General features: G+C 34.4%; 5 protein-coding genes and 1 pseudogene across 8 annotated transcripts; 4 read left to right on the forward strand and 2 right to left on the reverse strand.

The window, feature by feature from the left end:
- Window positions 1-11,392: 11,392 nt before the first annotated feature.
- LOC120163103 (probable serine/threonine-protein kinase SIS8) lies at window positions 11,393-39,881 on the forward strand. 2 transcript variants are annotated; one of them, XM_039173112.1, is made up of 14 exons: window positions 11,393-12,377; window positions 13,483-13,920; window positions 14,941-15,044; window positions 15,405-16,660; window positions 16,753-16,793; window positions 28,179-28,247; window positions 35,457-35,557; window positions 36,099-36,177; window positions 36,782-36,880; window positions 36,968-37,036; window positions 37,554-37,603; window positions 37,698-37,874; window positions 39,320-39,494; window positions 39,644-39,881. In XM_039173112.1, exons 1-13 carry the CDS (start codon window positions 11,880-11,882, stop codon window positions 39,450-39,452), a joined length of 3,114 nt encoding a protein of 1,037 aa, XP_039029043.1. In that variant the 5' UTR covers window positions 11,393-11,879; the 3' UTR covers window positions 39,453-39,494; window positions 39,644-39,881. The 2 variants fall into 2 exon arrangements, with proteins under 2 accessions (XP_039029043.1, XP_039029044.1); XM_039173113.1 differs by lacking the exon at window positions 39,644-39,881 and having other exon boundaries at window positions 12,244-12,377; window positions 13,464-13,920; window positions 39,320-39,631.
- Window positions 39,882-40,566: 685 nt separating this feature from the next.
- LOC120163107 lies at window positions 40,567-66,947 on the forward strand. 3 transcript variants are annotated; one of them, XM_039173117.1, is made up of 12 exons: window positions 40,567-40,680; window positions 40,778-40,847; window positions 41,186-41,253; window positions 44,626-44,687; window positions 51,568-51,649; window positions 51,746-51,979; window positions 52,464-52,592; window positions 52,683-52,744; window positions 52,830-52,946; window positions 53,467-53,470; window positions 54,120-54,122; window positions 54,335-54,382. In XM_039173117.1, exons 1-12 carry the CDS (start codon window positions 40,630-40,632, stop codon window positions 54,365-54,367), a joined length of 915 nt encoding a protein of 304 aa, XP_039029048.1. In that variant the 5' UTR covers window positions 40,567-40,629; the 3' UTR covers window positions 54,368-54,382. The 3 variants fall into 3 exon arrangements, with proteins under 3 accessions (XP_039029048.1, XP_039029050.1, XP_039029049.1); XM_039173119.1 differs by lacking the exons at window positions 53,467-53,470; window positions 54,120-54,122; window positions 54,335-54,382 and adding exons at window positions 62,747-62,750; window positions 66,932-66,947; XM_039173118.1 differs by lacking the exons at window positions 53,467-53,470; window positions 54,120-54,122 and adding an exon at window positions 53,972-53,975 and having other exon boundaries at window positions 54,329-54,416.
- On the forward strand, window positions 58,289-59,556 carry LOC120163104 (annotated as a pseudogene).
- Window positions 60,430-91,499, reverse strand: LOC120163106 (prostaglandin E synthase 2-like). The gene is made up of 6 exons (XM_039173116.1): window positions 91,028-91,499; window positions 64,160-64,294; window positions 63,926-64,013; window positions 62,708-62,802; window positions 61,008-61,175; window positions 60,430-60,730 (listed from the first exon to the last, which is right to left on the reverse strand). Exons 1-6 carry the CDS (start codon window positions 91,368-91,370, stop codon window positions 60,570-60,572), a joined length of 990 nt encoding a protein of 329 aa, XP_039029047.1. The 5' UTR covers window positions 91,371-91,499; the 3' UTR covers window positions 60,430-60,569.
- A 2,378-nt stretch (window positions 91,500-93,877) lies between these two features.
- On the reverse strand, window positions 93,878-95,684 carry LOC120163105 (galactose mutarotase-like). The gene is made up of 5 exons (XM_039173114.1): window positions 95,546-95,684; window positions 95,408-95,457; window positions 94,904-95,030; window positions 94,679-94,783; window positions 93,878-94,604 (listed from the first exon to the last, which is right to left on the reverse strand). Exons 1-5 carry the CDS (start codon window positions 95,649-95,651, stop codon window positions 93,982-93,984), a joined length of 1,011 nt encoding a protein of 336 aa, XP_039029045.1. The 5' UTR covers window positions 95,652-95,684; the 3' UTR covers window positions 93,878-93,981.
- A 27,692-nt stretch (window positions 95,685-123,376) lies between these two features.
- Window positions 123,377-124,558, forward strand: LOC120163185. The gene is made up of 2 exons (XM_039173184.1): window positions 123,377-123,691; window positions 124,466-124,558. Exons 1-2 carry the CDS (start codon window positions 123,377-123,379, stop codon window positions 124,556-124,558), a joined length of 408 nt encoding a protein of 135 aa, XP_039029115.1.
- The last annotated feature ends 19,621 nt before the right edge of the window (window positions 124,559-144,179 follow it).

The raw sequence follows: 144,179 nt of genomic DNA on the forward strand, positions 1-144,179 counted from the left end.
GCTTTCTCTGCCCTAGGTTGGGTGATTGTAACACTAGTCGCGCAGTTTTTGTGGTTAGTACTCACGTGGTTCACCTTATTTTTTTCTTTTTAAAATAGGGCTTCTTCGATCATTCTTCTCCTTCAATCTTGCCATTCCTAATGACATTCTCGATTAGATCACCAGAAATGACTAGGTCGACAAAGTTCTTGGTAGCATTTCCTAACAGATGCCCTATATACGGAGCTTTTAGGGTATTCATAAAAATAAATGTAGCTTCTTTTCCAGTAGTAGGGGCTGCACTTGTGATGCCACATCACGCAACCTTTGGGCGTTTTGCCTAAAGGTTTCGATGTGTCATTTCTCCATATTTTTTAGCGTCCACCTATCATGTACTAGGTCAGTGACGTGATGATACTGTTCCAAAAATCTTCGGGCCTAATCCCTTCATGATTTGATATGAGATTTAGTTAATTGATTATACCATTTGGCCGCCAATCCAGTCAAACTATCATGGAAGCCATGTATCAAAAGCTTCTCATTCTCAGTATAGCTCACTATTCTCCTACAAAACATGGTGAGGTGAGCATATGAGAAACTGGTCCTGTCTTATTTTTTGAAGTCTGGTGCTTTGAACTTTGGGGACAGTATGAGATCAGGAACCAAGCTTAGCTCCCTTGCGTTCATTCCGTAAAAAGGCTCCGCTTCAACTGACCTCACTCTTTCCTCCAGACTTCTCAACTACTGGGTTATCTCACTATTAGCATTTTCCTTTTCTACTATCTCATTAAAGTCAGGTATCAGCTCTTCTATGCCTGATTCGACAGGCCTTACCCTAGAAGCAGGTCTCCTACCTCTAACTCAGCTATCCTCAAGGAACTAAGCTATCCTCATTTTCTTGGCTTTTAAGGATTCGTTTTCCTACCTGGCCATCTCTCGTGCGGATGAGTAGATCAATTCTCCTTCCTCCAACTCAGCTATCCTTTTCTTCAATGCCTCATTCTCTCTTTGAAGAAGGAACCTATTGCTATTCTAAGGGTTCTGAAAAGTCTCCTCTAAGCTAATCACCTGTGACTCGAGCTACTCAATTTGTGCTCGCCTCTATGCCAACTCTTAATTAGCCTCATCCTTTTGTTCTCTCAGTCTCTAAGCATGTTGCATGTCTCATTTCTTTTCCTTCTAGCTTTTTTTTTGCACTTTTCTCTACCCCATTGAGTTTTATCTTTAAGGCCTTAGCGGTATGATGCAGGCCTTGGACTCTCATGTTCTTCTATAGGTCTCTAAAAACCCAGTCCATAGCATTGAAACTCTCTTGGACTTTTTCTTTTTCTTTGGCCAACTGCTTTATTACCCTGTCTTTCTTTATCAGCTCGAGCTCTCACATTGTCTTTTCATCTGAGAAGTTTCTTTGTTCTTTTTCTCTCTCTAGATTCATCAACCGTATTTCCTCTCTCAAAAGCTCAGTCTCAGTCGGGAACCTACTCAATCGCTCCTCCATGATTAGTCCGTCCTCCAAATTCAGCTTCGGGTGTTATCATTAATTCTCCCCGACCTCCAAACCTCACAGGTTGACATAAATATAGGCTCTATCATCTTGAAACTCATTAAGTAGGTTTTTTGCCATGCCATGTAGATCTTTGAGATCCGCTCTCGGTAACTCGATGTAGAGAAATAAAATGTTGCCTCATTCAAACCATGGGTAGCTGGTATGAACTACCAGGTACTGAATTGTCAAAGCACTATTAATGGAGTATAACCGACAGCTCCCCATAGCTCGTGTAACATCACAAAGCTATCATTGTCACACCTATACAATATGTCTTCCTTGGGAAACCAGTAAACTTTCCATACTATCTCGGTGTCTTTTATGTTTCGGAGGGACTCGACCCATTCTTTCTTTTTGCGATGCTCTCGAATTTGGCACTTGTCGAGGAAGTCCACTAAAGGAGATTAATCTGACTGATGTCTTCGAGCACAACCCTTCTCGACTATCCAGGAGTGACTCCACTATTATACCAGTAACAACGATGCACAACCAATAAACTAACCTCCCCCCGATCGTCTACACTGGTTTAGTGACAAGAAAGTTTCAGCTATGATGGCCGATGTGGGATTTATCTTTCTGGTAATGACTTCGACAAAATCGATTAAGATGATGTCGAAATGATCCTCCTTCATTAGGAAAACTATCAAGCCATTTACTGTGAGCATAAAGTGATCTCTCTTCCTCTTTGATAGCGTCTACTCGTAAATCAAACTCTTCAGATGAGCCCAAGAGATCCCCTCATATTGAATGTACTCCTCAACCCATTCCTTGATCTTTCCCGTCAATGTAATCATCTTGGTTGTGAACCCTATGGGTCAGATTACCTTGCGGTAAAGGGAATGCCTCCTAACATTTGGGATGTTTAGTAGAGACGTATATTCTTCTAGGGTAGGGGTCATGTCTACTCTTCTAAAAGTAAAGTAACGGTAAGTCAGATTCTGAACATTTATCACGTTCTTAGTCCTATCGGAAGACATTGCTGCCTTAAGCTCTGTCATAACAGCTTTTTGGCGGGACAATCGTTTAATTGTTTTAAAAAATAGTTACGACTTTAATTTTGGAAAATTGAGTGATTTTGGATTAATTTGAATTAAATTAAAAAAAGTCGCTATCGACCTTTGGGTTAGGTTGGTCGAACATCTAAAAATGTCTTTTAAAAATAATTTTAAAAAAAGCATTTTTAAGACCAAAGCTGGTCTGCATTTACCAAAGATTCGATTAAAACGGACTCGGGAGTCGGTTACGCGTGGGGAAGGATTAGCACCCCCACAGTGCCCAAAATTGGTACTGTGTCGCTTACACGTTGTCATAATGGTAGAAATTACAAATCGAATAAAAAGTTAAACTATGATCCATTTACTGAAATTTAATTAATTTGTCTCAAATTAGTAATTTAAAGAAAATCCTTTAACTCGATAAAAATCTTGAAATTTGCTATCTTTCATTGGGAAAGTTATTTCAATTATTTCTCATTGGTAAAGAATATTCCTCCTCAATGATTTTGTATTGATTTCAATGAAAAAAATGGGAAGACCCTAATTAAAATTTATTATGTTTTTCGAATCGTAACCTTACACCTTTTTTCACTCAAATTTTCCAGTATAAAACCCCCCTTTGGTCGCATATTTCCCAAATGCTTCCCCCAATTACATAGATAAAAATCTCCCTGTTTACACTGATTTTCCCCTTATTTCGTTCCTGACCTCCCTTTTTATGGTTGATGTGTAGTGGATTTTCCACTGATGTCGAGCAGTGGTAAGGCATGATAGAATGTATTTTATTTGTTTTAATGGATCACTGATTTATTTGGTATGCTTTTTTTATGTTCTTGGGTGGTATTTGGTGTAAAAAGTGACGATGGTTGCCTTAGATGGCTCGGTGGTCAGCTTTCACTGTTGCAGCTGCTCGGTGTTCACTGTTACGGCGATTGGTTGACTGGCGGCGTGCATTATTGTATTTGTTGGAGGCGGCAATTGGATGATAGTTTAGGGTAGGGTTTTGAAACCCTAATTTTTTGTTTCTAATTTGGGCCAAATTTGGGTCTTGATCCAGTTTGTTGGGTTGCAACTTGTAATCATGGCTGAATTGTAACTGGAACTGGGCCTTGTTGTATTTTGGCATGCATGTAAATTAATAATAATAATAATTATTAATAATAATTATTAATAATAATTAATAATAATAATAATAATAATTATTATTATTATAATATTTTTTTAAGCCCGGTCAAAAACAGGTGTCTACAAGCTCTTTTTACAGTAACTAGGTAATCTGGGAATCAATACATTCTATACAATGATATGACATGAAAATGACATATGCAATCAGGAAACAAAGAGACAAGTTAGTAAAATTAGATTAATTCATAAAAATCAAAGAATAATTAGCAAAAATTTAAAGAATTGGATGTAAAACACACCAAAGAAAATTAAAATCCTAACCGCATGCACGCTAGTTCTCCTAGGCTATCCACATGGCTCTAGCGGGGTAGGTTCACTAAATTCTCTACATGTGGTAGGGTTTTGGCAAAGGTTCCCGAATAATTTTTATAACCTGCTAAAGTTAACCCCGATTCTGGCCCTTTACAGACTTGCAAATCGGGTTCAGCTCAGGAGATCACACCACTAAAAGTGTACCTCATATCTGATATCCGGATAGGCAACTTAGGGTGCTTTCCAGAGATACTTTATTAGACCTACATAAGGAAGTCCAATGCTCCTCATGAGGTGTGAAGTTTCTCCCTACTTAGGTAAACCGGGATTAAGCTTGGGTTTAGAGCTATGATATGCAACAATCTTAAGTAATTTCACGGACGTGTAAGCATTAACCAGAAAGAAAATCTATTTTTTTCTTTTGAAATAACATAATGAACTGTAAATTAAAGAATATCGAACTCGTAATTTCCAAAATCATAAATATAAGGTAACCAACTCGTGGCTCGACTCTCAATTTGTTTTAAAAACAAAAGTCCCCAGCGGAGTTGCCAAGCTGTCGACACTGTTTTTCGTCCAGGTGGGGAAAAGACCGATACTGACTCGGGGTTTTCTCTTTAAAAAGAATTTTCAAAATATGAGGAGTCGCCACCAATCATTTAAGGTGCAATTGGAACACCATAAAAGCCAGGTGATTTTAATAAAATATTTTTTTATAAAAATACCAAGTTTCATGGTCTACGAAAATCCAGAAATCGGGTTCGGGAGTCAGTTACACGTGCAGGAGGATTAGTACCCCCACAAGCGCCCAAATATTAGTACCTAGTTGGTTACCCTATATTTAAAATTAAAAATTTTGAGTTTGATCTTTATTTAATTCGAAAATCATTACGGATGCAAAGAGTTGAAAAAGGGTATTCATTTATCAAAGTCGATAGCGTTCGCCCCTAGCATAAACGCGGGAGATCAGCTATTATGCTCGATAACTGAATATTGCCTCGTTTTTAGAAAATCATGATGCGGTTTGGAGAAGGATACCGACTTATTTCGGGAATCACCAGTAGTCACCCCCTGAGCATGATTGCGATAGATATAATATTAATTCCCTAATAAGTGAACATTGCCTTAGGGTTAAAAATAAAATACGATCAAACAAATTTTATTTATCCTAATTAAACTAAAAGTAAATTAAGGTTTTTTCTGGCTTAAAGTGTCAAATTATGATAGTTAAAGGACCTAAAGGCGCAAACCTAGATGTGTAGGTTCTGATATTAACCTTATTTGATTTTTAAACAGATTATTGAATTAAATAACCGAGGTGGTCCCTTGAGCATTTACGCGCGAGGGTTGACTCGGATTATTTCCTAAATTAGGGGGACTACATTAAAATCTATCTAAAGGTGGAGATTCTATTTAACCTATTTAATTATGTAAAAATTGAAAATACTAATCGAAGTTTTGGGACTAAAAAGGTCAAGATCTAAAAAAATCGATTTCTATACGATTAAAGAGCACGAGGACCTAAATTGATAATTTCTAAAGTTGGGGGGCTAATTAACAATCTAAATTCTAGATATTATCTAAATTATTAAACCTAAAGTTTCTTTAGAGAATATTAATTATTAATAAATTTTAAGGGTCGAGCAATCGATTCGAGTAATCAGGCATCTTATGCGAAAACTCGACTCGAATTGCTCCCTAATTACACTAGAGTGTCATCCTAAATTTTAAGTCCAGTTCGAGTGTTAATCTATTTTAAAATTAAATCTAAGAATTTAAACTATGAAATATTGGAACATTTAATAAACTTAATTAAAAAATTAAAACAATAAATAAATAAATAAACAGAAAAAACAACATAAAATGAAAATAAACCTAAATATAAGGACCTAATTGCATAAATATTAAATTATTAAACTAAAAGGGAATAAACTAAACATAAAAGGGGCTAAATTAAAACAAATTAAAATTTAAAGTCTAATTCGAAACAAAATAAAACTAAACAGATTAGTGAATAAAACACAAAACACACATAATATACAAGGACCTAAGAGCAATCTTTTTCATTTTTATTTAACCCTAAAAAGTAATATGTTAAATAAAAAGGGAAAATTACATAAGCGATCCACACATATTTAAAAAAATTAAATAGTCACTACACTGGCTAAAATGCAAAAACACATATAACTTACTGGGACTAAACAAAAATTTCACCAAATCAAATAAAAATGGACAAATAAAAGGGAAATTACATATTTAAACCCTACAGTACCATAATGTTAAAACATGCTAAAACATGAGGGACTAAAACATGAATAACCTAAAAAAAATAACAAGCATGCAAAAAAAAGGTAAAATGACAGTTTTGGTCCCTGTAGGGACCAAATTGAAAAAACATGCTAAACCTACAGGGGGCTAAACGCAATAAACCTCTAAAATTTCCCTATAAATACCAACAATTTTTGTTTTTCATTTCACTTCAGTTGAACCCAGAAAAAAAAAACCATTAGGTGCTCTCCCCTTCCCCCAGCCAACAGTAGGCCGACCGCCTCTAACCAGCATAGGTCGTCGTCTAATCGTCGCACAGGGCGGTCGGAAACACCAAAACGCTCCCAAAAATTCACCAAACCTAGATCTAGCCCCCTAAAGCCTATTTTAAGACCTAAAACACCAAAATCCCCTAAAATTATCCAAAAACCGACCAAAACCGTTTGGTAACCCTGGACTCCGATGACCCTTTTTCAACTCAGGTATACTCCGATCTATTTCCTTTTATTTTTTTATTTTTGTTATTTACTGCCAAAATGGGTTCGTTGGTTGATATTAGATTAGGTCATATTCGGAAAAAAGAGCTCTATTTTTTTTTATTCGAAGCATGCAAAATGTTTGTTTTTTTAGAAAATCTTAGTATATATTTTTTATGAAAAAAATAGAAGCGATAGGGGTTTAACTCGAACTAATTTTTTTTTGATTACTGGGTTTTTGAAATTAGCAACAAATAAAGAACACATATATAAAAAAATTTCGAAATTAAGGAAAAGAAAGAAAAAATAACCTTCAATACTTTATTGCTTTGAACCAGAGTACAACATCTCTTTTTGGAGGGATTTTTGAACCCTTTTTTACAGATTAATTATTGGGTTAAATAGGCATTTATATCTGAAAAAATATCATTGCTATTTTGTTTTTTATTTTGCAGGGGCTTGAATTGTTTGCTGCTGGTGTGCTTGATGGCTTTGCCGAGAATGGTGCAGAGCGGGGTGGCTGCTCGTTGGGCAGAGAAGGGTGCACTTTGATTGGCGGTGTTCGGGCGACTATATAGCTAGGTTAGGGTAGACCCGGGTCGGGTCGAATCTGATTGAGCCCGGATCGGGTTCTATTTGAGGTTGGATTAATTTGGTTTTGGGGTTTGGGCTTGGGCTTGGTTGGGTTTGGGTCATATTTTGTAAGGATTTGGGCTTTAATTGTAAAAGGGGGTTTCTTAGTTGGGTTTGGGGTGTAAATTAAAATGGTGCTCACATACCTTATATTTTTCTCGTATTACATTAATTTAAAATTAAAATATTTTTCATCTAATATAAAAGTTTTCAACACTAAGAATTGATTGATAAGTCAACATTTTGGGAAACCAAATGACTTAATTTGATTTCAAGGTTAAGGGAGAAAAAATGTTGTCCGAAGTTAAATTTAAATCTTAATTTTAATTAAGATTGAAGTGATGTTGTCTTTCATTAGACCGTCAATTTGATTAATTAGATTTTAATATTGAATATATACATGCTAATTTTAAATGTAAAATAATATCTAATCCTTAAATTTAACAAAAATTGTTAAATTGATCTCAATTTTTTTTAACATATTAATCTGAAAACTTGTCAACTTCTCCTGCAAAAGAAAAAAAATAATATCTAAATGTATCAATTGATAATTAGTCCATATTATATTTATTGGTTAATTCTTAAATACCTACATTTTATTTTTCTTAAATGCGCACAATTTTTCACTCAAAAATAAAAAATTAAACAATTTTAACTCCAGAAATAGGATATTTGATTATACATATTTAAGAAAATGGATGTTTGTGTGAGCACTAAAACGACCACAAAAATATACGAAAAACGTACCAAAAGCAAGGATCGTGACACAAGAGCAGATAAAATTGGTACTACAAGAACAGAGAAAAATGTGTCACAAAGACAGATTTTTATTTAAAATTAAAAAAAAATTCAAGGAAAAAACAAAAACAAAGAACTAATAAACATCAATGATCGACAACTAATATTAAGATTAATATTGTCGTCGGCTAAAAAAATAAAAAAAAAGAAAGAGAGATGCGCTACAAAAAGATTGTCAAGAAAATCTAGGTTAAAAAAATATAGAAGGCGGCTTTACGGTGAAAGAAATAAAATGTTTAGTCTTTTATTTTAAAATTTATATTTTATTTGGATAAATTATTTTTAAGTTATTTTTATTTAAAAATATTAAGCATTTCATATTTTATTTTATCATTAGTTGTTGGATTGACTGTAAAAAAAATAAATATAGATTATTGAAAATTATATCATTCAGTTAATTATAATTTTTAAGACTAAATATAAAATTGATAAAAGAATTTATTATTTTTTATAATTATCAGAACAATAATTAATAATAAAATTGAATAGAAATTAGAAGATGAACTGATATTTTAAAATAAAAATAATATAAAATTTCAACTTTATAAAAAATATAAAATTTAAATAATACAAAAACCATACATTATTTTTTATAATTTGGGTTAAGTACAAAGTCATATTTGTTTAAAGATAACCCTCAACTATTTCACATTAAATGCTCACACCCTTAGCATTCCTGGTACTCGAACTTAGAACCTCAAAATATAACAACAATCTTTTTATCACCAAAATCGTTTGATTCATGCCAAAAATCATACATTTAAATCAAACACTAACAAATATGCATAATTTCATAATACTTTAAAAGTTTAGGTCCAGTTCTGCTTTCGGTCCATGTGATCTACATTAAAATTTTAAATTCTATTAAAAAATAGTTTTTTATACTTTTAGGCTTCATATTAAAAAATTATTTAAATTATACGTCATTTCTCTAGGTGCTTAAATTATTTTTTGATTAATGTAAGTGTCTAACATTATCAATGTTATCATTATAGGTGTCTGATCTATTACGACTGTTAAAAATTCCGTTATTTGACACATATAGCGTTTATATTTTTTTTTGGAAAATTGTATTTAATTTTTTAAAAATGTTATTTAAAAGAAAGTCCCAATTCTAATAAACCATTCATCACCTTTCACCTACTCACCGGCTATCACTAATTTCACTATTGTCGTTACCTCAAATTCTTAAATTTCTAAATCTCTGAACTTAAATCCTTAAAATCCTAAGTATTTCATCTCTAAACCCTAATTAATAATGATCGCGTTTATATTTTCCCCACATTCTCCCACTTGCATGCTTGCTTTTCTATTTTGGTTTGTTGTAAGTGGCAGAGATTTTGGCCAGTCGGGGACGCTGATGGTAGTCAATCAACGACATTGATGATGCCTGACAATAATAAGGGATTGAGATTATGAATTTGATTTTTTGAGATTTTAGATTTATTTTAAGTAATAATATTTTTAAGACGGTTATAATATTTTCTAACGATTATAATGGATTAAACATTTAAATTTGTAACGTCAGAAACGTTATACCTACATTAAGTGAAAAAATTTAAGCACCTAGATAGAGAAATAGATATAATTTGATATTTTTATATTAAACCAGCTTTCTAATCTCAATATTTTAATCTTTCTACTCTTTTAATTTAATAATTAAAGTTGAATTGATAATTTGATAAAAGAAACTTTTGTTAGATTGAATCATGTAAAATTATTCATATAACGAATATTACATTCGTAGAAAGCCAAAAATAAAATAAATAAATAAAAACTGAATCTGGACTGTAAAGTTCTTGGACACTATTTTTAAGACATACGGGAATTTGATACTCTTTTCCTTGCATGGCTTTAACGTAGCTTTATATAATTTTTTTAACATTACATTATCCAATTTACGAAAGTATTTTTAAGAATATTATTAATCGGGTTTGAATGGTTCATTTTTAAATAGTCTTAGACGATTATGAGATAATTTATGTTTATTTTGTTTTAATTTATTGATAATTTACACACCCTTATAAAATCATCTATTTGAACTCAAATTATAGAAAAAGAATAATATTTTATTTCACCATTAAAGTCATTTAATGAGTTTCGGATTTCAATTACTAAATCAAATTAGGTTAAAGTATACAAATGGTCCTCCGACTATAGGACGATATTTTATTGAGTCCATAGACTATTAAAAGCTACAAATGATCCATCGATTATAAATTGTTGCTTTGTTGAGTCACACGATTATTAAAAGTTACAAATTGTTCAATCAACTATTCATATGTTCCAAACTTATCATTTTTTGTTAAAAATTGAAATCGATGTGAGCTAGACGTTAACCCGTTGACTAGGATATGATAGTCGTTTGAGATTTTACGATTATATTTTATCATATCACAGTCATCAGGTTAACGTTCAGCTCAAATTGCCATCAATTTTAACATAAAGGACGAGTTTGGAACATATGAATTGTCGGGTTACTTTTAATTGTCGAGGGACTCAACAAAACAATACCCTATAGTCAGGGATTATTTCATAACTTTTAATAGCATGGGGAGTCAACAAAATAATATCTTATAGTCGGAGGACCGTTTGTGTACTTTATCTGTCAAAGTAATATAGGGATTGAATTTTTAAAATTAAAAGAATTAAATTTCAAAAGTACAAAGAGTATAGAGACTAAAAAAACCATTATACCAAAATTATAGCTCTATTTTCCTTTCCCGTTGCGGTTAATTTCATACCGGTTCAACTTTTGGTCTTTAAACAGAAGCCGACAAAAGCAAATTCACATGAAAAATAACCAGAAACCCAAAACGAAAAAGAAAATAAAAAAGCTAAAAAAAAGTAGAAGTGTAGTATTTTTCATTCCCTATTGCGTCTTTCAAGTTGTTGGTTCAAATATTATTCTATTTACCACAAAATTCCAACTCATATACCATCTTCCAAGTTGTTGTAGAGTTTGGGGACTCCAAGAATATAGAGAGAAAAACTGAAAGGGAAGGTTAACACGCATTGGGGGGGGGGGAGTATTTGGACTATTCAGAGGGAAAAGAAGGAAAGTATTTGCCACCAAAAAAACTTAGAACTTTCTTTTGGGACCTTGAAAAATCCTTGTTGGCTGTTGCCTCTATAAATCAAGTGGGTCATATTTTGTTTTTTTTTGGGGAGGTCCTACAATCCCACTTGTTGATCTTTGCTGCTTCTCTCTATGCCCTTAGTTTAGTGTTTACCTTCATTTGTTGTTAAATATTTTTTCCCAAACTACTCCCTTTTATATGCTTTCTTATCTAATTCTATATCCCAACAGAAAGACCCATTCTTTTTCTTAATCTGGGTGTGGAAATTTTTTGTTGCTTTTTTGGGTTGTTGGAGGTGAATGAAACTGTTGGTTCTTTGTATGCTGTTGAACTCTTTTATTTTTGCTGGATTTCGTTGTAAAGGAGGGTTTTTTCTTTGAACTGAAACATCTGGGTCCTTCTGATATTTGACCAACTTTGCTGGGCATCGCTTTGAAATTATGGTGGTTTTGGGGCTTGGATTTGACGAGTTGATCTTTTGGATAGCTTGAGAGTTGGAAGGTAATTTGGAAAAAAAGAAGGGTTTTTTTTTCCATTTTATTTTATAGTTTGTTTTTGGATTTGTTTGAACCTAGATTTCAATTCATGCTTGGTCCAAGACAATGGAGATGTTTATGGCCAGATTTTTACTTCTTTAGCATTGGATGCTATGTCTTGGTGAAATAATATGAAGAATCTTCTCAAGAAACTGCATATGATGTCTAATCAATCGGATGATGTAGAAGGGTCAACTGCATCAAAAGGCAACAAGTCCAGTGATGTATCGTCATCTTCAACTGATAAGGCCCTGCAGTCAAAGCCTCATCATAGTCCTGATAACAATAAACCATTGTCTGTACTTTCCAATTGGTTAAATTCAGTTGCTAATAGAAAAGGTCCTAGGTCGCCATCTTCTTCAAACGTGAAAAGGGAGGAAAGTATGGAACCGACTGATTTAGTTAGTACTAGTGGCTTAGAGGCTGCCTTGGACGCAGTAAGGCGCGATTCAGGATCTAGTAACTCAAGGAATCCTGATATAGAAGAGGAGTATCAGATACAATTGGCCCTGGAGTTGAGTGCCAGGGAGGATCCCGAGGCGGTTCAAATTGAGGCTGTTAAGCAAATTAGTTTAGGCTCTTGTGATCCGGAGAATACTCCAGCTGAAGTTGTTGCTTTTAGATATTGGGTATGTTTCCATCTTCATTCCCCTGTTTAATCCATTTAGCTTTCTTTTTGTTCTCCTTCTTAGTACTTGCTAAAGTCTTAATTGGAATCTTTGAGTTTAATGCTTGATTTTTTACTTCCTTTCCATTGTGCTGTGTGTGATTTGTGAATCCTTCTCATTTTCATTCCGCTTTTAACGATTCTTGTCTGTCAGTTAATCTTATTCGACTTGGATTTGTCCCCTTTTTATCTAGCCTCATGTTTATTTAAATCTTTGTCTGACATTATGTTCTTTTAAGTTTTAAGTCCATAAGTTCATCCATTTATTTCTTATAATCAGCTAACTTCGTCAGCAACTGAAATTATCTTTTAAATAGAGCTCTTTTGTACTTCCACCCCAGTCTTCATATTTCTAGAATAGAAGTTTATCCTTGCTGTTTCTTAGTTGAATGGCCATTATAGAAATACTAAATTGTATTAGTAAGCTCATGGGTTCTTTCAATTCATTGACAAACACATGTTTTGAGCCTTTTACTGTAATGATCTGGTTTATGATTTACACTAAGCTCATGAACTTGCTTATTCTGTGGATTTTCCTAACATGCATTCATTTGAGAAATTAATTATCACAATGGAAGTATTTCATTGTCTTAAAAGTTTCTAGGTTCGAGTAGAAGTGACATTTGGGTGGGTTGGGCAATTAGGGGCTTGAATGATATTTGGGTCATTTTGGTTTCTATTTGCTTAAGATTTTAGTAATTTTGGGTTTGGAATTTCGGATTTGATATTTATATAAAAGTGTTATTATTACTCAATCTAAGGGTGGGATTGGTCATTTTGATTACTGGTCATTATGTCCCATGGGGTTTTTAGGTTTATGTTAGCTTTGCAGGTTCTGATTCAAGCATATATTACATGGTGAAATGCTCTAGGTTATCAGATTATGTTTAAGAAAAGAATAATAAAAAGTTATGGCTAATATCGGTAATGTGTCATTTTGGACTTTCTGAATATCTACACATTTGCTAGATTCCTCCCCACTGCCGTGTTAGCTTTCTAGGGTTTATTTGCTATAGTTTATTCCCTGCTAACCCAGCTCATATCGTAGATTTGTCCGTGCTTCACAGAATTATAATTCTCTTGATTATGATGACAAGATCCTGGATGGCTTTTATGACCTGTATGGAGTTCTAACTGAACCCACTTCAGAAAGAATGCCTTCACTTCTTGATCTGCAAGGGGCATCGGTGTCAGACAATGTCTCTTGGGAAGCAGTTTTGGTCAATAGGGCTTTTGATGCAAATTTGATGAAACTTGAACTAAAAACACTAGATATGACAGTGAAGTTAAGATCAGAATCTTTGGCTTCTGTAAGCAGCAACCTGATGCAAAAACTTGCGGTTCTAGTTTCTGACTATATGGGTGGACCAGTTGCTGATCCTGAAAACATGTCCCGAGCCTGGCGAAGTCTTAGTTACAGTTTAAAAGCTACCCTTGGCAGCATGGTTTTGCCACTTGGATCTTTAACGATTGGGTTGGCTCGTCATCGTGCATTGCTATTCAAGGTATTTGCGCTCTTTGTTTTTCTTTTGATTTAGGTGTTTACAGCCTGACAACTGTATTTCTAAAGATTTACTGGAACAATGAAAAGAAGAAGATTCCATACAGCAAATGCCATGTTGGAATTAACTACCAGAACGAATATAATAAATGAACATAAACGAACACAATAAACGAACATAAACAAACAACACAAACACAAAAAACAAACTTATTCGAACACAACAAATTAATGTAAAAAGAGTAAACAACAAGAATAACAACTTAAAATTCATTAATATAACCTATAACTTTAGAGTTAATTTGTTCGAATACGAAAAAAACGTACATAAATCATAAATAAGCTATATGAGCATAATAAAGTCTTAAAGTTAATTTGTTCAACAAAACAATCTTCTTGAAATCCAAACTTCAATAATCTTCGTAACATATTAAATTTGCCCTCTGTTCGAACATAAATGAACATAAATGAACGAACATAAACGAACATATAATCGAACGTTCATGAACGTAAATGAACAAACGAGCCCTTTGTTCATGTTCGTTCATTTAATTAAATGAACGCAAAATCTTGTTCATGTTCGTTCATTTAATAAATAATCGAACATAAACGAACTTCCAGCCGCATGATTCATGAACGATTCACTGAACGTTCAGTTCATTTTTCAGTGTAATTGATAGTTTATTCAAAATTTCCAGTACAACATGGTTTTGAGAAGTGACGGCAAATAATGATTTCAAAATGACCCTCTAGGAATATCATTCTTTCCTATGCGTGTTAAATATTTTTTGTTTGCTTGATGCTCTTCATTGTTTCCTTTTTCCTACCCATAAAACTTCTGTCTCATTTATATTGCTTATTTAGTTTAGGTCATGTACAATGGGTACCCAACTCTTGCACATACTTCTTGATTCTTGCCTTAGGAAGTACATTTTTCATAGTAATTTGATTTCATGGTTTGATTGTAATGATCTTTGAGGAATTCTCCACTATCAATAATGGTTATTTCTTTGTGTTTGCATAGGTTTTGGCTGATACTGCTGGTATTCCTTGCCGATTGGTTAAGGGGCAGCAATACACAGGTTCTGACGATGTAGCAATAAATTTTGTAAAGATTGGTGATGGAAGGTGATTTCTGTTATGGTGTATATTTTTTTTCTCTTAAAAATAACTTATCTGAATTACTTAGTTTTTTTTTTTGCTTGCAATGGAATATATTGTATTATTTATTAAGTATGCGATGCCGCGACTGTTAATTGTTTCATTTGATCAAATATTTTTCTTTTGTTTAATTATGTTCTTTACTAACTTCTATACAAACCTGTACGTATTTTATATATATTTCTCTATTTTAGAATTTGCATTGTGGTTCTTCAAAAGATGCGTGACAAGATTCTTTTTAGGCTAGTAGTGCATCTAGGTTTGAAAATTGTCGATATAGATTGCAAAAGCTTAGCTATTTATCTAAGTGATCCGTATATTTTTCAGCGAATACATTGTTGACCTAATGGCCGATCCTGGAACACTTATTCCTTCTGATGTAGCTGGATCGCATGTGGAATATGCTGATTCTTTCTTTTCCACCAGTCCTTTGTCCAGAGACATTGATTCATCTCATATGGCCTCTTCTAGTAGTGGGATTGGGAGTTCATTTGAAGACAATTCAGAGTTTGGGACAGCTGAGAGGAGATCCAGGTTAAAAAAATTTGCTACTGGAGGAAACCAATCTGATGAAAGAGGTGATTTTAATGCTTTTGCAGATTTATCTGGGGCAACTAGCAGTCTGGAGCAAACTAAGGAACCCATAGAAGACCTTAAAACCCCTTACATGGAGAAGCAACCTGTGCGAGAACTTCCTAACAGACCTACTCATGCACATGCAAGATCTCCTTCCTGGACAGAAGGTATTAGCTCTCCTGCTGTGCGTAGGATGAAGGTGAAAGATGTCTCGCAGTACATGCTTGATGCTGCCAAGGAGAATCCACAGTTAGCTCAAAAACTTCATGATGTTTTACTTGAGAGTGGTGTCGTTGCTCCCCCTAACTTATTCACCGAGGCTTATTCCGAGCAGTTAGACAGATCAATTGTTGAAGTCAGGTTGGCAGCTGAGACTAAAGATGGAAACATACAGAGCACTGGACCTCTCGAAGGTAAGAATCAAGATGATTTTGGGCCCTCTCATCGCTTGCCTCCTCTACCCCATCGCAAAGTATATGTCAAAGCAAGCTCTCCTCATAACCAACCTGAGCATCTTAAACCCAGGGAAGGCCTAAGGGTCTCTTATCCATTGGATGCCAGGGAATCCATTGGAACACCTGTGTCATTACAAGTTGATGCAGCTCCTATTCAATATTCTAGAAATATCCCAGTTGCTGCTGCAGCAGCAGCTGCTGCTGCTGTTGTTGCGTCTTCAATGGTAGTTGCTGCAGCAAAGTCTTGCACTGATTCAAATGTTGAACTTCCATTAGCTGCTGCTGCTACTGCTACTGCTACGGCTGCTGCTGTGGTGGCAACTAGTGCAGCTGTGAATAAGCATAATGATGTAGTTGCTGATTTAGCTGGCAGTGAGCCACAAGGTAGTGGTGAAAGGGAACATGATGTTTTGGGGGTCAACTCAGAAGGTGAGAGAATATCAGATAGATCAGCTGGTAATGATAGTTCAAAGTCAGATGTTGCACTTGAAGATATTGCAGATTGTGAGATTCCATGGGAGGAAATCATGTTGGGAGAGCGCATTGGACTTGGTATTGACCTCTCCATTAGCTATTTTGATTCTAGATTGTTTTCAATTAATGTGATATATCATCATTATTTTGGTGCATCCTTTATGTTGCAGGCTCATATGGTGAGGTTCATCGTGGAGAATGGCATGGAACTGTGAGTTTTCTCCTGCTTAGCTTTTGTCTAATGTCATCTCTGGGTCTGAACAATTTAATTTATGTTTTCCCTTTCATTGAGAAGCATTAAGGGTGTTCTACTATAATATAGAAAGTATGATTTTGTATCATGCTTATTGGCTGGTAAGTCAACTTGGATGATGTGCAATAACCTTTTTGGGTGTAAGCTACAAAATATAAGCTGCTAATGTGGCTTAAAGAATACATGGCACTTTACTGGAAAGTTTGGCTTGAAGACAATTATGACCATTGAAATGAAAATTTTAATTAAATTTACATAAAAGAGTGTTGCAAGACACTATTTGTAGAGCTTTGTGATGGTAAAAAGAGTTACGTATAGCTTAAGATGGATGAATCTTACAATTTCAAGCCCTTTTTAACCTTTTTTTTTATAAGAAAGGAATGCCTCGTTAAAAACCCCCTTCATAACCGTCAAAAACACTAAAGTTCTTGGGAAACCCCCTTCATATCAGTGGCTGGGGAGATTTGGATTAAGTTTTTCAGAATTTGGGATGTTTGTACAGCTTTGCCTCGTGATATTCCTTCCCTCATTAGTTATTGGCCTGATTTGGTGGCGAAATCAACAATTTGGAAATTTATTCCAGGTGTGGTCCATTGGTCTATATGGAAACATAGGAATTCAATTGTTTTTGAGAATAAGGTATTGGACAAGTCGTCCCTCTTCTTCATTGTCAGATTTAGATTAGCCAAGTGGTTTTTAGCCAAGTTTTATCAAGTGTCGATTTCGGTGGGCTCATTAATGGCTGATCCATCTTTAGCAGATGGTATCAAGTGTTCAAAGTTGTCGAATAGAGTTGTACATAAATGGCTCACTCCTCCTGCTGATTTTTATAAGTTTAATGTTGATGGTGTTGTTAGAAGAGATGGAATGGCTGGTGGCATGGGGGTATTCTTAAAAATTCAAATGGCTTTGTTCTAGCATCGTTTACAGAGAGTGTTGGACTTGGTCCTCCCCCACTAGCAGAGTTGAAGGCTATTAGAAAAGCCACTGAATTTTTTTATTCCTCAGTTTGGTCTACTAAAGGTAGGTTGATTCTGGAATGTGACTGCAAAATAACCGTGGAATGGATCCAGTCGCCTTGTCTTGCCCCTGTGTTCTTTAGTAATTTAATTAAGGAGATTGAGTCTTATGTATTGTCTAGGGCGTTGTTAGTGAAGTTAATTCCTAGGGTTTGTAATTGGGAGGCTGATAAGTTAGCTAAAGAAAGGATCGGGTGATTATCAGCTGTTATATAGGCTGTTCCTGCATCTTTTGAGGACAACCTTTTCTGATGTTATGTGAAGGTTTTATGTTGTAATTATGAAATATCAATAAAATGAGGTACTCTTTTCCTCCTTTCGCTAGTTGTCCCTTTCCTTTTGGTAAGAGTCAACTATGAAGGGGTTTTTTAATGAGACCTCATACTTTTATAAAAAAAACACTAAAGTTTTTCGACGGACATTGGAAGGAGGAAAAGAGTGCCTCAAAATTTTATTACCAACCAATAACACAGTACAAGATAACCATTACAACAACAACACCTAACATCGGAAGAAACCTCCTAGAAAAACCAAAAAAACACAAGTTCATCCAATTCCTATCTTAGCTAATTCATCTACTTTTCAATTCACAACTCTACTAAAATGTTTTACAATAACATTCCTATCTACTACCAAAGACCCAATTTCCTTCACTAGCGAACTAAATAACATAGGATAAGAACTCGAAAATTTGATCCAGTCTACCGCTTTACTGCAATCGCTCTCCAAAATAAGTTTTCCCCTTGAGCTCCAATTCGAATTCATGAAGAATAATATACCGGCTTTGATAGCCAACAGTTCGACCAAAATTGGAGGGCTCGAACCAACACTCAGAAAATGTCCCCAACACCGAACCATCTTCATCCCTTAGTAAACCATCTATTCCCCCTTTATTCCAAAACTTATCCACAGCTCCATCCACATTTATCTTGAAGAAACCCTTAGGAGGGGGACACCAAGATAGCGAGGTAGTGTCGGTTTTAATGCCACACACCCATGAATCAGCTAGACCTGGATTACCCACAAGACAATTGAAAAGAATAAGGACAACAAGAAATTTCGCCAAGAACCAAGAAACCAGTCTGTACCTTGTTAGGAAGAACATCATTGTGTTGTCTAGCTTTTTACCTTCAAAAATTATCTCATTCCTATACTTCCAGATCGACCATAATATTGCTCCTAGAATAAACTCCCAAATTTTCGAATGAGGCACCAGCTTCCTCCAAACTGAAAATAGAGCATCAGGACTTTCTGGAACAGCAAAAGGGATATCCCACATCATCAAAAAAAAATATACCATAATTTCTAAACTACCGAGAACGCCACAAACAAGTAAGAAACCGTTTCCAGAGTTGAACAGGATAGGGGCACAGGTTGTACACAATCCCATTAACTCCACGTTTCAGTAGCTCAACTTTAACTCCTACCTTCATCTGCAACATCTTCCAGAAAAAAACTTTCACCCGAGGAGGGGCCACCCTAAGCCATACAAGATTTGACCAATCTAACTCCACATTCTCTTTCTCATTTAGTAATTTTAAACAAGATCTAACTGAATATACGCCCTGACCATTTCCTGTCCACATAGAGGTGTCTTCCAACGAAGCATCAACATAAAACTTGCAGAGAGTAGAATTAAATTCAAGCCAAAGCTCCAACCACCAATCCACAAGGTTTCTCCTCACCTGGATGTCTCAAAACCAACCTGCCTGACTTTGTTTTCTGAAATAAAAAATTCTTCCCCATTTGTTAACCAAAAGAGCATACAACCTTGGATATCGGTCTTTTAAAGGCACGCTCCCCACCCAAACATCATGCCAAAAGAGTATAGCATCCCCTTTCCCAACTTTTAAACGCAAATGCTTTCTAATACAATCCCCAAAATCATCCTTAGCCAAGCAATTTTTGACTACCTCTGTCCAAATCCAAGAAGCTTTAGGAAAACCCCTTCTCTCGATTGAAATGTTCCTTCGATCCACACCGTTCTTGCAGTAAATCACCCTTTTCCACCACGACCTAGATTCAGTTACAAATCTCCACGACCATTTACCCAGGGGCGATTTATTCAATAAATTAAGATCAATAATCCCTAAACCGCCTAGCTCCTTAGGTTTACAAACAGACGACCAATTGACCCAATGGATCTTTCTCTTATCATTCGAATCTCCCCGCAAAAAATTCTCCATAATCGAATTCAACCTAGAAAGGACACAAGACGACAACTTGAAAATAGACAAAATAAATAGGCAATGAACATAAAACCGATTTAATCAATACCACCCTCCCTGCAAGAGAAAGGGAAGTTGTTTTCCAACTTGAAAGCTACTTATAAAACCCCTGAATAACCGGTTCCCATAAAGCCACCAAACTCTTCCTCGCTCCAAGGGGAAGCCCTAAATATTATGACAAAAGAGAACCCACTGAACAACCAATCGAATCAGCCCACTCTTTCAAAGTAGTATCTTCCGCATTAATACCAAAATTTTTGCTTTTAGACAAGTTTAACTGCAACCCAGACATCAACTCAAACAAGAAGAGAACCCTAAACACATTCTTTAATTCCCCACCCTATGCATTATAGAAAATGTTAAGATCGTTAGCAAATTGTAGATGTAACAACATAAAGGAATTATTCGAGTTGCCAATCTTGAAATCCCTAAAAAGTCCAACGTTTACCGCCTTAGTCAACATTAAACTCAATGCCTCTCCAACCAAATTGAATAATAACGGGGACAATGAACAACCTTGACGAAGACCTCGAGCAATCAAAAACTCCTCCGAGGGGGACTCATTCACTAAAATAGAGATAAATGCCGAAGATATACAATATTCTATCCAAGAACACCACCTTTACCCGAAACCCATATATTCCATTGTTTTCAATAAGAACTTCAAATTTACCAAATCATAAGCTCTTTAGAAATCAACCTTAAAAACAATACCTTTTCGACCTTTCTTTCTCTTGTAGTCGATTCCTTCATTTGCAATTAGTGAACAATCCAATATTTGCCTTTCTGGAATAAAAGAAAATTGAGAAGGACCAATTAACAAATCGATGCACTCCTTTAACCTTCTCGACAGCACCTTGGTTAAAATTTTGTAAAGCCCTCCGACCAAACTGATAGGCCTGTAGTCTTCCACCCTAGCTGAAATTGTCTTCTTGGGGATGAGGGTTATAAAGGAATGGTTAACCCCTTTTTCCCAGAAAAAATCTTTAAAAAAACTTACAATGCCATCTTTTAGTTGTGGCCAAAACTTCTTAAAAAAACCCATATTCAATCCAGGAGCTTTATTGTTGTCGGTAGATGCAATAGCTTCCCAAATTTCTTCCTTTGAAAATTGTTTCTCCAAACAAGAGCTTTGCGCCTCGGACAATTTAGAGAAATTTAAGTCCATATCTTCCACCTCAGTCGTATTATCCAGATTATACGCCTTTTTAAAAAAATCCACCACACAATCTTTTATTTTCCCAGGGTTTGAAATCCACTCATCACCAACCTTCAAAGATTTTATAAAATTCAATCTCCCTCTATTCGCCGCACTGATGAAAAAATCTAGAATTTGTCACCCTCCAAAAACCACTTGACTTTAGACTTTTGAAACCAAATCTGCTCTTCTTGCCTATATAACTTCCAAAGCTCCTTCCTAGCATTAGCAACGTCTTCGATTGTAAATGTGAAGGGCCCCTATATAACGTCAATTCCATATCGTGGAATTAAGCTAGGCAACTCAAGATGCCTACTTCTCGACCACCTTTTTATAGCTTCTTTAGACCCTTTCAACACACTGAAAATTCTTTTCTTCCTACCTCTTTTTTGAAGCTTCTTCAGTTCTTGTTCTATCATTTCTTTAAAACCGGCTTCATCCATCAGATAGTTGAATAGTCTAAAAGGCTTGGGTCCTTAATTCACCCTGCTGTTCTCCAGGAAAATGGTGTTATGATCTGAAATGGATCTCGGTAGTAAAGACTGACTAACTTTCGGAAAGGCTGAAAGAAACCAAGGATCGACCAGAAACCTATCCAACCTTATAAAGGTCGATAGCTTCCTATTATTGCTCCAAGTAAAACTACCTCCAGCTATCGGAAAATCGTTTAGACTTGCTTGATGAATAAACTCACTGAACACTCTCACTGAAAACCCATTATGGGGGCCACCTAATTTCTCTTCCTTTGATAGATATGCGTTAAAATCACTCCCCAAATAGATCAGACAATCTAGTTGCACAACAAAAGAGAGATCACTGAAAAAACGCCTCATTTTCTGCTTCTACTGACGTTCCGTTCACATTTATAAAACAAAACTGACCCGAATATCCCTGCAGTTCGCCAATAATAGCCATATACTTACTGTGCAAAGATTTAGAATGCAGATTAAAAACCTCCTTGTCCCATAATGTGATTAATCCTCACGCCGCCCCTTCTGCAGGAGCCCATGCGCAACCCCACATGTTACCCCCAAGCCTTCTAACATGATCTGGCTTCACCGAATCCAATTTCAATTCTTAAATAAATAAAACAAGATGGCTTCTTCTCCAGCATCAAATTCCTCACCGCTATTTATTTCTCTTTCCTTCTAAGACCCCTTATGTTCCACAATATAATAGCTAACTTCGACATTATAACTTAAATAAAATAATACCTTCACACCCGGGGCATTAATTCTCTTCCCCAATACCCCTCGTAATAGCTTTTTTAACCAAGGCTTTTTTCCTTCCCCGAAAGGTGATACCCAATAAATTACTAACATTCCAAATAGCATTCGCCTCGTCCTTCTCCTCCGACCTTCTTGTGGAAGCGCAAAAGGAAGACTGATCTTCGTCTTCTTTAATAATTTTCCCCACCGAATCCTCCCTCTCTGTTGCCACTCTGTTTTTCTTCCTATTTGACCTATTGTACACCCTATCGAGGAAGACAAATTCCAGCCAATCTACAGTTCCGTTCTTTCCATGTATGCGAAGTGACTTCAATGATGAATACCCTCCTCTAATGATATCCCTTGAACGGTGGTTGTGCAATTCATCTTCTGGTTCCAAATCCTTACCAGGAAGGACACTATTATGCTTAGTACCATTCTCTCCACTGCTTTTAGAATTGTTAACTCCTAATTCCACGGCTGCACTTCCAGCCTTATCTTCAGCCCTTTGAGTATAGTCCCTCCTATTGTTATCCATTCCATATTCACAAAGGCCTATGTTTAAAACTCTTCCAGTAGGATGAATCCTATAAATGGGAGTGATGGGTTGTTCTGAATAAACTGATTGGGCCTGCTCACTTATGTCCTCCCTCAAACCTAAACCCGCATAATCACCATAAATCTCTCCCTGTACCGAGGATCTCTGTCTCCCCTACATTAATACAATCCTTATCATTCTCCAGCAGTATTGAATGTTATCCCACAATAGCCTCTTCGATGCCAGCAATTCTCCCCTCCTCAAGTCACGTGTCCACCCTGTTTGGACGCTCCTGAACTGACTGTTCATTCTCCTCTTCACACATCGCCGTCCTAGCACCGTCCAGGTCTTCCGTCGATGATTCCTCAGACCATCCGCCTTCTGAGGCACCTTCTGATGTGTTCTCCAGGGCCTCAATTGGCTTCTTAAAGACCAAACCCACTTTTATTCGCAACCTAAATGATCTCCCATATGCACCTAAGGATATCATTCTCGGTACATCAAAAGGACTCGCCACTCTCACCAGCAGTCTCGTCGCCGACATATCTTCCCATATGCCCTTTTTAACCTTTGGCTTGGAGATGAAGTAGGATAACCCGCCCCACCCCGAAAATATTTTATTAATACAAGACTCCGCCCCGCCCCGATAATTTTTAGGTTTTCTCCCGCCCTGAACCCGCCCCGATTTTTAGACTATAACCCCAACCCCGACTCGATCCAACCCGAATATATCAATATTTTAAATAATTAAAATTATATATTTTATAATTGTATATTTATAATCATTTATTATATTTTAAATTATTAAAATAATATATTTTATAATAATTTACTATATTTTTAATAATTAAATAATATATTTTAACATTATAAAAAAATAAAAATATTTAAAATCTTAAATATATTATATATTTTATATCGGGTTAGGTCAGAACGGTGATTTTTCATCTTAAACTCGGCCTCGCCCCACCCCGAACCTACTTAGTATATAACCCGTTCCTCCCCGAACCCCGAAAATTCAAAAAAAAAAGAAACCCCACCCTTATAGGGTCGGGTCGGGTCGGGACCTGTCGGATTCGGGTATTTTGGCCATCCCTAAGATGAAGTAATGCAACCAAATTTTCTTTAGGATTATTATAGGGGATATGATAACCAGCTTTTAATATCATTTGAAAGATTCAGTTGAAACAGAACATCTTGATGGTTCCATGCATTTGGAGAACACTTTTTTGGGCTCGTTTGTGGTCCTCATTTTGTGGGAAATTGAGCATAGTTAAGTTGATAGATGCCTGATTGGAATATATCAATATTTCATGGGAACAATTTTATGTAGAGTCAGTTTGTCTTGATCTATCCCCTACCTTATTTGGAGAATGGTAACATATCTCAGACAAAAAACTAATATTGGGGATTTTCCAATTAAGCGTTGCATGTTTAGGCTATTTAACACTTGTTAAGTCCTAAGTGTGATATCTCACATATTTAAGTTTAGAATTTGTTATGGGCTTGTATTCAGGTTGGCCTTTCGGCATAATTGTAGTTTGTTTTCAGTTGATAGCTTAATTGGGCTTAACTCGGTGTTAATGCTAGGATTGTTTGTTCTTATTTGTTAACAACATTGTAAGGACTTTCCTTTTAGTTGTAGTGTTGGCTTCAACATAGAGTGTTAATTGTTGTTATTCCTCATCTTTTAACACTTTCCTCTGATCTTATTTGCTTGTTTAGCTTCTTTGTTGATTACCAATTTTGGTTTTAGATTGGATATTTTAAAGCACCATAAAAACCAGTTCCAAACAAGCTTTGGCTCCTGGTTCTGTTTCATTTTTATGGTTATCTAATTAAAATCAGGTATGCAACTGCAACTAGGAAATCTCATGTGAGCATTCATGAAGAACAAAATTTCTCTTATTATTCAAATGAAGAAAGGAAAAACACAGCCTTATAAAGGGACGTGTGTTACATAAACTAGAGTTCTTTATCTACTAGGTTTCTTATCTTCAAAGACTCTTATCAGCGAAGAAACTTATCTACTGAGACTATTATCTACTAAAAAACTAATCTAGTAAGATAATACTTGATCAATATTCTTTTAAAAAAATAAGACTTCTAATTTTCAGCTCCTTTCTACACTCCCCCTCAAGTTGGGATGTATATGTTATACAAACCCAGCTTAGGGTTGAATTCATCGAAGTTGGTTCTTTGGAGAGCTTTGGCAAGGATGTCAACAAGCTGTAGTTGACTGGGAATGTAATTCAGCTGAACTATCCCATTGTTAACCTTCTCTGAAATGAAATGTCTGTCAATCTCCATGTTTCTGGTTGTGTCATGGTTTATTGAACTTTTAGCAATACTTATGGCAAATTGACTGTCAGTGTGCATTTTGATCTAGTCCTTAGAGTCAACTTTTTTTTTTGATAGGAATAGGAAGCCTCATTAAAAACCTCCCTCTTAGTTGGCTCTTGTGAAAGAGGCAACTAGCGTAAGGAGGAAAAGAGTACCTCATTTTATTAATAACCCATAATTACATAAGATACAACTTACATAATAAACTTCCCTAGATAAAATACATAACACTACAACAACAGAACACAACACCTCAACCAATCCCCTCTTTTGCTAACTTGTCTGCTTCCCAATTACAACTCCTTGGAATCCAATTAATAATAAAACCCCTAGCAGATACATAAGCCCCAATTTGGGGCAGAAATAAGTATCAAGATCCAATCCACTGCTTTCCTGCAATCACTCTCGAGGATAAGTCTTCCCTTCGTTGCCCACTCCGATGAAAGAAATACATCAATTCCCTGCTTAATAGCTTTTAACTCAGCTAACATAGGAGGGCCTAGTCCCACAGCCATAGAGAAAGAGGCTAAAATAGAGCAATTGGAATCTTTCAAAACTCCTCCAATTCCTCCCTGCAGCCCATCCCCTCTCACCGCCCCATCAACATTGAATTTAAAGAAATCATGAGGGGGCGGAGACCAACAAATAACCTTCTTCTTCTTAGATATCTTAGTATGGATTCTATCCGCAAGCGATGGATCCCCTGTTAATAAGTCAGCCTGAATGTTAACAAGAGGAAATTTAGCTAAGAACCATTTAGCCAGCCTAAATCTGGTTATAAAGAACAGAGATGAGCTATCAAAATTCCAGTTTTCAAATACCACCGAATTCCTCGCTTTCCATAGTGACCATAAAACTACTCCAGGAATAAACTTCCAGATGGTAGAGTACTCCCAAATATAGGACTAAGAACAAAGTAGTGAAACCGGATCTTGGGGCAAAACTGTAGAAATATCCCAAAAATTAATGAATCTATTCCACAACTGCATTGCAACCGAACAAGATACAAAAAGATGTTGAATTGACTCCTCAAAGTTATGACATAATGGACACTGGACATTTTCCAGATTAACTCCTCTCTTCTTAAGTTCCACTCTAACAGCCACTTTCTTATGAGAAATCTGCCATAGGAAAGTTTCCACTCTAGGATGTACCAAACCAGACCAAACCCACTTCTTCCATTGAAAAGTATCTCCATTTCTGCTTGAAAGAGCAATTCTGCATGACTTAACCGAGAACAAACCATCACCATTCCCCGACCACCCAAGGAAATCATCTACTGATTCAGTCAGACGAATATTATCAATCAAAAGCATTAATGACATCCACTGATCCAATTCCCAATCACATAAGTTTCTCCTTAACTGAATATTCCAAATCCAACCATTATTTTCAAAGCACCCAAAATCTGCCACTTTTCCTTTTTTATTGTTCGATAGAGCGAATATCCTAGGGAACTGACTCTTTAAGGAAGAGCCATTGACCCAATCATCATTCCAAAATTCAATTGATCTACTATTCCCCACGTGAATCTTCGAATTGGACCTCAAGCACTCCCCTATCCGATCCTCTTTCTCATAATTATTCAAAATACCTCTCCAAATCCAAGAGTCTACAGGAGAAACGGCATTGCATATTGGCAAGGATAAATTACTGACATTAAGCTTACAACACAGTAATTTTTTCCACTGAGCCTCCTTCTCGTTTGCATACTTCAACCCCCTTAATAATTTCTGAATCCACATTCCTTGACAGATTCCTAAAGCAATTGTTTGAATTTTGCATTATTTGACTGAAGGGAAAAAACAGTCTTTTAAAGTGATGTGTGTTACATAAACTAGAATTGAATTATCTATTAGGTTTCTTGTCTTCTAAGACTCTTATCAGCTAAGAAACTTATCTACAAAGACTCTTATCTAATCAGATAACACTTTATCAATAAAACTAAAAGAAATAAGACTGTTGGCTATCTGGTAGGCATATCTCAAGGGTCATCAACATTGAGGCGGATTTGCTCACAAAAAATGGGATTAGATGATCTTTTAATTAAATGGTTGGCTAGAATTGTTATATTTAGGTTCTGTCGCCTCTTTTGCTGAAGTGGAGGTAGTGATGAACTTGCTGGAGGGGAAGGAGAGGTGAAGAATATCTTTCAGTCGAGTCTTAGTGGATTTATAGCTTGGTAGTCGCATGGTGTTTTTCTTGGCTGCTTTGAGTTGTTTTGTTGCTCGACATACAGGTCACTTGTTTGCCTGATTTTGTCGGGGCTTTCAATGGATAGTGGCGGTGTTGCATTAAGTTCATGCACTGTTAACTATTTTTCTTGTCGATTCTGGTTGGTTTGTATGTTTGTTTTGTTTATAACGAACTTAATGTTTGGATGTTCTATTTAATTAGTTTGGGCACTTTTTTCCTCATTCCGCTAGCTGGTGGTTGCTTTGGTGTCTATCGGGTATGAAGGGGGTTTTAACGAGACCCCTTTTCTCAAAAAGGAAAAAAGGAGAGACCCCTTTTCCTTAAAAAAAAACCGGCTTCTTTCTACACGTGTTTCTTTTCAATCTTATTAACCGGCATTGCTGGATAATGCATTCCATATTAACTATGCATTTATTTCATTCACGAAAATTAGCTTGTATATACACATGTACATTTGGTTGTCAATCAATGTTATAACGAGAGCTGTTGCTTTCCTGCCGATTGAATAGAAATCATTTATTACCTAAATCTTCAGTAGAGTAAAATTTTCTATCTTATGTTGCTGTTCTTTGAAGGAGAATATTAATCATTTTCTCACACTTTGGTTTCACAGGAAGTTGCGGTGAAAAAGTTCCTGGATCAAGATATCTCCGGGGAACTACTTGAAGAATTCAAAAGCGAGGTACTGGCCTTTCCTATCTCTCTTGTTTCTAACTTGTACATGTACTTACTTGATGCCAAAGCTTAATTTTGCATGTTATCGTCATTAGATATGCTTTAACCCGCAGTTACTGAATTCCATGGAACTTTTGACCATCTATCACTCCTAAAACTTAGTCAATATTGCCCTACTTTATGTCTGTCTATACTCCTCTGGTGATCGTTATGGCTAGAGTTGTCCAAGGGTCTAGAAGGTTTGCCAGTTCATTATCTCTCACTTTTTTTTTTGGATATCTTGGTGTAACTCTTTTTTTTTATAGGAGGAGGCCTCATTAAAAACCTCCCTCATAGTTGCCTCATGAACAGAGGCAACTAGCGGAAGGAGGAAAAGAGTGCCTCAATTTATTAATAATTCAAACTAATACATCAAGGTAGAATATTACACCTTAAATACCAGCATAAGAACAAAACCCTACTAAAAACATCTTAAAAAACAGAAAAAATTTAGCCAATCCCCTGTTTGGCCAAAGTATTTGCCTCCCAATTACAACTCCTAGGAATGTGTCTAACAATAATCTCCCTAGCCGAAACTAGGGATACAATTTCCCAACCAAAGCACTAAAAAAAGGAGCAGAAGTCGGCAACATAATCCAGTCCACTGCTACTTTACAGTCACTCTCTATAATCAATCTTCCCTCCACAGCCCAAGCAGATGCAAGAAAACAATCAATGCATTTCTCAATGGCTTTCAATTCAGCCAAAGGAGGACATGGGCCAACACCATTCGAGAAAGACCCTAAAGTATTATTATTCGCGTCTTTTAAAATGCCTCCAATTCCACCCACTAGCCCTTCACCTCTGACTGTCCCGTCAACATTAAATTTGAAATAATGTGCTGGAGGAGGAAGCCAACTCTGAACATTCTTTCTTTTAAAGGTAGGACTAGGAAGCTTGTCTGCAAGAATGGGGTCCCCAACTAGTGAGTCAACCAGAATAGTGACATTCGGATACTTAGCAAGATACCATTTAGCCAATCTGAATCTGGAAATGAAGAATAGAGATGATCTGTCTAGTTTCATATTCTCAAAAACCACCGAATTCCTAGCCTTCTATATTGTCCAGAAAACAACTCCTGGTATAAATTTCCAAATTGTATAATTTACCCTTATATCAAACCAAGAACTTAGCAGTGAAGGTGGATCTTTAGGCAGAATTGTAGAGATATCCCATAACCTGAAAAATCTATTCCATAATTCCCCTGCAACCGAGCACGAAATGAATAAATGATGGACAATTTCTTCCTGATTTAAACAAAACGGACATAGGACATCCTCCAATGAAACACCCCTTCTCTTCAACCCCGTTCTAAATGCCAATTTTTGGTGGGAAACCTGTCAAAGAAAGGTTTCGACTCTAGGAGGAGCCAACCCTAACCAAACCCACTTGTTCCAATTGAAAGAACCACCAGATTTGAAAGATAGAGTCGACCTGCATGATTTAACCGAGAACAGTCCATCTGCCTTCCCCGACCATAAAGGGAAATCATCCACTGAATCAGACAATACAATATTCTCAAGCAAAGACATTAATTGAATCCAATGATCCAATTCCCAATCACATAAATTCCTCCTAGCTTGAATGTTCCAAATCCAACCATTATTCACAAAACAACCAAACTCTAACACTTTACCCCACTTATTATTTGATAGTGCAAAAATCCTTGGAAATTGATTTTTTAATGTATCATCGTTTACCCAAACATCGTTCCAGAATGATATAGACTTACCATTGCCCACTTGGATCTTAGAGTGAGATCTCAAGCCTTCTCCAATTTCATCTTTTTTTAAATAATTATTAATGATACCTTTCCAAATCCATGAGTCCATAGGAGACACTACCCTGTCAATTGATAGGGACAGATTGCTAACATTATGCTTGCTACAAATCATTCTTTTCCATTGGGTCTCTTTTTCATTTCCGAACTTCCAAATCCATTTACCAAGCAACATTCTGTTAAGAAAATTCAGATCCAATACTCCCAATCCTCCATCTTCCAAGGGTTGACATACCATTTTCCAATTCAACCAGTGAATACGATTGTTTGATGCTCCCTCCCCCCAAAGAAATTTGGCCATCAAAGTCTTAATCTTCTTATTTACCTTACTCGGTATTTTGAAAATAGAGAGGAAAAAAATCGGCAGTGAGGACAATACTGACTTCAACAACACCACTCTACTCGCCATTGATAGTGATGAAGCTTTCCAATCTGATAATTTCTTATTAAATTTCTGGATGACCGGATCCCAAAGAACCTCATTATTTTTCTTTGCACCTAAGGGAAGGCCTAGATACACCGTAGGAAAAGAACCCATTGCACAACTAGCCTTATTAGCCCATTCCTTTAAGATGCCGTCTTCCATATTAATGCCATATAAACTGCTCTTTAATAGATTTAGGTGAAGCTCTGTCATTAGGCTGAAAATCCTCAGCACTCTCCAAATATTTATTATTTGAGTAGGAGAATCTCGACAAAATAGAATAAGATCATCAATAAACTGTAGGTGGGTTAATTGAAAGGGATCAAATCTTCCAATAGTAAACCCTTCAAAGAGGCCCAAATCAGCAGCTTTAATCAACGTAAGATTAAGCTCTCCAACTATATTAAACAAAAGAGGGGACAAACTACATCCTTGTCTTAACCCTTTAGCCATAGAAATTTCCTCTGTTGGAGAGCCATTCACTAGTACCGAGATTGATGCCGAAGAAAGACAATATTCTATCCATGAAACCCATCGCTCGCCAAAACCCACGACTCTCAATAATCTCAGAAGAATCGGCCATTCTATCGAATCATATGCTCTCTGAAAATCAACTTTGAAAACGACCCCTCTCAACCCTTGCTTCCTCCAAAAATGAATGCCTTCATTTGCAAGAAAGGCACAATCTAACAGTTGTCTCCCAGGAATAATTGCAAACTGGGAAGGGCTCACAATGTCCTTAATAACTGAAATGAGTCTCTTCGATAAAACTTTGGAGATAATTTTATATAGACTGCCCACGAGACTTATAGGTCTGTAATCTTCAATGCATTCCGGATTAATTTTCTTTAGGATCAAAGATATAAAGGCATGATTAACCCCATGCTCCCATTTCCTTCCACAATAGAAATCATCCACAAACTTCATAATTTTCACCTTTAGAGTCGGCCAGAATTTCTTGAAAAATCCCATCATAAAACCATCAGGTCCAGGGGCTTTAGCACTATTCGAAGAGAAAATAGCCTCCCTAACTTCCTGCTCTGAAAACTTAACCTCAAGACTCTTCCTTTGCTTGACACTCAATTTTGCAAAAGTAAGTTGAAAGTCTTCTACCTCCATAGTATCTTTTGAATTATAAGTTTTCTTGAAAAAATAGGAGACATAGGACTTAATTCGATTTGAATCTGTTAATTCCTCTCCAGCCACATTCAAAGTAGAAATGTTATTGATTCTGTTTCTGTTAAGAGCACATAAGTGAAAAAACCTAGTATTTCTGTCACCATCTTTAATCCATTTCATCCTCGACTTTTGGAACCAAATACTTTCTTCAATCCTGTGCATTTTCCATAACTCCTTTCTGTATAGCAAAAGTTGTTCCCATTCATATGAAGAAATCCCACTGCCTTGCGCCTTCAGCTCCAAATCATTTATTTTGCTCTCAAATTCTGTAATAGCTTCTGAAATCCCCACTTGACTTCTGTTTGGCCACTTCCTGTAAAATGCTGAAAATACTCCTTCTCCCTCTATCCTTTTCCAAATCTGTAATTTCTTTTTGAACCACATCTACAAAACCATCTTCCTCTAACATGTAATTAAAAAACCTAAAAGGTATAGGCCCCCGTTTTTGCAATCTTCTTCCAACAGCACCGGATTGTGATCAGAGAGTGACTTAGGAACCTCCCTATTGCTACACCACGTGAAGCTGCCTCCTAATAGAGGAAGATCTATTAGATTTGATTGTTGCACAAAAGACCTGAGCAACTCCATTGAATGCCAGTTCTGTGAAACACCACTTTTCTCTGCTTGATCAAGATATGAATTGAAATCTCCCCCGATGCAGATTGGCAGGTTTAAGCTTTGAACAAAACTCAACAGCTCCCTAAAAAACTCCTCTTTTTCAGCCTCTACTGCCCATAAACATTTATTATAACACACTCAACATTTGACACCTTGAACTTTCCTGTTAACGCCAAAAATCTGTTCTGATTATATTCACTACTAACTTCAAATACATTCTCATTCCACAGACTCAACAGTCCTCCTGCAAACCCCTCTGCTGGTTGAAAGCTTCCCCCCTTCAACAGATTTCCCCCTAATTTCCTGCTTAGTCCATTTGGACGTTTATTTAGTTTTGTCTCCTGTAAAAGCAATATGGTCGGTTTATTTTTATTGACAAGTCTGGACACTTCTCTAATTTTTTCCTTCTCTCTAAACCCCTTATGTTCCATGAAATAATTTTAAGACTTGACATTTTAATGTAAAATCTTAAAAACCCTCAAAAAGAATAGTAAATTAGTCCCTTTCTTTCGCATACCCCTTCCTTTCCCTCTTCATTATCTCTTCTTCTAGTAACTGTTGGCCCCCTTTGAATGTAATCCCCAACAAATCACATACTTCCCTCGAACCGCTGCAGCTTCGTTCCTGGCTTTCACTGAAGATTGGGAAGACTTTGGGGACAATCTGATTTCTTCCAAATCTTCCCTGATCCTTCTTCTAGACACCCTTATATAAACTCTGACATGAAAACTGATTGACACTTCACCCTCAGAGCACACACTACCTGAACGAAGTGGAGCGATTCTTAACCTCCTCTGATTAATTAGACTTTTTGCCCGAGGAAATAACTGAACATGATTTTTAAAAGAGGGCTGCATATTTTCCTTTATTATGATCTGACCCTCCCTAATTGGCTCTGACCAAATTCTATCTTGATTCACAGAGTTTAACTCCCTTACACACGAACTTGAGCAGTTGTCATCATTAAGGCCAATCTGGTTATCATCCTTAACCATCTTCATCTTTTTTGGATAATCTCTTTGTTCAACCGAATCTTTACCCCCTCTAAATCTGTAGAAGACTGTGTAATAACTGCCAGTTTTCCATTTCGATTGCTGAAACCACCAAACTGCTCTCTATCCATATCTACATTCTGCTCTCTATTTGAAAATTATTTCTCCCCCCTGAATATTCTTTCAGCAACCTAACTTCACCCTCATCATCAACATCCATAGGATTAGCTGCAATATTATTGGGCTAGGGTATAAATCTACCCATACCATCCTTCTCTCCTAACCACTTTGGATTAAATGCCGGCCCAGTAAGAATAATTTTCTTTATTGGAGAAAAAGTACCCCCATTTTCATCTAATTTGGCATTTTCCTCCAGATCCGTTATTTCCCTCAAACCCAACCCCACGTGATTCCCATTCTGATTTATCCTATTTTCTAATAAAACTGGAAGCCCACAATTAAAAGCTTCTTCAGTTGATTTACTCAATGCATCTTGTCCCCCATTAACACCACATGATGTTGCCCATCCCCCTCCACTGACAAGCCATAATTACTGTTCCATCTTTTTGATATTTTCTCCCCCATCTTCCCCACCAGTTCTTCTGGATTTATCAAAACAGACCCCAGGGATATCTTCACTTTGAATGATCTTCCATAAGAACCTATTGTAATCTTCAGGGACATCAAAAGGACTCTCCACCCTGAGCAGTACTTTCGCCGACGAAAGATCCAATCTGCTCTTTGATATTTCATTAAAACATATGAATTCTCCCCATCTCCCAGTCAGTTTTTTCATGAATGCATTCCAGCACAATAGAGGCATTCCATACATCTCTACCTGGCAAAGGGCTAGTGGAACTCCTTCATCGTTCAGAACTGGAGCTAACAAATCGAAGCATAAGCACAACTCTGCTTTCTTATTCATCCATACATATGATAGCTCCTCGACCGTATTGAATGTAATGATGCAAGCATTCCATGCATAACCCCATCTCGATATTTCGACTCCCACTCCTTCGAGCTCCAAAGCTTCCTTTATCACATCCTGCTCCAAAGAAGGTTTCATAATCCCTGTTAATAATCTCTTGACCCATTCCGACTGGTCCACCGGAATATGCATCTCCCATACATTTCTAACACCATTTGCTTTCTGCTTTTTACCCTCCAAGATTACCCCTGAAACTGATTCTTTTATCATATTATGATCAGTAATTAGTACATCCTTATACGATCTTCGATCTTCCATCCCTCATGCTTCTCACCGACTCAGCAGCATTCTTCACGATTTTTGAAGTTTCTTGTTTTCCTGACTTGTTCTCCAACACCTTCTTCCCATCAGCAGCATCCCTCCTCTTAGTCTTTTGACATTTGGCAATCCCTATTGAGACTCTTCTTCCTTCAATCCGCTTTCCATTAACAAACTTGATTGCCTTGTTTCTACTTTCTTCACCCACAAATTGAACAAATGCAAACGTTGAAGACAAGTAATTTGGTTTCTCTAAAAAACGTGGGATGTAAATTCTCAGAATCTGACCATAAGGACTAAAATAATCCCTTAACACACCTCTTGAAACCCTCTTACTAAGATTATCAATGAAAACAGTCCATTCCTCCTCGGAGGTGTTGGACTTTTTCAAATTTTCTCTAACTCTCTCTCTACCCATGGTATCCCGCACTCTAAAGCTATTGCTCTTGCTGTTTCAGAATATTTTCTATATCAAATGTCAGAAACTGAAGACAAATAGAAGCAAAATAAAAAATAACGCATAAAAGTATAGATATGTGAAAATTATCACTGCAATAGCCATTAACAACCTTCTCAAACACGGTATAGCTGATCAGACGAGAGATTGGATAGAGAAATCCCAACAAATACCTGTTGGTGTACCTTACCTCTTTTAGATATATGATGCTTGGTATAAGAAAAAAATTAAGCCTGCTAAAGCATGGATGATAGTCCAGCAGCTTGGCCCCGATAAAGTAAAATTTTATCATGTATAATAGAAGAAATGTATTATACGTGTTCATGACTACGGTTTTGTTTTGGAAAAGTGTACAAAAAGTAGGCTTAATGGATGATCTTGATTTTCGAAGTTCAAGTTCCATACCAGACTGGTTGAACCCCTGGAGACCCCAAAGTTATTGTCTATTTTGTTGAAGAACTAAAGCATTTTAATTTTGTAGGTCCTAATCATGAAAAAAATCAGACATCCCAATGTTGTTCTTTTCATGGGAGCTGTAACTCGTCCTCCAAATCTTTCAATTGTAACAGAATTTCTTCATAGGTATGCTGTCACTCTTTCTTTTAACAATTTTATAGAAACTTTATTTGTAGTTTGAGGAAATAGTCTGATTTTGCTTTTTAGTCATATACACAACGACATGGTACTTTTGAACGACTCTGTGGTGACTTTCTAACATAGATTATGAGAACTAGTTATTCCCTGAGCAGCTTAATTGAAATGATGTGTCAAATCACAAGTAGAGTTATTCCATAAACCATCATCATTGTGTCATGTGCCAGTATTTTATTAGCAATTTAATTGTGAGTAAAAGAAGAAAGAGGGCTAAAAGCTGAGTTTACCATAAGCAAAGGGTGTGGGTTAAACAAAAACTCCGGAAGAGTTACTGAAATTGTTCCCTAATGAATAAACTGCTGCTTGAGGCATGGTTATGGATTCTGAACTTGCTCATTTTGGCATTGTTGGTTTCTTTTATTCTTACTCTTTTTTTTCTTGCTGTTTTCCTAGTTTCCTAGCACTTAGCAATTCTTTATTCACTTTGTTAGAAATATTCTATCTTAGCATTTTTGCATCTTTTTTGCAGAGGTAGTTTGTATAGGCTACTTCATCGGCCAAATAATCAATTAGATGAGCGGCGACGTTTGAGAATGGCTCTTGATGCGGTATGATTCTGTTTTTTGATATTATGAATATATGATTTCACATGGTTAAGATCCACTTACACAATGTTAAAAACTTTTAGTTTTACACTGATTTAGGATTGTTAGATGAGTGAAAATAGACGGCTGAGATTATCTCCTTGTTTTTTCCCTAGTGAATATCTTCTCATTTCCTACCGTTAATCTCAGCTGTCTATTTTCACTCATCCAACAATCCTAAATTAGTATAAATTTTTTTTGTTTTACATTGTGTAATTGGATCCGACCTCTCTCAAAATATTAAACAATAACTAAATATGAAACAAATACTTGCAATATTATTTTTTATCTATATTTAAATAATAATTATTTGTTGCACATTGAATTGCATGTGTACAATTAACTGAAACTAATAAAAAAGTAATTTTTTATTATTATGTGAAGTTTTCATATTTTCAAAATACATCAGATTAATATAAAGTTGTGTTTTTAATCTTAAGATTGATTAAAACTTTGTTTCTTAATCTACATATATTACACTTTGAAATGATTATGCTATTTGGTTTGCTTAAAGTTCATTTGATGGCTTTGCTTTGTATCCTTCCTTTTTGGATGCTTGAACTTTCAGGCTCGGGGAATGAATTACTTGCACAATTGCACTCCAATGATTGTACACCGTGATTTGAAGTCCCCAAATCTTTTAGTTGATAAAAATTGGGTTGTAAAGGTTTCCTTTTTCTCTTCTTTACTGTTTCTGATCCCATTAGAAACTTCTTTTACAAAGAACTAAAACGGGCATTAAATTTTGATTTAGGTTTGTGATTTTGGTTTATCACGGATGAAGCACAGCACATATCTATCATCGAGGTCAACTGCAGGGACGGTAATGCCAAACAGCTTCTTTACTATTTTCTTTTCATTTAATACTTTTATTCTCTTATATATAGCTGATCAATCTGAATCATGCCAATGGAAATCAATTTGAGAAGGAAATGTAGGGAATTCCTCTTAACAATCCACAATTTGAGATCCTCACATAGCTATTTTCAAATTCAATGTTTCAGTAAACACAATTAGGCGTAAACTGAAAGACTAACAGATTGAACTATATTGAAATTGCACAACTAGATGAATCAAATGCCTTTAGAAATAGTGGAATTGTTGATTTAAGCAATTTTTTCTAAGTAATATATGGGTAATCCTAAAAGACATCCTGGTGTAAGTTGTAACTATCTGGGATCTGTTTGTTCGGTATCTAGAACAAATAATAATTTTAGCGTCATCAAATATGCTTTGCACACTACCCATGTATTTTCATTGTTTGCCAATGTCGACTTTTAAGTGTACCATACAAGATGTATCTTTGAATTTATCCAAGTCTATGCTTCACTCTTCTCCAGGCTGAGTGGATGGCTCCAGAGGTACTAAGAAATGAACCTTCAAATGAGAAGTAGGCATTTTCTATTCCCATTGTCATTTTACATTATTGTCTGTCATCATTCTAGAATTATTCAATGGTCATATAAAATACGGTCAACATGCAGGTGTGATGTTTATAGCTTTGGAGTTATTTTATGGGAGCTCTCTACATTACGACAACCATGGGGAGGGATGAATCCCATGCAAGTTGTTGGTGCAGTAGGATTTCAGCATCGTAGACTTGACATCCCAGATGACATGGATCCTACCATTGCAGAAATTATTAGAAGGTGTTGGCAGACGTGAGTAGAATTTATTTATTTATTGTCTTTGATTAGATATTGTGATGTAATATTGCCAATTCCCATAAGCTCAAATTCATATAGTTTCACCATACCGTATGAGTTATCTTGAACCTAGAGTTGTCGTGCTTTTAATATTCTATAGTAGGTATACTTCAAATTGTTAATGTTCACATTGGAAGAAGATGCTAGTGTAGATGCTCAAGTTTTGATTCATGGTTCATGGTTTTGTTTCTTCAAACTATTTTCTGTTGCTTGTTCCCTGAACCTTTTATTTGAGCTGACAGATTCTGTCTTCGGATTTTTTCATGAATTTAGTTGATGTTTCTATAGTTTTATCATTTTAGTCATTTTCAGTCTTCTGTACCTGGATTCTGCTCTTTAAATCTTGAAAGTTTTCTTAAGACCTTGGTTGTATGCCTATGTATGTACCAGGTATGTGCACCTTTAGTTTCATTTTACACACAACTAAAGAGTGCACAAATATTTCGATGACTGTGTTGGTGGGATGATTGTTGGAGCCTGAATTGACCTCCAACGATGATGTAGGTGGATTCACCATGATGTTCTAGGTTTGATAACCTTGCCTGATACCATGCGAGAGATTGAGAGAAGAAAAAGAAATTTTTTAATCAAAATTCTCATTGAAAAAACAGAAAACACCACCTGTTTTATAGGCTATGAATTACAAGTTAGAGTCCTACGTGTATTTTCTTCCTAACTTTTATCTCCTAAGAAACATAATCCTAATCGTTCAATATAAATAAATTATAAATAAATTAAACTTCTCAGTAGAATAAAATTCCTAATTGTCAACAACTTTCTACAGTGACATCTAATCCTGTGTGTATATGAAAGAAGGCTAAACTATTAAAAAGACACTAGACAATCAAATATCTTTTACTGTGAATTTGTCTTGTGTGCTAGTCTATTAATTTGAAAATCAACTCCCTTTCAGAAGTTGATTAATTGCTACAATCTTGGTGCATGAGTAGTCGGTGATCTGGCTGGTATTACAAGCCAGTCTTTTGAACACTCGTGAATTTAGCTAATTCTAAACAATCTGCACAATATTGGGGAATTGTGGGCCTTATAAATTATATTTTCGATCTCTACTTTGTACAGATTTTGCCACTTCTTAATCTAGCCTGAGCTTTACTTGGTAGTCTGAATTTTCTTTGACTTGTATTTTTGTTATTGTGCATTTGCTTTTGAATTACACTATAAAAATACGCTAGCCGTGTAGAAGTGTTGTGTCTAAAATTCTATTCACCTTCATTCTATTAACAATGTTTACTATTGAACTTTGGTAAATGATGGAGGTTGAATGGAGATGCACTATATTCTGTCATCATCATTGCAATCTATAGGTTGTCGTTGTCTATGCATCTGAATGCATATTAAGGCTGATAGGCAGGACTGACCATTGTTGTTTAAAATTGTAGAGATCCAAAACTGAGGCCAACATTTGCAGAAATTATGGCTGCTTTGAAGCCCCTGCAAAAGCCAATAACAAGTGCACAAGTACCTAGATCAACTGCATCTTTATCAAGTGCCAGTGAGAGAATTCAGTCATAAAAGTGTTTTTAAAGTGCTGGTCCTGAACTGTTTGGGACGAAGTATGAATACACATGATTGAAGATTACACAGCATACGCATATACTCTGATTTGGGATGATGTGATTCTTTCTGCACATTTTCCTTTCTGTTTTGTTTTGACTCGCTGCCGTCTTTTTTTTTTCTTTTTTCTTTTCGGGGTGTCGGTGACAGCCATTTTCAACGTGCATTTATTTGTAAAAAGAAGAAAAGGAAGAAAGAAAGTGAAGTTGTAATCAGTGGATTGCCTCATTTTGTGTTCTAGAGGGGTTTTTTAAATTGTAAACAGTGATGGTAGTCAAGGGAGTCAAAACTGCAGATTGTTTTAATCTGCTGAACATTTGTTAGCTGAAACACGAAACAGTGGTTCACCGAGGAATAGGATTCCCTTTTGTGGAAGCTAAATTTGAAGAATGGTTTAACTTACATAACGATGCCATTTGCATCTTATTGGTGTTTCAAAATGCCTTCTAACCCACCATTCAGAACTCATTTGTATGAACCAAATGACCTCATAGGTTAAAAAATTATTGTTATCCCTTGAGACCCCGAGTTCGAGCATTGTGTATGCAATAATGAGTGTTAATTATTAAATGGTTAAGTCTTCGATCATATATTATTTTATATTTATCCCATAATTATATATATATAAACTCCGGTCATTTGCCTGCAGTATCTAGGTTTGGTCCTCATCTTAATCCACAAAATTTTCCCATGATTTTAAAAATAAATTATATTTGAAAACCATAAAGTCTCGAAGTTTATTTTATTTCAAAGATACTGATGTAGTTTTTTTTAAGGTTAAGCCTTAAAATTGTATTTTAAAATTTTAATAATACATTTTTAATTTATATAAAATATTTAAAAAGTTTATAAAAATTTCTAAAGATTTTAGATTTTGAGCCAATAATTACCATATAAATTTTGAGCTTTGAATTGAAGTTAAAAGGACGTTGTGGGACTGATGCAAACGGAAATTACAAGGAATTCCAACAAGTGATAGATTATTCAAAATCAAATACATTTCAATCCAATAGGCAATTAGAAATGCTGTTCAACTCACAGCCACGCACACCAAACGGCCACTGGCCACACCCTTTGGTTTAATCACAAACAAAAGAAATCCAGAAACCCCTCTGTAAGCCAACAGGATATCAAAATGGGAACCGTCATAGATTCCCATTTCTTAGCTCTAACTGCCATTGTTACTGTATGCTTTAATTTACCCCTCTCTCTCTCTCTCCTTTTTTTTTAAAAGAATTCTCTCTATAATTGATTCTTTGATTTATTTTTGGTGTTTGGTGCAGGTGGGATATCAGTTATTTTTCTTTGTAGTCACTGCTCTTCTCAAGTTTGATAAAGTCACCGACTTTGCAGGTACTTAATCCTCAAATTTAGCTTCTTTACTTGTTCTTTGAACTCCCTTTTGAACCCAGGTTTCGGAAAGTCCAATTCTTCCGTAAAAGGGAATATTGTTCTCTCTTAATATCGGATTCGAGTAGCTGTGTCTAGGTGTGTGCTTACTTGACAACTAAGAAAATTTGGAACAGATGGTACGCTGTAATTAATCACTCCACCACATACTATTAAAAAATTCTTCAAATGCCAGAAGTAGTTTTATTGATTCATTGGTTTCTAACAATAAATAGGAATTACTTATATACGATTCTCTTTTACAAATTAGGTGCTTATATCGTTTTTTTTTTCCCACTCAGGAAGCACAAATTTTGTTATAATTGCTGTGTTGACTCTGGTGATTAAAGGATCATGGCATTTTCGACAGGTAATTCGAAATCACTCTTTTGTTTTCAAATATGGAAAGCAAATAGACAAAGAAGTACTTTTATGACATCCTAAAATTGGATTCAATAGGTGGTCTTAGCGGTAAAAGAGAATTGTTATTCTATTTACGGACAGTTTGACGTTACTTTTGAAAAATGACTTTTAAGAATGAGGTAGAAAAGAACATTTAAAGTGCAGTTTAAAATTTAACTATTTGGAATTGTTGTTAAAAATTGGTTTTGTAAAGATAAAACAAATGTCTATTTTAGACATTATGTTGATATAACATTTAAATTATATTTACATTTATTAATACTATGATATATAAAATATATCAACTTAAACTATAAAAAATATAAAAAATGTTTTAAGTTAACTCATTAATAATATTTTTATATATGAAATATTTTATTAAGAAAAATATATTATCAATAATTTTTAACATTTGAATTTTAAAATAATATTTTAATTACTTCTATTTAACCACGATCACTCATTTAAAATTTAAAATAAAATAATTTAAATGATATATTTATCCTTTTAACCATTCAAAAGTAAAAAAAGATATATATTATTAATAAATTTAAAAGAAACTATTCTTATATATGAAATATATCAATTTAAACTATAATGAAAATATAAAAATACGAATAAAAATATATTTTATAATAACTCACTATTAATATTTTAATATATAAATCATAAATTTTATTTACTTTTACGTAATTAAAATAAATTATTAAGCAATAAATTATTCTTTAAGAATGTTAGTATTAAATTATTGAAATAAAATGTAAATACATAATTAATAAATGAATTTTGAATTTTAAAGTTCTTTTCCAAGGAAAAATGAGTGGAGTCTATGCATTAGTAAGTGTAAAAATATAAACTTGCTTCGAAACGCAAAATTAGAAATGAAAAGGTTAGAAATTCCATATTTTGCGATTGGTTTGAAACCACCGTTTTCGCAACATTTTTTTTTCAATTTTTACCCGTTTGGTATTAATTTTACGGTCAAAATGAACTTTTTAACTAAAAGTGCTTTTAGATAATATTACCAAACACACCCTTAGAAAATTCGAATTCGAGAAGTTATTGTGTTGTTAATGACTAAAAGTCTACTTAACAACAACTCCTAAGAGTTTCAGTACGTTTGGCAATTCTTATCATGTGAGATAAGCACTTTTCAATCGCACAAGCAATTCCAAACACTCTTAACTTTTGGCCTAAAAATTATGGTGGACAAATGCTTTTCCACCCAACCAAAAAGTAAAAAAATTTAACCTTTTAACGTAGAAAAGAACTTTTGAAGTGAAATTACATTTTTTTTATCCTCATTTATTTAACACTAATTGGCTGTTAAACTAATGTCCATACATATTATAGTATTTTTTTCTGTTTATTAATGCTCAGATTGGTTGTTCTACATAAGAATTTTAAAGATTTATAGATATATATAATTACTTAAAGATTTTTATTGAATTTAAAATAATGTACTTTCATATTATGTTGAATATATAATTATTTTAATTATAATTTATTTCAAATAAATTATGAATTTGTAATATTTAAGTTCATATATAATTTTAATTAGGGATGACCATGGGTCGGGTCGAGGTTTTGGCTCACCCAAACCGAACCTTAAACTCTCCACACACCCAATCTGACTCAAGTTTAGGAGGGTTCCTCCCAACCTGAAATATGTCAAAATATGCCAAATTCATATTTTATATATCAAAATATTACTAATGATTTGTAATAATTTTTTATATTTTTATTATAATTTAAGTTGATTTATTTTAATATAATAATATTAACGAATTTAAACATCATTTAGTTTATTTTTATTTTACAATATCGCGTCTAAAATTAACATTTTATCTTTTTAGAAATATTTTTTAACAGCAGTGTTAAACATAACTAACATTTCAAGAACACTTTCTAATAGCACTTTTCAAAAGCACTGTCAAAAGCATCCACAACAATCAGGGATGTACGAGTGGGTTGGCGGGACAATTGTCCCTTGAAAATTTCAAATTTTTATATAATATAGGTATTTTTTTATATTTTCGATTAATAATCTATTCTCATCCACCTAAATTATTATAAATTTATCCCTAACATAAAATCATACTTTCGTCACTACCAACAATAGTCCCCTCCCGTGAAAAGAGCCGGTCCTCAAGCTCGGAGTCAGGGTAAAGTTGGCAGAAAGTAGCTTTCTTAAGAGTGATTGGCATTTGTTCGATGCCCATACATCCATCAATCATCCTTCTCATAAAGTCAAAGGTCATTTTATTAGATAAAACGACCACTACCACACACCATTATTTCTTCACATTACAGTCTTGTTCCTCCACAAATTTATTCTCATTCATTTGCACCATTGAATAAATCTCTTCAAATTTCTTACCAACTTTAATAATTTTCAGAATATCAAAAGAAGTTTAAACTTTCCGGATATAGATAGATAGGGTTTTTTGGGGGTATATACCAATATAGTAAACTCGGGGGATATAGACCATATCTTTACTTGTCTGAGGTGTGTGAAACGTAAAGTAAATATATATACTCTATGTCCTCACCATCCGTGTTGTCAATTTCCAAATTTTTTTTTTGTGTGTGTTTATCATATTTCTATCAAAAAGAAATATGCATAGTTTGTCGGATTTTTAAACTAGTCTTCTATAATATGCTTTCTATGATGGTAGTTATGATGCTTTCGCTGAAGGTTTTGAGTCCTTTTAGAGGTCTCTTAAGGGTTATGTGGTTTTTGCAATTTAACACCTTTAACTTAATTTTCATATAGTCACACTTTGCACTTAATGTTAGCATATTAATCGGAGGAAGTAGCCATAAACATAATTCTTATCATACAAAATAGTTTTAAGTTTTTCATATTGAGTGCTAAAGAGATTTCTTAACATTTTTCTTCTCATATCCTCTTTTGTAGAAGTGAAATATAAAACATTTTTTTTTTGTGTTATCATAAGGTGTCCTCAAGCCACATTGGGCTTGAGACTAATACCTCTTGCTCCAAGAGCGTTAAAGGAAGTGTTGTTCTCCCTAGAGGATCAAGGTTCTAGCAATTGCGTTTGCAGGGTGTGTGTCTCTTGTCAATAGGCTAAGAAAAATTCTGAACAAATACTACTTTATAATCATCTCAGACTATTAAAAAAAATTCATGTCCTCATCCATCTGGCCGCTGCTAACTTCTCAACCAACATCTTGTTGGCAAAAGAAAACGTGACTTATATTTCCTATCTACTTATAGTTGAGGATCTTAACGATTTGACCCCCTCTGTATGTATTTCAGCATGGAATAATGTTAAATAGACATTTCACCGAGTGATTTTGTAATTCTTCTTTTCAGGTAATCTTGACTTTTCTTGTAGTAATATGGGGTCTACGCTTGGGACTATTTCTATTGATGAGGTATGATAGTATGGAAATTTATAGTTACTTTTCTTTATGTATATTTGATGATTTCATCCACAAAGATTACAATTCGATACTGTTACAGATTTACAGGCTAAATATTAAAGTTGATATATTTCTTATTTAATGTATGATATTACGTAGTTAATGTAGGTTGTTACTCTACATATTATAGGACATTTATACTTGTATATATACCTATAATGTTGATCAATAAAACACAAGAAAATATTCTCTTCCTAATATTTTACAGATATGAAATGCTTTCTGATTAGCGGTAGACCTGCCTCTATGCACTTAACCTCGGTTATTATCTATGAAGTTTGACTTATCCTTTTTCCAGATCATCTGAATAAAACATTTTTCCCAAGCCACTAGTGTTAACTCATGATTTTGTATACTCTTAAACTCTATTCAGGGTTTCTTGTGAAGATGAAAGCCATCATTTATATTAACTTCTCATTGCAAATCCAGTTATTGTTATATGATGTACTTGACTTAGTCATCTCATCTAACTTTTTCATCTTTAGGTTTGTAGCATCAACAGTTTATCTTTGGTTTGTTGCTTGTTGACTACTTACATGCATGTCAATGCCCCATAGCCTATCTAGAATATCTTCAATATTTTATAGTCAGCTTTTTACCCAAAAAAAAGTTGTTTGAAATTATGTTTTTATCTATGCTATCTGATTTTGGGCCAATCTTTTATAAACTCTCTTGGTATAATGCATAATGCCAAAAATGCCCCTAATATTTGATTAAATAGTCACTTTGGCCCTTTTTTTTTGGAAAATGCCCCTAACATTTGATTAAAATGCCAAAATATGCTCCAAAAAAAAAAAGAATAGAGACAAAGTGATTATTTAGTCAAACGTTAGGGGTCTTTCGCCTTAAAATGAAATGTTTGGGGCCATATTTCTCCAAAAAAAAATGTAGGGGCCAAAGTGACTATTTTGTCAAACATTAGGGGCATTTTTTTGACATAATTCCATCTCTCTTTACTCTAGATATGTTTGACTTTTGAGACATTGTAATTATATCATCTATCAATTTGTATAATGACTCTCATCACTTTTCCTATTTCATACTAAATCACAAAAGAAGTTATTAGGTTTCCTTGGTGTAGTTTATAAGCATAGAAATTGTTATACTGGTTTTATTCTCCAGTGTGCTCACACAACATTAGCTTAGCAGCTACTACCTTTGGCTGACAGAAATCCCTATATATAATGTCTAACTGTGTTAACAGTAGCGTGATGAACCTTAATGCGATCAAACAATAAAACTACAAGCATGCATAAACCTAGTAATTGTATATCACTCAAATATCATTAACCTTTGAGTACCTTGCTTAGCCTTGGACTCATGTATATTGAAAGGTTAGCCAGATAACTGGTGTTTTTATCTTTAGGGTGTACCATACTCAACCTTTGTGTTAATGGAAAATGTTAGATATTTGTATCTTTTTTGTATAGTTAGAGGCATCTATTTATGTAGTACATTTTATTGTTGAAATGTCAAAGCTTGGGCGACAGAAAATTGGTTCAAGTTAGGCTCCTAATATTGCAATGTCAAAATTAGGTGCAATAATGTTTGAAAATTAAATGGGTAAATTATAAACTTTAGTCACTAAACTTTAGGGTATTTATAAGATTAGTTCTTAAGTTTCAACTATAAATACCCTAGCTCATTTAGCTTCAAAACCATCCCAAAGCATTCTAGCTTTCTTCCAATACTAGAGAGAATTTAGAGAGTTTCTTGAGAGTTGTTTTCTCCTTTTTATCGAGAGAGAATTATTATTGTTTTCTCCTTGGTAGATCGAGAGAGGTTGTAATTCCTATTTTCTCATAGTGAAATTCTTCTACCGTTGCCCGTGGCTTTTACCCTATTTTATTTAGGGGTTTTCCACGTAAATTTTGTCTCTTTTATCTTCATTTTTATTTTCTCAAATTATCAGTTGCGATTTTGCTCTATCCGATAGCCGTCTTCCGCAACAATTGGTATCAGAGCTAGATTAGAGTGTGTAATATCTGTTTATTGTCTTTGTGGTTGCCACCAAAAGGTGGATCCTCCAACATAAGAAAATAAGAAGTTATTACACATTCTTTGAAGGTTCCAGAGAACTATTCACGATAGTGAAATAGTGGGAGCTATCCGTAGAAGAAGCTATGGCAACGAAATTTGATATTGAAAAATTCAATGGGAGAAATTTCTCATTGTGGAAATTGAAGATGAAGGTCATCCTAAGGAAAGACGGGTGTCTAGCGGCTATCAATGAAAGGCCGGTGGATTTCGCAGATAACATCAAATGGAACGAGATGGACGGGAATGCTATGGCAAACTTTCATCTAGCATTAGCAGATGAAGTATTGTCAAGCATCGAGGAGAAGAAGACAGCTACACATCGCTGCATAATAAAATTTTCCTTAAGAGGAAATTATACACTCTCCGTATGCCAGAATCTACTTCAGTGACAGAGCACTTAAATACACTGAACACCTTATTTTCTCAGCTTACATCCTTAAGCTGTAAAATAGGAGAACAAGAACGTGCTGAACTTCTACTTCAAAGTCTACCAGATTCGTACGATTAACTCATCATCAACTTGACAAACAGTAATGTCACCAGTCTAGTCTTCGATGACGTTGCAGCTGCTGTTCTACAAGAAGAAAATCGGCGCAAGAACAAGGAAGACAGACAAGTAAATCTGCAACAAGCAGAAGCGTTGACAACGATAAGAGAGAGATCAACAGAACGTGGCCAAAGCAGCAGTCATAAACATGGTAGATCGAAGTTGAGGAGCAAGAAGAATTTAAAGTGCTACCACTGTGGAAAGAAGGGTCACTTGAAGAAGGATTGTTGGAGTCTAAATAAAAACTCTAATCCACAAGGCAATACCGCAAACACTTCAGATGATGGAGATGCTCTATGCTGTGAAGCGTCAACCACCATGGAAGGCAGAAAAAGATTTACAAATATATGGCTCATTGATTCGGGAGCTACATATCACATGACCTCAAGAAGAGAATGGTTCCATCATTATGAACCTGTCTCAGGAGGATCTGTGTATAGTTGCAATGATCATGCCTTAGAGATCGTTGGTGTGAGAACCATCAAATTGAAGATGTATGATGGAACAATTAAAGTTGTTCGAGATGTGCGACATGTGAAAGGTCTGAAGAAAAATTTATTATCCTACGGATTGTTGGATAATAATGCTAGCAAGATTGAAACACGGAAAGGAATCATGAAAGTGTTCTGTGGAGCGCTTGTGGTGCTGAAAGGTGAAAAGATAGCTGCAAACTTGTACATGCTGAAGGGAGAGACATTGTTAGAAGCAGAAGCCTCTGTTGCCTCATGTAGTTCAGATTTTGCAATGCTATGGCATAAGAAACTTGGACACATGTCAGAACAAGGAATGAAAGTCCTTGTGGAGCAAAAGCTACTTCCAGGCTTAACAAAGGTATCACTTACTTTGTGTGAGCATTGCATAACAAGTAAGCAGTATCGGTTGAAATTCAACACGTCAAATTCTAGAGGCAAAAATGTTCTAGAATTAGTTCATTCTGACGTATGGCAAGCACCAGTTACATCCCTAGGTAGATCAAAATACTTTGTCACATTTATTGATAACTACTCTAGGAGATGTTGGGTGTATCCTATTAAGAAGTCAGATATGTTTTCAACTTTCAAAATCTTCAAAGCGCGGGTGGAACTTGATTCTGGAAATAAGATCAAGTGTTTCAGAACAGATAATGGAGGAGAATACACAAGCGAAGAATTTGATGACTTTTGCAAGAAAGAATGCATCAAAAGACAGTTCACAGTGGCGAACACTCCTCAACAAAATGGAGTGGCAGAGCGGATGAACATAACCTTGTTAGAAAGAACAAGAGCAATGTTGAGGGATGCAGGCCTAGAAAAATCATTCTGGGTAGAAGCAGTCAATACCGCCTGTTATTTGGTGAATCGAGCTCCATCAACTGCAATAGAGCTGAAGATACCAATGGAGATGTGGACTGGTAAACCATCTGATTATTCAAACCTCCATATATTTGGAAGTATTGTGTACGTGATGTACAACTCCCAAGAAATCTCAAAGCTGGATCCAAAATTCAGAAAATGCAAATTCTTGGGGTATGCTGATGGAGTCAAGGGGTATCGCTTGTGGGATCTCACTGCCCGCAAAGTGATCATCAGCAGGGATGTTATTTTTGTAGAGGATAAACTACAAAGAAAAGAAGACGATAACACTGAAAAGTCAGAGACTACACAGATAAATGTGGAAAAAGAGTTTGAAGAAGAAGATTCTTCTGAAGCAGAACCAGCACATGATGAACAAGAACCAGAGAGTTCTGAAGCTCCAACAACTCGTCAATCAGATCGTGTGAGAAGACGTCCCAATTGGCACTCAGATTTTGTTATAGAAGGTAATATTGCATACTGCCTTTTAACAGGGGACAGTGAGCCATCAACATACCAGGAGGCAATAAACAGCTCAGATACTTCACTGTGGATGATGGCGATGCAAGAAGAAATCGAAGCCCTTCATAAAAATAATACATGGGACCTTGTGCCACTACCACAAGGAAGGAAGCCAATTGGTAACAAATGGGTTTTCAAAATCAAGCGAAATGGTGACGATCAAGTGGAGAGGTATCGTGCAAGACTGGTGGTCAAAGGATATGCTCAGAAAGAAGGTATTGATTTCAATGAAATTTTTTCTCCTGTGGTTCGACTAACAACAGTTCGAGTAGTCTTGGTAATGTGTGCTACATTGAATTTACATTTGGAACAGCTAGATGTTAAAACAGCTTTTCTTCATGGAAATCTTGAAGAAGAGATTTATATGCTCCAACCTGAAGGTTTTGAAGAAGACGAAAAGAAGAACTTAGTTTGCAGGTTGAACAAATCTCTGTACGGTATAAAGCAGACGCCGAGGTGTTGGTATAAGAAATTTGATTCCTTCATTATGTGCCTTGGATACAACAGACTTAATGCAGACCCTTGTGCTTATTTCAAGAGGTCTGGTGATAACGATTTTGTTATATTGCTGTTGTATGTGAATGACATGTTGGTTGCAGGACCCAACAAAGATCATATTGAAGAATTGAAGGCACAACTGGCTAGGGAATTTGAAATGAAGGACTTGGGATCAGCAAACAAGATTCTAGGGATGCAAATTCACCGAGACAGAAGTAATAGGAAGATTTGGCTTTCACAAAAGAATTACTTGAAGAAAATCTTGTCACGATTTAGCATGCAAGATTGTAAGCCAATTTCTACCCCTCTTCCTATTAACTTCAAATTATCCTCCAGTATGAGTCCTAGTAGTGAAGAAGAGATGATGGAGATGTCTCGAGTACCGTATGCATCAGCAGTGGGAAGTTTGATGTTCGCTATGATATGCACAAGACCAGACATTACACAAGCAGTGGGAGTAGTTAGTCGGTACATGGCGAATCCAGGCAAAGAGCATTGGAATACAGTAAACAGGATCCTGAGATACATCAAAGGGACCTCAAATGTTGCATTATGTTACGGAGGATCAAACTTACTAATCAATGGGTATGTAGATTCTAACTATGCAGGGGATTTGGATAAAAGCAAATCTACTACAGGATATGTGTTCAAAGTTGTTGGTGGAGCTGTAAGTTGGGTTTCAAAATTGCAGTCAGTTGTGGCTACGTCAACAACAGAAGCAGAATATGTAGTAGCTACACAAGCTAGTAAAGAAGCAATTTGGTTGAAGATGCTATTGGAGGAGCTTGGGCACAATCAAGAGTATGTCTCTCTATTTTGTGACAGTCAAAGCGCCTTGCATCTAGCAAGGAATCCAACATTTCATTCAAGGACAAAACACATACGAGTTCAGTATCATTTCATTCGTGAAAAGGTGGAAGAAGGGACAGTAGATATGCAGAAGATCCATACCAAAGACAAAATAGCAGATTTCATGACGAAGGCGATCAACGTTGATAAATTTACCTGGTGTTGATCCTCTTGTGGCCTGTCAGAAACGTAAGCAACATGATAGTACAAGGTAGAAAGAATGGTGTGAAGATATGATTGTTCCAATCAAATCTTCAAGTGGGAGATTGTTGAAATGTCAAAGCTTGGGCGGCAGAAAATTGGTTCAAGTTAGACACCTAATATTGCAATGTCAAAATTAGGTGCAATAATGTTTGAAAATTAAATGGGTAAATTATAAACTTTAGTCACTAAACTTTAGGGTATTTATAAGATTAGTCCTTAAGTTTCAACTATAAATACCCTAGCTTATTTAGCTTTAAAACCATTCCAAAGCATTCTAGCTTTCTTCCAATACTAGAGAGAATTTAGAGAGTTTCTTGAGAGTTGTTTTCTCCTTTTTATCGAGAGAGAATTATCATTGTTTTCTCCTTGGTAGATCGAGAGGTTGTAATTCTTATTTTCTCATAGTGAAATTCTTCTACCATTGCCCGTGGTTTTTACCCTATTTTATTTAGGGGTTTTCCACGTAAATTTTGTCTCTTTTATCTTCATTTTTATTTTCTCAAATTATCAGTTGCGATTTTGCTCTATCCGATAGCCGTCTTCCGCAACATTTATCGCGTAACTTTTTATTTATAAAAAAAGGAAAAATAAAAGTTACTTGAGCCTGTGATAGTATAAACATAATACCTCAAGCATTGGAAGTGTCCCATTACCAGAAAAAATTGGCAGACACTAGGCACTTTGTTGGCATGCTACTTTGAACTAACAAATGTCATGTCGTCAATCTTATCCCAACTCTTGTGGAATGTGCTCATACTGTTGAAACAGTTCTTTCTGTAACAATTCTTCATATGTTAAGTTATTCACAGTTATGTTTTTTCTTTGTCATTATGGCTTAAAGGATTTTGCAATGGGGGGAGGATCGACGTTTTGATGAGATGCGCAGTAATTTGGGGAAATTAGCAATTTTCTGGATATTTCAGGTTTCCTTATCTATCTGAGTACATCTATTTCTTTTCAATTTGTCGATTGGACATTTAATAAACCTTAATGCACCCCAATATTTCCATGCATTGCAGGCTGTCTGGGTGTGGACTGTGAGTTTACCTGTAACCGTTGCCAATGCGAGCGATAGAGATCCATCCGTTCAGGCTGAAGACATCATAGGGTGGATTATGTGGTCAGTGGGTCTCTCTATTGAAGCTACAGCTGATCAGCAAAAGCTTTTTTTCAAGAATTCTCCAGAAAACAGAGGAAAGTGGTGCAATATTGGACTATGGAAATACTCTCGCCATCCAAACTATTTCGGTGAGGTGAGCATCACGACTTTCCAATATCACCAATTATGTATCTGATTGCTTTGTTCCCTAGATGATTCTATCTACAATTAACGCTTGGCTTATTTTATACCCCAAATGTTAGCTGGTGTGATTAAGTGCATAATTCACTTTTATCTTTTTAGCTTCCATACTCTATCACGCTACCTCATATTACCTCCTGCTTCATTGTTCAATAACGTGTTTTTGAGATATAAAAGGTAGTAGGTTCATCTATGTTTTTCTGGTTTACAAAACCTGGTGCACCTTCCGTAAAAAATGATGAAACTTTATTTGATTTGCAACATCATTCCATACTAACATAATCTCTTCCTTATTTTACCTTTATCATAGTTAAGACTGGACTCCACTTTCAATTTATTTATTAAATTCTCTAATGCACTTGTAATTGTGGGTAGTAATGGTTATATCACTCAAATGACATGTGATTTTCCTTTTGTTCTTAACAAATATTGGCCAGATTTTCCTTTGGTGGGGAATTTTCATCGCCTCCGTTCCCATACTCGAAGGTGCTGAATGGCTCGTAATTCTTGGGCCAATATTTCTGACATTGCTACTTCTTTTTGTTAGTGGCCTACCAATGCTCGAGGTTCATTCTTCCTATCCTTCAGTTTTTGTATTATAAGATCTTGCCACAATTCTGCAATATACTTTACTGATATTATATTACATCTTACAGGAGTCCGCGGACAAGAAGTTTGGTAATGCTCCTGCATATAGGAGTTACAAGAAAACAACTAGGTTAGCCAACTTTCTTCTATTTCATTTCTTGAACTATGAATTGGAGAATGAAGTTACTGAATCTAGCATTTCTCTCTGATTTCAGTCCTCTCATTCCACTGCCACAAATAGTATATGGGAACTTGCCGATATGGTTCAAGGCCACTTTTCTCTTTGAATTTCCTTTCTACAGTCGGAGTTTGCCGCAAGAAGGGCCAAACTGGTGAGATTAAATCTAATATTTTTGCAAATTGTTATTATTAGACAGTTACACAAAATTATCAAACATGTTTTGCTAGTTTGCTATTCTGTACTGCATTATTTGATTGGAGTTAAAATGGAAATTCGAAGCTCATGGGGTACATATGTGGAAGAACCTACTGCTATTGACCTGTCTATGCTGTTTGACTGACCGGAGTAGCTAATTCTTTGTTCTATGTGTATCACATTGGACCAAATGAGCCTTTAGTTCCCATTGAACGAGTTTGATCTGGTTCTTTAACAATGCATATAACCTATATTGCTCATAGGCATATATTCATTGCTGGCATGCTTAATTTTCTTCTTGGTCCTTGTACGCTCATATTTCTATACCTTTGTCGTACAAGGATGTTTTAAGAAAAATGGAGTCATGCCAACTTGCTAAAACATGACACAAAAGAATCTATTATTGTATGTAATTCAAGGAATTCCACGTCCTTGTAAAGGTGAGTTTTGTTCTCTCTAGAGGTCTCAGGTTCGAGTAGCGTGTCTGTCACGTGTGTGGGCATTGTCAATAGACTAAGAAAACATTTGATCAAATATTACCTTGTAATTACCCCCATACTATTCAAAAAAGAAGAAGAATAAATTTCACATCCTTTCACCAACTCAGTCTATCTTTGAACATTAATTCTTTTGACATGTTTGACTAGCAGAGTGTAATTAAACCAATTCTCACCCTCTCCTAAGAAGAGTCTAATTGGGGGTCTTCAATTATACTCAATTCAGTGAGACCTACAAATTACAATGGCTGATCATCAAACATGTCACATCTATGCAATTTCATCCAAATCTAAGGACTCGAACTCGAGACCTGCTTAAGCGTTATCAAGCTACTTACCACTTGAACAAATCCCGTTGGTAAATCTCTTTTTCTCACTAATTATAGTAGGAAAAAAACACTCAAAAATGAATAGTTAAAGAACTAACAAAAAATTTCACATAAACGTAACAAATGCCCTTAAAGTACATCAAATTCCCATTCAGAAGTCCTCTATTTATAGTCAGCTATGGTGATTAAATTTGCAGCAATTGATATATCATGGGATATCATCTTTTCTCTTCAAGTTAATCTTTGTCTCCAAGTATAATCTTTATCACAATCATAGTCATGGTCGAATAGGACTGCTCATAGCAAGTTGAAATTTTCACGTTTGGACAGGAAATTCTCTATCACTAGGTTGATGATTATATGATAAACTGCTACTTTGTTCGACACTACTACGGATAAGGGTCATAGTTCATATAAATCTGAAACAAATAGAAGCAAAATATTGATTTTCTGCAATGCTTTACATACAATATTTCTTCTATTTTCTTATTTTCTAATATCTTGTCCTTTTGTGCAAGGAAGAAATCAAGGATGGATTGAAGATGGGTTAGCAGTGGTAGTTTTCCTTGATTGACAGGTCAGTTTCAAAACGTTATTGGTACCTTAAGGGATGGATGCATGATTTTATGTTAGGGGAGCAAATTTATTATAGTTTAAGGGAAGGCGAAAACATATTATCAATAGAAAATACAAAAAAATATCTAAAATATATGTGAATTTGAAATTTTCAGGGCTACTGGATACGTCACTAGCACCTTTAACGTGAAAGAAAATAGAACCGTATGGTAATGCAATTGTACTTTTCTACCTCATCTAATTAGACTTTACCTTCTTGTAACATTCTTCTTGTCCTTATATCCTCTTATGAAGTTTCAAAATTTTGAGGTGGAATTAACTTTGGTACGATTAAGCATGATTAAATGACTTTGAAATTGAGTTTTTAAACTTAAATCTACTTGGTTTTTAAAGCAACATGATAAATTACTTGAATATGAAGAAATTAGTTAAGCATGTTTAATTAGTTACTTGTGTGTTAAGAAACCAACCATGGTTGTTATTGTGGTACGTTGTTTATATGGTCACCAAGATTTTAATTTACTCGTGTTTTGATTAAGTATATGATTCGTATGCGAGTCACTTTAGTGACTAATGTGGTATTCGTTATTCGAGTTAAAGCATCTCAATCAGATATTAAATTCACATTCGGTAGTATTAGAGTCGTGGTTATAACATTGCTCTTGCTAACTATGAACTGCCTCTATAGCGTTTATGAACTTTTGAGTGGGTGACGACGGATAAGTAATTATTCGACAACTGAAATGATGGTTGTCGACATGGTTGCTTAAAAGGAAAATGGAATGATTTTGGTTCAGCGAAATAGGAAGGGGAGCTTCATAACGCTGGCGGGAAAATAGAATAACAATCAACTGCTACTCTTGTACTGTAACTTATGCTGAGCTTGTTCCACTATTGCTAGATTGAGTATTGTTAGTAATTATAAATAGGCTTAAAAGTCACAATTTACCCCAAAATTATATTTATTTTAGGTTTAATTAAAAAAATAAGTGTTAAAATTATTTTTTTATTATGGGTATTTAATTTTTTTCTTTTTCAAAATAGGTGTTTGATGTTTTTTTGTTATCATTTGAGGTGACTAAAATTTTATGAAGTTACCATTTTAAATCATCTCATTAGCTGTCATTACAAAAAGCTATCGACCAATGATTGTTTGATACGTGAAATTAATTTTTTTAAATAAAAAAATTAAATTCCAAAATTTTTAAAAAAATACCCTAAATTTTCTAATTTCCTCAAACTCCTCCCCATATCTCTAAATCTCCTTAAAGATTTGTGTTCAGGCGGTGAGCGATGATTGGTGATTTGGGCAGCTTGATTTTAGTTCGGAAATCGGTGTAGACTCGCTGACAATGATGAACAGATGATAATTCGATAAAAAAGCAATTTTTCTAATGTGAAATTTAGGGACAACGTGCGATGATGTACTATTTCAAACAACAATGTGTGACGACAACGGGCGACTAACCAGTGGGAATCTGATGACACAAAGATTGACTTGTGATGACTGATTCGATGATGAGATATGGATTTAGGCATTTGGGTTTAGATAGTTTGGATAATTTAAGGATTTAAAGATTTTTTTATAGAAATATAATGATTTTAATTTTTTAAAATAAAATTAAAAGAAATTAAAAGAGCATGTTATGTGTCAAGCACTGGTTGAATAATAATAAAAATTAATAATCGTTAACAACCAGACACTTTAAATGATAACTTTAAAATGTTAGGCACCTAAAGTCAATATGATACTTATTTATCAATTAAGCCTTTATTTTATTAAATTATTCCTAAAGTTATCGTCAAGGTTAGGCTTTTGTTAAGGTTAGTAAGTTCTGTTTCTATGTGGTTAAGGTCAAGGATTCTGTCGATGGATTCCTCTGATTTATCGACAATTCATGAACGACCGAGTTCTCAGGATACTTTTTTTTTTGTTCTCTCGATTTTTAAGATTTCGTCTTGATTAATTAGGGATGATCATGGGTCGGGTTGGGTTGGGTTGAGTCGGGTTTTTGGTCCACCCGACCCGAGAACAAAGAAATCTCCACCTGATACCCGACCCGACCAAAATAAAGTTTCACCCGACCCGACTCAACCCGAATATATGAATTAGAAACCCGACCCGACCCGACCAGAAATAATAAAAAATATTTTTATTTAATAAAAACAGTGACTTATTGAAAAAATTATATATATAGGGTATTATTGTAATTATTCCTAAATATATAAGGTAAAATTATATATATTTTTTCGGGTCGGGTATTTTTCACCCTAAACCCGACCCGAATATCAAACTTAAAAAATCCGACCCACCCGAACCCGAAATTTTTTAAAAAATCTGACCCGATTCCCGAATTTTTTTGAAAAAAACCCGACCTGAATATCACACTTACAAAAACCCGACCCAAATATTAAATTTTAAAAAACCCGACCCGAACCCAAATTTTTTTAAAAAAAATCCGACCAATCCCAAATTTTTTTTAGAAAAATCCGACCCGAATACCAAAAGATTGATGAGGGTAGTATGGTCAAATTTTACATTCCCTTCTCCAAAGGATTTCAATTTCATCATGTTATGGATGAAATTTATTTTCCCTCCCTTGATAGAATTAGATTCAAATTCCCCTTTGAAAACTTGAACCAAACATAGGAAAGTGGTGGAATTGGATTCTAATTCCCTCTAATTTTAAGGGATTTCAATTCCCCCTAATACTAAGAGATTCCAACGAATTAAACGCCACCTAAGACTTCAAATAATTCAAAGAAAATAAAAATTAAAGTGATTATTTGATCACAATTTTTCATGATGTCTATTATAAATTGGTTAAGTATTTTCAATATACATGGATGATTGATATACATGTGGTAAAATTAGGGATGGGTGTGAGTTAGATTTTTGGTCAATTCGATTCGATCCGACCCAAAAATTATATATCATCTATTCGATTCAATCCAATCTAAAAAAAACATACACCCTCCACTTGATCCGAACTCTATCAGACTTTTTGACATAAAATCCCAACCTGACCTGAAATAATATATTTGTTAACAAAATATTATTTATATTCAATAAAAATAAAGATTTAATTAAAATAATATATAGGGATATTATTATAATTATTTTTAAATATATAAGGTAAAATCATTTTTTTTGGGTTGAGTCGGATTGGATAATTATCACCTTGAACCCAAACCCAACTTGACCCGAACATAATCTTTAAAAAATATCGACCTGGTATGTTTCAAACTCGATTTTTTTTAAATCTAACTTGATTAAATCGAATCAGGTCAAAACCGGATTCAGATCCCGTGCTATCCCTACGTAAAATTAAAGAAAGAAAAGGGCATGAGATATTTAAAACTTGCACAGTTAAGGCAAGCGAAGGTGAGGGAATAAAGGAAAATCAAAAGGACAAGCTGAATCCACGTACCAAAGAAGCAAGCAGGCAGCCCATTCTCCCGCATCCAAACTTGAGGTTCTAAACCAACCACCGTTCTCCCTTACCCTTTAAGCCACTCCACTAATGATTTGCATTTAATAGTACCCTCTCTCCTGCTCTTTTTTATAATATAAAAGTTTTTTATTATATAAAAGATGTAATTGTTTATTTAGAGTTTAATTGTTTGAACATAATATTTTAAGATAGTATTTACTCATAATCTTTCTTATAACAACACGTAACTACATATATAATTTAAAATTTTAAAAGAGAATAACACTCTTTTTTAATCACTAAAAATACTAGATGAGTTCATCTCCTCCTAGATTTTCTTTATACATCAATTAATGGTGGAATATATCTATATATTTTCGTGACCACATAACTATATGGTATAGGCATTACTGTAATATAACACAAGATGGAGTATAGAAAGTGAGGAAGCTTAATGATGTGTATTTAGCCACACTAGCCAACTTTATTGAGCTTTGGTAGTGTCGGTGGGAGCCATGCATTTATCTCAATCTCAAGGTCCAAAACCCTCCAACGCCACCATCTCCTTTTCACTTGAATGGGCAATGAACAACTCCTCTGCATTCCCAACCCAAGGAAGAAAAGAATTCGAAAATGAAAGCTTAGGGAAAGATAGGGATCATCAACCCGAAGCACCTCGTTTCGAGTGGGATTTTTCTCTCTCCACCGTCGTCTCCTCCGGTGCCAATGCCGCAGTCTCCGACGCTCTCGGCGTCATCGAATTCGACCCTTCTAATACCTTTGTAGCGAACGGAGGGATCGCGAGAAAGATTAGGATTTACGATTTGAAGTCTTTGTTGCCACATGATGACATCCAAGTATGCCACAGTGAGTGAAATGATATAGCCTTACTAGACCATGTTAATGCATGTCGCTATTACATATGTACCCCGGCTAAGCTCAGTAGCATTAGATGGAAACCCGGGTCCGGAGGGAGGCTTCTCGGATCGGGAGACTACGACGGGGTGGTCACTGAATATGATCTTGAGAGGAAGCTGCCGGTCTTCGAACGCGACGAGCACGGTGGGAAACGGGTTTGGAGTGTGGACTATTCGCATTGGTACACATTCGTCGGGGCATCCGGCTCGGATGATGGCACCATGCAAACGTGGGACGAACGATGTGGCAGCGGTGTATGTGTGGCTAAGGTTCAGCCATCAGCGGCACGTAGCTCCGTCTGTTGCGTCGAGTTCAACCCCTCCGGTGACTCACTGATAGCCATCGGATGCGCCGACAGGAAGGCGTACACCTACGATGTTCGGACAATGGATGCGCCATTACATGTGTTCGAAGGGCATACGAAAACCGTGACATACGTTAGATTCCTCGACACCGGAACAATGGTTTCAGCCGGAACCGATGGGTGTTTAAAGCTATGGAACATAAGCGATTCTCGTTTGATTAGAACATACAAAGGACATAAGAATGGTCGAAGCTTTGTTGGGCTGTCGGTTTGGAGGTATGGTGGCTTGTTTGGATGTGGGTCAGAAAATAACAAAGTGTTTGTTTACGATAAGAGGTGGGACTAACCCATCTGGGTACGTGGGTTCAAGCCAATGGTTGGAGCCGGGTTTGACCAGGGGTTCGTCAATAGCGTATGTTGGAGGCAAGTCCAGGAAGACAAGTGCACAGTTTTGGCAGGGGGTTCCAATGGGGTTTTACGGGTTTTTGTTGGCACAAAGAAATCATAGGTCGTCATTATTGGTTTACCATTTTTTACCATGTTACCAAAGTTTTTAACTTTGTACTTGTGGATTGCTATTGATTCAGAGATATTTCAAAGTCTGAACATTCATTTTCATTTATACGAGGATATCGTAATTAAATTTTAAATTTTTATATAATTTTTATATTTTTTATATTTTTTTATTAATGATTTAATATTGTATATCGTAAAATTTTATAAATTTGTACTCCTTCATAGTGAAATGAACAAATTCCATCCACTGGTTGCCTCATATAACATTTACAATCTATATTCCAAACTCAATCTCTAAAAACAATTAGTAGCTAAACGTTTCGAGAACACTGGGTTTGAATACGTTTAAATTTTTTTTAAAATTATTATTTATTTCTTTTCTTTAGACAAAAAATTGCAGAGCTTGTGAAATGAAAACCAAAACATGTTCCAAAATAAATATAGGGCTATTTAACTATAGAAGAAAAAATGTTTATATACGTCAAAGGTCCCTATATTATTTCAAAATTTAAAACTTAGGCTTCATAATTTTTGTAAAATTAAGTTCATGTTTCATTTTTTTTATTTAAAAACGCTAAAAACATAAATTGCATCATTAATTATTGATCTATTTATCTCTAAAAAAAGATAAAACGATTGAAAATTTGTACTATCCAATTAATTATAATTATTTATTTAATTTTATTAATTTGTCTTTTTATAATAATCATGTCAATAATTAAAAAAAAATAAATTTTACAAAAGTTAGAGAAGATCAGAATTTTTAAAAATGTATATAAAAAAACTCAATTTTCATAAAAATAAAAATTATAAAATGATATAAAAATCTCTTACAAAATCAACCTACAGAACCAATTGCAATTTCAATAGCAGAATTGTCCATAAAGTTGTGGTATGGCAAAATTTGTTTAATGAACAAAAATTGTTATTACAAAACTATTTTTGTTTTCTTTTGAAGATATGCATGCGTTGGCAATTGAACCAACCTTGCGTAGACCATATGGCTTAAGCCTTGATCCTTGATGACTCTCCGACTACTTTCTCCATTCTAGAGTACCACTCTCCAATTCGAGTGTGTTTCACCATATCTCTACCGGATCTTAGGTATCGTATAGGTCTTAGCACACCGAAGACGGCAAGGTCAGCTAGATTAGGTCTGGATCCGCCTACACAACGAGAATTGGAGAAAAACTAACAATTACCCTTCAAAGACAATAGGATAAGAGAAGTAATATGACAATCTTTAAGATAGGTTAATTATATTGTACCATTTCAATTAAATTGCAACCCCACCAAGGAAACTTGCCAACCTCAAAATTGTCTATATATATAAAGATGTAATGTGTAAAATGCATGTCATCATTATCAATCAGTGACTTGCATATTCATATGCATTATGAGCTGATCTCTGATAACTGTATTCACTGCAGATATAAATCATACCGAGAAAATTTCGACCATTTAGAGCGTCCACCCATGTTTCTGCTGCTTCATACAAGGCAGCACGCTCATCAGTTATGTTATATTTCTTCTTTAGATTCTTGGACACAAAATACATGGCTGCAGCTCCAGCGTATTTCACTGTTATCTTCTCAGTGAAACTGAAGTTACCAGCAGTTAAGAGGAAAGTAAAACATGAACATCAAGATTAGCAACTAGAACCCAATGTCGGTACCGATTGAATAGAAAAGAAAAAATCCAAGCATAAAAAACAATCTATGGTAAAAGAAAAAGCAGCTGAAATCCTCAAAGAGATCTTTCTAAATTAAAAATGAGGACTATATCAAAGTAAATTAACAAGAGTTCAAACAAATTAGAAAATGCCATAATCACAGACTTGCATACGGAAAAATACAATGGCAATTTGATTATATAGATCATCCAGTAAAAGTTGCATTCTATGGAACCCCATTATCAGAGTAGCATCACTGGGAATGTGATAGGAAGAGTAGCTGACAGTAATAATTGAGGTTAGGTAATTCACAATTCGTGTAATTAACAATTCTGTACAAAGCAAAATTCTTGTGCTCATGAAGAGTTCTAAACACAAATTATTGTTAATAGGTTATTAAAAATGAATTTCAGAGAACAAATAATTAAGAGTGGAATCATACATAAATATGCTTATAGAAAATGCATTGGGCTCTTGGTGGGGGTGAAATCCCGCTGAACCGCGTACATCAAGCAGAAGCTCATACTCTTTCAAGCATTTATTTTGTACTAAGAGCCCCGAGTTAAATTTAAAGTATCGAGTTACTAAACCCCAACTTCATCTGCATTTATGGATAACATCCAAATTTAACACTTAAGGTGATAGCAACTAGTGGCAGTTAATAAGTCATTGGCAGCAATTAGTATTACCTGGTGGGAAAAGGTGTTGATAGAAGTTATCTAGCTAGCAGATTACCTTGAATATAGAGAGTCCTAAACTGTGTTGAATAAATATGAATGAAAATACCTATGTTCCTCTCTTTCTCTTTTCTCTCTCAATTACCCTTTCCCTTGAAACCCCACCAAGCCAGCAGGTTCAGAAGCTGTTCTCTTCATCAGCTTCCCTACCTTGCTAGCCATTAAACCACTTATCACTTGAACACATACTAAAAAAACATAGGACATCGTTTGAAGAATAAATGAACCTAGACATATCTAAATTCCAAACGTCTTCTATCCATGCACATTTTCTACTGTTTCACATCTTCAATTCCCAGAAAATTGACTGAAAAACTCTATTTGACGTTCATTGTTGGAAATGATAATGTTGCTTATTTAATGTATTCAGACGAAAATATCACTTCCTACATAAAAACTGAAGCAGAATTGTCTCCAAAGCTAATTGGCCTTTAAAATGTTGCAATTTGCTTAGGAAAGTACATAAGAATTCGTAGGCATTTCAAAAACATTTCAATTAATGAAACACGTATAGAAGCTACATAATTGATAATTCTTATGATCCGTAAATAGATAAATTACTTGTTTGCTACTTATTAAAGGACCTATGTAAAACATAGTGGTTGACGTAATTATTCCCATGTTTAGGGGTAAATGGATTGATCGTTGACTAAAACTAATGTGAAAGCAGCAAGGTTTGTAAAAGAAGGGAAGGGAGCTACATGTATATAATATAAAACTATGAATTAATTTACCATTGCTAGTGATGTAGTCGAAAGACTCAAGAGCCTCAGAAGTGTTGCGGTATATGTTTGGGGATAAGACATGCACCAAGTGGCTGTCAACCCACCTACATAAGGACATCATTATTAGTGTTCCAAAGAGGAAGTACTTATTCTAAAAGCAGCTATAGCAAAAGGAAGACTATGACTTGCACTAATGAAGCAATATGTATTAACCAAAGTGATCATCAATTCATATTTCATAGCAACTCAGAGACAAGAAAAAATGGCCTGTGTATAGTTTGGTACACACATAACTCTATATACTAACAAGACTACTTGCATATATATGCTCATTTTATATCTTGATACTTAACATCTTTGCTAAGCATATAAATTTCATGTTTGCATGCATGGGATTTAATTAAAAAGACAATTAATGTAAAGAGTTCTACAAATTATTTAGTTTTGTCAGAGGGTAAATAACTGATGTTAATTTCTGATCATTCAAGACCAGATAAATAACTGATGTCAAATTCTATGCATATAGACGTCATGTTTGCATGCATGGGATTCAATTAAAAAGACAATAAGTATAAATAGTTGTACAAATTATTCAGTTCTGTCAGAGGGTAAATAACTGATGTCGAATTCTGATCATTCAAGGCCAGGTAATAAAATATTAATAGGAATGCTAGGAGCAATCAACCAAATATTCCAACAGTTAAAAGGCCCATATTTCACATATTAGACCTGAAACATGTTATAAAAAATTCCAGTAAAAACTTGTTTGCTGCACAATAAAATTCTAAGTTCGGTTTAGATCTTATCTCTAAAATGCTATACGAAAAACACTAAAAAGTCCTTTATACACTACTTGTTAATCATGGTTGACGGGTTGGTATTCTAAGAGCATAACATTTTTACACTATTTTGAATGTATTTCATGCTAAACTTCATCCAGATTATTTTAAAAGTCTAAGATCAATTAAAAACACATATATAAACACCAAAATTTAGAGCACTGTGCATCCACATAGTTTTCTCAATACCTTAGCTAGATGAAATGATTCTAATAAGAAATAAATAGCTTTATAGTACAAGTAGCATGGGTTCAACCTTATAAACTGAATCCTCCTTAAGAATTTAACAAATGCTAGATCAAGATTAAGTTCTTAAGTACTAAATAATATTTGTGGTGATATAGCAAAATTGGAAATCTAATTACAATGAAAACAAGACAGTCCATACCTACGCCATTTTGTTTCTTCGTCTTCATCAGAAACTGAAGTCTTTGTTTTCTCAGGAAGGATCTTTTCACCCAATTGGTTAATTATAGCTGCATTTTCCACATGCAAGTTCAGTCAATCATAGCAACTAACAAGCTTAAATAAAGTCAATAACTTAAACAAATAGATAGGTCCTTAGGGCTAATATAAGTATCCAATGAAAACTTAGACTATTAAGAGTTTTGATAATAAGAACCTGATGAATCCACCAGCTGTTGACCATCAACCATCAGTATAGGCACCTTCTTGTAATCAGACCACTTGATCTCTTTCTTACTAATGGGATTGACTTCCACCACCTTGTACGGTAAATTATAGTAGTCCAAGAATGCTGAGAAACAATGACGGATCATGAAATTATTAAGATTTTAATTAGTTGTTTTCATACTTAAGATATAGGCTTTCAACTTCCTAAAGTTGTTAAGAATCCTTCTCTCCATGGTAGTTGTTTTTGCTGCTATATATACACACACACACGCACACACGCACACTTCCTTTAAGTTGTTAAAGCCTAGAATCTATAAGCCAAAACATATCTAATATTAATGTTTCATCAAAGAAAAAAATGCGTTTGTTATTTTTTTCAGTTTCTAATTCTTCGAAAGAATCAGTTTCTCCATGTTAGTGGCTTTTGCTGCTGTCATAACCGGTTTTCGCCCGGGCACGAATTTTTTCTTGGCGGGAAAAATGATATGAATAAATTAATAATTTTGATTTTTTTAAAAAAAAATATTTTGGGAGTCGCCATCGGCCTTTTGGGTTAGGTAGGTCGAATACCTAAAAAATCATCTTTTAAAAGAGTTTTTAAGAAAACATCGATTAAAAGATAATATGATCAACGTTTTAACCAAAAATTCATTCTTTTTAATAATAAAAAGGGATTTGTGGTCGGTTACGTTTAGGGAAGGATTAGCACCCCTACAACGCCCAAAATTGGTACTTTTTAATTATAAATTGTCTCTATTATTAGAAAAAATTCAAAGATATATTTAATTTATAATTCTATTTAATTTAAATTTATTACAATACTTTTAAGAAAATATATTAATATATACCTTTATTTTTATAAATAAGACATTTATTTACTTAGAAATATTAGAAAATGGATTCTAGTTGATTTAAGACAGCTCTTTTCTTAATATTAATAAATAAATAAATGTTAATAAAATATTTATCTAAAAATAATTAAAATATATTAATATATTATTTATAAAAATAGGTCATTTATTTATTTAAGAATATCAGAAAAGGACTTTTAGGTATTTTAAGACAACTCTTTTCTTAGATATTAAAAAATAAATACATATCAAAATATGTTTATTTTTCTTAAAAGTAATTTATAAAATTAAATTTATAAATAGGATTTTTATTTAATAAATAAATAGAATAAATAAATAAATATTATATAAATATATTTATATAACTTAATAATAATAATAAAATAATCATGAAGATAATAATTTAAACATATATTAAACGTAATAATAAAATAAAATAATAATAATTAAAATGAAAGAAATTAAAAGTAATAATATTAAAAACTAATGGATCATATTCATAAATATATGAACTTAAAAATGTAAAAATAATAAAACTTATGGTTAAAATTAAGATTATATAAAATTTAATGATCAAATTATAAAATATAAATATTTAAGAGACATGGTTAGAATTATCATAAAATATAAATACTAGTAGTGTAATTAACCATTATTTATTTAATCGGTGATTAAAATAGAAATATTAAAATTATTAGGGACTAAATGTGATATTTATCCTAAATATATTATTTAATACTGGTAAGGATTAAAACATAATAAAATAAAATTCGAAGACTGAATTAGAACATTCAGAAGTTAGTTTCAGTGACTAAAATGAATAATTATAAAACTCGGATGGCTACGGAAAGGGTTTAGCCATACATGTAAATTACGCATATACCCCTTCCCAAAACGACGTCGTTCGGGAAGGGATATATATACCCCTTCATAGCTGGCCCGAAGGGCCAGCAGCCTCATTCTTCTCTTCTTCTTCTTCTCTCAAAAACGAGAGAAGAAGAAACTCTCTTCTTCTCTCTTAATTTCCCTCACCGGAGGGAACACGGTCTCCGACCGGCAGCCGCACTCCGACGTCGAACACCGCCACCGACCACCGTCAACGGTGGCCGAAATTTTTTTAAAATACCCTAGGATATAAATCTCACCGTTCTAAGGCCGAATCCGACATCTATTCTCCCCAAAAGTCCCTGGAATTTCCTAGATCTAAGAAAATACCTTCGGTATTTTTGGTACTTCGGCGATGTTTGGTGTTCTTCGGTGGTTCTGCTTCCTCGGTAAGGGTTTCTCCTCTCTTTTCTCTCGATTTTTTTTCTGGTTGCTTCGTTGTTGTTGACTGGGATGTTTGGTATATTTTTTTTGCTCTTGTTTTTGTTTTTCTCTGGTTCTTCCTTTTTTTTCGTTTTGCAGGATCCGGTGGCTTTTATAGCCACCACGGAGCCATGCTCGGACCGGTCCAGAGGGGGAAGTTCGGTGAGTCATCGAGCTATGTGGTGACTCACCCCATAGCCGCGACGTGTGGGGGGGGGCAGCTGGCTTCTGGAGGCTTCTGGCGAGGCGGCGGCTTCGTGGCTGTAGCGGGTTCGAGCATCTGGCAGCTGACCGTCGGCAATGGTCTCTGGAAGCTGGAGAGGCGGCTGCGGCGCTAGGGTTAGAAACCCTAGCTGAAACCCTAAATGTTTTAGGGTTTCTGGTTAGTCTGGGTCGGTTCTGTTTTGTTTGTATCTGGGCCGATCCAATTTTCATTGGGTCTGTTTGTAAATAATAATTATTTAATAATAATATAATATATATATAATAATAATAATATTTAATAATAATAATAATAATAATTTTAATAATAATTTAAGTAAAATGAAAAATTGGTGTTTACAACTGCCCCTTTTTGCTCATTCTTGTTTTAACAAGAATAGAGCAAAGAAGAAAAAACAATAATTTTTCATTTGACTTCTTTTGAGTAAAACTGAAATGTTGAAAACATCATTCCAGAGGTCTTAAAAACATCATGCACTGCAGGACTTACGGATGACCCTAAGGTTTTGAAAACATCAAAAAGCTTCCGAAGGCTTTTTGGAAACATCATGCACTGCAGGACTTACAGATGACCCTAAGGTTTTGAAAACATCAAAAAGCTCCCGAAGGCTTTTTGGAAACATCATGCACTGCAGGACTTACTGATGACCCTAAGGCTTTGAAAACATCAAAAAGCTCCCGAAGGCTTTTTGGAAACATCATGCACTGCAAGACTTACAGATGACCCTAAGGCTTTGAAAACATCAAAAAGCTTCCGAAGGCTTTTTGGAAACATCATGCACTGCAGGACTTACAGATGACCCGAAGGTTTGAAAACATCAAAAAGCTCCCGAAGGCTTTTTGGAAACATCATGCACTGCAGGACTTACAGATGACCCTAAGGCTTTGAAAACATCAAAAAAACTCCCGAAGGCTTTTTGGAAACATCATGCACTGCAGGACTTACAGATGTGGGAAATAGTTTACTAAGTAAGAAACTATGAAAATCGTTTTCTTACTTTTCAACAATTTCATTTTTAGAAAAGATTGAATGAGAAACTATGGAAATCGTTTTCTCATTATTTTTCAAAATAACATGTTGATTGGGTAACATGCCCCAATCTTAAGATAAGGCTGTTAGAAATAGTTTACTAAGTAAAAAAACTAAGAAAATCGTTTTCTTACTTTTCAACAATTTCATTTTAGAAAAGATAAAATGAGAAACTATGAAAATCGTTTTCTCATTCTGTTTTTTGAAATAACATGTTGATTGGGTAACATGACCCAATCTGAAGATAATGCTCATTTTTGTGGATTGCGTCCATCTCTTCTTCAGATGTTTGTATGATTCCTGTATTTGTGGTTTTGAATACCTTCTTTGTGTAAGGTATTTTTTTACCATGAATCTTCTTGTTCTTCCGAAGATCTGTAAAACTTTATGTTTGAATGCACTCAGATGTATCAATGTAATGCATTGTCTATTGTGTAAATGATATTCTTATGAATGCATGAATGTTGATGCAATCTTCATTTGACTTCAAAGTGGTGAACTTGGTCTTCCTTCACTTCATCATTTATTGTCAGGGTTATCTCTGGATATCAGTGTAGAAACTTATGCTATCAGACTTGCATTTCTGAAGAACCATCTGATCAACTTGTATCTTGGCATCTTCTTAACTTCATTTAAGTCTCAGAAGAAATGTTTCATTTGTGGAACTCTTGCTGTAGTCAAAATTTTGACCCTGATACCCCATTTTGTCTTGAATAAAACCAACTTTCTTTGCTTGGAGTTGTGCAGAAATCCGATAAAGCTTTCATCTTTGAAAAGAGAATCTGTCATCTTTAAAAAAGGGAATCTATCATCTTTGAAGAGTGTAGATGTAGATATGCCTGACTCAGCAGGAATTAATTAGGAGAGTAGAATCAGTTCTAATTTGACTCTTGAAACATATCACAAAGAGGAATTAATTATTGCTGCTGGGGATAAAATGCACATGATAAAACCCAATAGATGGAAAATCAGTTCATCTTGGCTGGCAATGATGACCCCAGTAACAACGGGAATAACAGTAATGTAAGTGAGTCGAGTCTCCATTCCAATGTCATCAAGCAAGTAAAAACTGATGTGAAAAATAGCTTCATAACCCCAACAGTATGGTTAAAACTAACTGCCAAGAACCTCAAAGAAATATTTTCAATTATCACAAACACACAAAAGGCCAAATTCAAAGCTGAGATCTTAAGGAACTGAACCCTGGATCGAGTAGTTTGCCTGGGGACCATCTTTATCCCTGCTGGGTAGATATTTGTTCAACAATAGGACCCTGATGTAAGTGTTTGATGAATGAAGCAATTATGTATAGTCAGCTCAACTGTCACTGTTTTATCATTTTCATTCTTCATATCTTTCTGTCTCATTGGAAATATCTGATCAAGTCAATGATTTTTAACACATGATGATGTGGGCCTTCAGCATGCCCCAGCATTTGCTGATACGAACGTTCAAAAATGCATCAACAATCCTAATTCTGATTGAAATGGGCTTTCAGCATGCCCCTATATTTGCTTCTTGTTAATCTGAGCCTTCAAAATGCCCCGCATGGATCTGTCTGAAGGAACCTTTAAAATGCTCCAACATTTGCTGATACAGATGTTAAAAGTGTGTTGAACATTACTTCTTGTTGAGATGAGCCTCCAAGAATGCACTAATATTCTATTTCTGGTTGAAATGGGCCCTCAAGATGTCCCTCTAGATCTGTCTGATTCACTCTCAATGTCTATTTGACTGAAATGTCATGATCCCCACAAGGTCCAATTTTGATAATGAACTGTTGTAGGTACTTGTGGCTTTATTCGTGCTCCAAATCTGTTTATCTTGAATACTCTCATTCTGGTGTTGCTGAACAGTAGTGTTGTCAAGTAACTGGAGAAATTCTCTTTATGTTGTCACAAACTTAAGAAGTACTCAATCATTCTGACAGAAATGTCTGAGATATGTATCTTCTGAATGAGGTGACCATTTTTTGTATCTGGCAGGATTTAGTCAAACAGAGCAGTATAAATTGCTTGGTAATCCGTTCCAGGCTGACACAGTGGCTTATCATCTTTCAGTGAAGGCTATTTCTAGAATATACTTTTATGTAGAAGAGAAACCAATTTGTGTGAACAGTAATCTGATGCAATAGTAAGACTACATATACAGTGGTACAGGCTCATCAAAAATCCACACCCATGCAACATGTTGATTCTGATAACTACTAATATGATTATGAAGCGATCTTTCAGGATGATTTCACAAATATTGATAGTTCTTTCTGATACCGAGGAAATTCTGAATTCTGATTCTGATGAAGAGAATAAATTGTTATACTTGACGAAAATGGGGTACTCAGAGGCTGAGGCTTCAATAACCATGGAGAGATGTGGTTCAGATTCATAAATTATAGAATTGATAGATTTTATATGTGCTGATCAAATGGCTAAAGCTACTGACGCACTTCTTATGGTAGAAGATAGGAAACCATTATGCAATGACCCCAATTACAGGAAAAGGTGAAACTTGGGCTATGATTTTTGAAAAGGAAGAAGCATAGGAAGCTTGAAAAGAAACTTCTTAATGAATACGATCATGCAGTTCATCTTTCAATTCCAATGATTGGTTCTGGGATTCCTACCGAACCAGATCAGATAACTCAAAGAACACTTCCAGAAGATGCTATTGGGGCTCCTTATTTCTACTATGAACAAATTCATCTTTCAAATCCAATGATTGGTTTTGGGGTTCATACCAAATCAGATCAGATAACTCAAAGAACACTTCCAGAAGATGCTATTGGGTTTTCTTATTTCTACTATGAACAAATTTATCTTTCAAATCCAATGATTGGTTTTGGGGTTCATACCAAACTAGATCAGATAACTCAAAGAACACTTGCAGAAGATGCTATTGGGGCTCCTTATTTCTACTACGAGAACGTGGCACTTGCTCCAGTTGGTTTGGACTGAAATATCACAGTACTTATTCGATGTAGAGCCAAAATTTGTAGATTCGAAGTATTTTCATACTGCTACACTGAAAAGGGGCTATATTCATAATCTGCCATTTGAGAACAGATTTTCTCTTATCTTGTTTTCTCCACGCACTATACATGATATTTTTCCATTGACAAAGAAATGATGGCCTTCCTGGGATCCAAGAACAAAGTTGAACTGTTTACAAACATGTACAGGAAGTGCCAAATTGACAGAAAGGATTTGTAAGGCTCTTGAAGCTTATGACGATAAGCCACCTTCGAGTGTCTATAAGTATGTTCTTGATGAGTGCTGAAAATGGAATCTGGTATGGGTTGGAAGGAATAAAATTACTCCACTTGAACCTGATGAGGTGGAAATACTTCTAGGTTTCCCTAAAAACCATACACGAGGAGCTGCTAGAGATATGTTCTCCGGTGATATTCATATCATGTCTTTTTTCTGTGATCCAGTGATGCAGAGGTCGCCTTCTATTGTCTTGGCATATCTTTGAAAACAGATGTGCAAGAACTGAATGATGATCGGTTGGAGCAATTGATGAGTAGATTTGGTGGATTCGACCTTGTTGTCAGTGGCATCCAGCGTAACAATCTTACTGGAAGAAATAAACATCATCAGGATGGACTAGAAGATTTTTGTTGGTGCATTTTCTTGCAATAACTGTTACGACAACTACCTCTTCTGCTGCTCCAATATATCCCACTCTTTTCAAATCATGGAACAGTTTATTAACAGTAAAACTGGTCGTCTTCAACTTTTGGAATCCTGTAACCAATTTTACCCTATATAAAAGGCCTATAAGGGTAGATTCTGTTCCAATGTCTTATTCTGTGCCATAAGTCCTCAAATTTGAATTCAGCAATCTTCTGAAGGACATAATGGATATAATCTTGTCAAGGAAATTTATCAGCATGGAAAAGGCAGCAATGTTGTATCAAGACTTGAGCCAGAATCATGATATAACCAGAGTGCAGGTAGTGACTTGTTTATGGCTCTATGATGTAATCATCTAGAGAACATGAATTGATGGTTGGGGAAAATAATCTGTATGGTGATGCTTATCGCCCTAAACGATAATCTTTCTTGATGACCTCAAATAATGTCATAGGGGAGTGTCACAAGTTCAATTCTCCAGACTTTCTAGCTTATTGGACCAATTGCCTTCAAAAATGTGAAGTGCTTCATTATTCTGGCATCGTTTATTCTTTTTCTACAACAGAGGTAGAATAAGCAACAATTGCTTCAAGGACCTTCCTCATTTGAGAATGTTCTGTTTGAAAATGTTTTTTCTCCTTTCTTTATGAAAGAATTTTGCAAAGTATTACCCCTTTCAGGTTCACAATATAATCGAATCATAAACAATGAGTTTAATGAATATCAAATAAATCAACTACACTTTTAAATCATTCAAAAATCATAGTCCTATGGCAAGTGTCAAAATTATTTGACTAATTTGAGGTGTAGGTTGATTTTGGTAAAGTAGGTTCTTTCAAGTTGGTTCAGTATTTCGCTTCGGGCTTCCACTAACTTGAAGAAATGGTTGTTATGCTCATCTTGTAGAGATGCTTCTCGTTTCCAGAATCTCAGAATCTTTGAGATGTGTGGTGCTTCATTAAGAGCTTAAGATCGTCTCTTATATCATTGTTGCACCATTCAATATTCGAGCCGCCTTTTCAGGTTTTCAACACGAATCCTCTTTTGGTTTCAAGATGTTATTTAAAAATTTATATCTTGAACCCTCCTTTTATCATTTTTTATATCATGCATTAAAGATTTTAAAAACCAATTTTTGCAAATAAAAATCAATCTTGAGAGGCGGAATGAAATCTGAAGATATTCTTTTTAGATGCCTTCAATCTTGCTTTGCTTGACTTGGATCTGCTTTGTTGGGGATTTTTCCATCATCTGGATCCCTCTAGACTGCCAAATTGGATTCATTTTCATTTTCTCCTATCTTCAGCATTTCTTGCTCTTCTTGTTTGTACTTGATCAACCTTGTAATTTGAGGCTCAATAAGTCATCCATCTTGATTCAATTTTCCTTTTTTTTTTTCTTTTTTTTCCCTTTTTTTGCTTTTTCCTTTTCACTTTTTTTTTGCTGAATTTTTCTTTCTTCTTTCTTTGCTGGATGAGTATAATACTTCAATTGCTTTGAGCACCTCCTTTTCCTTTTGCATTTTGGAGATTTTCCATTATTCTTAATTGGATTGATCTTCAAGCACTCTGTATTTGACATACCTTGTAGTTCAAAACTTTCTTGTCTTCATGGAAACTTGTCTTCGTAATAAAACTGTATTGACAATCTTTATTCTTGTGGGCAAATATCCTTCACTTTACCCCCCAATGTGGAGGGTGATCCTTGGTTAGGGTTGAATCAGAAGAAAAATCATTCAGGCTCAAGTAGGGACAACAAAGGATATATATATATATATTAAAGGATAAATGCCGTTCGTCATCTCATACACAGAAACCTTTGTAAAAATAGGTATCTCCAGGGGGATGAATATTCAAGATTAATTTTACTTACATGAAAAATGTAATTAATGCATGATATATTTATTTCAATCAATCCCTTTCCCCTTTTTCTTTGAGTATGTTCTAATCACTCGAAATTATCATCAATAAGTTGGTCCATGATGCATCATCTCGTCTCTTCTTGAAGTAAAATTCACGGATAATTGAAAGTTTGGTTCTTTTGAGGTCTTTTGGTTTATGATGGTTTTGTGTTTGGAAGGATAAATGTGTGACTCTTAAAGTCATGTATATGGTGGAAGGTAATATCATCAATCAACTCTATCCGATAAGGTAAACATCTAGAGTTGATGTCTCAAAAACATGTAGAGACACTTCTTCAGAGTCTTTGTAGTGTCAGGATTTGGCTTTGGTAAGGGTCGAGTAATTGGCATTGGATGAGATATGGAAGATATAATTTTACCACTTTCCAATAGATCTATAACTCTTTGAAAAATTAAAAGAATATTTAATCTACTCGATACTCAATAATCTCAAGATTAAAACTTGATTCCTTGCTTATAACCACATATTTATTTATTGCACAAAAGGCATAGAAAGGAACAAAAAACATATTCAAACAGGATGCTGAAAGTAGAAAGGTACTACAGTGGTAGATATCAACTTTCACTTGTTTATGCATTATGCTTCATTACTTCTCTAATGTTGGGTATGTAAGGATCAGGGTCATTGTCTTCATTTGCCCCCATTTCTTGATCATTTCTTGTATTAAAACCCCTTTGTCAACAAGCATCTCAATTTCTTTTAACAGTGGCTTACAATTGCCTGTAGAATGCCCCTTTACCCCCAAGTGGAAATTACAAACATTATGTTGATCATATCTATGAGCAGAAGGGTTTGATGTCACTTTAGTTGGTCTTGGTGTGATGTATTGACCTTTAACCAAATGAGGATACAAGTCTGAAATGGAAGTTTGGAACACTTCCAAAGTTTTTCTTGATCGCATGACTTTCTTTGGTCAATTCGAACAGTTACTTGCTCTTTTTCTTTTGCAATTGCGAGGACTCTGGATGCGACACTCATTCACATGATCAGCTTTTGCTTTTTGATCCGTTGGGCTCCTGGATGTGACTTTTGAGTTTTCTTCATTGATTATATTCTCAATTAAATCTCCACTTGTCACAAGATTCTCAAGTTCCTTTGTCGGATTTGCCTGCATTAACTCGAAGAAAGGCGATGGAAGGGAATCACAAAACATACGTGATATTTCTTCTTCTAATATGGGAGGTTGAACTTGTGCTGCCACTCCTCTTCATCTTAAGGCATATTCTTGAAATCTTTCATTAGTTTTCTTCTTTACTCTTCGAAGATCCATACGTGTTGGAGCTAAGCCTTTAACATATTGATATTGTCCTAAAAATGCATCAGCTAGATCTACCCATCTCTTGATATGTTCTTGGGTCAACTGATTGTACCAGACTACTGTTGGGCCAACAAGACTATCATGGAAAGAGTGAATTAATAGATCATCAGAACTCAAATATACTTCCATTTTTCTGTAAAACATTCTCAAATGGATTAAGGGACAACTAGTGCCATCATATTTCTCAAAATCAAGCATTTTGAATTCATGGGGAACAATCAAGTGTGGAACCAAACTGAGTTCTCTTGCTTCTAGTTCTTTGTGGGAAGTATCAACACATTTCATATTTTTGATTGCTTCATCCATCCTCTTAAATCTTTCCTCATATTGTGAATAATGAACGAGGCTATTCTTTGGGTTCAAGTGGGATGCCCCAGAGTATATCCTTCTTGACTCTTCATTCTTATAGCATGGTTGCTCTTTAGCAGTTATCTTTTCTTTATTCGATGCCACACACTGAATAATTTGATTTGATCCATCTGGTACTGAATCTAATGTTTCTTTCCTTATATCCTGAGGTAACCCTGTCAATTGTTCTAGCCACTGATCTTGTAGTCCCTCATAACATTGCTCCATTGTTTTCATGATGATGGTAAAGTAAAATGAATGAATGACCTTGGTTTTACTGTTACAAAACCTTTCATTAATTATTAACATGTTTTTATAATTAATGTATATAACAATACTAAAAAAATGTAATGTAAATGCGAAAATGCATAAATGCAAAAATAAGAATGCAAACTGTGTAATGCAAAGATGTAAAAAGTAAGAATACGAAATGGAAATGCACATATACAAAATATAAATGCATGTATGAAAAGGTGTTACTCAAGAGTGATCATCTTAGAACATATTTCATTGAACACAAAAGTTTCGGTACATCAAACAAAACTTTTACATGTAGGGAATAGCTTTTACTCTTAATTTCTCTATTTCACTTAAAAGCCAAACTAACTTCCACTCATACTCAGGTGTGGAGTTATCCATCTGCTTTAATTCTCTTGTGAAACCAGCTAAGTTCACCAGCTTATGAGTCACATTGTTTGCTTGAACAGCAGCTTCATTCATGACATTGTCTTTTTCCTTCATCCTTTGTGTCAATTCTCGAAGTTGTAAACAATGTTGTTCATTTTTTCTTGTGAGAGAATCTTTGTGTTCAAAAAGTTCTCGTACAAGATCTCCATAATCATCTAAACATTTCTTCAATGTCTTATTCTTGTCTATAGTGGCTTCTAATTCAGTATCAATCTCATGCTAATGGATCAGATATGATGCTTCCATGTTGGTCATAGCACTATTCAACACTTGATTTTCGACTTGACATCTTTTCAATTCTCTGATAGATGCATTGCGTCTTTCTTCTGCAACTCGTGAATTATGATAAAACTTCATGGCTTGACCCTCATATATGTTACAGTTCTTTTTCAGCTTGGTGACCCCTGTGATCCACTCTTCTAGGGTATTTCCTATGCCAGCATTTGGAAAGGCTTGATTGATCTTTTGGAAATCTTCATGCATGTTTTTCATTTTGGTGCTCAATTCCTTGTTTTGATCCTTCAAATGACATATTTGGGCTTCGAATCTCAGCAAATCTTCTTCCTTCTGGACGTCCCTACTGATGCTATTACCTTTGAATACATTTGGTGTTGATCTGGTAGGATCTTCAATTACCAAACTAGGTTGATCATTTATCATAAACTGCAAGATTCCCTGATCCAAAAGACTTTGGACTCGACGTTTGAAGGCAAGACAATTCTCAATGGTATGTCCTTGAGCTCCGGCATGATATTTACAATAAACGTTGATGTTATACCAATTCAGATACGGAGGTTGGAACGGTTTTATATAATATGGATCCACTTATCGTGCTTCAAGTAGCTTCTCATATAACTCTTTATATGATATGGGGATAGTATCAAGATGAGAACCACCTTTTGTCTTGGATTGAACCTGAGTCTTAGACGTCGGGAGCAGACCAAACTTTGATGATTTCTGATTACATGATTTCTTCTCATCTCTTGGAGCTTTTACAGTGGTCACCATTTCTTTGGTATCTCCAGACGATTTGTGAATACGAATAATGACTGTCTGTAATTTCTCAAGTTGGTTAGGATCAGAAGTCCCTTGCATATCTGAAATTGCATGATTATGTTCATTTAGCTTTCTCTCTTTCTGTGCAGGAATCTCTTCTCTTTTGGCCAAAATAGATATTCTATACATCATCTTGGACATCTGCTCTCTTATTTCTCGTATCTCCTTTTGCTCTTCAATGGGCATACGATCTTTGGGTGCATAGCTCTTCTCTATCTTTAGAGTTCCCTCAGGATATCTTTTCTTGGCCGCATCATATTTTGTTTAATCATAGAACTTTTTGTCCATTTACGATTTCTTTCCAATATGATGAACAGTCTTTCAAGTAAACATCTTTTGGTTATGCCATGATCATGCAATGTAAACAAAAGAAATCAATGTGAACAGATTAGAGCAATGTAACATGCATGAAAAAATAAGAAAAAATAAAATAGTTAGTACCAACTAAATGGAAAAAAAATCTATATATCAAGGTATAAATCTTAACCTCATTCTTTCTAGTTCTATGCTTTGTTTGAAAAAATTAACCTAACCGCATGATTTCTAGTTCGCATGCATTTATTCAGGAAAAAGAAAAGGAAATAAATTAAAGTCTAGAGCTTATTTCTCCTTTGTGTACACCTATGAACAGAGGTTCAATATTGTCTTAGATCAGGTGAATTTCTAGGGTTTATTATATGCAGAGTTTTAGTTCTAGGAGTAAAGGTACTCGAATTGTCCTTGTTGATGCCCCCTTGGGCTGCCAACCCTCAATCATAGTCCACTACAGACTTAAGCAGACCGAGTTCAATTCGAGGGAACACATTTCTCTATGCCTGACACGGAGAATAAATTCTCACGAAGACATAAAGCATATGAACCCCGAAAGTTACTTTCTAGGTCTGACACAGAGAATAAATTCTCACGAAGACATCGCTTTCACTCCCACTTAAAAGGGACAAGCTTAATTATAGAGCTTTATGTTATTCAATGCAAGTGTTGTGTGTGAGAAATCTTCAAACCTCTAACAGACAAATAAAATAAAAAATACCTGAATAAAATAAATAAATAAAATAAAAAGTATAAAAATAATAAGTAATAAAATATTTGAAAGAAAAGAATTAAAAATATATGAATTTTTAATTTCTAACTGATAGAGACAATTTATAATTGATTTTAAAGTTTGACGGCCCCCAGCGGAGTCGCCAAGCTGTCGTAACCGGTTTTCGCCCGGGCACGAATTTTTTCTTGGCGGGAAAAATGATATGAATAAATTAATGATTTTGATTTTTTTAAAAAAATATTTTGGGAGTCGCCATCGGCCTTTTGGGTTAGGTAGGTCGAATACCTAAAAATCATCTTTTAAAAGAGTTTTTAAGAAAACATCGATTAAAAGATAAATTGATCTGCGTTTTAACCAAAAATTCATTCTTTTTAATAATAAAAAGGGATTCGTGGTCGGTTACGTTTTGGGAATGATTAGCACCCCTACAACGCCCAAAATTGGTACTTTTTAATTATAAATTGTCTCTATTATTAGAAAAAATTCAAAGATATATTTAATTTATAATTCTATTTAATTTAAATTTATTACTATAATTTTAAGAAAATATATTAATATATACCTTTATTTTTATAAATAAGATATTTATTTACTTAGAAATATCAGAAAAGAGCTTCTAGTTGCTTTAAGACAGCTCTTTTCTTAATATTAATAAATAAATAAATGTTAATAAAACATTTATCTAAAAATAATTAAAATATATTAATATATGATTTATAAAAATAGGACATTTATTTATTTAAGAATATCAGAAAAGGACTAAATGTGATATTTATCCTAAATATATTATTTAATATTGGTAAGGATTAAAACATAATAAAATAAAATTCGAAGACTGAATTAGAACATTCAGAAGTTAGTTTCAGTGACTAAAATGAATAATTACAAAACTCGGATGGCTACGGAAAGGGTTTAGCCATACATGTAAATTACGCATATACCCCTTCCCAAAACGACGTCGTTTGGGAAGGGATATATATACCCCTTCATAGCTGGCCCGAAGGGCCAGCAGCCTCATTCTTCTCTTCTTCTTCTTCTCTAAAAAACGAGAGAATAAGAAACTCTCTTCCTTCTCTCTTAATTTCCCTCACCGGAGGGAACACGGTCTCCGACCGGCAGCCGCACTCCGGCGCCGAACACCGCCGCCGGCCACCGTCAACGGTGGCTGAAAATTTTTTAAAATACCCTAGGATATAAATCTCACCGTTCTATGGCCGAATCCGACATCTATTCTCCCCAAAAGTCCCTGGAATTTCCTAGATCTAAGAAAATACCTTCGGTATTTTCGGTACTTCGGCGATGTTTGGTGTTCTCCGGTGGTTCTACTTCCTCAGTAAGGGTTTCTCCTCTCTTTTCTCTCGATTTTTTTTCTGGTTGCTTCGTTGTTGTTGACTGGGATGTTTGGTATATTTATTTGCTCTTGTTTATGTTTTTCTCCGGTTATTCCTTTTTTTCGTTTTGCAGGATCCGGTGGCTTTTATAGCCACCACGGAGCCATGCTCGGACCGGTCCAGAGGGGGAAGTTCGGTGAGTCACCGAGCTATGTGGTGACTCACCCCATAGCCGCGACGTATGGGGGGGCAGCTGGCTTTTGGAGGCTTCTGGCGAGGCGGCGGCTTCGTGGCTGTAGCGGGTTCGAGCATCTGGCAGCTGACCGTCGGCAATGGTCTCTGGCAGCTGGAGAGGCGGCTGCGACGCTAGGGTTAGAAACCCTAAATGTTTTAGGGTTTCTGGTTGGTCTGGGCCGGTTCTGTTTTGTTTGTAACTGGGTCGGTCCAGTTTTCATTGGGCCTGTTTGTAAATAATAATTATTTAATAATAATATAATATATATATATATATATAATAATATTTAATAATAATAATAATAATAATTTAAGTAAAATGAAAAATTGGTGTTCAATGAAATCTGATCTAAGATGATCACTCTTGAGTAACACCTTTTCATACATGCATTTATATTTTGTATCTGTGCATTTCCATTTTGTATTCTTACTTTTTACATCTTTGCATTACACAGTTTGCATTCTTATTTTTGCATTTATGCATTTTCGCATTTACATTACATTTTTTTAGTATTGTTATATACATTAATTATAAAAACATGTTAATAATTAATGAAAGGTTTTGTAACAGTAAAACCAAGATCATTCATTCATTTTACTTTACCATCATCATGAAAACAATGGAGCAATCTTATGAGGGGCTACAAGATCAGTGGCTAGAACAATTAACAGGGTTACCTCAGGATATAAGGAAAGAAACATTAGATTCAGTACCAGATGGATCAAATCAAATTATTCAGTGTGTGGCATCTGATAAAGAAAAGATAACTGCTAAAGAGCAACCATGCTATCAGAATGAAGAGTCAAGAAGGATATACTCTGGGGCATCCCACTTGAACCCAAAGAATAGCCTCGTTCATTATTCACAATATGAGGAAAGATTTAAGAGGATGGATGAAACAATCAAAAATATGAAATGTGTTGATACTTCCCACAAAGAACTAGAAGCAAGAGAACTCAGTTTGGTTCCACACTTGATTATTCCCCATGAATTCAAAATGCCTGATTTTGAGAAATATGATGGCACCAGTTGTCCCTTAATCCATTTGAGAATGTTTTGCAGAAAAATGGAAGGATATTTGAGTTCTGATGATCTATTAATTCACTCTTTCCATGATAGTAATGCTGGCCCAACAGTAGTCTGGTACAATCAGTTGACCCAAGAACAGATCAAGAGATGGGTAGATATAGCTGATGCATTTTTAGGACAATATCAGTATGTTAAAGGCTTAGCTCCAACACGTATGGATCTTCGAAGAGTAAAGAAGAAAACTAATGAAATATTTCATGAATATGCCTTAAGATGGAGAGGAGTGGCAACACAAGTTCAACCTCCCATATTAGAAGAAGAAATATCACGTATGTTTCGTGATTCCCTTCCATCGCCTTTCTTCGAGTTAATGCAGGCAAATCCGACAAAGGAATTCGAGAATCTTGTGACAAGTGGAGATTTAATTGAGAATATAATCAATGAAGAAAACTCAAAAGTCACATCCAGGAGCCCAACGGATCAAAAAGCAAAAGCTGATCATGTGAATGAGTGTCGCATCCAGAGTCCTCGCAATTGCAAAAGAAAAAGAGCAAGTAACTCTCGAATCGACCAAAGAAAGTCATGCGATCAAGAAAAACTTTGGAAGTGTTCCAAACTTCCATTTCAGACTTGTATCCTCATTTGGTTAAAGGTCAATACATCACACCAAGACCAACTAAAGTGACATCAAACCCTTCTGCTCATAGCTATGATCAACATAATGTTTGTAATTTCCACTTGGGGGTAAAGGGGCATTCTACAGGCAATTGTAGGCCACTGTTAAAAGAAATTGAGATGCTTGTTGACAAAGGGGTTTTGACACAAGAAATGATCAAGAAATGGGGGGCAAATGAAGACAATGACCCTGATCCTTACATACCCAACATTAGAGAAGTAATGAAGCATGATGCATAAACAAGTGGAAGTTGATATCTACCAATGTAGTACCTTTCTACTTTCAGTATCCTGTTTGAATATGTTTTTTGTTCCTTTCTTCGCCTTTTGTGTAATAAATAAATATGTGGTTATAAGCAAGGAATCAAGTTTTAATCTTGAGATTATTGAGTGTCGAGTAGATTAAATATTCTTTTAATTTTTCAAAGAGTTATAGATCTATTGGCAAGTGGTAAAATTATATCTTCCATATCTCATCCAATGCCAATTACTCGACCCTTACCAAAGCCAAATCCTGACACTACAAAGACTCTGAAGAAGTGTCTCTACATGTTTTTGAGACATCAACTCTAGATGTTTACCTTATCGGATAGAGTTGATTGATGATATTACCTTCCACCATATACATGACTTTAAGAGTCACACATTTATCCTTCCAAACACAAAACCATCATAAACCAAAAGACCTCAAAAGAACCAAACTTTCAATTATCCGTGAATTTTACTTCAAGAAGAGACGAGATGAGGCATCATGGACCAACTTATTGATGATAATTTCGAGTGATTAGGACATACTCAAAGAAGAAGGGGAAAGGGATTGATTGAAATAAATATATCATGCATTAATTACATTTTTCATGTAAGTAAAATTAATCTTGAATATTCATGCCCCTGGAGATATCTCTTTTTACAAAGGTTTCTGTGTATGAGATGAAGAACATCATTTATCCTTTAATATATATATATATATATATCCTTTTTTGTCCCCACTTGAGCCTGAATGATTTTTCTTCTGATTCAACCCTAACCAAGGATCACCCTCCACATTGGGGGGTAAAGTGAAGGATATTTACCCACAAGAATAAAGATTGTCAATACAGTTTTATTACGAAGACAAGTTTCCATGAAGTCAAGAAAGTTTTGAACTACAAGGTATGTCAAATACAGAGTACTTGAAGATCAATCCAATTAAGAATAATGGAAAATCTCCAAAATGCAAAAGGAAAAGGAGGTGCTCAAAGCAATTGAAGTATTATACTCATCCAGTAAAGAAAGAAGAAAGAAAAATTCAGCAAAAAAAAGGAAAAAACAAAAAGCAAAAAAAGGAAAAAAAAGGAAAAAAGAAAAAAAAAGGAAAATTGAATCAAGATGGATGACTTATTGAGCCTCAAATTACAAGGTTGATCAAGTACAAACAAGAAGAGAAAGAAATGCTGAAGATAGGAGAAAATGGAAATGAATCCAAAATTTGGCAGTCTAGAGGGATCCAGATGATGGAAAAATCCCCAACAAAGCAGATCCAAGTCAAGCAAAGCAAGATTGAAGGCATCTAAAAAGAATATCTTCAGATTTCATTCCGCCTCTTGAGATTGATTTTTATTTGCAAAAATTGGTTTTTAAAATCTTTAATGCATGATATAAAAAAAATGATAAAATGAGGGTTCAAGATATAAATTTTTAAATAACATCTTGAAACCAAAAGAGGATTCGTGTTAAAAACCTGAAAAGGCGGCTCGAATATTGAATGGTGCAACAATGATATAAGAGACGATCTTAAGCTCTTAATGAAGCACCACACATCTCAAAGATTCTGAGATTCTGGAAACGAGAAGCATCTCTACAAGATGAGCATAACAACCATTTATTCAAGTTAGTGGAAGCCCGAAGCGACATACTGAACCAACTTGAAAGAACCTACTTTACCAAAATCAACCTATACCTCAAATCAGTCAAATAATTTTGACACTTGCCATAGGACTATGATTTTTGAATGATTTAAAAGTGTAGTTGATTTATTTGATATTCATTAAACTCATTGTTTATGATTCGATTATATTGTGAACCTGAAAGGGGTAATACTTTGCGAAATTCTTTCATAAAGAAAGGAGAAAAAACATTTTCAAACAGGACAGTCTCAAATGAGGAAGGTCCTTGAAGCAATTGTTGCTTATTCTACCTCTGTTGTAGAAAAAGAATGAACGAGGCCAGAATAATGAAGCACTTCACATTTTTTAAGGCAATTGGTCCAAGAAGCCAGAAAGTCTGGAGAATTGAACTTGTGACACTCCCCTATGACATTATTTGAGGTCATCAAGAAAGATTATCGTTTAGGGCGATAAGCATCACCATACAGATTATTTTCCCCAACCATCAATTCATGTTCTCTAGATGATTACATCATAGAGCCATAAACAATTCACTACCTGCACTCTGGTTATATCATGATTCTGGCTCAAGTCTTGATAAAACATTGCTGCCTTTTCCATGTTGATCAATTTCCTTGACAAGATTATATCCATTATGTCCTTCAGAAGATTGCTGAATTCGAATTTGAGGACTTATGGCACAGAATAAGACATTGGAACAGAATCTACCCTTATAGGCCTTTTATATAGGGTAAAATTGGTTACAGGATTCCAAAAGTTGAAGACGACCAGTTTTACTGTTAACTAAACTGTTCCATGATTTGAAAAGAGTGGGATATATTGGAGCAGCAGAAGAGGTAGTTGTCGTAACAGTTATTGCAAGAAAATGCACCAACAAAAATCTTCTAGTCCATCCTGATGATGTTTATTTCCACTGACAACAAGGTCGAATCTACCAAATCTACTCATCAATTTCTCCAACCGATCATCATTCAGTTCTTGCACATCTGTTTTCAAAGATATGCCAAGACAATAGAAGGCGACCTCTGCATCACTGGATCTCAGAAAAAAGACAGGATATGAATATCACCGGAGAACATATCTCTAGCACCTCCTCGTGTATGGTTTTTAGGGAAACCTAGAAGTATTTCCACCTCATCAGGTTCAAGTGGAGTAACTTTATTCCTTCCAACCCATACCAGATTCCATTTTCAGCACTCATCAAGAACATACTTCTAGACACTCGAAAGTGGCTTATCGTCATAAGCTTCAAGAGCCTTACAAATCCTTTCTGTCAATTTGGCACTTCCTGTACATGTTTGTAAACAGTTCAACTTTGTTCTTAGATCCCAGGAAGGCCATCATTTCTTTTTCAATGGAAAAATATCATGTATAGTGCGTGGAGAAAATAAGATAAGAGAAAATCTGTTCTCAAATGGCAGATTATGAATATAGCCCATTTTCAATGTAGCAGTATGAAAATGCTTCGAATCTACAAATTCTAGCTCTACATCGAATAAGTACTGTGATATTTCAGTCCAAACCAACTAGAGCAAGTGCCACGTTCTCGTAGTAGAAATAAGGAGCCCCAATAGCATCTTCTGGAAGTGTTCTTTGAGTTATCTGATCTGGTTTGGTATGAACCCCAAAACCAATCATTGGATTTGAAAGATGAATTTGTTAATAGTAGAAATAAGAAGACCCAATAGCATCTTCTGGAAGTGTTCTTTGAGTTATCTGATCTGATTTGGTATGAACCCTAAAACCAATCATTGGATTTAAAAGATGAATTTGTTCATAGTAGAAATAAGAAGCCCCAATAGCATCTTCTGGAAGTGTTCTTTGAGTTATCTGATCTGGTTCGGTAGGAATCCCAGAACCAATCATTGGAATTGAAAGATAAACTGCATGATCGTCTTCATTAAGAAGTTTCTTTTCAAGCTTCCTCTGCTTCTTCCTTTTCAAAAATCATAGCCCAAGTTTCACTTTTTCCTGTAATTGGGGTCATTGCATAATGGTTTCCTATCTTCTACCATAAGAAGTGCGTCAGTAGCTTTAGCCATTTGATCAGCACATATAAAATCTATCAATTCTGCAATTGATGAATCTGAACCACATCTCTCCATGGTTATTGAAGCCTCAGCCTATGAGTACCCCATTTTCGTCAAGTATAACAATTTATTCTCTTCATCAGAATCAGAATTCAGAATTTCCTCGGTATCATAAAGAACTATCAATATTTGTGAAATCATCCTGAAAGATCGCTTCATAATCAGATGAGTAGTTATCAGAATCAACATGTTGCATGGGTGTGGATTTTTGATGAGCCTGTACCACTGTATATGTAGTCTTACTATTGCATCAGATTACTGTTCACACAAATTGGTTTCTCTTCTACAGAAAAGTATATTCTAGAAATAGCCTTCACTGAAAGATGATAAGCCACTGTGTCAGCCTGGAACGGATTACCAAGCAATTTATACTGCTCTGTTTGACTAAATCCCACCAGATACAGAAAATGGTCACCTCATTCAGAAGATACATATCTCAGACGTTTCTGTCAGAATGATTGAGTACTTCTTAAGTTTGTGACAACATGAAGAGAATTTCTCCAGTTACTTGACAACACTACTGTTCAGCAACACCAGAATGAGAGTATTCAAGATAAACAGATCTGGAGCATGAATAAAGCCACAAGTACCTACAACAGTTCATTGTCAAAATTGGACCTTGTGGGGATCATGACATTTCAGTCAAACAGACATTGAGAGTGAATCAGACAGATCTAGATGGACATCTTGAGGGCCCATTTCAACTAGAAATAGAATATTAGGGCATTCTTGGAGGCTCATCTCAACAAGAAGTAATGTTGAACACACTTTTAACATCTGTATCAGCAAATGTTGGAGCATTTTAAAGGTTCCTTCAGACAGATCCATGTGGGGCATTTTGAAGGCTCAGATTAACAAGAAGCAAATATTGGGGCATGCTGAAAGCCCATTTCAATCAGAATTAGGATTGTTGATGCATTTTTGAACGATCATATCAGCAAATGTTGGGGCATGCTGAAGGCCCACATCATCATGTGTTAAAAATCATTGACTTGATCAGATATTTCCAATGAGACAGAAAGATATAAAGAATGAAAATAATAAAACAGTGACAGTTGAGCTGGCTATACATAATTGCTTCATTCATCAAACACTTACATCAGGGTCCTGTTGTTGAACAAATATCTACCCAACAGGGATAAAGATAGTCCCCAGGAAAACTACTCGATCCAGGGTTCAGTTCCTTTAGATCTCAGCTTTGAATTTGGCCTTTTGTGTGTCAGTGATAATTGAAAATATTTCTTTGAGGTTCCTGACAGTTAGTTTCAACCATACTGTTGGGGTTATGAAGCTGTTTTTCACATCAGTTTTTACTTGCTTGATGACATTGGAATGGAGACTCGACTCACTTACATTACTGTTATTCCCGTTGTTACTGGGGTCATCATTGCCAACCAAGATGAACTGATTTTCCATCTATTGGGTTTTATCATGTGCATTTTATCCCCAGCAGCAATAATTCCATGAACCTCTTTCTGTACATGGATTCTATAGCGGATATGTTTCTACTTTCTACAATGCTCATTATGAAAGAAAGCATGATCAGTATCACATTTTCCTTTGCCCGAGATGATATCAAGATCAGTTAGTGTCTCCTATTCAATTCAACACTAGCATATCTTGTGAATTTGACCAACTTTTTGGTCATACCAACATCACACTTGAATCCCCATGGAGTTTTGTTCTCAAATGGTCTTGTGACATCATACAAAAGCTTTAAACACTGTGCAAAGAGTTTTCTTGACCAGCAATCCAAGCAGAAGCCACATGAGATGATGAATGTGTTGTCAAATGTTTTACGAACCAGTGATTATGGTGTTGAACCAATGTTATTATTCTATGGTTTTCATTTATTGACCCAAGATGAATTTTGTCTTCTTCAACCCCAAGATAAGATGAGATATGATGAAGATTTCTTTCCGCAGATGGAGAGCTGGAATTTTAACCACAAGAAACTAGTTAAACGACAGGTTATGGTTAATCGTCTCAACATGATATGGTTCAAGTTGCTTTGTTCGAGAACCAATTAAATATGGAGACATGAAAGGAATTGAGATAAATCCTCTTTGTGATATGTTTCAAGAGTCAAATTAGAACTGATTCTACTCTCCTAATTAATTCTTGCTGAGTCAGGCATATCTACATCTACACTCTTCAAAGATGATAGATTCCCTTTTTTAAAGATGACAGATTCTCTTTTCAAAGATGAAAGCTTTATCGGATTTCTGCACAACTCCAAGCAAAGAAAGTTGGTTTTATTCAAGACAAAATGGGGTATCAGGGTCAAAATTTTGACTACAGCAAGAGTTCCACAAATGAAACATTTCTTCTGAGACTTAAATGAAGTTAAGAAGACGCCAAGATACAAGTTGATCAGATGGTTCTTCAGAAATGCAAGTCTGATAGCATAAGTTTCTACACTGATATCCAGAGATAACCCTGACAATAAATGATGAAGTGAAGGAAGACCAAGTTCACCACTTTGAAGTCAAATGAAGATTGCATCAACATTCATGCATTCATAAGAATATCATTTACACAATAGACAATGCATTACATTGATACATCTGAGTGCATTCAAACATAAAGTTTTACAGATCTTCGGAAGAACAAAAAGATTCATGTTAAAAAATACCTTACACAAAGAAGGTATTCAAAACCAAAAATACATGAATCATGCAAACATCTGAAGAAGATATGGACGCAATCCACAAAAATGAGCATTATCTTCAGATTGGGTCATGTTACCCAATCAACATGTTATTTCAAAAAACAGAATGAGAAAACGATTTTCATAGTTTCTCATTTTATCTTTTCTAAAATGAAATTGTTGAAAAGTAAGAAAACGATTTTCTTAGTTTTTTTACTTAGTAAACTATTTCTAACAACCTTATCTTGAGATTGGGGCATGTTACCCAATCAACATGTTATTTTGAAAAATAATGAGAAAACGATTTTCATAGTTTCTCATTCAATCTTTTCTAAAAATGAAATTGTTGAAAAGTAAGAAAACGATTTTCATAGTTTCTTACTTAGTAAACTATTTCCCACATCTGTAAGTCCTGCAGTGCATGATGTTTCCAAAAAGCCTTCGGGAGCTTTTTGATGTTTTCAAAGCCTTAGGATCATCTGTAAGTCCTGCAGTGCATGATGTTTCCAAAAAGCCTTCGGGAGATTTTTGATGTTTTCAAAGCCTTAGGGTCATCTGTAAGTCCTGCAGTGCATGATGTTTCCAAAAAGCCTTCGGGAGCTTTTTGATGTTTTCAAAGCCTTAGGGTCATCAGTAAGTCCTGCAGTGCATGATGTTTCCAAAAAGCCTTAGGGAGCTTTTTGATTTTTTCAAAACCTTAGGGTCATCTGTAAGTCATGCAGTGCATGATGTTTCCAAAAAGCCTTCAGGAGCTTTTTGATGTTTTCAAAACCTTAGGGTCATCTGTAAGTCCTGCAGTGCATGATGTTTTTAAGACCTCTGGAATGATGTTTTCAACATTTCAGTTTTACTCAAAAGAAGTCAAATGAAAAATTATTGTTTTTTCTTCTTTGCTCTATTCTTGTTAAAACAAGAATGAGCAAAGAGGGGTAGCTGTAAACACCAATTTTTCATTTTACTTAAATTATTATTAAAATTATTATTATTATTATTAAATATTATTATTATTATATATATATATTATATTATTATTAAATAATTATTATTTACAAACAGGCCCAATGAAAACTGGACCGGCCCAGTTACAAACAAAACAGAACCGGCCCAGACCAACCAAAAACCCTAAAACATTTAGGGTTTCAGCTAGGGTTTCTAACCCTAGTGCCGCAGCCGCCTCTCCAGCTGCCAGAGACCATTGCCGACGGTCAGCTGCCAGATGCTCGAACCCGCTACAGCCACGAAGCCGCCGCCTCGCCAGAAGCCTCCAGAAGCCAGCTGCCCCCCCACACGTCGCGACTATGGGGTGAGTCACCACATAGCTCGATGACTCACCGAACTTCCCCCTCTGGACCGGTCCGAGCATGGCTCCGTGGTGGCTATAAAAGCCACTGGATCCTGCAAAACGAAAAAAAGGAAGAACCGGAGAAAAACAGAAACAAGAGCAAAAAAATATACCAAACATCCCAGTCAACAACAACGAAGCAACCAGAAAAAAAATCGAGAGAAAAGAGAGGAGAAACCCTTACCGAGGAAGCAGAACCACCGGAGAACACCAAACATCGCCGAAGTACCGAAAATACCAAAGGTATTTTCTTAGATCTAGGAAATTCCAGGGACTTTTAGGGAGAATAGATGCCGGATTCGGCCTTAGAACGGTGAGATTTATATCCTAGGGTATTTTAAAAAATTTCCGGCCACCGTTGACGGTGGCCGGCGGCGATGTTCGGAGCCAGAGTGCGGCTGTCGGTCGGAGACCGTGTTCCCTCCGGTGAGGGAAATTAAGAGAGAAGGAAGAGAGTTTCTTCTTCTCTCGTTTTTGAGAGAAGAAGAAGAAGAGAAGAATGAGGTTGCTGGCCCTTCGGGCCAGCTATGAAGGGGTATATATATCCCTTCCCGAACGACGTCGTTTTGGGAAGGGGTATATGCGTAATTTACATATATGGCTAAACCCTTTCCGTAGCCATCCGAGTTTTGTAATTATTCATTTTAGTCACTGAAACTAACTTCTGAATGTTCTAATTCAGTCTTCGAATTTTATTTTATTATGTTTTAATCCTTACTAGTATTAAATAATATATTTAGGATAAATATCACATTTAGTCCCTAATAATTTTAATATTTCTATTTTAATCACCGATTAAATAAATAATGGTTAATTACACTACTAGTATTTATATTTTATGATAATTCTAACCATGTCTCTTAAATATTTATATTTTATAATTTGATCATTAAATTTTATATAATCTTAATTTTAACCATAAGTTTTATTATTTTTACATTTTTAAGTTCATATATTTATGAATATGATCCATTAGTTTTTAATATTATTACTTTTAATTTCTTTCATTTTAATTATTATTATTTTATTTTATTATTACGTTTAATATATGTTTAAATTATTATCTTCATGATTATTTTATTATTATTATTAAGTTATATAAATATATTTATATAATATTTATTTATTTATTCTATTTGTTTATTAAATAAAAATCCTATTTATAAATTTAATTTTATAAATTACTTTTAAGAAAAATAAACATATTTTGATATGTATTTATTTTTTAATATCTAAGAAAAGATCTATCTTAAAATACCTAGAAGTTCTTTTCTGATATTCTTAAATAAATAAATGTCTTATTTTTATAAATCATATATTAATATATTATAATTATTTTTAGATAAATGTTTTATTAACATTTATTTATTTATTAATATTAAGAAAAGAGCTGTCTTAAAGCAACTAGAAGCCATTTTCTGATATTTCTAAGTAAATAAATATCTTATTTATAAAAATAAAGGTATATATTAATATATTTTCTTAAAATTATAGTAATAAATTTAAATTAAATAGAATTATAAATTAAACATATCTTTGAATTTTTTCTAATAATAGAGACAATTTATAATTAAAAAGTACCAATTTTGGGCGTTGTAAGGGTGTTAATCCTTCCCTAAACGTAACCGACCACGAATCCCTTTTTATTATTAAAAAGAATGAATTTTTGGTTAAAACGCAGATCAGTTTATCTTTTAATCGATGTTTTTTTAAAAATCTTTTAAAAGATGATTTTTTAGGTATTCGACCTACCTAACCCAAAAGGCCGATGGGGACTCCCAAAATATTTTTTTTTTAAAAATCAAAATCATTAATTTATTCATATCATTTTTCCCGCCAAGAAAAAATTCGTGCCCGGACGAAAACCGGTTACGACAGCTGCTATATATTTTATCTACTTCCCTAAAGTTGCAAGAATCTATAAACCAAAACATATCTGATTTAAATATATATATAGGGAATAGTTAATATGTATGCATTTTAATTTTTCCTCTATAATTCATTAAAAATAACTATTTAATCATTCAAAAATGGCGAGTATCCAAGTACTTTTTTTTAATTTACTTTTTGCCGGAGCAGGCAAAAATAAGCAAGTAAAAAAATTGAAGTACTAAATTTAAATTTGATTAGTTTTGTGAATTTTAGTTTGGAACGATTACAACGGAGAGTATAACAGAGATAATCAACAAGGATATGCTACCTTTAACTTTATTGCAAAATGGGCACGCCTCATACTGATAAAGAACAACCTCCTTTGGCATGATTTCTTCTGGTGGCGGCTCCTTGGCATAGACCGAAGCAGCAGTGGCCACAGAGGCGGCAACGCCAGCAAGGCCGAGAAAAACAACTTGATCCGAGCTTTTCGAAAAGGACTCGAGGAGGGGAGAGAACCAACGGTGGCAAGAGTTGGAATTGTTAATTCTGCTGCTGCAGAAGAGAGCCACCTGGAGGAGGCGAGGGTGGATGTTGACTGCTCCTCCGTCGTGAACGGTGGATAATGTCCTAGAAAGGACGGAGGAGGTGAACGAGGAGGCCCTTCTCATTGGCGATCCTATAGCTGAGGGGCAGATCTTGGCGCTTGTTAGTTTTTTTAGGGAAGGTTCCAAAGGGTTTTTTGCTCTTGCTTTCCTTCCTTTTTACATTCAGCGATAGAGAATGAGTTTATGGCGAATGGGTTTAGATAAATTACTCTATCGATACATCTCACGTAGGGATGGACAGTCACTCGAACTCGATGGATTTTGACGATCTGATTAAAAAATATAATTATATTTTATATCTTGAAATGATTATAATAATATATTTTTTATATTATTTTTCAATTAAGTACTTATTTTATTAAATAAAATTAATAATTTTATATTATTTAGAGTCGAATCGGATCAGAATCATATTTTATCTCAATAGTCGGGTCGAATTTCAGGTTGGGTGAAATTACCCTAAACTCAGGTCTAATCGAGTTTCTAGTAAAAATATAAAATTTTTGAACTAGATCGGGTTAACAAGAAACCCAGCCCCACCCGACCTATGCCCATCACTAATCTTATCTAGAGATGCAATGGGTTGGGTTAGATAGTTTTATCAATACGACTAAAAGAACATTTAGGGTAAATTATATGTTTAATATCTAAACTATCAGTTTTATTTTATTTTAATACTTAAACTTTCATTTTTTCAAAATCATACATAACATTTACTTTTTGTTTCATTTTAGTACTCTTCGTAAAAAATTTAACCGTACAACTGACGTGATAATTTTTTTAAAATTATTATTTAATTAATTTTATTCAACTAACCAAACTAAACTAACAAAATTAAAACCATAACCAAACAATACTCAACAGTAACAGAAAGTAGAATAAAAAAGAGAGAAAGAAGACTTACCTTCACAGCATTTGGCATCGGTGACGACCGGCAATATCTCGAGAACGACGACGGTGAAGAGTCGAACAACAAAAGGTAACAAAAAATAGTAAAACAAAGGAAAAGAACATAAAATAAAAAGGGTGAAGGGTTTTACCTTCGGGTTCCCGACATTGATAGTTATGGTGGTCGGACGATCAATCCGAACAGTGGATCACGAGCGAATGTCGAGTTGACCAACATAGTTCATATTCAGGGCCATCGGACAATGGACGAAGGTGATGGGATGATAAAGAATTCGAAAAGCCCATCGTCGATTTTGAGAAATCGATGTGTTTTCCGATGAAACGGAGATCAAAATCACGTTTAGGGGGTTAAAAAAGTGTAGCCATGAAGTTGGGACTTCATCGGCTGATGGATATGACGACCTACAATGGACGACATGATATTCAAAAAACATATTTTTTTATTTGAATCTGGTCTAATTCGATTTTTTAGAGTATAAATTTGATTCAACCAATATAAAGTAAAAGACCTAATTTAAAAAAAAAAAATCTATAGAGAGAGTATTATAGAAATTATCCATAAATTTATATGAAAAATTACACTATTGCCCTATGATTGGATTGGGCTAGACGTTTTTTTACCATCCACCTGAACTCGATCAAATCTCACCCTATATAAAATCTGACCAAATCTAATTTTTTTTTATAAAAAAAATAACCTTATCAAATTATGTCAAATCAAAATCCATTGATTACGCATTAAATAGTCAAAAGATTCTTATCACATCAATTATAACTCAATCAATAAAATTATTTATTTCATTATATATATTTTTGACCTAATGAATAAATAAGTGTATAAATTATACAATTTGTTTACTTTAGATACCTAAAATATTTTTAACTTAAAATATGTATCTAAAATTTATCACATATGAATAAAACGTTTTCTGTAAAAGAACGCTTTTATCAAAGGAATGATCGAGAAATAAATTTTAATAGATATTATAACGGTAATTAATTATTTATTAGGTGATATTTGAACCAGAAAACCTAAATATTCTATAGATGAGTAAATAACATATGCGTCTATTCTCATCCACATATCTCGTGCTATTTCATCATGTTTGTTTTTCTTTATTTTCATAATTTGTCTTTATTTTTTACAATCATTTAGAAAAAATAACCAAAACATTTTTTATTAAACAAGAAAGATCTTTCAAAACCAAACACATTTAAAATTATTTTAGTATAATGCTAAAATATTTTAGGTCGAAAAATCTTTTAACATTTGACAGAATTAGAATAATCACTTGGTTCTTTTTTTTTATATTTTAGCTCTCAATATTTTATTTTAAGTAAAAAACCGTTATTTTAGAATGTTAATCATGTATTAACTAATAATTTTCATCTATAGAGGAAACTTTTTATTTTAAAATGAAACTTTGGGGTTAAAATGCTTCAAAAGAAAAAGGATCAAAATGATCATTTTGGTAAACATAGAGGGCTATTTCTGCCATTATAGCTTTAAAATTTTGTTTGCTTTGCAGATTCACTAGATGACTATTTTTCTTAAACCAAATACATCCGTAAATCGCAAAGAAAAAAAAAATTAAAGTATAAATATAAGCAACATAAAATCAAAACTAGAGGGATTTCTCTTATACATTATGAACCTTAATAGTCCAAGAGGAACTAAAATGAACCCATGTTCTTGCAGAACCTGAAACTAGGCAAACCAACACTAAACTTATTGTGATATCTAAACTCGAAAGACTTCATAAACTCACTCGGTCGAGAACTCGAACAACATGGTGTGCTGGTACTTGCTACCAGGTTGAACAACAACTGATGGGAAGTTCTGTTGGTTCACGGCATTCGGAAATCCCTGCGTTTCCAAGCATAAGCCGGCGTGCTTATTGTAAATAGCACCTCCTTTCCCAACAACTCCATTCACGTAATTTCCGGTGTAAAATTGCATCCCGGGGGCATTGGTCCACAGGTTAAGGACTCTCGAGCTCGATGGACTCTTCAATTTGGCAGCGCGTTTCAAACCTGATCGTTCTTCCCCGCTGCTGAGAACATAGTTATGGTCATAACCCAAACCTACCTCATTGATCGAGAGACCAACCTTCTTCTCAGCAGTGAAGTCAAAAGAGGTCCCTTTGACCTGCTTGATTTCACCGGTTGGAATCAGGTTCTCGTCCACAGGAGTGATATCCGATGCCCATATCTGTATTGTATGGTCAAATACGTTCCCCGAGTTGTGGCCTGCTAAGTTCCAATACGTATGTTGAGCCAAGTTAATCGGAGTGGCCTTATTCTCGGGCACCACTTCCATATCAAGCTTCATCGTTGCGCTCGAAGTTAGAGTGTAGGTTGCAGTCACAGAAACATCACCCGGATAACCTTTGAACACAAAAGCAACATCAGAGAAACAAATAGAAACATGTGAACTTGAAAGAGAGTGTGCGCGAACTTACCCTCCTCACCATCGCTGCTGTGATATTTGAAAGTAATGGAGGGGTTGTCGCCTTTCTTATATTCAGCCACCTCCCATATCTTCTTGTCAAACCCTTTGAATCCACCTGAAGGCAAGAAACAAAGACAAGTTGCAATGTGGATTCGCCATAAAAAATCCGATTAAGAATGAAAGTTCCTTATCAATTGAGTGAACAAAAGAAAACCCAGAGACAAGAAGTATATACCGTGGAGACTGTTTGGAGGGTTGTTGATTGGCAAAGAGTACTCGGTTCCATTGAGAGTAAATTTGCCATTTTTGATCCTGTTTGCTACTCTTCCCACAATACAGCCAAAATAAGGTGCAGTACCTTGCTGATCAAACATTATAAAAAATTAACCCCCTAAATCCAATTCTCTAAATCAAAGAGACTAAAAAGACATAATTCAACTCCATAGATGCAAGATTCTATGTTATGAGGAGAACTTATACGAAAATATCTAAAATATACTATAATTTGAAAATTTTAAAGTACAGTTATTCTCATCAGGCCTCTCGATCCATCCCTGAACTCGACAACCACAACCAATCCATTCGTCACAAAAACTACAAGATGAACAGAGACGGGTTTCTCTTATTTTTCCAAAAAACAATCCAATTCACCAGACAAGATTAAGATCAGAATGAAAATTCTTCCAAAGTCAACAGAAGAAACAAACACACAAGAGAGAAAAAGAGAGTGAAGATTTACCACGTACCGTTCGACAGTGTCGAATCCCAGGACGACATCGGCTAATTCACCTTAAAATTCAATAGAAAAAAGAAAACCCAGTGATCGTCAATAACTCAGCATTCAAATTATAGAAGAAGAAGAAGTGGATGGGAGTACCGTTTTTGTCAGGAACAGACAATGAGGTGATAGTGCAGCCGAAGTTGGTGATCTTAACAACCATGGTTCCATTGTTGAGTTCATAAATCTGGGGTTGCTCTGCCATTTGAGGATTTTCTTCTTCTTTAATTTTTGAGTTTCAGATCAGATGTTGGGTTTGGTGTTTATAAAGGAAGAACACTGTCTGTGTCGGTGTTGGGAGGTATTACGTCACTTCTTTTATCTTTTGTCCCATGTGGCATGCCACGTATTCATATCTTTACTAATATCACTACTTGAATGTCTTTAGGATTACTATTATTTTATTTTAAAAACTATTGATTTTAGTAATTAATTAGGCATCAATTGGGGAATTTGTGTTATTTCCTCTTTTGATATATTTTATAAAAATATATTGTTTTTGGAAGTTTTTAATGAAAATTAAATATAAACTTATATAATATAATTGAATTTAATTGTAATTATATAATTGTAACGTTTTCAGATAACTATCATGATTTATGAATTTCTTAATAATTGATGATTCTAATTATATTTTAAAAAAGAAATTATATAATTTCTTAATAATATTTTTAAAATTTTTTTACGGATATTCTTATTGTTCACAAATAAGATATTATTATTATTATATTATCTATAATAAAAAAATTTACGAATATATATTTTTCATAACTTTAACTTTATATATAATAAGTTAATTTTTTATGTAAACATATTTAATAGGTTAGTTAATGTGTTTATTTTTATTCTCTCATATTCTCTAAATAAGATTAAGATTATATTTAAAATTTATAAAAAAAATAATAAATTAACTTTTTTATTTATGCATATGTGAAAATTTATATATATTATATTATATTTCTTTCTTTTTCTTATAATATAAACTTACAAAATTATTGTTATTGTTGCTACATTGTGAGATTTTATAATATGTAGCATATATTTATAATTTCCTTTATTTTTCAACCTAGTAGTTTTATTTTTATCGTCAAATACCTATAAAATATTTTTTTAAGGTTTAAAGTTAATTTTTTATAATCATTAATATCATTTAAATTTATATAATTATATAATTACGAAATTTTTTAATTATTTAAATATATCTAACAAATATAATATAATTACATTTAGTTTGTCGTATCATCTTGTAGAAATTATATCATTCCAAACCATAAAGAGAAAACAAGACTTTACCTTTGTTATACTTTTAGAAATATCCTCTTTAGATAATCTCCAAAAATAGTGTAGTTCATGATTCATTTGAAATCTTATACTTCCCAAATGATTACATTCTCACAATTAAAATTTTATAGTCTTACGTGATTTATCAAAATCAAACGTGCTCTAATAACTATAATTATCTTATTTAAGTCAACCTATAGATAATCATTTTTATCATAGGTCTAACATCAGTTATCTTATAACCGATATATTTATACTCGAAGAAAGGTTGAAAGATAATTTTCTCTCCTTTTTGTTGACTCTCACATATACTATTCATACTATCATGATTTATGAATTATGATTTTTATCAATTTAATACCAACTTACAAAGTTTTTGTGATTATTATTTTTTAATACAGATAAACTAAAAGTTAACCAGACTCAATGGAGTTCTTCTGCAGCACAGCATGCATTCCTTCAGGCGGAAGTGAGAAGTACTGTGTGGATCCCAAATCAGCACCACGGCTGAAAGTTGCCAGGAAGTCGGCAGCAGCATTTTGCTTGCGGCTTACGTGCCGGATAATGTCTTCCGATCTCGATATCGGAGTTCATAGATGGCATTAATCAAAGTGCATCCCAGAAGTGCCTTTGAGGAATGGTTCCATATTTTTGTAGCCTCAAGATTATCCGTTTCCACCTCAACCTATCGGAAACCTAATCTCCAAGTTTACAGAAAAATGTCATGCACAACACATAGTTCAGCAACAAGAATAGAACACCTACCCAAACTACGAGTGAAACTATAGATCCAATCGCCATCGGAGTTGCGTTATAAACCACCCGCAGCTGCCATACTATCATTGGTTCTCACCGCACCATCTGCATTCGCCTTTATCCAACCAACTAGGGGTCGTTTCCAGACTAAGGGACTGGTTGACGCCACTGGAATAGGTCCCAGCTTCGATTAATTGGCTGCAGCAAACTCCTCAACAAGCCTCTCACATCTAATAATGAAATCCTCCTTTTGTATATAATTTGAATCAAATAATATATTACACATATGCTTCCACAGTTGCCAACAAATCACAGTGAACATAACAGGCCACTTATCACTAGAGGAGGAAAACTTACTTAGAGACCAAAGATTCTGTTCCATCCATTGCTTATAAGGCATCAAGAGGAACTCATCTAATTTTTCAACACAACCAGTCTCGACCAAACATGAACCGCCATTCTGCAATTACGTAGGACATGGATCACATCCTCAGCTCCACCACGATAGATTAGGCATTTCACGGAGTTCGAAAACTGGCGTCTATACCGTTCGACATTGGTGAGCAGCCGTTCATGAAGGGCTGTCCATAAGAACACTCTAACTCTTTGAGGGACCTCCGATTTTCAAAGCTTTTTCCAGTGTACTTGTTGGGTTACCTCCTCATGGTGCATTAGAGAGCAATAGACAGATTTAGTTGTGAATTTTCTCAGATTCCCATCTCCAACCTGGAACATCAGAACCCAAACAAGCTTTGGGTGCTTGAACAAAAACAATTCATTGAATAATGTGGTCTGGGAGCAAAGCTGAAAGTCTTTCCCAATCCCAAGACCCCGAAGGGAGAGTCATGGCATAAACAGGAGTCGGATATGGAGAATTAGCTCCCTTACATGAAAGGACAAGCCGATTTTCTCCATCAAGCCAATGATCATACTAGAAGTCAGTGTCCCGACCATCACGGATATTCCAAGAAATATTCTCAGTGAAATCATGCCAAATACAACGTAAGCCTTTCCACAAGCTTGAGCCATTAGTATGGTGTAATTCAAAAGGTAACGTGCCTTCCCATTTGTATTTAGCATGGATTGTTCGGATCCATAGCTTCTCCGGTTTAGAAATTAATTGAAATCCTATCTTCATCAAAAAGGTTATTTTGTTGTTGCAAATTGTGTAAGCCTAAACCTCCACTTTCAATAAGCTTTTGAATCGTTTCTCATTTGACAAGAGAAATACCAGAATTTCCATTGTTCTTCCCCCACACAAAGTTATTGTTATTGTTGCTACATTGTGAGATTTTAGAATATATATTATATATTTATAATCTCCTTTATTTTCAACGGTAGTAGTTTTATTTTTATTAACAAATACTTATACAATATTTTTAAGGTTTAAAGTTAATTTTTTATAAAAAAACAACGTTTAAAATTTAAATTTATATAATTATTTAATTATTAAAAAAATTAATTATTTAAATATATCTAACAAATATAATATACTTACATTTAGTTTGTTGTATCATCTTGTAGAAATTACATCAGTCCAAACCATAAAGAGAAAACAAGACTTACTAGCTGGCGGCACCATATGAACAATTGATCTAGATTTACGTTTGTTATAGAAATATCCTCCTTAGATAATCTCCAAAAATAGTATGCTCCATCATTCATTTCAAATCTCATACTTCTCGAATGATTACATTCCGACAATTAAATTTCTCTAGTCTTATGTGAATTATCAAAGTCAAACATGCTCCAATAGTTATAATCATCTTATTTAAGTTAACCTATGGATAATCATTGTTATCATAGGTCTAACACCAATTATCTTATAGTTGAGATATTTATACTCAATAAAAGGTTGAAAGGAATTTTCTCTCTTTTTTTTGTTGACTCTCTCACATACACTATTTATTTTTTCTTATCTCCATTCTCTCATCCGAAATAGATCAATCATAATTTATGATTGAATCTTCATTAATTGTAATTCTACACCTAAGTCAACAAGAATTTGTAACATCCTAGAAACTGGGTTAGTGACCAAAGTGTAAAATGTTAAAACTTCGTGTCTAATTTTGAAAAATTGAAAATTTTAGGGACTTAAATTAGAATATCTATGTGTAGGATTGAATAACAAAGATTGAAAGCTGGAAGGGCATAATGGTCATTAGACAATGATATGATTAAAAAATCATTAGTGGAGGTATTATATACACGTGGAGAATGAGGGGGGAAAAGAGAAAGAAATATCTAGAGACTTGGTAGCTATCTTCTTCTTCTCTTCCCGTGATTCCATTGGTAAGGTAAGTTGGTTTCAAGTTGATGTTTCCTTTCATTTTTATGTTGGTTTTGATTCTTGGGGTATTAGGAAAGCTTAAAGAGAATTAGGAACTAAAAGAATTTCAAGTTATGGGTGATTGAAGAAAAAGGGTTTTTAAGTGAATTGATGAGAAAATGTTAATAAATGGATTTTGAAGTGAAATTTGACTTGTCATAAGTTGAAATAAGAAGTATGCAATGTTATATATGGATTTGAGGCATAATGATTATTTCGTATGATTTTGGGTTTCGCGTGATCTAGTTAGATATTGGATGTTAAGATGAGTTAAAGTGATATAAGTTGATTTAAATAGGTGAAGTTGAGTTTAAAGGCTTTAAAGAAAAGTAAAGTAAGGAACTTAGCTGAGTTTTGATTGATTTTTAGGTTAAAATGAGAAGTTCTGGGCAAGGGGTATCGGTACTGGAAGAACAATACTGATACTTCAAAGGAAAAATAGGTGATAATTGGGTATGGGAATCGATATTGTGTAACACCCCCAACCAATATCCGACCCGAATACGAGTCCGAGGTGTCACATTGACCTTTCAAATCATTTACTTATATAAAATAGAGGAGAAATTTAGACTTAATTTAAATAAACTGAATAATTTACATTCATTAAATCAAAAGTTTACAAAAACTGCTAAGAGCTTATACAATTTAATCCTTTAGATACATGACAACGCTATTTAATACAATAAAGAAACTTACTGTTAAATTGCTTCTGATCTGATCTCCGATGATGTTATGCTATCTCTGCTGCCTATCTTTTCTTTTTAGACTTCTTGGATCCTACGTGTGAAAACACTCGCACGCTAAGTCACAAACATAGTGAGACATATAAATGAATAATGAAAACTTTGACTACTTAACAATGCATGGACATTTCATACAACACAATGCTTATATGCACATATACCATCATTATCATTATTAACATTCTTATCGTTAGTTCTTATAATCATATACTCTTATACCTAACATTCGTAACCATCATATAACTCATTTAATCAAACAATACACATTACATCACATAATTCCTGTAATACATTTTACATAACAAAACATATACATCACATACAATGTATTTGTTTTTATCTCATTATTAGCCCATGTATACTTCTAAGAACTAAAGATATGTGAGTGCATTGAGTTTGTGCACAAATGTTGTCACCACAGCTCGTATAATTTGCACTGAGTGCCATATAAAATTTCCCGAAGGACCACATAGATTTGTACCTAAGGACCACATATATGTTCCAAAGGACCAAATATATGTCCCGAAGGATAGTATATATGTTCAGAATGATCACATATATGTCCCGAAGGACCACATAGAACCCTCGACTCTTGGCATGCCAACTATACCCCTAATTCTCATATCACATAACATGGGCATTATCATTTATATTTGTCACATAACTTGTCTCATATAGTTATATAGTCACATAGATCACTTTCACATAACTTATATCATATTTTCATGTAATCACATATCTCTTGTCACATGGCTTATATCTTATGATCATGTAATCACATAACTTATTATCACATAGCTCATAGTCACATAGCTTATCTCATTTCTCCCTTTAATTACATAAGTCAATTATATCAGTTCACATAGTTTATCACACAGACATGCATTCACATAAATCATGTACTCACTTTGGTCTCACTAGTTAATACAAATCTCTTATCTCTCTCTCGGTATATCTTACTATGTCGATTTGTCTGGACTTTGCTTTCGATCGATATCTACACGAATATACAAACCATATAAATATCAGAATTCAAATTACTTTAAAAGATTCTTACCAATGCAAACTAAACAAAGCACTAATTTCTAAATCCCAACTTAAGTAGTATCTGTACTACAAGTACAATACCGATACCTCTATGCTTGTAGTATCGATACCATCCCACGGTATCGATATCTATTCTTGATTCTGTAACTTCATTGTAAGAATGGTACCAATACGTCCACATTGGTATTGATACCCATGGTACTGATGCTATCACTTTAGTATCGATACCCCATGAAGGTTTTACCAACTTTTGCCTTATGGTATCGATATTGTTCATGCACTATCGATACCCATGCATAATTATCACATATTATTGCCTTGTAGTATCGGTGCTTACTCATCCAATACCGATACTACTAACCTAGATTATACTTCTTTAACCCAAAAATTACCAACACTTCACCTAAACACCACTTATAGAACTCCCTTCATGCCATTAAACTCAACTATATATTCTTAAACCATCTTTTATCACTATAACACATCATCATCTTCAATATTTCACCATAACTTTTGAAATTAAGAATTTTACTAAACTTTGAACATGTTCTAAACTCCTTTCTAATACTTTAGATTTCTTATTCCTACTTATGACAAGTCAAATTTATGTTCTAAATTCACTTACTAACTCTTTCTCACCTTTTTACTTAGAAACTCCTTATATTTAATCCTTCATAACTTCCAATTCTTTTAGTTTCTACTTCCCTTTAAGTTTTCATAATCTATTCTAATGCTCCAGCAATCAAAATCATTTATAACTTTCAAGAAATAACCAACTAGAATGAAACTCACCTTAGATATGGGTGAATGTTAAGAGGAGGAAGAAGGGTGAAGAATGATCTAGACTTATTTGATTTTTCACTTCCTCTCTTCCACTTGTTATATAATCAACCCAAATGAATAATTAATTCATTTACTTATCAATTTACTAATATACCCTTTATTCATTCCTTCATTGCTATTTAATCCAACACCCAAATATTCTCACTAAGTCCCTGAACTTTTTTAACTTTTTAAAATTAGACCCGAAATTTCAAAATCTTACAATTTAGTCACTAACTTAGATTTTGGGATGTTACAAATCTCCACTCTTTAAGAAAATTCATTCTCAAATTTTCACTTCACAGAGAGATGGAGCAATCATCTATGTATAACACCCTACCAATCCTAGATTACTCTCATTACTAAACTTTTTCAAAACTACCATTTATAAACCTGTCTTTCATTTCCATATAATTTAATTGATTTCTCTCCACATTCTCTAATTGTTTACAATATAAGAAAAACTTTTACTCTTATATAGTCCTCATTCGAAGTTTAATACATATAACCTTGATAGTCGTCATTATTTGCACAGTATCTTGTTCTATATTACTACTTATTAATAACCATCTAGGCTCCTTATATTTTTCAGAATAATTCTCATACCATATACAAATTCAACACAACTTATTCACCCGAGAACCATGCCCTACTAGTTTAGTCTCTATCAACTCATCACTTATTGCTTCAAATCAAATTTTTTAATTTTCCCTCTAAATTATTACTAGTTTATAACTATGTTGATCCCGGATCTATCAAAACCATAACTACTTTAACACATTATTGAAAAGTACCAGCAATGATCTCTGGATCCTCAAAATCTTCGTCAATCCTTAAATTATAAACCCGGGCAGTTGAACGCATCTAATGTTGAGTAGATTACTGAGACTGATTTATTCCTCTACCTCTACCTCTACCTCTACTTCTAATTTTCTGAGACACCGTATCAGTTCGCTCAATTTGTACAATCTCATTAGTCATGAACTGACAATCTCGAATAAGATGTCCTATGTCACCACATCTAAAGCAGGCTCCTGAAACCACTTGACATACTCCTGTATGATTCTTTCCACAATGTGAACATTGCCTTGATTGACTTAAATTTGATCTTTTAGCAGAAGATGCAGATGATTCAGACATAGTCTGAGTTTGAGAATCAAAATGTTTGAGGATCAAAATCTCTACTTCTCTTTGATGGTGATGAACTTGACGAAGCACCAACTCTCTTAGACATCTGAACTTTCTGCTCTCCAAACCTCATATTCTAAGCTCTCTCTAGAGCTTTAGCACGATTGACCACCTCTTGAAACGATGACAGATTCAAAGCTAACACTAACTCTTTTAATCTAGGGCACAAGCCCTCCACAACCGAATCACATACATCATTTTCAATCGGAATAAGCTCAGTGGAAAAATGACTTAACTTATTAAACTCATATTCATATCCATACACAGTGTAATTCCCTTGCTTCAAGTTCATAAATTCTTACTTCATTTGCCTAATAAACTGGTCTTCATTATACTTATGCTTGAATTCTTTTAAGAATAATGACCATGTCACTTGATCACTTCTCAATCTCATGGTGATATTTGTCCACCATACTCTAGCTTGACCCTACAACATCGAAACTATTCAATCTAATTTCTCCACTTCAGAGTAGTGGAGTCCATATAGCATTATCTTAACATCATTTAACCAAAGGTCCACAGCAACAAAACCTTCCTCAACTTCACCCTTGAACTCGGGTGCTCATAACCCTTTCAATTCCTTAGCTATATTTACTCTAGAAGTTGAGGGAGTAGGAGGTTAAAAACACCTCAGAATATCATTTAACGTCCTGAAAAACAATATTTGATCTTGTATAGGTACTACCGGAGGTGTTCGCTCTTCACCTTGCCTGACTAAGGCAGGTGAGTTGCTACTACCTTCAGGTCTATCATTTCTCATTTCATTTCGGGAGCTCTCACAATCATACATCTAAGACATAACCATATAACTCTATTAGAAAACATCATACTAATTACTCTATCAGATCAGAAGCTTTCATTTTTTGTTGTTGGCATGTATATTTTGTAAAACACTTTTGTCTTTGGTTTAAGCCTAGAATCGGGTAAACCTTAGCTCTGATACCATTAAATATGACACCCCAACCCGTATCTGACCCGAATATAAGTATGATGTATCATATTGACCTTTCAAATTATTTACTTATATAAAATAGAGGAGAAATTAAGGCTTAATTTAAATAAACTGAATAATCTACATACATTAAATCAAAAGTTTACAAAAATAACTCAGAGCTTATACAATTTAATCCTTTAGATACATGCCAACACTATTTAATACAACAAAGAAACATATAGTTAAATTGTTTCTGATCTGATCTCCAATGATGTTATGTTGTCTCCACTGCCTATCTTTGTTTTTCAGACTTCTTGGATCCTATGTGTGAAAACACTCACACGCTAAGTCACACACTTAGTGAGACATGTAAACGAATAATGGAAACTTTGACTACTTAACAATGCATGGACATTTCATACAACACAATGCTTATATGCACATATACCATCATTATCATTATTAACATTCTTATCATTATTTCTTATAATCATATACTTTTATACCTAGCATTCATAACCATCATATAACTTATTTAACCAAACAATACACACAACATCACATAATTCTTGTAATACATTTCACATAACAAAGCATATACATCACATACAGTGTATTCATTTTTATCTCTTTATTAGCCCATGTATACTTTTGAGAACTAAAGATATGTGAGTGCATTCAGGTTGTGCACAAATGTTGTCACCACAACTCGTATAATTTGCACTGAGTGCCATATAAAATGTTCCGAATGACTACATAGATTTGTCCCGAAGGACCACATATATGTTCCAAATGACCAAATATATGTCCCGAATGACCGCATATATGTTCCAAATGATCACATATATGTCCCGAAAGACCACATAAAACCTTCGAATCTTGGCATGCCAACTATACTCATAGTTCTCATATCACATAACATGGGCATTATCATTTATATTTGTCACATAACTTGTATCACATAGACATATAGTCACATAGATCACTTTCACATAGCTTATATCATATTTTCATGTAATCACATATCTCTTGTCACATGGTTTATATCTTATGATCATGTAATCACATAACTTATTATCATATAGCTCATAGTCATATAGCTTATCTCATTTCTCCCTTTAATTACATAAGTCAATTATATCAGTTCACATTGTTTATCACACAAACATGCATTCAAATAAATCATGTATAGAAATTCACTTAACATCTAGACCTATGTATATACTTATGTACAAATAAGCATCATTGCAATAACATACTTTTATTCATATACTCATGTAATCTAATATAGGAATTAGACTCTTCGTAAGTCTTAATTCCATAAAATAACTTATCCATAATATAATGTACTCACTTTGGTCTCACTAGTCAATACCAATCTCTTATCTCTCTCTCGGTAAATCTTACTTTATCGATTTGTCTGGAATTTGCTTTCGATCGATATCTACACGAATATACAAACCATATAAATATCGGAATTCGAATTACTCTAAAAGATTCTTACCAATGCAAACTAAACAAAGCACTAATTTCTAAATCCCAACTTAAGTAGTATCGGTACTACAAGTACAATACCGATACCTCTATGCTTGTAGGATCGATACCATCCTACGGTATCGATATCTATTCTTGATTCTGTAACTTCATTGTAAGAATGGTACCAATACTTCCACATTGGTATGGATACCCATGGTACTGATGCTATCACTTTAGTATCGATACCCTATGAAGATTTTACCAACTTTTGCCTTATGGTATCGATACTGTTCATGCAATATCGATACCCATGCATAATTATCTCATATTATTGCCTTGTAGTATCGGTGCTTACTCATCCAATACCGATACTACTAACCTAGATTATACTTCTTTAACCCAAAAATTACCAACACTTCACCTAAACTCCACTTATAGAACTCCCTTCATGCCATTAAACTCAACTATATATACTTAAACCATCTTTTATCACTATAACACATCATCATCTTCAATATTTCACCATAACTTTTGAAATTAAGAATTTTACTAAACTTTGAACATGTTCTAAACTCTTTTCTAATACTTTAGATTTCTTATTCCTACTTATGACAAGTCAAATATATGTTCTAAATTCACTTACTAACTCTTTCTCACATTTTCACTTAGAAACTCCTTCTATTTAATCCTTCATAACTTTCAATTCTTTTAGTTTCTACTTCCCTTTATGTTTCCATAATCTATTCTAGTGCTCCAGCAATCAAAATCATTCATAACTTTCAAGAAATAACCAACTAAAATGAAACTCACCTTAGCTATTGGTGAACGTTGAGAGGAGGAAGAATGGTGAAGAGTGATCTAGACTTCTCTGATTTTTCCCTTCCTCTCTTCCACGTGTTATATAATCAATCCAAATGAATAATTAATTCATTTACTTATCAATTTACTAATATGCCTTTCATTCATTCCTTCATTGCTATTTAATCTAAGACCCATATATTCCAACTATGTCCTGAACTTTTCTAATTTTTTAAAATTAGGCCCAAAATTTCAAAATCTTATAATTTAGTCTCTAACTTAGTTTTCGGGATGTTACATTCTGGATGAACAATATCGATACCATAAGGTAAAAGTGGATGAATCATTCAAAGAGTATCGATACCGAAGTAGTAGCATCGATACCAGGGGTATCTATACCAATGTTTAAGTATCAATACCATTTTTAGGATGATTTCCAGAATGTTAAAAGGGTATCGATTCTGAAGTATAGTATCGATACCACAATAGGGAAGTATCGGTACTGGAGTTAGGGTACCGATACTATTCACATTGAAATTTGGAATTAAATGCTTCGTTTAGCTTATGTTATTAAGGATTGATTATAGTGATATGAATTACGATATTTATACTAATCGTATTAATGTGTAGATATTGAACGAAGGCAAGTTCCGGACGATTCGAACTTATAAGAGTGTGCAAGAGTTATAAGTATTTTACTTTGACTTGTGAGGCAAAGGTGAGTGCATACTACTATAATATATGGTGATATGGGAAATAAGACTTGCGATGGGTCTATTTTCAATGTTTGGATTTCATGATTTTATGAATGTTTATATGTTGTGATATGATTTCTATGTGGAAATGATTACAAGCATACATCTATATGTGTCATACACTATTATACATAATCTATGTGATCATGAGCTATGTAAATACATGACTATTAGATAACCTATGTGAACTGGTACAATTGACTTATGTGATTAGATGAAAATGTGAGATAATCTAAATAGCATTGACCTATGTGATAACATGAGAATATGATATAAGCTACGTGGTATTAACATAAGTGATTATATGAACATGTAATATTAGCTATGTGTTTATATGTCTATGTGATATTGAACTACGTGATTATATGAATATGTGAAATGTGTAAATATTAAAGCCCCTAAGTATGTGGTATGTGAGCTAAGGGTATAATTGGCATGCCAAGAGTCGAGGGTTCTATGCGGTCCTTTGGGACAATACTAAGTGGTCCTTAGGGATAAATCTATGTGGTATTTCGGGACAAACTTTTTTGGTCATTCAGGACAATACTATGTGGTTATTCGGGACATTTCTATGTGGCACTTCGGTACAATTCATACGATCTGTGGTGACAGCATTAGTGTACAACCTCAATGCACTCAGATACCTTAAGCTCATATACATGTGCTATTAAAAGAAAAGATATAAATGAACAGTGAATGATAATGATAATGATGTTGTTGATGATGATATGTATAAATTTGCATATATGCTTTTGTCATATTAGGTGTTCCATGGTTTCTTTATATGATTTTATGATATGTTTAGAATATGCTTAAGTGTTTCAGATTTTATTTCTCAAGAATGTATCATGGGATATTGAAGGAAATAACATGAATGAACAGTGCATAAAATTTCATGTTCTTGTTGGGTGAAGTGTATAATAGTTTATGTACTTATTATGTTATAAAGTTAATTATTTGATTTCATGTTTTAATGTTCCATTTATGCATTATATGCCTTACTAAGTCAAAGACTTAGCATGTGAGTATTTCACTCGTAGGTTCAGAGAAGCAAGAAGAGAAAAGCTAGACAAGTCATGTCAGCATCTCCTTTCAGAAGATTAGATCAGAAACGAATTAAACCGTAGGTATTTTGTCACACTGAATGTGGTTGGCATGTAATAAAAGGTTTGAATCGTATATGTCTGATCAATTTTGTAAATAAACCTTATTGTATTTATATAAATTATGGAGTTATAATTTCAAATCAGTTTAAACTTCCGTTGGTTACTTTTGATTAAGGCTTACACTATTTTTATATAAATAAAAGTTTTAAATTTTCAACTATATTTTAAAAGTAAACGATTTGAAAAGTCAATGTGACACCTCGGATTCGTATCCCAGTCAAATACGGATTGGAGTGTTACATTTAATGGTATCATATCTATGGTTTAGTCGATTCTTGGGTCAAACTGAATTCAAGCGTGTTTTAAAAAGTATACATGCTAACACAAAGTGAAAATTTCTGGTCTGATCATGTAAGGAGTGTGATATATGGTTAATAGAGTTGAATTGTTATGTTTTATTAGATATCTAACTATGAGAGCTCCCGAAGTAATAGAAGAGAGGATATACTTGAAGGTAGTAGCAATTCACCTGCCTTGGCCAGGCAGGGTGAAGAACAGACACCTCAGGGAGTGCCTGTACAAGATCAGGGGTATTTTTCCAGAACGTTGAACGTTATTCTAATTTGTTTTCAACCTCATGATCCCTTAACTCCTAGAATGAATGTAGCAAAAGAGTTAAAAGAGTTAGAAGCACCTGAGTTCAAGGGTGAAGTTGAGGAAAGTCCTGTTGTTGTGGACATTTGGTTAAATCATATGAAGATAATGTTGAAGGGTCTCCACTTTTTTTAATGGAGTAGTTTCGTTACTTCGCGAGCAAGCTAGAATATGGTGGATGAATGTCACCATGAGAATGTCTAGTGATAAAGTGACGTGGTCATTATTTTTAGAAGAGTTCAAGAATAAGTACATCGGTGACTAGTTTATTAGGTAAATGAAGCAAGAATTCATGAGCTTGAAGCAAGGGAACTACACTATGTATGACTACAAATGTGAGTTTAATAAGCTAAGTAGATTTGCTACTGAGCTATTTCTGACTGAAAATAATGCATGTTATTGGTTTGTGGAGGGATTGCGCCCTAGATTAAAAGAGTTGTTATTAGATTTAAATCTATCCTCGTTTCAAGAAGTGGTTAATCGTGCTAAAACTCTAGAGAGAGCTTAGAATGAGAGGTATGGAAAATAAAAATCATAGAAAATTAAGAGAATTGGAGCTTCATCGAGTTCAACACCATCAAAGAGAGGCAGAGATTCTGGTTTTCAACCTCAGACTAGGTCTGAGACAATTGTTTCCTCTGCTAGAAGATCAAATCTAAGTCAATCGAGGCAATGCCAATATTGTGGAAAGAATCATACTAGAGTATGTCGAGTGGTCTCCATAACCTATTTTAGTTGTGGTGACACCAAAAATTTTATCCAGGATTGTCCATTGATGTTTGATGAGGTTGTACAAACCGAACTACCTGCTATGGTATCTCAAATAGGTAGAGACAGAAGTCGAGGAAGAAACCAGTCTGAGTCATCTACTCAACATGATATGCGATCTATTGCCCGGGTCTACAACATAAAGACTAATGATGATCGTGATGATCCGGAGATCATTGCAGGTACTTTTCAAATATTGGTAAATTAGTTTTGGTTTTGATAGATCCGAGATCAGCATATTTATATTAGTAGTAAATTGGTGAGAGAATGGAAAAATCCAATTAAAATCAATAAGTAACGAGGTAATAGTGACTGACCATTAGGTTATAGTGCTTGAGTGAATAAGTTGTATCTAGTTCGTTTAGGGTATGAGAAATTTATTCCAAAAAACATATAAGGAGTTAAGAATGAATCTAGTCCTTGATGAATCAAGCGGAGAAAATGAAAGTATAAGAAATGATATAAGGCTCTATGTAAGTAGTACTAACTATCAAGATTATGAAGATATGATATAAATTGGTAATCAAAGATGAGTATAAGTAATATGATGATCCTTCTCATATTGATCTGAGAATAGTATTGGAGCATGGAGAAAAAAAGATTACCTATGTTGCAAGGAGATTTTAATTTGTAAATGAATAAAGAGTTAAGGAATTTAAATGATTGAGTTTTAGGGATCTAATATGACAAGGGTTATAATGAGGGGTAGATTATATGTTTGGTATAGAAGTAAGCAATTTTCAATTTTCTGTGTAATTGAGCAAGAGTTGTTATGAATTTGTATTAGGATTTCTTTGGAGACTAAATTTGGACTTTTATGAACAAATTAATTAAGTTAGCGCCCTTTATTTTAGCAAGGTGAATATTCTATGGATAAGTACGTGTGATTCTATGAAAAAAATTATTTGATTTTGTGAAGTATATGTCTCAATTATATTTGATGGAGATTTAAGGTTATCTTATAGTTGTGGAAATCTTTGAATGTGATTTCGTAAATTCGATTTAACTGTAGCATTTCTATCTTTGTATAGACATATAGTTAGTTTAAGTAGATTATTCAAGTTTTAAAAATATTATGTGAAGGTGAGTGTAATAGAGTAAAAAGAGATCGGAAGAAAAATGTTAGACAAAGTTAATCAAGTGTGTCGTTGATTTGTTTAAGGTTGTGTTTATTGGTCATGCAGACGTAGTCAAAGAGATAAGGATTTATATATAAGCTTGAGATATAGTCAAATATTTATTTTCCCGCTGATCAAGTTATTAAAATAGGCAAGTTATGTTGAACGGTTTAGTACCAAGAAATTTTGAGATGATAAAAGAATATTGATATTAACTTCAAGGTTAGTATAAGTAGAATTTGGAAAATATTATGTGTAATGTAATTGGGACGAGGATTTTACAAGAGTAAAGGTTTAGTTTATGTTGCAAAGAAATTAGAGAATGATGAAAGATTAAAGTAGAGGAAGCAAAATGGGAACGTGAGGGGATATGCGTAGACAATTTCCCCATCTCTTTGTGCAGTGAAAATTCAAGGACGAATTTTCTTAAGGGAAAATTTGTAACATCCTAGAAACCGAGTTAGTGACCAAAGTATAAAATGTTAAAACTTCGTATCTAATTTTAAAAAATTGAAAAAGTTTAGGGGCTTAAATTAGAATATCTTTGTAGGATTAAATAACAAATATTGAAAGCTAAAGGGGAATAATGGTTATTAGACAATGATATGATTAAAAATTAACTAGTGAAGGCATTATATACACATGGAGAATGAGGGGGGAAAAGAGAAGTTGATCTTTTTTCTTTTCCCGTGACTTCATTTGTAAGGTAAGTTGGTTTCAAGTTGATGTTTCCTTTCATTTTTACGTTAATTTTGATTCATAGGGTATTAAGAAAGTTTAAGGAAGATTAAAGAGAAGTAAAAACTAAAAGAATTTCAAGTTATGAGTAATTGAAGAAAAAGGGTTTTTAAGTGAATTGAAGAGAAAATGTTAATAAATGGATTTTGAAGTGAAATTTAACTTGTCATAAATTGAAATAAGAAATCTAAAGTGTTAGATATGGATTTGAGACATAATGATTATTTTGTATGATTTTGGGTTTCACGTGTTCTAGTTAGATATTGGATGTTAAAATGAGTTAAAGTGATATAAGTTGATTTGAATTGATGTAGTTGAGTTTAAAGGCTTTAAAGAAAAGTAAAGTAAGGAAGTTAGCTGAGTTTTGATTGATTTTTGGGTTAAAATGAGTAAGTTATGGGCAAGGGGTATCGGTAATGGTAGAACAGTACCGATAATTCAAAGTAAAAATAGGTGATAATTGGGTTTGAGTATCGATACTAGATGAACAATATCGATACCATAAGGTAAAAGTGGATGAATCATTCAAAGAGTATCGATACCAAAGTAGTAGCATCGATACCAAGGGTATTGAAACCAATGTTTAAGTATCGGTACCATTTTTAAGGAAGAATTCTAGAATAGAAAAAGGGAATCTATACTGAAGTATAGAAAAAGGATATTAAAATTTGAAATTAAATGCTTCGTTTAGCTTATGTTATTAAGGATTGATTTTAGTGATGCAAATTATGTTATTTATACTAATCGTATTATTGTGTAGATATTGAACGAAGGAAAGTTCTAGACGGTTCGAACTTATAAGAGTGTGCAAGAGTTATAAGTATTTTACTTTTACTAGTGAGGCCAAGGTGAGTGCATACTACTATAATATATGGTGATATGGGAAATAAGACTTGCGATGAGTCTATTTCTAATGTTTGGATTTCATGATTTTATAAATGTTAGTATGTTGTGATATGATTTCTATGTGGAAATGATTATAAGCATATTTCTATATGTTCCGTGCACTGTTATACATAAGCTATGTGATCATGAGATATGTAAATACATGGCTATGAGATAACCTATGTGAACTGGTATAATTAACTTATGTGATTAAATGAGAAGGTGAGATAAGCTAAATAGCATTGACCAATGTGATAACATAAGAATATGATATAAGCTATGTGGTATTGACATAAGTGATTATATAAACATGTGATATAAGCTATGTGATGAGGATCTACGTGTTTATATGTCTATGTGATATTGAACTACATGATTATATGAATATGTTAAATATGTAAATGATAAATCCCATAAGTTTGTGATATGAGAGCTAAGGGTATAATTGGCATGCTAAGAGTTGAGGGTTCTATGCAGTCCTTCGGGACAATACTATATGGTCCTTCGGGACAAATCTATGTGGTCCTTCAAGACAAACCTATGTGGTCATTCGAGATAATACTATGTGGTCATTCTAAACATTTCTATGTGGCACTTCGGTGTAATTTATATGAGCTGTGGTGATATCATTAGTGCACAACCTCAATGCACTCACATACCTTAAGTTCATAATGATATACAAGGGGTTATTAAAAGAAAATATATAAATAAACAATGAATGATAATGATAATGATGTTGATGATGATGATATGTATAAATTTGCATATATGCTTTTGTTATATGAGGTGTTATATGAGGTGTTCCATGGTTTCTTTATATGATTTTATGATATGTTTAGAATATGTTTAAGTGTTTCGGATTTTATTTCTCAAGAATATATCATGGGATATTGAAGGAAATAACATGAATGAACAATGCATAAAATTTCATGTTCTTGTTGGGTAAAGTGTATAATAGTTTATGTACTTATTATGTTATAAAGTTAATTATGTGATTTCATGTTTTATTGTTTCATTATGCATTATATGCCTCACTAAGTCAAAGACTTAGCATGTGAGTGTTTTACACGTAGGTTCAGAGAAGCAAGAATTTCAAAGCGAGGCAAGTCAGGTTAACATCTCCTTTCAGAAGATTAGATCAGAAACAAATTAAACCGTAGGTATTTTGTCATACTGAATGTGGTTGGGACGTAATTAATGGTTTGAATCATATATGCTCTGATCAGTTTTGTAAATAAACCTTATTATATTTATGTAAATTACGGAATTATAATTTTAATTCAGTTTAAACTTCCGTTGGTTACTTTTGATTAAGGCTTCCACCATTTTTATATAAATAAAAGTTTTAAATTTTCAATTATCTTTTAAAAGTAAACGATTTGAAAAGTCAATGTGACACCTTGGATTCGTATCCGGGTCATATATGTTTTGGGGTGTTACAGAATAAATCAATAACGACCAACAAAACAAACTTATTCTCATCAACAACCATCAACCACAAGATAGTAGTAACAAAGTGTAGAGGCAAACTCCATCGTCGCTAGGGAAGCTTATGCCTCCACCATAAAAACATATGTAGTAGATGGAACCAACACCAAGAAAATAACCATAAAAGTCCTGAAGCACAAAACCTAATCCAAGAGTCTCTCAGATTTGGTCAAATGAGCCATCAAGGGGATGACTCAACCATTCTCGATGCTCCGGTGCTCAGAGGCCCTCATGGGCTGGTAAAATAGTGAGTCGTCTGATTATCAATGTGACAAAATTGAGAATAAAACACGAGACATAACTAATCTCAATTTATTTTTGTTCTATCTATAGAGATATCCCTTGTAAATAATCTTCAAAAAAATATCATCCATGATTCATCCGAAATTTCATATTTCTTAGATAGCTACAATCGCATAATTAAATCTCTGATAATCTCACCAACAATCTTATAGTCGAAGTATTTATATTCAAGGAAAGGTTAAAAAGGAATTCCTGATGAAAGGCTATACAAGCTTCTGTAATGATGGAGAAGATGTCAACCTTGTTGTTTCCCGATCTAGTAGATACACCAAATACCACACTTGCATTATAAGCAATCTGCACAAAGATAAAGAAGATATAATTATAATGGAGTTATGAAATTAGTAAGGAAATGAAAAGATAATGAAAAGATGAAAGGAAAGAAAAGAAAAGGTTATCAAAGTGGTTGCGGAAGTAGTGAAGTTGATGAAGAATTCTCCTTCAATTGTTGATGAAGTTAGCCTCTAAGGGTGATAATGGACGCCTGCCTTTGATGATGATTTGAAGGATGTTTTAATGGTGATAAATTATTAATGGAAATGGTGAAGGTGAAGATAAGAAGATGATGGAAGATGGAATAATCAAGGTAGTATCTTAAATAAGCCAAAGAAGAAGAAAAACTATAGAAAGCTTATCTCCGTTCTCTATAAACTCACTTAAGGGGTGGTATGTTTGGACTTGAACCCTCTAGTTATAGAAACTAGGAACTCAAAGTATCAAAGGGAAGGAATGACGCCACAAACTTAGAAAGGTTTGCTTAACCGATAAAGTTCTAAAAGAACTTGCAAGAGAGAATTCTCGCAAATAAGTTTTATATATTCAAAAGGGTGTGTTTTTAAAAATGAACTAAGCCTCCCTATATATAGATTTTGAAAGGGTTGGCTGAATAAATAGATGCCAATTCGGCTAGATACATGATTTAAATGAAGGGGCATGATGATTTGGATGAATAGGGATGTCCTTTGACCTTGTGTTGGTTCGGCTACTCCTTCATGAATGTGCATGTCTATTCTGTTGAAATGAAGGTCCATCTCCCTTGGCCGAAAAGTTATGTGCTTCTTCACTTTGGAGCCAAGTCTTGTGCATGCACTAGGTGTATCCCATGGTATGGCCGAATAGTTGCAGGGTCAACCTCATGTCTCTTTGCAATTTAGGCTCCGTTTAGCTACAACAAGCTCACCAATGTGCACCTAGGTGTCATGGCATCCAATGGACAAGACCTTGTCATGAAAGGTCACATTGTGTGGAACGTAACCTTTCATCATTTGAGCTACTTCCCACTTGATGTAATGTACTTCTACCTTGTCAATTGATTGTGGATCTATGAAGGAAGAAAAACAACCTGCATAACTGAATGGCTTAAATAGATGGTTTGGTGGTAGATGTAAAGGTAAAGGGTAGGCTATTTATGATATGAAAGATGGTAGCGGAAGATCGATGTTATGACTATGGTTTGGGTTAATGAAACAATGGAATGGTTGTGAGGATAGTATCTTAAAGAAGACTCAAAGAAGAACCAATGTTAAATAACAAAGACCCAGACTTTATATTACTTCTTTAAGGGGTGGTAACAAGGACTTGGACCCACTATCTATATAGAGTTAGGAACCACAAGTATCAAAGGGAAATGGGTTGACGCCACAAATAATGAATTACTTTATAAGTCGATAAAAGTCACAAGGACTTAAGCAAAGAGAAATATCTCACTTTAATTGATAAGAAATGTATGTCTACAAATGAAATAGGAAAGCCTATTTATAGTTTTTGAAGGGACTTGGCTGAAAAGGTACATGATGGTTCAGCCAACCCTTGTGTCTTCCTAAAATGACATGATTTAATTCATAAATAACATGAATAAATAGGTGTTGGTTCGGTTGAAATGTAGGAACATGTCTCATGGCCTAATAACACTTGAACCCCTTCAAGTTGGTGCCAAATTGGAGAGGATATGATGCTTTGCCGAATGGATAGGTGTCCCTTCATCATGGTGGCTAAATGGAGTCACACGTCTTGCACATGGCTTGGCTGGTCACAAGGCATGCACATGGCTCTCTAGGATGCTTGTGGTGTATCCTTATGCATAGGATGAAGTCCAAGCATAGGCAGCAACCTTGGGCGTGACTTGAGCTTCCTTCAAGCTAGCATGTGTTTAGCTAGCTTTTGATGTGAATGCTGGTGATTAATGAGCTCCTTGGCCATGACCTTCCAAGCTTCATAGTATCTCATTCAGCTACATTCAACTACATTTGATGTCACCTTTAGCAACTTATCTTCAAATAATCCAACTAGCTAAGATTAGCTAACCTTGAGCTCCTCCAGCTGAGTTGAGCTTTCCTTAGTATTCCATGAGCTGCCATGATATTTGTAAGCTGTTTGTGAGCTGCATATGATATCTAAATACTCCACCAAGCTATCCAAACGCATGCCATGATCCAATGTACTACATGTGCAAAGAAAATAAGGTAATTCAATGGCATTGAGCTTGCATGAGCTAATTACCTTGCTGTCATGCATGATCATGGTATTGTGAGCTATGAATGCATGTCATGAGCTAAGTATATAATCATATAATATATGTGAGCTAATGTATAAGGTTTAAGAGCTAAAATTAATACATATGAGCTAATCAAATAAATGTTAAGTATGTTGTCATTATATAAATGTAATGAACCATGCTTATTATGAATGCAAGACTATTCTAACATGCTTAACATATTTAAATAACAATGTGCAACTATTGTAAAGATGTATCCATACTAAGTTATTCTTTAGCTATTAAAACATTATATAACTTAACATTGAAAGGCGTCAAGTTGTCAAATGAATCAAAAGCTTCAAGAAACTTTGTTAAGAGTACTTCCCTGAATTATTTGGCCCTTGATCTAGTAATGGGACCTTGTGGCATGACTTCTGAATCTGAAGTGGGCGTGATCATATCATTCTCCCTTCTTTTAAACGATTTGTCCCCAAATCGTTTCCATCCTCAAAGGGTGATAAGTCTAAGATGTTGAATGAAGCACTGACTTCACCAAACTCACTGGGAAACTCTAGTTTATATGCATTGTCATTGATCTTTTCCACAATTTGAAATGGGCTATCTCCTCGGGGTAATTGTTTGGACTTTCTTTGATTTGGGAACCTTTCCTTTCTACAGTGGACCCAAACCCAATCACTTACTTCAAAAGTTATCTTCTTCCTTCCCTTGTTTGCTTGATGTTCATATTATCTAGTTCTCCTTTCAATATTATCCTTGACTTGTTGATGGAGTCTTTTAACAAATTTTGCCTTGTATTTTCCATCTTTGTTCACTATTTGATCACAAGGTAAAGGAAGTAAGTCCAAAGGAGTTAAAGGATTGAAACCATACAATACCTCAAACAGAGAATATTTAGTTGTTGAATGAATTGTTCGGTTGTATGCAAACTCCACGTGTGGTAGGCATTCCTCCTAAGTCTTGATGTTCTTATTGATGATGGATTTAAGTAATGTTGATAAACTCTATTAACTACTTCAGTTTGTCTATCTGTTTGAGGATGACATGTAGTAGATGTAACATCCTCAATACCGGGTTAGTGACTAAATTGAAAAGTTTTAGAATTTGGTGATTAAAGTAGAATAATTAAATAGTTCAATGACTTATAGAGGAAATGTTGTGTAAGATTGAAGTGTAAAGAAGAAGAAAGTGAAGGATAAAATGGTCATTGGCAAGGGAAATAATCTAATTGTTATGGTTATTTATGTTTCCACGTGGAATGGGGTGGAGAAGGAAATAAGCTTCCAGAGTTCTCTTCTTCTCTTCTTTTCTCCATACGTGAAGGCTCAAAGCAAAGGTGAGTTTTCTCATGAACTGATTATTAGCTGAAATTTACGTTTGGTTTTGATTATTAGATGCTAATTAAGCTTAAGGAAAACTTAATTTGTTTTAAAACAACAAGATAATAAAGTTAGGAAGGATTAAAGTAAGGAGGTGAATAAGTGAAATCTTAATGGAAATGTATTAATTAGATTTCAAGACTAAATTTGAATTGTCATGAGTGGAATTAAGGAATATGAAGTGTTAGAATGGAAATTAGAACATGTTGGAAATTGAGTATAATTCTTGAATACCATATAAATGATAGGATTTTGAGTTTAAAGAAGTGATTATTGAGTAGGAATGAGTATAAGTAGTTATATGAAAGTTAGGAATATTAAAGAGGTGAAATATGAAGAGTTGTGCTGAAAAGAGAGTGAATTTCGTGCTTCTAATGGAATTTTTGGGTTGTGTGCAATAAACATCGAATGCAATAAGTGCATCGATGCATAGCATCGATACACCCCCTTAAAATGAAAACATCGAATGTGATTTGTGTACCGATGCACAGGTAGTGCATCGATACACAGGTTAAGGGATGCATCGATACACTGTAGAGTGCATCGATACATTATAGAGTGCATCGATACATACCTTCAATAAAAAATGAAATCAACCTTTCTTTTAGTCTAAGGAATGAATAATTAGAGTATATCAATTAGAATACTGATATGGATCCATATATGTTTATGTAGATACTAAACGTAATCCTGTTCCGGAATAATCGAAAGACTATGATCGATTAAAATAAAACAAGGTTAAGGTGAGTGTAGAATATATGTACAATTTAATAGAAATAAGACTTGTGATAAGTCTATTTCCTAGATTTATTTCATAGTATGATAGCTATGAACATATATATGCTACAGTCTTTATTACACATGCATAAGTCATATATGTTGACATATGATCCGTACATGTTATATGATTCATGTGAATGTACTCATATACTTATGTTACGTGATATGAGATTAATGGTTACATGCACATGGGAAATGTAACAGAAGAAAAGACATATGTGATTACAAGGGAAATGATACAAGTACATGGTTATATGAAATATAATATTAATGCCCATGTTATGTAATGTGAGAGCTATAGGTATAGTTGGCATGCCAAGAGTCTAGGGTTTCATAGGTCCTTCGGGACAACTCATAGGTCATTCGGGACATATTCACAGGTCCTTCAAGACAAATCTCATATGCCACCCAGTGGAACTTATACGAGCTGTGGTGACATCAAATGTGCACAACCTCTATATACTCGAATACCTTAAGTTCTCAGTATATACATGGGCCTATAAATAATGTGAAAAGTGTGTATTTCATTATATGTTATAGTATCAATATTGTTTATAGTGAATCACAGGAATTGATATGGAATTCTAAATGTTATGTTGCATGTTCATATATATAAGAGATGCATTATTATAGATTTATGTCTCACTAAGTCTATGACTTAGCATGTAAGTGATTTACACATAGGTACAGAAAAACAAGAAGACCGGTCTTAGAAGCAGCAGAGCAGCATATCATCATTTGAAGATCAGATCAGAAGCACCTTATATAGTATGTCCGCTTATGTAATATATATGTGTTGGCATGTAAATAGAGTCGTATAGTACTTAAGCTCTGGTCAAGTTGTATGTTTTGAACTTAATGATGTGACATAATTTTGATGTTAATAAAAGTTTAAATTTACTATATTTTTATAAATGTACAAGTTTTGAAAAGGCAATGTGACTCCTCGGATTTGTATTCGGGTCGGATACAGGTTAGGGTGTTACATTTAATGGTATCAAAGTTATGGTTTAGTCGATTCTCAGCATAAACAGAAGTCTAAAGTGTCTTAAAAAGTTTACATGCCAACATAGTAGTAAGAACTTCTGATCTAATAAGAGTAATGAGTATGTTGATTAGCTAATAGAGATATTTGATTATGTCTTATTAGATGTCCGGACAAGATAGCTCCCAAAGTGAAGCGGGAGATGAGAGATTAGCTGAGAGCAGTAATTCACCTGCTCTGGCCAGGCAAGGTGAAGAACAGACAACTTCTGGAGTGCCTGTAGTTGATATAGATGTATTCTTCAGGACGTTGGATGCGGTATTGTCGCGTTTTCAACCTCCTGTTACTTCAACTCTGAAAATGAATGTTGCTAAGGAGTTGAAGGGTTTAGGAGCTCCAGAGTTTCGAGGTGAAGCCGAAGATGGTCCCATTGCTACGGACATTTGGCTTAATGACGTGAAGATTATGCTAGAAGGACTCCACTATTCTGATGTGGAGAAGCTTGACAGAGTAGTCTCCTTGCTTCGTGGGCATGCTAGAATATGGTGGACAAATGTCACATTGAGGATGGCAAGTGATCGTGTGACATGGTCTCTATTTCTAGAAGAATTTTGACACAAGTATATAGGGGACAAGTTTATTAAGCAAATAAAGCAGGAATTTCTAAACCTAAAGAAAATGAACCGTACTTTGTATGAATATGAGTGTGAGTTCAACAAACTAAGTCGCTTTGCAGCGGAGCTGGTACCTACAGAGAAAGATGCATGTGAGTGGTTTGTGGAGGGCTTACACCCCAGGCTGAAAGAGATGTTGATTGTGTTGAACTTGTCCTCATTCTAAGAAGTAGTAAACCATGCCAAAGTTTTAGAGAGAGCTCAGAATGAGCGGTTTGGGGAGCAAAGGTCTCAACCATCCAAAAGAACTGGAGCTTCATCGAGTTCTGCACCGCCCAAGAGAGGTAGAGATTTAGGATTTCGATCTCAAGCAAGGTCAGAATCAGTGACATCCTCTGCTAGAGGATCAAATCAGATGAGATTTAGCCAAACTCAATCTGTAGGGTCTGGTGAAGGGCGAGCACAACAAAGTTAAGTTAGACAATGTCAGATTTGTGGGAGAAATCATAGTGGCATCTGCAGAGTTAAAACATGAGCTTGTTTCAGATGTAGAGAAACATGGCATTTTTTGAGAGATTGTCCTTTGAGGGCTGAAGAGCTGCCAATCCAGAAAGATCTGTTTCAATATCTCAAAGGGGACGAGGTAGAGGTAGAGGAAGAAATCAGACAGAATCTGTTACTTAACAAGAGGTTCAATCCATTGCTCGGGTATATAACCTCAAAACCAATAAAGACCATGATAATCCATAAATAATAACATGTACCTTTTTTATTGTTGGATAAATGTGTTATGGTATTGATTGATCTGGGGTCTACATATTCATACATTAATAGTAAGTTGGTAAAAGAATTGAACATCCCATTAGAAGACACCAGTAATGAAGTTATAGTTACAAATCCATTAGGGCACAGTGTTTAGGTTAATAGAAGGTGTCGAGGGTGTTCCATACAGATTCAGGGAATTGAATTCCCTGCTAATCTGATGGAATTACCCTTTGACGAATTTGAAGTGATACTGGGAATGTAATGGTTATATCGTTATCATGTAAATGTCGATTGTAGTTCAAAAAGGGTAATGTTAGTTAATTCAGATGGATTAGAAGTGGTAGTATTCAATGAAGGATGAAATCCATTGGAAAATGTTATTTTTGTGATGTCAACAAAGAAGCTATTACTGCAGGGATGTCAGGGGATTATTGCAAATGTGCTGGATGTTAGAGCTAAAGAGAAGGGGATTGAGGAAATTCCCATAGTTAGAGAGTTTCCTGATGTATTTCATGCAAATTTACCGGGTTTGCCTCTGGATAGAGAGGTGGAATTCCATATCAAGATAATGCCGGGAACTGCGTCTATTACTATAGTACCATATAGAATGGCTCTAAAAGAGTTGCAAGAATTAAAGATTCAGTTACAGGAGCTATTAGACAGGGATTTATAAGACTGAGTATTTCACCATTGGGAGCTCCAGTATTGTTCGTCAAAAAGAAGGATGGGTCAATGCGTCTCTGTATCGACTACAGGAAGCTCAATAAAGTAACCATTAAGAATAAGTATCCTCTCCCTAGGATCGATGATTTGTTTGATCAGTTGAAGGGAGCTTCGGTCTTCTCTAAGATTGACTTGCAATCGGGATATCATCAATTGAAAGTTCAGGAGAAAAATATTCCAAAAATTACATTTAGAACGCGGTATGGCCACAATGAGTTTATTGTGATGCTTTCAGAGTTACAAATTCACCAGCTGCTTTGATGGACTTGATGAATTGAAATTTTCAACCTTATTTAGACCAATTTGTAGCGGTTTTTATCGATGATATATTGGTGTATTCAAAGACAAATGAAGAGCATAGTGCACATTTGAAAATAGTCTTGCAAACTCTCCAAGACAAGAAGTTATATGGCAAGCTATCCAAATGTGAGTTCTGGTTGAATGAAGTTATATTTCTCAGACATGTGATTTCTGCGGAAAAAATTCGAGTGGATCCTCAGAAAGTAAAAGCTATTCTTGAATGGGAGGTTCCCAAGAATATATCTGAAGTTTGAAGTTTTCTAGGACTTGCCGGTTATTATCGAAGGTTCTGTAATAACTTTTCGATGATCGCTTTACCTTTGACCAAGTTGATGAGAAAAGGAGTAATGTTTCTGTAGACCCCTGAATGTCAAGAAAGTTTTGATATGTTAAAATAGATTTTGACAGAAGCTCAAATATTGGTTCAAACGGAGACTGGTAAAAACTACGTGGTCTATAGTGACGCATCTCATAATGGCTTGGGATGTGTACTAATGCAAGAGGGTAAAGTGGTAGCGTATAAGTCGAGGCAATTAAAACCGCACGAGAAGAATTATCATACATATGATCTAGAGATAGCTGCAGTAGTGTTTGCTTTGAAGATCTGGCGTTACTACTTGTGTGGTGAATGATGTTACTTGTATATAGATCATAAGAGTTTGAAGTATCTGATGGCTCAAAAAGAGTTAAATTGAAGGCAAATGAGGTGGATAGAATTTTTGAAAGATTATGATGTTGTAATAGATTTCCATCCTGAAAAAGCAAATGTAGTAGCGAATTCTCTGAGCCGAAAGACGATTGCAGCCTTACGAGCCCTGGATGCTAGGTTGTCAGTGAATGATGATGATGGTGCTTTATGTGCGGAATTAACCCTTTGGCCATCATGGATAGATAGAATCAAGGAATTGCAAGTTAGAGATGAAGAGTGTTTAAAGAAATTACAACAAGTGAAAGATGGAGAACTTACTGATTATATGATCAAAGCTGATGGGAATTTATATTATCGAGGGAGGCTAGTAATTCTAGATGATAGGGGACTGAAAAATGAATTATTAATAGAAGCCCATTGTAGTCCATTGACGATGCACCCTGGAGGAAACAAAATGTATTTGAATCTCAAGAGTCGATATTGGTGGCCAGGAATGAAAAGAAACATTACAGAATTCGTATCCAAGTGTTTGACTTGTCAGCAAGTCAAAGCTGAACATCAAGTTCTGTCCAGATTATTGCAACCCATGTCGATTCCTCAGTGGAAATGGGAGAATGCAACGATGGACTTTGTGACGGGGTTACCTTTGACTTCGAACAAAAAAGATTCAATCTGGGTGATTATAGATAGATTGACTAAGTCAGCCCATTTTATTATGGTACGAGCCGATTTCTCCATGGACAAGTATGTCGAGTTATATATTAGAGAGATTATACGGTTGCATGGTGTACCTGCTTCTATTGTTTCTGATCAAGATCCTCGATTTACGTCAAGATTTTGGAAGTCATTACATGGAGCATTGGGAACTCGATTGAATTTTAGCACAACGTTTCATCCTCAGACTGATGGACAATCCGAGCGAAATATCTAAATCCTAGAGGACATGTTGAGAGTTTGTGTGATTGAATTTAAAGGATATTGGGAAAAATATTTTCCACTTACTGAATTTTCCTTTAAAAATAGCTATCAATCGAGTATTAAAATGGCTCCCTATGAAGCTTTATACCAAAGGAAGTGTCGTACACCTTTGAACTGGTATGAGCTTAAAGATCGAGAAGTTCTTGGTCCTGAATTGATTCAGGAAGTGGAAGAAAAAGTTCATGTAATTCAAAATAATCTCAAAGCTGTCGCAGATAGACAAATCATATACAGACCTGGAAAGGAAAGAAATTGAATTTCAGGTTGGTGATAAAGTGTTTTTAAAAGTGTCTCTATGGAAGAAAGTGTTGAGGTTTGGTCGGAGAGGAAAGTTGAATCCTCGGTTCATTGGACCATATGAGATTGTAAAAAAAGTGGGACCAGTAGCATACCAATTGGCATTGCCACCAGAAATGGAAAAGATTCACAATGTACTCCATGTTTCGATGCTTTAGAAATATCGATCTGATCCCTCCCATATTGTATCACCAGAAGAAATCGAGGTTCAACCGAATTTGACGTATGAAGAAAAACTGATTCAAGTCTTAGCTCATGAGTTAAGCAATTGAGAAACAATAATATTCCATTAGTTAAAGTTTTGTGGAGAAATCACAAGATGGAGGAAGCAACGTGGGAGCGTGAAGAGGATATGAGGAGCCAATACCCCCATCTCTTTGCTCATTAAAAATTTGAGGACGAATTTTCTTAAGGATAGGAGATTCGTAACATCCTCAATACCGGGTTAGTGACTAAATTAAAATGTTTCAGAATTTGGTGATTAAAGTAGAATAATTGAATAGTTCAATGACTTATATGGGAAATATTATGTAGGATTGAAGTGTAATGAAGAAGAAAGTGAAAGATAAAATGGTCATTGGCAAGGGAAATAATCTAATTGTTATGATTATTTATGTTTCCACGTGGAATGGGGTGGAGAAGGAAATAAGCTTCCAGAGTTCTCTTTTTCTTTTCTTTTATCCATACGTGAAGGCTCAAAGCAAAGGTGAATTTTCTCATGAGCTGATTATTAGCTGAAATTTAAGTTTGGTTTTGATCATTAGATGCTAATTAAGCTTAAGGAAAGCTTAATTTGTTTTAAAACAACAAGATGATGGAGTTAGGAAGGATTAAAGTAAGGAGGTGAATAAGTGAAATCTTAATAGAAAGGTATTAATTAGATTTCAAGACTAAATTTGACTTGTCATTAGTGGAATTAAGGAATAGGAAGTGTTAGAATGTAAATTAGAACATGTTGGAAATTGAGTATGATTCTTGAATACCATATAAATGATAGGATTTAGAGTTTAAAGAAGTGATTATTGAGTAGGAATGAGTATAAGTAGGTGTATGAAAGTTAGGAATATTAAAGCAGGTGAAATATGAAGAGTTGAACTCAAAAGAGAGTGAATTTCATGCTTAAAATGGAATTTATGGGTTATGTGCATCGGTACATCTTCAATGTGTATCGATGCACTCTCAAATAAATAAACATCGAATGCAATAAGTGCATCGATGCATAGGGAGTGCATCGATATACCCCCTTAAAATGAAAACATCGAATATGATTTTTGTATCGATGCACATGTAGTGCATCGATACACACGTTAAGGGATGCATCGATACACTGTAGAGTGCATCGATACATATCTTCAATAAAAGATGAAATCAACCTTTCTTTTAGTCTAAGGAATGAATAATTAGAGTATATCAATTAGAATACTGATATGTCCATAAATGTTTATGTAGATTCTAAACGTAATCCTGTTCTGGAACAATTGAAGGACTAGGATCTATTCAAAGAAAACAAGGTTAAGGTGAGTACATAATATAGGTAAAATTTAATGGAAATAAGACTTGTGATAAGTATGTTTCCTAGATTTATTTCATAGAATGATAGTTATGAACATACATATGCTATAGTCTTTATTACACATGCATAAGTCATATATGTTGACATATGATCCGTACATGTTATATGATTCATGTGAATGTACTCATATACTTATGTTACATGATATGAGATTAATGGTTACATGCACATGGGAAATCTAATAGAAGAAAACACATATGTGATTACAAGGGAAATGATACAAGTACATGGTTATATGAAATATAATATTAATGCCCATGTTATGTAATGTGAGAGCTATAGGTATAGTTGGCATGCCAAGAGTCTAGGGTTTCATAGGTTCTTCTGGATAACTCATAGGTCTTTCGGGACATATTCACAGGTCCTTCAGGACAAATCTCATATGCCACTCAGTGGAACTTATACGAGCTGTGGTGACATCAAATGTGCACAACCTCTATGTACTTGAATACCTTAAGTTCTCAGTATATACATGGGCCTATAAATAATGTGAAAAGTGTGTATTTCATTATATGTTATAGTATCAATATTGTTTATAGCGAATCACAGGAATTGATATGGAATTTTGAATGTTATGTTGCATGTTCATATATATAAGAGATGCATTATTATAGATTTATGTCTCACTAAGTCTATGACTTACCGTGTAAGTGATTTACACGTAGGTACAGAAAAACAAGAAGACCGGTCTTAGGAGCATCAGAACAGTATATCATCATTTGAAGATCAGATCATAAGCACCTTATATAGTATGCCCGCTTATGTAATATATATGTGTTGGCATGTAAATAGAGTCATATAGTACTTAAGCTCTGGTCAAGTTGTATGTTTTGAACTTAATGATGTGACATAGTTTTGATGTTAATAAAAGTTTAAATTTACTATGATTTTTATAAATGTACAAGTTTTGAAAAGTTAATGTGACACCTCAGATTCGTGTTCGGGTCAGATACGGGTTGGGGTGTTATAGTATAGAAGAGTAGTTTTATGCCAACTTTACTCCACAAAGTCCTCCAGAAGTGGCTTAGAAATTTGACATCTCTATCCGACACAATGGTTTGAGAAAGTCCATGTAACCTTACCACTTCTCTGAAGAATAAGTTTGCAACATGAATAACATCATCTATCTTGTTGCATGGTATAAAATGAGCCATCTTGGAGAATCGATCGACCACCACATATATTGAATCCTTTCCACTCTTGGTTTTAGGTAAACCCAAAACAAAGTCCATAGAGATATCTACCCATTGCATGGCTGGTATCGGTAAAGGCATGTATAATCCATGAGGCATGACTCTTGATTTCGCATTTTTACACACTAAGCACCTTTCACATACCTTTTCAACATACCTTTTCATTTTTGGCCAAAAGAGGTGTTCTTTCAGGATGCTAAGTGTCTTTTTAACGCCAAAATGTCCCATAAGTCCCCCTTCATGTGCTTCTTTGGTTAATACTTCTCTCATGGAACCTTGTGGGAAACAAAGTCTCCCTTCCTTGAAAAGATATCCATCATGCTAATAGTATTTGTCATGAGCACCTGTTTCACATAACTTATACCTTTCTCCAAAGTCCAAATCAGTAGCATAATGTTCTTTAATGAATGAAAAACCAAGGAGTTTGGAATCTAAAGTGTTAAGTAAAACATACATGCGTGAAAGAGCATCTGCTACTATTATCTTTTCCTTTCTTATAGTGAATGACATAGGTAAAAGACTCAAGGAATTCGACTTATTTAGCATGTCTCTTGTTGAGTTTGTCTTGTCCTTTGATATGCTTTAATGCCTCATGTTCAGTGTGTATAACAAATTCCCTTGGCAATAAGTAGTGGTTCCAAGTCTCTAATGCTTGAATGAGTGCATACATTTCTTTGTCATATGTTGGATAGTTCAAGGTTACACCATTTAGTTTTTCTCTAAAGTAAGCGATTGGCTTCCCTTCTTGACTCAAAACAGCACCAATCCCAATTCCGGAGGTATCACATTCAACTTCAAATGTCTTTTCAAAGTTTGGTATGGCTAATAGTGGAGCCTTTGTCAAACAATCCTTGAGTTCGTTGAATGCTACATCTTGTTCTTTACCCCAAGAGAAGTTTGAATTCTTCTTAATAATCCCTGTTAAGGGGGCGACAATAAAACTAAAGTTTGGTACAAACCTCATGTAAAATCTGGCTAATCCATTAAAACTCTGAAATTAACTGACGTTGACAGGTTTTGGCCATTCTTAAATTACCTTAATCTTCTATGGATCCACTGCTAGTCCCTGTGAACTTACAATGAAGCCTAAGAAAGTAACTTGGTCAGTATAAAAAGCACACTTCTTGAGATTAGCATATAAGTGCTTTTCTCTCAAAGTGCTAAGAATAGACCTTAAATGTTCATCATGCTTGTTCAAGGACTTACTGTATATCAAGATATCATCAAAATAAACAACACCAAACTTACCAATGTAAGGCCAACATACATGGTTCATCAGACGCATAAAGGTACTTGGGGCATTAGTCAAGCCAAAAGGCATGACTAACCACTTATATAAACCTTGTTTTATCTTGAAGGTGGTTTTCCACTCGTAACCTTCCTTCATTCTAATTTGATGGTAGCTACTTTTCAAGTCAATTTTGGAGAAGATGCTGGCTCCACTAAGTTCATCAAGCATATCATCCAATTGAGGTATAGGGTGCCTATATTTTATAGTGATCTGGTTTATAGCCCTACAATCCACACACATTCTCTAAGTTCCATCTTTCTTTGGTACCAACAAAACTGATACAACACAAGGACTTAAACATTCCCGAATGTGTCCTTTGTCGAGTAGTTCTTTGACTTACCTTTGTAATTTCTTTTTTTCCTCAGGATTGCTTCTGTATGCTAGTTTATTAGGAATTGTGGCTCTAGGAATTAAATCATTCTGATGTCCAATTCCTCTAATTGGGGGTAATGCATCTGGAATTTCTTCAGGGAATATATCTTCAAATTCCTGTAAAAGATTAGAGATAAAAGAAGGCAATCATTTAGGAAGGTTAGTAAGTAGAAAACTTTCCTTATACATAAGTATAAGTATAGTCTTCTTGGTCGATAAATATTTTCGAACATCTCCTCTACTGGCGTATATATTCAGATTCTGAGTATGACTTTCTTTGGCCTTTTTTTAATATGATTTTCTTTCCTTGATGTTGGAACGAATACTTGTTGGAAAATCCATCATGAGAAGCCTTTTTGTCAAATTTCCAAGGACGTCCTAGTATAATTTGGCTTACACTGATGGGAACCACGTCGCACAGAACTTCATCATTGTATCTTCCAATTGAAAAAGAACAACAACTTGTTTTGGTTACCTTGGCTTCCCCCATATCATTTAGCCACTGAAGTTTGTAAGGATGAGGATGCTTAAACGTCTTTAGGCCCAATTTTTCCACCATGTGAGTACTTGCTACATTTGTACAACTTCCTCCATCAATGATCACCACAAAAACCTTATCTATCACGTGACATTTTGTATGTAAAATATTCTCTCTTTGTTCATCTTCTTGACTTTGGATGTTCAAAGTCCTTTTGACTACAAAGATGTTGGATGGAAGATGTAACACCCTCAACCCGTATCCAACTCGGATACAAGTCTGAGGTGTCACATTGACATTTCAAACTTTAACTTTTAACGAAAACTAAGAAAATTTAAAACTTTATTAAAATAACATTGTTACTGTACACGAGTTAACCAAAACAAGACAAAACTGATCAGAGCATTTGTAACTAACACTGTTCTTACATGCCAACACACTATACACCATCAAAATACATACTTTAACAGTTACTTCTGATCTGATCTTCTAGCAGTGTTTCTGTTCTTGCCACTCCTATTTCTGTTCTTCCCGATTCTTGGTACCTACGTGTAAATCACTTACACGCTAATTCACAGACTTAGTGATGCAATAAACATATAATGTAACTTTAACTAGTAATCATACATACATATATGTCATTATCATTCATATCTCTTATCTTTTATTCCTATGATCTTTTATATCCATATCATATATCTTATAAATTTATTATTATATCATTATGTTAATTAATTATACTCATTCATATATACCTTAACATGTACTCACGTATACCATATAACATATATATATCATGTCATGTAAAACATATATTCTATCGTAAATCAAATACACACAAGCAACTATATCATGATCTTCATTCTTATCACTATTATTGATTCCTTTTATCATATAATCTTATAATTACCATTTGTACCATCATATATCACACATAACATTTCATAAGGAAACAAACATATCATCATAACCAGTTTATTAATATTATCTCTTTATTAGCCCATGGTACACATGTGAGAACTGTAGTTACGTGAGTCTATTGAGGTTGTGCACCACTATGATGTCACCACAGCTCGTATAAATGTCCCGAAGGACCTATCCAGAGGTCATAAAGATCATCGGTAACTATCCAAAGGTCATAAAGATCCTCGGTAACTATCTAAAGGTCATAAAGATCCTCGGTAACTGTCCGTAGGTCCCGAAGAACCTAGTTAAACTGTCCATATATTCCTTAGAACATAGGTAAACCCTCGACTCTTGGCATGCCAACTATACCTCTAGCTCTCAAAACACATAACATGGGCATTTTCACTTATACACTTTCATTGCTCTTATGATCACATATTACTTTTCTTCTGTCACATACCACATGTGCATATAGTCACATAGTTTACTTTCATGTAATTCATGTCACTTTTCATATAAACATATGATTCACTTTTACGTATCACATATACTTTCTCTTTCATATAACTCATGTCTTGTGATCATGTAAACACGTATCACATAAAAGAACATGTCAAACCTATCACACCACTATATAATATTCTCATATATTCATGTAGTTCAGTATCAAATATCATATGAATCATATAAATCATGCCACATATACTCATGCATACATAGAATTCACAAATCAAATAACATTTTACGAGTTACTTATTACCATAGTAACTCTGTCACTAGCTCATCGCAAGCCAATGCTTATTCTATAACATAAGTACAATTAAATTGCACTTACCTTAGCCTTGCTTGCTTTGATTTGATTCTAATTCTTCAATTGTTCTAGAACAAGTTTTCATTCTATATCTACATAATAATAACACATTGATACATATCAATATACTAATTGATATATTCTAAGCTATCAGTTCATAGGCTAGAAGAAAGACATTTTCAACTTTTAATGAAGGCATGCATCGATGCACTAAACCATGTATCGATGCATCCCTTGACAGGTGCATCGGTGCATAAATCCTATTCGATGTTTATATTTTAAGCAGGTGCATCGATGCACTCCTTATACATCGATGCACTAATTGCATTCGATGTTCATTTATTTGAGAGTGCATCGATGCACATTGAAGATGCATCGATACACGCAACCCAAAAATGATACTTTGAGCACGAAAATCCCTTCTTTATTCTCTCAACTCTTCATATTTCATCCTTTTTTCTATTCTTAACTCTTATACACCTATTTAAACTAATCTATACTCATTTATTTCATCTTAAGCCCCAAAATCCTATCCTCCTTATGAGATTCAAGAATTATACAACTTTGCAACATGATTTAATTCCACTTTTAACACTTCATATGTCTTAACTAGATTGATGACAAGTCAAATCCAACTTCCAATTCTAATTATAAACTCTATATCAAAATTTCATTCAAGAACTCAAAATCTTTATCTTTCCTAACTCTTTTATCTTTTGATTTTAAGATAACTTAAGCTTTCCTTAAGCTTATCATCTAACGATCAAAACCCAAACTTTAAATTAACAAATAATCAACAGATTAGAAAGCTTACCTTTGCTTGGCTCTCTCTCACGTATGAAGAAGAAAAAGAAAGAAGAAGAAGAAAGAAGAAAGCTCTGGAGAAGGCTCTCCTTCCCACGTGTATATATCCTTACCATATCATATTTTTAATTCATTTCTTGGTCAAATGACCCTTTTGCCCTTTAATACCTTTTATAATTACTAGCATCTTTAAGGTAATATTTCCAAATAAATCATTGAAATTTTCAACTATTCCATTTTAATCACCAAATCCTGAAATATTATAATTTGGTCACTAACCCGGTATTGAGGATGTTACAAATCTCCCCTCCTTAAAAGAAAATTTGTTCTCGAATTTTTCATTGTACATCTTGATAAGAACATATCTTCTAATGTTCTCATGTTGCTTTTTCAACTTATTCCTTCATAATTTATAATCAGTGATTTGCCTTCAATTTCCAAAGAATCCAATCTTTATCTATCTTTTCCACTCTTTCAATTTTTACATTTTCCTTTGACCTTCATAAAATCCATATAATGTTACTCATCCCGTAGACAGTAACCAAACTCTTATTTATTATCATTTAACAAAGAATATAATCTTGAATCTTCTTCAAATGCGATTAAGCATATATTTTACAAAATCAAACAATCTTTTCATATCACCTTCCACATTTTCCTTCACTTCTATATCAAACTTATCATCTACCCTTACATATAGTCTCTCTCATATCTGATCCTTTAAACTCAACTCTTTTCATTTCTTTATCCACTTATCCTGTTATAATCAAGATCTTCTTATACATAACTAAATTCTTATTCCAATTAATTTCTCTATATCAAATTAATTCTTTATAAATCACCATCTTCTTGTCTTATAGATCATATCCTTTTTCTTTATGCTTTCATAATCTTTTCATAACACTTATATTTATCTTTAAATAACCTTACATATCGTAGTTCCATAATTATGATATTTAACACTACTTGCACAGCCTTATTCCTTGTAAAATTCTTATTCAGTCAAAATATATTTATCAATTTTCATCTCAAACTTTTTTGTTAAATCTTTAACTTCCATCAAACATATAAATCCTTTAACTTTAATACATTCATTCTCACATTACTTTGTTATTCAACCCACTTCTCTAAAGAACAATGTAAATTTTCATCAAATCATCCACATATATGTTCTTTCTAATCAAAATAACTCATCCTTTATTTCCTTAACTTATTAAACCTTCTTTCTTTTTTCCTTTTTCTTGATTCAAATTCAAACATTTCATTTATCTTTGTCATATAATCTGATCACAAATATATATATATATATATATATATATATTCCCCAAACTCTTCCAAAATATACTCATATCACTTGCTCTTTTAATATTTTTCCTCATAACATATATCCTTCAACACTGACATTTCCAATCCGTCTAAGCTAATTAGTTGTACCTCTTCCTAATTTACAATTATCATTTGCATACTAACTATATAACTAGTCCATCTCCAATATTACTTCTAATCCCTTGAAGAATAACTCCATTAGGTTAACAAAGAATTCAATTCCCTAAATCTGAATGGAACATCTCCAACATATCTAATTTACTTGAGCACTGTGCCTTACTAAATTTTTCACTTTAATATTACTACAAATGACTTTTATCTACATTCTCAATTCTCTCACTCATTCACTACTCATGTATATATATACAACTCGGATCACCCAATATCATAACACATTTACTGTACAATAGAAAAATACCTGCTATTATCTCTGGATCATTAAAATCTTCATTGGTATTAATATTATACATTCGAGCAGTGGAACGTATTTCCTGTTGAGTAGATGATTCAGGTGGACTTTTGCCTCTTCCTCTACCCCTTCCTCTTTGAGACATAGAAGTAGATCGATCCAACTGTGCATGCTCTTCTGTCCCCAATGGACAATCTTTCATGAAATGTCTTGTTTCCCCACATCGGGAAACAAATCCAAATTTAACTCTACACGTCCCACCGTGATATCTTCCACAAGTCTGACAATGTCTCTGTTGTGCTCTTCCATCACCATACCCTACTGATTGGGTCTGTCTAGTTCTTATCTGATTTGATTCTCTAACGGAGGATACCACCAATCCCATCCTTTCCTGAGACTGAAAACAAAAATCTCTATCTATCTTAGGTGGTGCAGAACTCGATGAAGCCCCTGTTCTTTTAGAGGGTTGGATTCTTTGATCCTCAAACCTTTCATTCTGAGCTCTTTCTAGAGCTTTAGCACGATTTTCTATTTCTTGAAACAAAGACAAGTTCAGCACTATTAACATTTCTTTCAACCTCGGGTGTAAACCCTCTACAAACCACTCACACGCATCCTTATCTGTTGGGACCAACTCAGTCACAAAATGACTTAACTTATTAAACTCGCACTTGTACTCATACACTGTGCTATTCATCTGTTTCAGATTAAAGAATTCTTGCTTCATTTTCTGAATAAACTGGTCTCCTATATACTTGTGCTTAAATTCTTCTAAGAATAAAGACCAGGTCACTTGATCACTTATCTCGTCAACCAAATTCTAGCTTGCCCGCGAAGCAAGGAGACCACTCCATCTAATTTCTCCACATTAGAATAGTGAAGTCCTTCTAACATAACCTTTACATCATTAAGCCAAAGGTCTGTGGTAACAGGACCTTCTTCAGCTTCACCCCTAAACTCTGAAGCTCCCAAACCCTTCAACTCATTTACAACATTCATTCTTGGAGTTGAAGTAGCAGGAGGTTGGAAACACGTCAATACTGCATCTAATGTTCTAAAGAACAATCTTGATCAGCTATAGGCACTCCAGAAGGTTCCTGTTCTTCACCTTGTCGGGCCAGGGTAGGTCAATTACTACTTTCAGCGGGCCGATCATCTCCCACTTGACTTCGAGAACTATCATGTCCGGACATCTATAAAAATATATCCATATCATTCTATCAGCAAAACAACACACTTACTATTATATCAGATCAGAAGGTTTCACTATTTTGTTGGCATGTATACTTTATAAGACACTCTAGACTTTGGTTTATACCGAGAATCGACTAAATCGTAGCTCTGATACCATTAAATGTAATACCCTCAACCCATATCCGACCCGGATACAAGCCTGAGGTGTCACATTGACTTTTCAAACTTTAACTTTTAACGAAAACCAAGGAAATTTAAAACTTTATTAAAATAACATTGTTACTATACACGAGTTAACCAAAACAAGACAAAACTGATTAGAGCATTTGTAACTAACACTTTTCTTACATGCCAACACACTATACACCATCAAAATACATACCTGATCTTCTAGCAATGTTGTTGTTCTTGCCACTCCTATTTCTGTTCTTCCCGATTCTTGGTACCTACGTGTAAATCACTTACACGCTAAGTTACAGACTTAGTGATGCAATAAACATATAATGTAACTTTAACTAGTAATCATACATACATATATCTCATTATCATTCATATCTCTTATTTCCTATTCTTATGATCTTTTATATCCATATCATATATCTTATAGATTTGTTATTATATCATTATGTCAATCAATTATACTCATTCATATATACCTTAACATGTACTCATGTATACCATATAACATATATCATATCATGTAAAACACATATCCTATCGTAAATCAAATACACACAAGCAACTATATCATAATATTCATTCTTATCACTATTATTGATTCCTTTTATCATATAATCTTACAATTACCATTTGTACCATCATATATCACACATAACATTTCATAAGGAAACAAACATATCATCATATCCAGTTTATTAATATTATCTCTTTATTAACCCATGGTACACATATGAGAACTGTAGATATGTGAGTCTATTGAGGTTGTGCACCACTATGTTGTCACCACAACTCGTATAAATGTCCCGAATAACCTATCCAGAGGTTATAAAGATCCTCGGTAACTGTCCATAGGTACCGAAGAACCTAGGTAAACTGTCTATATGTTCCTTAGAACATAGGTAAACCCTCGACTCTTGGCATGCCAACTATACCTCTAGCTCTCAATACACATAACATGGGCATTTTCACTTATACACTTTCATTTCTCTTATGATCACATATTACTTTTCTTCTGTCACATATCACATGTGCATATAGTCACATAGTTTACTTTCATGTAATTCATGTTACTTTTCATATAAACATATGATTCACTTTCACGTATCACATATACTTTCTCTTTCATATAACTCATGTCTTGTGATCATGTAAACACGTATCACATAAAATAACATGTGAAACCTATCACACCACTGATATAATATTCTCATATATTCATGTAGTTCAGTATCACATATCATATGAATCATATAAATCATGTCACATATACTCATGCATACATAGAATTCACAAATCAAATAACATTTTACGAGTTACTTATTACCATAGTAACTCTGTCACTGGCTCATCGCAAGCCAGTGTTTATTCTATAACATAAGTACAATGAAATTGCACTCACCTTAGCCTTGATTTGATTTGATTCTAATTCTTCAATTGTTCCGGAATAAGCTTTCATTCTATATCTACATAATAATAACACATTGATACATATCAATATACTAATTGATATATTCTAAGCTATCAGTTCATAGGCTAGAAGAAAGACATTTTTAACTTTTAATAAAGGCATGCATCGATGCACTACACCATGTATCGATGCATCCCTTGACAGGTGCATCGATGCACTATCTATGCATCGGTGCATAAATCCTATTCAATATTTGTATTTTAAGCAGGTGTATCGATGTACTCCTTATGCATCGATGCACTAATTGCATTCGGTGTTCATTTATTTGAGAGTGCATCGATGTATATTGAAGATGCATCGATGCACGCAACCCAGAAATGATACTTTGAGCACGAAAATCCCTTCTTTATTCTCTCAACTCTTCATATTTCATCCCTTTTTCTATTCTTAACTCTTATACACCTATTTAAACTAATCTATACTCATTTATTTCATCTTAAGCCCTAAAATTCTATCCTCCTTATGCGATTCAAGAATTATACAACTTTGCAACATGATTTAATTCCACTTATAACACTTCATATGTCTTAACTAGATTGATGACAAGTCAAATCCAACTTCCAATTCTAATTATAAACTCTATATCAAAATTTCATTCAAGAACTCAAAATCTTTAATCTTCCCTAACTCTTTTATCTTTTGATTTTAAGATACCTTAAGCTTTCCTTAAGCTTAGTTATCATCTAACGATCAAAACCCAAACTTTAAATTAACAAATAATCAACATATCAAAAAGTTTACCTTTGTTTGACTCTCTTTCACGTATGACGAAGAAGAAGAAAGAAGAAAGCTCTGGAGAAACCTCTCATTCCCACGTGTATATATCCCTACCATATCCCATTTTTAATTCATTTCTTGGTCAAATGACCCTTTTTCCCTTTAATACCTTTTATAATTACCAGCATCTTTAAGGTAATATTTCCAAATAAATCATTGAACTTTTCAACTATTTCATTTAAATCACCAAATCCTGAAATATTACAATTTGGTCACTAACCCGGTATTGAGGATGTTACAGAAGAGACATGTTAGCAAATAATAAAAAAGGAAATGTGTATAAGACCTTACCAGATAATACTCTCACAAATCCTCATGAGTCACTCTAAGAAAACTTGAATGTCACTCAATCCGCTCGTGTTTGCACTCTAGGACTTTAAGGATTTTACTAGTCCTCTTCTGATCTCACACGCTCAAGCCTTTTTCCTCTCAATTCTCTTTGTCTCAAGTTCTAAAATGACTTTACTCAAAATTATATCAAGTAAATTTTACTTGTGTGTCAGCTGTAAAAAGGGTTACTAGGAATGGAAAAACAAAATATAATGAAAATGGTGGCTTAGAAATAGAAAGAAGATAATAAAAGGGGTTACTTACACAAAGTCACTTCACAACCTTCTATCACCACAATCAATTTAAAAGGCTTACTTGAATGGCTTGGTAATGAGACTTGTTGTTGAGTGCTTCAACTTTTATTTCTTTTCTTTTCTTTCTTTTTGAGTTCTTGAATTTTCTTATTCTTTTGAGTGCTTCAATTTCTTTGCTGAATTTTGATTTCTTTCACTTGCACTTTACTTACACTTCTTTTTCTATTTTTGTTTTTTTTTGTTGTTGCATGTTGCTTCTTCCACCAAAGCTCTGATTACCGCTTGATGTAAGGTACTTCTACCTTGTCGATTGATTGTGGATCTAAGAAGAAAGAAAAATAACCTGCATAAGTGAATGGCTCAAATAGATGGTTTGGTGGTAGATGTAAAGGTAAAGGGTATGCTATTTATGATATGAAAGATGGTAGCGGAAGATCGATGTTATGGCTATGGTTTGGGTTAATGAAATAATGGAATGGTTGTTAGGATAGTATCTTAAAGAAGACTCAAAGAAGAACCAATGTTAAATAACAAAGACCCGGACTTTATATTGCTTCTTTAAGGGGTGGTAACAAGGACTTGGACCCACTATCTATATGGAGATAGGAACCACAAGTATCAAAGGGAAATGGGTTGATGCCACAAGTAATGAATTACTTTATAAGTTGATAAAAGTCACAAGGACTTAAGCAAAGAGAAATATCTCACTTTAATTGATAATAAATGTGTGTCTACAAATGAAATAGGAAAGCCTATTTATAGTTTTTGAAGGGACTTGGCCGAAAAGGTACATGATGGTTCAGCCAGCCCTTGTGTCTTCCTAAAATGACATGATTTAATTCATAAATAACATGAATAAATAGGTGTTGGTTCGGTTGAAATGTAAGAACATGTCTCATGGCCGAATAACACTTGAACCCCTTCAAGTTGGTGCTAAATTGGAGAGAATATGATGCTTGGCCGAATGGATAGGTGTCCCTTCATCTTGGTGGCTAAATGGAGTCACACACCTTGCACATGGCTTGGCTGGTCACAAGGCATGCACATGGCTCTCTAGGATTCTTGTGGTGTATCCTTATGCATAGGATGAAGTCCAAGCATGGGCAACAACCTTGGGCGTGACTTGAGCTTCCTTCAAGCTAGCATGTGTTTAGCTAGCTTTTGATGTGAATACTGGTGATTAATGAGCTCGTTGCCCGTGACCTTCCAAGCTTCATAGTATCTCATTCAGCTACATTTGATGTCACCTTTAGCAACTTATCTTCAAATAATCCAACTAGCTAAGATTAGCTAGCCTTGAGCTCCTCCAGCTGAGTTGAGCTTTTCTTACTATTTCATGAGCTGCCATGATATTTGTAAGCTGTTTGTGAGCTGCATATGATGTCCAAATACTCCACCAAGCTATCCAAACGCATGCCATACTCTAATGTACCTACATGTGCAAAGAAAACAAAGTAATTCAATGGCATTGAGCTTGCATGAGCTAATTACCTTGCTGTCGTGCATGATCATGTTATTGTGAGCTATGAATGCATGTCATGAGCTAAGTATATCATCATATAATATATGTGAGCTAATGTATAAGGTTTAAGAGCTAAAATTAATGCATATGAGCTCATCAAATAAATGTTAAGTATGTTGCCATTATATAAATGTAATGAACCATGCTTATTATGAATGCAAGACTATTCTAACATGCTTAACATATTTAAATAACAATGTGCAACTATTGTAAAGATTTATCCATGCTAAGTTATTCTTTAGCTATTAAAACATTATATAACTTAACATTGGAGGGTGTCAAGTTGTCAAATGAATCAAAAGCTTCAAGACACTTTGTTAAGAGTACTTCCCTGAATTATTTAGCCCTTGATCTAGTAATGGGACCTTGTGGCGTGACTTCTGGATCTGAAGTGGGCGTGATCATATCATTCTCCCTTCTTTTAAGCGATTTGTCCCCAAATCATTTTTATCCTCAAAGTGTGATAAGTCTGAGATGTTGAATGAAGCACTGACTCCACCAAACTCACTGGGAAACTCTAGTTTATATGCATTGTCATTGATCTTTTCCACAATTTGAAATGGGCCATCTCCTCGGGGTAATTGTTTGGACTTTCTTTGATTTGGGAACCTTTCCTTTCTAAAGTGGACCCAAACCCAATCACTTACTTCAAAAGTTATCTTCTTCTTTCCCTTGTTTGCTTGCTGTTCGTATTGTCTAGTTCTCCTTTCAATATTGTCCTTGATTGTGGATCTAGGAAGGAAGAAAAACAACCTGCATAAGTGAATGGCTCAAATAGATGGTTTGGTGGTAGATGTAAAGGTAAAGGGTAGGCTATTTATGATATGAAAGATGATAGCGGAAGATTGATGTTATGGATATGGTTTGGGTTGATGAAACAATGGAATGGTTGTGAGGATAGTATCTTAAAGAAGACTCAAAGAATAACCAATGTTAAATAACAAAGACCCAGACTTTATATTGCTTCTTTAAGGGGTGGTAACAAGGACTTGGACCCACTATCTATATGGAGATAGGAACCACAAGTATCAAAGGGAAAGTGGTTGACGCCACAAGTAATGAATTACTTGATAAGTCGATAAAAGTCACAAGGACTTAAGCAAAGAGAAATATCTCACTTTAATTGATATGAAAGGTGTGTCTACAAATGAAAAAGGAAAGCATATTTATAGTTTTTGAATGGACTTGTTCGAAAAGGTACATGATGGTTCGACCAGCCCTTGTGCCTTCCTAAAATGACATGATTTAATTCATAAATAACATGAATAAATAGTTGTTGGTTTGGTTGAAATGTAGGAACATGTCTCATGGTCGAATATCACTTGAACCCCTTCAAGTTGGCGCCAAATTATAGAGGAAATGATGCTTGGCCGAATGGATAGGTGGCCCTTCATCTTGGTGGCTAAATGGAGTCACACACCTTGCACATGGCTTGGCTGGTCACAAGTGATGCTCATGGCTCTCTAGGATGCTTTTGGTGTATCCTTATGCATAGAATGAAGTTCAAGCATGGGCAGCAACCTTGGGCGTGACTTAAGTTTCCTTCAAGCCAATATGTGTTTAACTAGCTTTTGATGTGAATGCTAGTGATTAATGAGCTCCTTGGCCGTGACCTTCCAAGCTTCATTCTCATTCAGCTACATTCAGCTACATTTGATGTCACCTTTAGCAACTTATCTTTAAATAGTCCAACTAGCTAAGATTAGCTAGCCTTGAGCTCGTCCAGATGAGTTGAGCTTTTATTACTGTTTCATGAGCTTCCATGATATTTGTAAGTTGTTTGTGAGCTGCATATGATGTCCAAATACTCCACCAAGTTATCCAAACGCATACCATGCTCCAATGTACCTACATGTGCAAAGAAAACAAGGTAATTCAATGGCATTGAGCTTGTATAAGCTAATTACCTTGCTTCCGTGCATGATCATGGTATTGTGAGCTATGAATGCATATCATGAGCTAATTATATCATCATATAATATATGTGAACTAATGTATATGGTTTAAGAGTTAAAATTAATGCATATGAGCTAATCAAATAAATGTTAAGTATGCTACCATTATATAAATGTAATGAACCATGCTTATTATGAATGCAAGACTATTCTAACATGCTTAACATATTTAAATAACAATGTGAAACAATTGTAAAGATGTGTCCATGCTAAGTTATTCTAGAGCTATTAAAACATTATATAACTTAACATTGAAGGGTGTCAAGTTGTCAACTGAATCAAAAGCTTCAAGACACTTAGCTAAGAGTACTTGCCTGAATTGTTTGGCCCTTGATCTAGTAATGGTACCTTGTGGCATGACTTCTGGATCTAAAGTGGGCGTGATCACATCACCACGTGTTATGAGCTAAAGGTGAGTTGGTCATAGGTGAGTTGTATTTAGGTGAGTCATTTGACAGCTCCTTGTAAAGAGGTACCTCTTGGAATGGTAACTATTCGCGAAAGGGAACAATTTCACAAAAATTGACTTAGCCTTATTTGAAGTACTCTATGTGGTGGTGGCGCAGCCCCCCAACTGAAATGAGATGTCTAGATAACTCAAAAGTTCAGCTCAAGTCAGTTATGAGCTCAGAGTGTAGTTGACAACTTTTCTCCAAAATGATCTTGAGATGCATCGGAGTTGTCCTAGTCATGTTTCCATAGCTCTTGGACTCGATTGCTAGCTTAAATCAGCTCTCGTCATGTGGTTGACTATGTACCTTCAAAAGAAAACACAATATAAGCTAAGTATTTAAAGTAATAAATATTAAATATAAACATGTGTACTATAGGTTATAATAATAACTCATGCATCATATGATAATGAATGAATATTATTATTATAACTATAGATTATATGCATGAATATCAATCAATGATGCCAACCATAGGACATAATGAATGAATGCACATGTTATGATAATTCAAGTATAATCTAATATGCAAATGTATGCTCATAATAATATATAGTGCATAAATGAGTAAATATAAGATAAAGTAAGTAGAACTCCCTTAGATTGAGCTTGATGGATCTTCAATGATATGAGTATTTCATGAAGAAAGTTGATGCTAGACAAGATCACGTCAATTCCTTCTCTTTTTTGTCGACTCTCTTACCTACATTGTTCATGTCTTTATCTTCATTTTTTTCATTTTATGTAGATTAATTTTGATTTATGATCGAGTCTTCATCAACTGCAACTTACGCTCAAGTCAAAAGGATAGATTGTCAATAGTTAACGAGACAAACTTTTCCTATCAATAACCTTTAACCACGAGATAACAACAATAATGTATAGAGGCAAACTCCATCATCATCGGGCAAGCTCATGCCTCAATCATAAAAACATATGTAGTAAATGGAATCGCCGCAAGAAAATGACCAAAAGGGTCTTGAAGCACAAAACCCAATCCATCAGTCCCTTAGTGTCGATCAAATGAGCCATCCAAATTCATCTTAACCACATCTAATAGTGGAGTAGTCCAAGTCGTAACCGTAGGAAATGGGGGAACAATCATGCACCTTCAACGAAAACTTGTCACATATACAACTGTTGTACATCGATTGGCACCTTATTGCGCATCATAGGTACGCAATCAATCATCCCACATTTCCAAACATAAGCCAGTAGCCAACATATCCTCAACGCCACAAATGTTCCGCCACAAGTACGACGAGTTCGAGCTCGAATCATAGGTGCATAAGAGTTGTAAAACAAGTTATTTTAGATAAAATATTAAATTTGTTTTTAAGGTTGAAATATCGATTCACTTGCTTTTGAGACAATAAGACATTTTTAAGTTGATATGTTATGAATCAATTAGTTGTTGGTTATCTTTTCAACACATTTTGTAATGTCTCTATTAGACACCAATAGCTTAAAATATGTTCATTTTAATGACTATAACATAAATGAAAAATTAGATAGACCCGTAAAAGCCATCTACCTTTATTCCTAATTTTCTCTCCTAGTTTTCTTTGATTAGCAAGTTGTTTTTCATCTCTTTTTGTCTTTGCTGATCGATAGCATCACCAACTTTAATGTTAGTTGTCGACTGCCGATACTCTTTATTGTCCTTTTATTTTCTAATATTGCATATTTGTTTTCTTTTGTTTTTTATTTTCAATAAGTCTGTTTGTATGACGTGTTTTCATATGCCTTTATGACACGTTTTCTTCTGCCTTTTGGCATGTTTTCGGTCTTTTGGTCGTTGTTTTCACTTATATTCCTCTAAGGATTGATTTGACATCACCACGACTGATCAAGATGGCACTTATTTGTTATTTTATTGATCTTCTCTACTTTGGACCCTTGGATTGAATTTGGATACCCGTTATGTGTTCGTGGATAGCTTTTCACGTCTCACGAGTCTGACTTGTGATTTATCGAAGGTATTTTAGTAGCTTGATCCCTTTTTGTAGTTCATTTTTCGATGCGATTAGACATGTTTGTATCTATCTTTGTTCAAGTTTTCTTGGTTAGATTTTAATTTTTCCTTGTATGGTCCTTATGTGATCTTAAGTTGCTAGTTTGTTTGAATAATTATAGAAAATTATCCTAATTATGTGCTTAATTACGATTATGATTTTAAATCTTTATTGTAATTTATGATATTTCCTATTTTAAATAAAATTATTATTTTTTCAAAAAAAACAAGATATGAATCCAATATGATATTTTTTAATTATTATATTATT

Source organism: Hibiscus syriacus, unplaced genomic scaffold (assembly GCF_006381635.1).
Source record: "Hibiscus syriacus cultivar Baekdansim isolate YM2019G1 unplaced genomic scaffold, ASM638163v2 tig00111427_pilon, whole genome shotgun sequence".
In the NCBI taxonomy this organism is placed as follows: Eukaryota; Viridiplantae; Streptophyta; class Magnoliopsida; order Malvales; family Malvaceae; genus Hibiscus; species Hibiscus syriacus.

What these genes read in the sequence shown, in the direction of transcription:
- LOC120163107 (XM_039173117.1), top strand. Translation starts at nt 40,630, where the DNA reads ATGGGAACCGTCATAGATTCCCATTTCTTAGCTCTAACTGCCATTGTT. An exon ending in ATCCAAACTATTTCGGTGAG is followed by an intron (nt 51,980 to 52,463) that starts GTGAGCATCACG and finishes AATATTGGCCAG; the next exon opens with ATTTTCCTTTGGTGGGGAAT. An exon ending in AGTTACAAGAAAACAACTAG is followed by an intron (nt 52,745 to 52,829) that starts GTTAGCCAACTT and finishes CTCTGATTTCAG; the next exon opens with TCCTCTCATTCCACTGCCAC.
- LOC120163185 (XM_039173184.1), top strand. Translation starts at nt 123,377, where the DNA reads ATGAGGTGGATAGAATTTTTGAAAGATTATGATGTTGTAATAGATTTC. An exon ending in TATATTATCGAGGGAGGCTA is followed by an intron (nt 123,692 to 124,465) that starts GTAATTCTAGAT and finishes GAATTGATTCAG; the next exon opens with GAAGTGGAAGAAAAAGTTCA.
- LOC120163105 (XM_039173114.1), bottom strand. Translation starts at nt 95,651, where the DNA reads ATGGCAGAGCAACCCCAGATTTATGAACTCAACAATGGAACCATGGTT. An exon ending in ACACTGTCGAACGGTACGTG is followed by an intron (nt 95,031 to 95,407) that starts GTAAATCTTCAC and finishes ATGTTTGATCAG; the next exon opens with CAAGGTACTGCACCTTATTT. An exon ending in CAGCAGCGATGGTGAGGAGG is followed by an intron (nt 94,605 to 94,678) that starts GTAAGTTCGCGC and finishes TTGTGTTCAAAG; the next exon opens with GTTATCCGGGTGATGTTTCT.
- LOC120163103 (XM_039173112.1), top strand. Translation starts at nt 11,880, where the DNA reads ATGAAGAATCTTCTCAAGAAACTGCATATGATGTCTAATCAATCGGAT. An exon ending in TTGTTGCTTTTAGATATTGG is followed by an intron (nt 12,378 to 13,482) that starts GTATGTTTCCAT and finishes CGTGCTTCACAG; the next exon opens with AATTATAATTCTCTTGATTA. An exon ending in AATGAACCTTCAAATGAGAA is followed by an intron (nt 37,604 to 37,697) that starts GTAGGCATTTTC and finishes GTCAACATGCAG; the next exon opens with GTGTGATGTTTATAGCTTTG.
- LOC120163106 (XM_039173116.1), bottom strand. Translation starts at nt 91,370, where the DNA reads ATGAGAAGGGCCTCCTCGTTCACCTCCTCCGTCCTTTCTAGGACATTA. An exon ending in ATTTTGCAATAAAGTTAAAG is followed by an intron (nt 64,295 to 91,027) that starts GTAGCATATCCT and finishes ATTGTTTCTCAG; the next exon opens with CATTCTTGGACTACTATAAT. An exon ending in GAAGAAACAAAATGGCGTAG is followed by an intron (nt 62,803 to 63,925) that starts GTATGGACTGTC and finishes GTCCTTATGTAG; the next exon opens with GTGGGTTGACAGCCACTTGG.